Source organism: Vombatus ursinus, unplaced genomic scaffold (genome assembly GCF_900497805.2).
Source record: "Vombatus ursinus unplaced genomic scaffold, bare-nosed wombat genome assembly UNPS02014813.1, whole genome shotgun sequence".
Taxonomy (NCBI): Eukaryota; Metazoa; Chordata; class Mammalia; order Diprotodontia; family Vombatidae; genus Vombatus; species Vombatus ursinus.
In genome coordinates, this window is record NW_020954591.1 from 20,980,074 (window position 1) to 21,124,252 (window position 144,179).

The following is a 144,179-nucleotide window of genomic DNA, read 5'->3' on the forward strand; positions in this document are numbered from 1 at the left end:
AGAAAAAATCACTTCTCTTCCTTGCTCTCCAAACCTGTTTGAGGCTTTCTTTTGGGGACACCATTGGCAGAGACTAAAGTGTGACCCCAAAGGCTCCAGTGGTTGGAGAGATCAACTGTAAACTAATACAACCAAATAGGTGGACATCTTTGCAAATTATTCTAGTTTCTTCTTTGTATAGCATTCAATTTCTTTGTAATGACTTTCTTAAAGTGGTGATACTTTTGTAAAACCTTAGATACCTGAACTACTCTTTTTCTTTTTTTATGGTAATTTTTATTTTTTTTTTGTTTTCAACATTTACTTCCACAAGATTTTGAGTTCCAAATTTTCACCCCATCTTGCCCCTCCCCCCACCCCAAGATGGCATGCATTCTAAATACCCCTTCCCCTAGTCTACCTTCCCTTCTATCTCTTCTCCCACTTTTCTTATCCCCTTCCCCTTCAATTTGCCTGTAGGGCAGGATGGATTTCTGTACCCCATTTCCTGTATTTCTTATTTCCCAGTTGCATGTGAAAACATTTTTTTTAAACATGTGTTTTTAAAACTTTGGGTTCCAACTTTTCTCCCTTCCTCCCTCCCCACCCACCCTCATTGATAAGGCAAGCAACTAAATATAGGTTATATAAGTGCAGTTATGCAAAACACTTCCATAGTATACATGCTGTGAAAAACTAACTCTATTTCCCTTAATCCTATCCCACCCACTCATTTATTCTATTCTTTCTTTTGACTCTGTCCCTCCTCAGAAGTATTTGCTTTTGATTACTCCCTTTCCCAATCTGCCCTCCTCTCATCATTCCCCTACTCTCTTGTCCCCTTCCTCCCCTATTTTCCTATAGGGTAAGACAGATTTCCACACCCAATTGAGTGTGTATGTTATTCCCTTCTTAAGTCAAATCCTGTGATAATAAGATTCACTCATTCCCTCTCACCTTCCCCCATTTTCCCTCCACTGTAAGAGCCTTTTCTTTTCTGTTTTTTTTTTTGTGGGATAATTTACCCCATTCTACCTCTCCCTTTCTCCTTCTCCTAGTATATTCCTCTCTCACCCCTTAATTTTATTCTCCAGATATGACCCCTTCATTTTCAACTCACCCTATGCCTTCTATCTATCTATATCTATATATATATACATATAATTTTTTTCCCCTCCAAATACCCTAATACTGACAAAGGTCTCATGAGTTACAAATATCATCTTTCCATGCAGAAATGTAAACAGTTCAACTTTAATAAGTCTCTTATGATTTTCTCTTTCCTGTTTACCTCTTCATGTTCCACTTGAGTCTTGTATTTGAAAATCAAATTTTCTATTCAACTCTGATCTTTTCATCAAGAATGCTTGAAAGTCCTCTATTTCACTGCATGACCATTTTTTCCCCTGCAGGATTATACTGTTTTGCTGGGTAGGTGATTCTTGGTTGTAATCCTATCTCCTTTGCTCTCCAGAATATTATATTCCATGCCCTGCGGTCCCTTAATGTAGAAGTAGCTAAATCTTGTATTATCCTGATTGTGTTTCCACAATACTTGAATTGTTTCTTTCTGGCTGCTTGTAATATTTTCTCCGTGACCTGGGAACTCTGGAATTTGGCTACAATATTCCTAGGAGTTTTTCTTTGGGGATCTCTTTCAGGAGGAGATCGGTGGATTCTTTCAATTTCTATTTTGCCCTCTGGTTCTAAAATATCAGGACAGTTTTCCTTGATCATTTCTTGAAAGACAATGTCTAGGCTCTTTTCCTGATCATGGCTTTCAGATAGTCCAATAATTTCTAAATTCTTTCTCCTGGATCTATTTTCCAGGTCAGTTGTTTTTCCAATGAGATATTTCACATTGTTTTCTAATTTTTCATTCTTTTGGATTTGTTTTACAGTGTCTTGATTTCTCATAAAGTCACTAGCTTCCAATTGCTCTATTCTAATTTTTAAGGAAGTATTTTCTTCAGTAATCTTTTGGACTTCCTTTTCCATTTGGCCAATTTTGCTTTTTAGGGCATTCTTCTCCTCATTGGCTTTTTGGACCTCTTTTGCCATTTGGATTAGGCTATTTTTTAAGGTGTTATTTTCTTCAGTATTTTTTTTGGGTCTCCTTTAGCAAGCTGCTGACTTGTTTTTCATTATTTTCTTGCATCACTCTAAGTTTTTCCTCTACTTCTCTTCCTTGCTTCTCAAAATCCCTTTTGAGCTCTTCTAAGGCCTGGGACTGATTCATATTTTTCTTGGAGGCTTTGGATGTAGGAGCTTTGACTTTGTGGTCTTCTTCTGGTTGTATGTTTTGATCTTCTTTGTCACCAAAGTAAGATAATATAGTCTGACTCTTTTTGCACTGCTTACTCATGATCCTGGCCAATTACTTGAGTTTTAAACTGTTTGTTAAGGTAAAAGTCTGCTTCCAATGTGAAGAGTGTACTGTCCCAAGCTTCAGGGGTTTGTCCAGCTGTTTTCAGAGGTACTTCTAGGGACCTGTAAATTTTCAGTTCTTCCAAGGTAGTATGATAAGGCGCGAGGTATTTCTTCTCTACCACCACAACAAGCTTCACCACACCAGCATTCCTCCTCACCCCAGGATCGCCCCTCAAAACTGTGACCCAGATCCAAGCACAGGTAAAGCAAGAGATTCCTGCCTCAGCACTGGCAAAGAGATCCTTGCAATCCTCCTCTGATCAGCCATTCGATTCCCCCTCAGTCTGTGGGCCGGAAGCTCAGGAAACAGTCGCTGCCCCAGGCCATGCTTGAGACTTGTGGCTGAGACCTAGCTCCTCTCTCACTGCAGTCTCAGACTTTTCCCACTGACCTTCCATGTTGTCTTTGGCTTTCCTGGGTTGAGAAGTCTGGAAACTGCCACAGCTGCCCGCGATTCAGTCTTGCGCGCCCACACTGAACTGAGCTCCTCTCCCTGCACGGTGCGATATACCTTTCTGATTAACCATCCAGGCTGTCTTTGGCTGGAAATTTGTTTCACTTTGTCTTTTTGTGGGTTCTGCTGCTTTAGAATTTGTTTAGAGCCATTTTTTTAGGTATTTGGAGGGCTTTGGGAGAGAGCTCAACACAGTCACTGCTTTCCCTCCACCATCTTGGCTCTGCCCCCCCCCAACTACTCTTTTTCAAAGACTCATATTGAATACTTAAGAGGTTCTGAAACTACATCAGTTATGGTAGACAATATTTCCCAGGTAAAGGTAGACCAACTATGGACCTATTTTTTCTGGGGGGTGGGGTAGAGTTGATTTCCATTATAAAGGTCTCTAAACCCTTCAAATATATTACATTTATTTCGTGTAATACGTGCTCCAACTGGAGGAAAGCTGTAGGTTCTTTGTCATATGATGTCTGTATAAATTTAATTCTAATTCTAGAAGTTTAATTCTAAATCAGGGTAAAATGTTTTTTCTTGCCAATCTTGCTTAGAAGGAAACATGTTATTAAATAAGGTTTGACATTTTAATTGGGGGTGGGGAATAAGAGGAGCTAATGGGCTAGCTCTTTGAACAAGAATAAAATTGGTAGCATGTTGGTGACGGCTACTTAAGCTGTGTCTGCTCATTAATATCCTGAATCTGACTAATACTAGTGAGCTCATTGTTTCTCATGTCCAACGGATCTGTGCTCAAATTGTAGTGTTGCAACAGATTCAAATATGTGTTATATAAATTATTTATACTTTATATCATGTGCATATATTATCTATTACATTACTATGTGTAATATAACCCCAGTCCCAAAGCCAATTGATGTGGTACTCTCTTCTTATTAGAGAAGATCAATGCCCAGGGGTAAGGTGGAGGAAAAAAAAAAACCACAAAAATCTGGAGAGAGCTTCAGTCTCTTCAGTCTTCTTCAAGTTTTCTTCAAGCTTTGAGTAGCTTTGGGTGCTTCTAGCTTCCAACTTGGAGATACTATCACAATCTAATGGTGGGAGGGGGGCACTTGACCTATGATTTCACTAGTGAAGGTAGCTTGCTGTTGAGGAAATTCCCTCTACCCAATGCAGATTGGTACCTACTTAGCAACTTATGATCTTAGAGAGTTGCTTAAGGGCACTTAGTGGTTAAGTTATTTGCCTGAGCTCACACAGCCACTATGTGGCAGAGAAAGGATTTGAACCTAGGTCTTCCTTTCTCCAAAACCTACTCTCTATCCATTATATGACTGTCCTGCACACTGAGGTGCTTAATAGGTACCTGTTGGTTGGGATTGGACTGGAAGATGATCTCCAATGTTTTTGTGAATTCTCAAAAAATTACTGCAAGATTGGTAGGTGGCTAGGTCCTACAACCAATTGGAACAGTTATGTATGAAACATAGGACTCTACATTGATCTACTAGAATTGTGCTACACTTCCTGCTTATAAAGGTGACTAGACAAACATTCTTCCAGACAGACGAAAACAGGATACTTCTATCTTGGCTAAAATCAAAATTGACATCATCCTAAAAAGAACAATCAAGGCTAGGATAAGATGGGGGGCAGAAACAAGTGGGTGGCAACTGATGAGTAGATTATTGTTGCTTTAATACAGTCTACCTCACAAAGATGGTATGAAGATGATTCCACAAATAAGGTTTTACGAGGCAACGCTAGCCCTTAAGAAGTAAGACATTAAAAGCATCCCTACCTCTAATGCCCCCATTTAATTCCTCTCATTCAACACTGTTTAATTAATACCAATACTTCACTTCTTGAAACCTTTATCCCACTGCTTCCATGGTGTCTATTGTTAGATCCCATATAGCTGGGGTTTGATTCAGGGAGGTTGTGGGGATCAGGGAAAGGATGTGGTTCTTCCAAATGGCATAAAAAAGCTTTGGTGCTGATTGATACCCACAAAATTTGACCATAAATATCCTCTCCTGTGACAAAGATAAAGGAGGATAACTATACCTACTTTTTCTCTCCCATGTACTTTCTTCAGGCTCTGATTTTCTGAGTTTCACCCTCTTTGAGACTGTCCTTGAAGTTGTGGTGGTGTGGAATGGGAAGGAAGTAAGAAGTCAAAGTGAGAAATCTTATGTATTGAGCACAAGACCTCTGCTCTCCAACTCTTATAAAGTCTTTAGTCAACCCAAATATTTAGATATTTCAATAGACATCTTTCCCCCACCCCCAGGATTTTTAGCTTCTTTTTTTCTGCTTTTATTTATTTATTTTTTAAAATTAATTTAATTTAAACTTAAATACTAAAACTTAAATATACAACAGGAAAAAAGAAACATTATGAACTTAAGTACTAAAACTTAAGTACAAAAGAAAAAAAGAAAAAGAAAGCATTGCCAATGCACAGCGAAACATAAGAGAGGATTAAAAATATACAGCAATAAATTTCCATTTCAAGAAAGCCTATATAATAATAATACACATTGTGTTCAAAGCCATCTGTCTTTGCTTTCTTGTAAGTTTTCTTTTGTTCTCTACTGTGCACTTTTTACTTTGTTCTTTTTTCCCCCTTCCACCCTCCTCCCCCAAGAAGGCTGCAATTCAGCATGGATACACACACACACACATGCACACACACACATATATGTATACATACATATACACACAAATATATGTATATACACGTTATATACATATATACACACACTTACATACACATACATATACTTAGATATCTATGATCATACTCATATATAGACATATATTCATATACATCTATGTAAGACCATACTATACTTGTTTGTCCTCTGTTTCTCTGAGGGTAGATAATGTCTTCCTTCATAGGTCCAAGTCTTCCCATATTTTTCCAAGTCCACCAACTCATCATTTCCTATACCACAGCAATATTCTAACCTATTAGTGTCTGATTATTTTAATGAGTCTAAAACAATATTGATTAATATGGCTGACATATAGTGTAGTTTCCCTTTTTTCTCCTTTGATTAAATCTATTTTAGCTTTAACTTTGTCTGAGATCATAATTACTACCTCTGTTTTTTTCCTCTAATAAATTCTCCTTCTGATCTTTATTTTATGTTTGTGTGTATCTCCTATTTCCTATCTCTCCTGACTCCTCTACTTTACTTCTACCCACTTGCCCTCCTATTACTTAACCTACCCTGCCACCAAAGATACCTCCCTTATCCTCTCCCCTTACCTTGAAATCCCTCCCTTATCCTCTTCCCTATCCCATTAGTCTTTTATTTCTTTCTAAATTTAGAAGACTTTTATGCCCTTCTAGATATATATGTATTGTTCCCTTTTAAACCCAATCCCAATGAGAGTAGGGTCCCAGAACTATCAGCTTTTCTGCCCCATCTAATTCCTCTGTTTCAGTTCTTCCTCTTAAGATCCTGCAAGTTAGGCTTTAGCAATATGTGAACCAAGAAAACAGAAGAACAGGCTGGTTTTCAAAGAGGCAGAGGAACTAGACACCAAATTGCCAACATTCACTGGATTATGGAGAAAGCAAAGGAGTTCCAGAAAAAACATCTACTTCTGCTCCATTGACTATACTAAAGCCTTTGACTGTATAGAACACAACAAAATGTGGCAAATCCTCAAAGAGATAGGAGTACCAGATCATCTCACTTATCTCCTGAGGAACCTATATGTGGGCCAAGGAGCAACAGTTAGAATGGAATATGGAGCAACTGATTGGTTTACAATTCTTTTGCCAAATCCATTCTTCTCTCTCTCTCTCTCTCTCTCTCTCTCTCTCTCTCTCTCTCTCTCTCCCTCTCTCTCTCTCGGCAATTGGGGTTAAGTGTCCAAACACTCAGGTCCTCCTGACTCCAGGGCTGGTGCTCTGTCCACTGTGTCATCTAGCTGCCCCTGCTAAACCCATTATTTACAACATAACTCAAAGATAACTTCCTCCTTGAAGTCTTCCTATAGCAGAACAAAGCTCAGACACATGATTCATCTCAACTCAGACTATGTGTCTCATCTCACCAACAACTGATGCTTCATTGGATAGTCAGAGTGGTCTAATGGAGAGATCATTGGAGAACTTTGGATCTGAAGACCTTTATATCTCTATATCTCTAAAAGCATACATCAATAAAAGAAAGGAGCAGGTCAATTGATTAGGCATGTGACTAAAAAAAAAAGCTAGATAAAGAACAAATTAAAAATCTCCAATTATACACCAAAATGGAAATTCTGAAAACAAAAGGTGATATCAATAAAATTGAGAAAACCATTGAGTTAATAAATAAATAACTATTGAGTTAATAAATAAAACTAGGAGTTGGTTTTCTGGAAAAAAAAACAATAGAATGGATAAACCATTGGTTAATTTTACTTTAAAAGAAGAAAACCAAATGACCAGTATCAAAAGTGAAATGGGTGAATGCACCAATAATAAAGATGAAACTAAAGAAATTATTAGAAGCTATTCTGCCCAATTATATGCTAATAAAATTGACAATCTAAGTGAAATGGATAAATATTTACAAAAATATAAATTTCCCAGATCAACAGAAGAAGAAATAGAATCCTTAAATAACCATATCTTAGAAAAAAGAAATTAAGTAAACCATCATCAATGAGCTCCCTGAGAAAAAATCCCAAGACCAGATGGATTTACAAGTGAATTCTACAAAATATTTAAGGAACAATTAATTCCAATATTTTATAAACTATTTGAAAAAATAGGTTAAAGAGTCTTACCAATTTCTTTTATGACACAAATATAGTCTTGATACATAAACCAGGGAAAGCAAAAACTGAGAAAGAAAACTATAGTCGATACATAAACCAGGAAAAACAAAAACTGAGAAAGAAAACAATAGATCGATTTCCCTAATGAATATTGAAGCAAAACTTTTAAATAAAATATTAGTAAGGAGATTACAACAGTGTATCACAAAAAGCATATGCTATGACCAGGTGGGATTTATACCAGGAATGCAGGACTGGTTTAATATTATTTTAATTGACCATATCAATAACAAAAACAACAAAAATCTTAAGATTATATAAATAAATGCAGAAAAAGATTTTGACAAAATAGAACACCCATTCCTATTAAAAACACTAGAAAACACAGGAATGAAAGGAGCCTTTCTTTAAATGAGAATTTAAATAAGAAGTAGTATCTATCTAAAACGAAGAACAAGCATTATGGGGATAAATATAATATAATGGTGATAAATTAGAAGCCTTCCCAATGAGATCAGGAGTGAAGAAAGGATGTACTTTGGGGGCAACTAGGTGGCACAGTGGATAGAGCACTGGATCTGGAATCAAGAAGACTTATCTTTATGAGTTCAAATCTGGCACCAGGCACTTGCTAACTGTGTGACCTTGGGCAAGTCACTTAACCCTGTTTGTCTCAGTTTCCTCATCTGTAAAATGAGCTGGAGAAGGAAGTGGCAAACCACTCTAGTACTTTTGTCAAATAAGGTTGCAAAGAATTGGATGCAAATGAAATGACTGAACAGCAACAAGGATGTACTTGATCACTACTACTATTCTATACTGGATTAGAAACTAAAGGGTGAAGGGAATGGAGGTCATGATGAAGATGAAGAATATGGTTTTTACAGTTGCTGGTTCCTCCTTCCCTCCAAATTATCTTACATAATAATTAACATTCAATTTACTCCCTCCTGTGATCTCTTCAAGCCAGTGACACTGACCTCCTTATTGTTCCATCTATTGGTTCTGAGTATTTCCTCTGGCTGTTCCCACACCTGGAATGCTCTCCCTCCTTATCTCTGCTTGTTGGCTTCCTTCGATTTCTTTAAGTCCCAACTAAAAGTTCATCCTCTACAGGAAGCCTTTCCCTTCCCTCTTAATTCTAGTGCCTTCTCTCTGTTAATTACTTCCTATTTATCCTGCATGTAGTTTGCTTTGTATAAATTTATTTATTTGTTGTCTTCCCCATTAGATTGTGAGGTTTTTGAAGGCAGGGAGTATCTTTTGCCTCTCTTTGTATCCCTAGGACTTAGAGTAATGCCTGGCACATGGTGGGTGCTTAAAAATGTTTATTGATTGACTTTAAGGTTTTCAATGAACTTTACATATATTATCTCATTTGATCTCCACAACAACCCTGTCAGGTAGGTGCTTTTATTATCTTCATTTTACAAATAAATAAACTGAGGCCAATAAATTACTTGCCCCCAGCAACATAACTGGTAAATGTCTGAGATTGGATTTAAACTCAGATCACCCTGATTATTAGTCTATCACTCTAGTCATTAAGACACTTATGTGCCTCTTTTATCTATTTGAATATAGTTTCCCTGTGAGTGTGTGTGTGTGTGTGTGTGTGTGTGTGTTAGATTGAAAACTCCTCGTGTTTAGGGATTATCCTTATATTCCCAGTGCCTACCACATTGCTGGGTATCACAGAGTAGGCACTTAAAAATACTTGTTAATTGATTATTTTTTTTATCTGATATTCACACAAAGTTAATTAAGAGGGAATAGTCATAGAAATAGAGAAAAATGGGTATTTATTAATGTTAAGTAAGCAAATGTAAACAGAGTCAACATTCAACAAAGAATATATGAAAATGTATAGAGAGAGGAAAATAGGTTTTTCTATATTCTTCTAAGCCTAGGAAACTTTCAAGAACTGAAATATGGAAGTAAATGAAAAATAAAATGCTACCCATGAAATTAATGTATTTATTTGCTGTTTTTTTGGTTGAATCTGATAATTAGTGGAAAGCAGTAATTCAGGGAAACTCAGTTAAGAGAGAAATAAACTTCATAAAGGAAAAAGTAGTCCACTAAGGAGAGATTATAAGGCTCTTCCTATCCCAAAAAAAAGAATAGATAAGGCGCTAGAAACAATTACTAATTCATTAGAGGGGCTGGAGCTTAAGGAAGCCGAAATCAGGTCCTAGAACGAGAATCTACTGACTTAGACCTGGGTAAAATTAAGGTTGCTGACTTAACAAGCTTGGTTATCTGATTTTCTTGGGCAACCTGGAGTCTCAACTGAAATTCAGAATCACAACTGAAATTCAAGGAAGGTTACATCATACAAATAACTGCTAACAGCAAGAAAGAGAGCCAAATGCTACTGGAAAAAACAGCCCAACTTATTCTCAATTGTCCCTGAAAGAATTGCTGTATTGGGGCAGCTAGGTGGCGCAATGGATAGAAGACCAGCCCTGAAGTCAGGAGGACCTGACTTTAAATCCAGCCACAGACCAAACACTTGATACTTACTGGCTGTGTGACCCTGGGCAAGTTACTTAACCCCAATTGCCAAAAAAAAAAAAAAAATTTGCTGTATTACCACATAGCAATTAATGATCCTGATTCATAGGCTCAGAGATTAGACAATAAGAGATTTAGAGCTCAAAGGAATTTTAAAGGTTGCGTAGTGCAGGCCTATACCCCAAAGAGATCAAAGAGAGAAGAAAAGGATCAATATGCACAAAGATACTTGTAGCAGTAATTTTGAGTCAAAAGAAATTTTGTAGTAAAGTGGCAAATGTAATTTTGTAGCAAAGAAAATAAGGGAGTGACAATATATTGGACAATAGCTGAACAAATTATGGCAAATAAATGTAATAGAATATTATGCCATAAGAAATGAGAAAAGGAATGATTTCAGAGAAACCTGAGAAGACATGTATGATCCAAAGTGAAGTGAGTAGAACCAAAACAAAAATGTTTATATAATATATTAACAATAACATTGTAAAAACCTAATAGCTTCGAAAGACAAAAGATCTCTTATCAACAGAATGACCGACTATGATTCCAGAGGAGTGATAATAAAGTATAACTATCTACCTCCTGAGAGGGCAGTGATAGATCAATATGCAGAATGAGACATAACATTTTTGGACATGGACAATGTGTGAATTTGTTTTGCTCAACTGTGCATATTTGTAATATAGGTAAGCAAGCAAAGAATAGGTTGCCTAATCCAATAGAGGGAAGGCAATTTATTCAAGGTCAAGGTCATACAGCTAGTAAGTAGCAGAGCCAGGATTCAAACCCATTTCTTCTCATTCCAAATCCAGTGTTCTTTCCAATACACTATTATATCTTTTGTTTCCTTTATATTTGCAAATAGAAGCCAGTAGAGAAGAAATGTCAAACATGTCACATGGCCCACAACACTCCTGAGTGTGGCCCAGACCAGATTAAAATGTAATTGGGTAATATTTAACAAAATAAAAATACAATAAAACATAGATAATGTTACATTTCAAAACTAAGGCAATATGTAGCCTGCAGGGCTATACAGAATAGTACACAGATTAGTGACCCCTGTTTCTATTTGACACCATTGCAATACAGTACTCCAAACTTAAGAGCTATTTTTTAAAATGTTACCTATTTCCCAGAATAAATCACTGAATTCAACATTCTCTCTGGTCAAAACCAGGAATTGATTTGCAATCATAGTTCTATGGGCATGACGAAAAGGCAACACATGGAATCTGACCAAGAAGGAGTTTGTCAATTTCCCAGCCATTTTCTGAGTCACAAATAAACTTCCAGTATCACTCTTGTTTCTCCAGCTGGAATTTGCTCTAGGTCTTAACAGCTAATAGTAATGTGATCAGAAAATTTCAACCCACAGAGTTATTGTCAGCACTGAATCTAAGGCACAGAACTTAGAGGCTAAGAGAGACCAGGCCTAGGAGTCAGGTTTAGAAGACAGAGATAGGACAAATTGGTTAACATCACAACACCAAGGCAGAGGGGGGAAGCAAATTTCAGACATGGAGACCATGTGTCCCAGGGTAACATCGCAAATGGGCTGGTCCACCAGAGCAGCGCAATGAGTTTTATGAGCACCAATCAGAAGGCAGGAGCTATTTAACTTTGCTTCTTCCATGGCCCTCGTAAGAGTGAGTCCACTAAGGTTGACAGGTATAGGTCAGCAGCTTGAGAGAGAAGTCAGAAATGTTGAAAAGAAATGAGGAGTTGGCTTCATATTTAATTTTTATGGAAACCTCATTCCAAGGAGGTCTTGTTCTCCATTCTTTTCTCTGTATTCTCTCCACAGGAGGAACTTATCCTTTCCCCTGGTTTTAATTTATTACATACTTCTATGCTGGTGATTCCAAAATCTAATTTTCTCCTATTACCCAATATCCAATGCTATGTTTTCTATTCTGCCATCACCTAAAACTCAATATATTTGAAACTATATTTCCCCCTCCAAACAAGCTACCCCCTTTCAATTACCCTCTCTGGCAATGGTCCTAACATCCTCTTATCCACCTGGGATGGAGACCTTGGAATCATCTTTAACTGATCCTCTTGGGAAATTTCTCCTGGATTCATCTTTTCCATTCCATTAGTTACCAAATAAAACCAGGTGCTAATTACTTCATGCACAGATTATTAAAACAACCTCCTACTTGACCCTCTGATTCCATTGTCTTTCTTCTGAACTATCCTGTGTTATGTTGCCAGACTTTTCTTCAAGGATCCATGATTTCTGCCAGACTAACTTTTTTTGAAAGAGAGCTTGCTTATGAACCTTCAGGGTATCAGCTGTATTGGAAAAGACACTTGACTAGGATGCAGGAGGCATGTGTGTGATATGGGAGAGACATACCATGAAACACCCTTGGCAGAAAAGTCTCCCAGCTATTCACACAATAAAGCTATATCCTCCAAAGATCCTGAAAGCTCATCTGGGACTCAGCTAACTACTGTAGGTAACTGAAGACCATAGAAAGGCTCCTCAGCATCAGCAGCAAATCTAACCCCCAATGGGGTGGACTGCCTTTCCTCGTCAAATCCATCATCCTGTATAGCCCTCTACACACCCAATGTGCCAATGCAATGCAACTCGGATGCAAGCAGCTCAGTGCTGCCTTTAGTAAGGGCAGAATTCTCTAACCCTCCATCAAACATAGCCAACATATTGGCATACAGCCATAGATATTTGGGTAGATCAGATAAGGCAGGTTTCCACTGGTTTGTGGATCACCTAATTTGCCATGAGAGTCCAACTAGGAAAAGGCTTCATCCTTTCTTTGCAGTAAATTCCACAAGAAACCTTAAGAGGCAACTTTTAAACTTGAGTTATGTGATGTATGCAATTAGAAGCTATGCAGCTATATAGCTTCATGAAACACTACTCTGGGATATCCCCTCAGTTTACCCTCAAATGCCAAGGTCATCCAGTGTATCCTGGGCCATTGCCTACCATCCTGACTTTTGTCTTGCCACTGGACTTTGATGACTCTAGAAGAGAGAGTGAGGCTGATCATTTTGCCCAACTCTGCCTCACTTAATCCAAATCATGAGCAAGTCTACAGAAAATGAAGGAACGACAACAACAACAAGGGATCCATCAACTCCTATTTAAAAGAGGAGCAGGATTAAGAGCAATTAAGGAGGATATAAAAGGATTAGGAGAATAAAGAAAGACTATGGAGTAGAACCTGCTGAGGAAGAATTAGGAAGCAAAAGAAAGAAGTTGGGAAGACAAGGCCAGGTAAGAGAAAAAACGTAAGTGGAACAATTAGAGGGCAAAACAAGCTAAAAGCGTGAATTAGTAGGTAGGGTAAACTGGAAAACAGGGGAGGTTGGTACAATACTGCAGGGGAAATGGGATGTAGTTGTGAAGTTGAAAGGAAGTCAAATAAGGATGCCAAGATGTTAAAAGATTATAATGGGCTAATAACATTTTATCCTAGTGCTTGAGGAATAAACACCTCCAAGAACTTAAAACAACAACAACCAAGGCTGAAAACCTTAATAGTTATGAAAATAAGGGGGAAATATACTATGACTTATATTGAATATGTTTATATTTCTGCCATGGTTGAATGGCTGTTATCTGTGTTTTAAGTATAGGTTGATCTCCCTCCTCCACTGAAGGAGAAGGTGAAGGACTCAGAGAACATGTCTCTACATTCCAGGTTATAAAAATGTTAAATTATAATATGATATATTATTATATATCATAACATAATATGTAAGAATATTATATTATAATATAGTGTATATAATATATTATATATTGTCATATTATATATAATATATTATATTACAGAAATTATTACAAAGGGAAATGAAAGCTAAACTGAAAAGAAGAATAAAGGAATACGAGGTAGAGGAAGGTAGACAACTCTCATCAGTGGAAGACCATTAGACAAAGGAGGAAGGGAAGAAAAAAAACAGCTATACAGTTAGAAATAAAAAGTGGATTTGAAGTTCTTCCTGAAGTGAAGGAAACTGCATGTTGCAAGAAGGAGGACGCTACTTGTTTTCCAAAGACTGACAAAGTAGAGCCACAGAAAGTATCTGGTGAGACACCATACAATAAAGGTCAGAACAAGAGTGGGAGCATTGTAATGGTTAGTGATTTGCCTCCATGGGACCACTGAGGCAGCTATTTGTCTACCTGATAACAACAGAAAGACCTATAGTCTTCCCAAGCCATTTATCCAAGAAAACAAAGAACTTCTCAAGACTTATCCAAGTCATGGCAATTGCTCACTTCTGGTGATTCACATGAACATGTTTCATACTGCCAGAAGGAAGCTAAAAAGTATGACCAACAGTTAGGACATCTTGCCTTCCTCCTGAGACTACTCTCCATTTACCCTGTACATAATGCTTGTACCAAGTTGTTGGTATGTTGTTTCTTCCATTACAGCCATGAGTTCCTGGGGTGCTTTCGTCTTCTGCCTTGCTTTATATCCCTAGCACTTAGCACAGTGCCTGGCACTTAGTAGGTACTTAATAAATGCTGACTGACTTTACTTGACAAGAAGTTGGAGACAGGTTGAAATTTCTTCTCCTTTGACAGTTAATAGCATGGTATAGAAGATAATTAGTTTGGGAAGTGAGGAGCTAGCTAAGAAAGTGGTGTCTGACAATAGAATTTAGGATCCTGAACTATGTATAGGGATGACAAATTCCCGGCCAGAAATTGAATCTATTTATCAAGGGCTGGGTATTTGCTGAGTGTTTTACAAATCTAATCAAAAGGGCTTTGAAGTAAAAAGGATATAAAAAGTAAAGACAGGCCAACCCATGTATACCCCCATTAAAAATAGGTACAGTGAAGGAAAAAAGATAGTAGTCAAGATATCCAGAAGATCCCAGGACACAAAATCCAAGAAAACAGCCAATAGAAAAACCTGTTGCCTAAAATGTTGATGCACAAATGCCCAAAATTCAGGCAACAAAGAAGAGAAACTGAGGGTCCTGATTGAAGGAGGCAAATCTGTTCTCATAAGTATCACTGAGGCTTGGTGGGATGAAATCCACAACTAGACTATGTGTGACTCGAAATGGTTCATAGAATCATAGGACCATACATTTAGAACTAGAAGGGAGCTTAGAGACCATCTAATCCAAGCTTAGGGCTGCTTGGTGGTGCAGTGGATAGCGTGCTGGTCCTGGAGTCAGGAAGACTTATCTTCCTGAGTTCAAATCTAGTCTCAGACACTTACTAGCTGTGTGTCCTAGACAAGTCACTTAACCCTGGTTTGCCTTAGTTTCCTCATTTGTAAAATGAGTTGGAGTAGGAAATGGCAAACCAATCCAGTACCTTTGCCAAGAAAATCCCAAACAGGGTCATGAGAAGTCAGACATAACTGAAAATCAATTGAACAACAATCCAACCTCAGTTTACAGATAAGGAATTGAGGTCAAGAGAAGCTAAGTAACTTGCCCTGGGTCACAGAGTTAGTAGGTATCTGAAGCAGGTATTCTAACCTAGGTCTTCCTGACTCCAGGTCCAGCATTATCCACCACACCATGCTGATGGGCATACCTTATTCAAAAGAAACAGGATAGCTAATAATGGGGTGTGGTAGGGTAGCATTATAAAGAAGACATACTCATGTAAGGAAATCCAGGAAGTAGAGTTTACGGAAGGAAAGAAGCATAGTAGAGAGTATTTGGCTGAAGGTCAATGAAGGGAGAAACAAATGGCTTTGTTATTAGATATACTATATCCCCAGCGACCAGGCCAACCAGCAAGCACCAGGAGCCAATGGACTACTGGAGACCGTGAATCAGATGGACAAAAACCAACAAGAAATTCCTTCATACCTCAATGATGAGCCACCAGAAGGTTCAATGAAAGACCATCCACAGCAGCAGTCTGGTGTGTCCTGTGTAACTGGTGGCATCTTCAATGTGACAAAAGGAGCAATTGGCATCACCAATGGTGGCATGGCTTGGATTGGAGGGAAGAGTCTGGAGTTGACTAAAATAGCTGTTACCACAGTGCCTTCCATGGGCATAGGATTGGTCAAAGGAGGGGTGTCTGCTGTGGCTGGTGGTGTCACAGCTGTCAGGTCTACTGTTGTAGACAATGTGCCCTTAATGGGAAAGAAGAAAGACAAATCTGACTGAGAGAGAGTGGGAAAGATGGAGAAGTTGACCTTTGCTCTCCACAGTACCATGATGCCAGTAGCTTTGAACTGCCAGCACGGGAATTACCACAAAGCCACCTCTTTGGGATGTTTCTCTTCTCAAGTGCTGTATTGGAAGTATTGATGACTTACTTTCATCTAAAAAGAGAAGATGTCAAAACTATCACAGTTTATGAAGGTTCGTCAAACTTTGATTACAGATTTTTAACTGGTAAAATGTTATACTTATTCAGTAGTAACTGAAGGTATAGTATGTTTCCATATTTATTGGAGGTCTTTCAATTCAGTTAAAAATGTGAAAATTATATTTAGTGGATAATCTTTGCTGTTCCATTCATCTGATAATGTACCAGGGAACTCACGGCCCATAAGAAAGCTGTAAAAACTGTACCTTTGATATGCCTAATAGTTTTGGATGCCTCTTAGTTTTTAAAAATTGTATTTTATTTAGGCTGAGGTATATTTTGCTCATTTAAGCTGGTAACATAGGAATTGGTGATGTTAAAAAGTAAACTTTTATGTGATAATCTCTGAGAGCTAACTATCTTTTGTTAGATATGCATTATGTTCATTTAATCATTGATGCCTTACAAGAGGACATGTTTTCTGATGCCCTAAATATCATTGCAATTCGAGCTTTTAACTTCATCCCATAGGTGAAATTAAGACTTTTTTCACTTAAAAAAAGAATCTCAGTAGTATTTAAGTAAAGGCATTTCTTGTTGCCAGCTTTAACTGTCAGCCACTTAACCACAAAAATTAAAAGAGTAAAGAAATCAACATTTAAGCCCATGTCCCACAGTCGCTGGAGTGAAGTTTACCTTGTAGTGCCTAAAGATACATTTCTTAGCTGTTCACTTAGAAAATCATGATGGATGAGTTTCTTATTAAGAGGTGTAATATGTGTGATGAATAACTTTTATAGTTGTTCTTTAAAAATTAGCTGCAACAACCAAGATAGATACAGAATTCTTCACTTCTATTTAAAAAAAAAATCTATAAGGCTGGCTTAAATCACAGTTGCACTACCACTGATTTTTAAGGACATTGTAAAAGCAACAGTTTTTGAGAACTGCTTTTTGATTCTAGGTGAGCCTGAGGCATGAAATGGAATAAATTTTTCCTTTCAGAAGATTTATATATACAGAATACAAGATTAAATTCTAGGCCTTATAGACAAAGAGAGGATTTCCATCATTATTCTTTCCATTTTTTTTCTCCTACATTTTCAGCCAGTGAATGATTTTCTTGTTAATGATATACTAGTCTCACATATTATATAGTCTATTCCTTGTGCTTTTGTCTCTCAAGAATGAATGTCTCCTAACATTCACTGTTCTTACTAAATTCAGTTTCATGAAAACAATCAAATTAAGTAAACTATCTATTAGATGTTATCCAAGGAGATGATAGTCTAGATAAGTTTTAACAGTTATCTTTACACTTGAACCTGATGTTCTGTCTCTAATCTTCTCACTTTGGTCCAATGTGTCCAAATTGTACTCCTTGGCCATGCTTTGGGCTTGTAGTGTGTTAAAGTGACATTCAAGGGGACTTGAGCCAAAGCACTTCAAGATCTGGAGTTAAATGTTTGTTTACAGTGAAGTAGTTTACTTAGTGTGCATCTACACATACTTAGAGGATTGTGTTCCTTAATACTTAATTTTTTTTTCTTTTTTAAGCTTTCATCAGCACCATCACAGTTGAAGTGAATCTAGAATGTTCCATGAAACTATATTGGACACTGTTAAGACTGAAGTGGAGAGTTCAGCGCAGTCTATCAGGAATTAAATTATAACTTGCTAAATGGAGAATTAGGATGTATTCACTGGTTATGACTTTCTTTGCAAGCACCATAGTTTGAAAAGCAGTTGGAAAATGATATATGAACACTATTGGATTGGCTAAAGAAGACCTATATTGGAGAATTTACTTACTGCTGTTTGGGAAATTATTTTCTGCTTACCTAGTAGTTTATTTTATTCCTAATTTATCTTCTCCAGTCATAATCTTCATTACTTTGCACCTAAATTTCTTTCACAAGTAGAATTTTAAGATTTGCTTGCATATTTATTTTCACTTATGCTTATCTTTATCATTTTCTTGCAGTAAAAAGTGTTGAAATTTCCTTTAATGGAAAAGTCACCCACCCATCTTCTGTACTATATTGTAAAGCTTGGTTCATGTTCTAACCTTCAAGTGTGTGTTAAGTCATTTACATATATTTCAGGGAATGTCTCCCAGCAAACAGTGCAAAGGTGTGCTTAGGGTAGACTTCTGTGTCGGCATGAACTTGCTAGTTGATGATGTGTACAACTACAAACTTGATGTTTTATTCCAATTTATTTACATAGAGTAGCAATTTGACCCATTAAACAGGAGGAGCTCATTTCAAGAAACTAAGGACATTATCCCAGGAGGCATCTGTCATTTGTGATTGGATGGCTTGAATAACTCAACCTGGTGAGTGAGTGAGCATTGGAAGAATGAAGATGTGGAATTGTGCAACCCACCTGAATGACTCAGACAATCATTTGGAAACGGTGTAAGTGGTGCACCATCACTGATGCATCATGGATCTAGGACTGAGGCTCTTGGTAACTGCTAATGGAATAAAGGTTTTCTACAAAGGGCGATGGGAACGAGAACTCAAATGAATAGATGAGAAAAGCACTCTGATCTGCAAAAGAGGAAATGTTTCATAAAGACATAAGAAAATACAGGGCAGCTACATGGTGCAGTGGATAGAGCACTGGCCCCGGAGTCAGGAGGACCTGAGTTCAAATCCAGCCTCAGACACATAATACTTTCTAGCTGTGTGACTCTGGGCAAGTCATTTAACCCCAATTGCCTCACTAAAAAAAAAAAAAAATAAATGACACATAAGACAATAAAGAGAATTTCAAAAAACCTTTTCCAGGAAGACTTCTCCTCTAATTGGGGCTTTTGTCAGTGTGCAGGCAGTATCCGGTATTGTCTTCTGTTAACTTTGGATCATTAAGTAATGCAAATTTGGGGATGATGTGCTTCACATAGTGTAAAGGAGCATTTTAAAGAGACAGTGTTCTCATTCTCCTGATAACCAGTTTGAAGGTAAAAATTTGTTTGTAAGAAAACAGTAATAATTTGATCTGTGACACTGCCATTAAGAAAGAGTAGGCCCCTTTACACCCAGGAAGGCCTGCAGTCAACTCAAAGAGGGATGGTTCTTCTTATACCTGCTCTGAAACAGTCACCAGCTTCTAACCTAGCTTCTTTAGGAAGGCCTGGATCATTGAATCAGATCATAGATTTGCAGCAGAGAGGGGCCCAAGAGGTCATCTCACCCAACTTCCTCCTTTAACAGATGAGGAAACTGATAAAGAGTGGGATTCTGTTCAATTAAACATTCATTTACCTGTCGGCTGTTGGCATAGACAGTGGGTTGTGCAGGGTACACCCTGAGCTACCTGGAAGTTTTCCACTTGCTTTTATTTATTGTGGCAGTTCATTACATTTGACTACAGAAATGAAGTCCTGTTACATAAAGAAGAATATACTGTAGACTATCTGGACAGAAAGAGAAAATAGATAAGGATTTTGGGAACCAGACAACAAGCTTGACATAGAGGCACGACATAGTACTAATGAAGGACTAGTTCAATTATGCAAACATCTTATGATGCGCTCTCTCTCTCTCTCTCTCTCCCTCTCTCTCTTTATCTCTGCCAAAATTAAGAAAGCTAATAATTTCTTTGACTTAAACAAGTGATAATTTTTTTAAGAGATGAAGGAACCAAAAAAGGACAATTCTATTCTGAATCTGATTCTCATTAATTGGGATTCTCACTCATTGTTGTATGGATGGAAATGATACCAACCTGGAGGGAAATGCCAACTCCTTCCTAAAGTTCATGATAGAGGAGAGAAAATTTGGCATCTTATGGCATGTACCCTAGACTTTTTAAAAGCAGATTTCAAAGGGTTCAGAGAAAGGTAGGTAAAATCCCACAGAATAAAACTTTGCACAAGAAGTGAATCTAAGAGGGATGGGAAATGCTCAAGAATGAAATTATGAAGTCGCAAAGAGAAACAATTCCAATAAGGAGGAGAAATGAGAGTTATTTGAATAGACTAATGTGGATGCACAGGAAATTCATTACCCAACTAAGATTTTAGAAAAGAAATATACAGAAGATGGAAGCAAGGCAAGATAATAAGATGAACATAAAAGCATGGCTTGGTCTTGTAAAAATAGCCAGGCAATCAATCAATATGGTTATTAAACACCTGCTATGTGCCAGGCACTGTACTAATCTCTGGGGATACAAAAAGAGACAAAAGATAGTCTCTGCTTTCAAGGAGCTCACAGTCTAATGAGGGAGATGATAAACAAAACAAATATGTGCAGACAAGCTATATACAAGATAAATAGGAAATAATTAGGAGAGGGAAGGCACTAGAATTAAGAGGCATTGGTAAGGGCTTCCTGCAGAAGATGAGGTTGTAGTTGGGACATAAAGGAAGCCAGAGAATCCAGTAGGTAGCGATAAGGAGGGAGAGTATTCCAACCATGGGGGCTAGCCAGAGAAAATGCCCAGAGTCAACAGATGGAGTGTCTTGTTCCTGGAACAGCAAAGAGGTCAGTGTCACTAGATTGAAATGGGGAGAAAGACTTCTTGCAGAAGACTGAAAAAGTAAGAAGGGGCTTTCAACGACAAACTCAGGATTTTGTATTTATCCTGGAAGTGATAGAGAGCCACTGGAATTTACTGAATGGGGTGGAGGGTGACGTGGTCAGATACGGCTTTGGGAAAATGACTTTAGAGGCTGAACAGAGGATAGAGTGGAGTGGGGAGAGACCAACCAGCATGCTATTGCAGTAATCAATATGTGAGTTGATGAGGACCTTCATCATGGCGGGTGCAGTTCAGAGGAGAGAAGGGGACATATTGGAGAAATGCTGCAAAGGTGAAATTGACAGATTTGGGCAACAGATTGGATATTGGGGGTGAGAAATAGTGAGGAATCCAGGATGTCAGAAATGCTGAAGCTCAGGATAAGCTGGGACTGGGGAAGGAAACTAGGGGGAATAGGGACTGACTTGTGATTTCACTAGTGTAGGGAATGTTCAGCTAAGAAAAACTCCCTCGTCCTGATGCAGATTGGCATTTTTGCTCAGGATCCCTTTACATTCTTAAAATGTATTGAAGACCTTAAAGAACTTTTGTTTGTGTGTTATATCCAGGAGTGTGCTGGAGCCAGTTCTCAAGAGATGGTTAAATTTTTCGGCGTATTTACACCTCAAAAATTGGCAAATGCTACAAATCAGGGCTTTATTCCTTGTTTTATTGATTGCATAAACTTAAGAAAGTGATGGAGAAAATGCCAATAAAACAAATTAAACAAATATGTGTGTCATGCATACTTTTTTTCTGGAAAGCTGGTTGTTAAACATTTACCAGCATACCTTTGGTTATATCTATTGATTAGAAATTAAAACTAGCAATTTTTTAAAAAATTTATTAATTTAAAAATAACAATAACAAATATATTAAATGTGAACCTAATTGACATATTTTTATTTGAAAACTATATTTTCCAAAACTTAAATAAATTTACTAAGAAGAGTGGCATTTGTTTTATATATTTTTGCAGATATCTTTAATATGTGGCTTAAGAGAAGACAACTGTATTCTCATATCTACTTCTGCCTTCAGCCTGCTGCAGTATGTTATTTTGGTTGAAGTAGACAAAGAAAACCTGACCTCCTGCAGTTATGTGGTTGGAAATGGAGAGGTAGGGTGTATTTTAATAGGCAAATAATGTTTATTGTTATTATGAAGATAGTTTGACCTTGTGGACCACTGCCTCCAAATGTCCCAGGGACCCCTGGGGTCCTCAAATCATACTTGGAGAATTGCTGATCTAGAGTACTGAGAAGTTAAGTGACTTGCCCAGGGTCAAACAACCAATATGTGTCAGTGGGGGAACATGGCTTCAAGGTCAGCTCTGTATTCATTCTATCATGTTGCCAAGAGCAACAAAAGCTAAAAACAAAAAAGAAAGGATTTTTAAACTACACAGAGAGGAAAAAAGGAAGGATCATGGAAGGATTAAAACCTTTGCTTGGGGTGGAAGGCTGCCAACAGAGAAAAAAGAGCTGCTAAATTTTTACTTTGCTTCTATTTCTCTGACAAGGAGAAGGACTCCCCTTGCATTGGAAATGACAGAATAAAAATGACTCATAGGGAAACTGAAGCAGTTAGGTGGTGCAGTGGATAGAGCTCCAGACCTGGAGTCAGGAAAGTCCTGAGTTCAAATCTCATCTCAGATGCTTACTAGCTGTGTGACCCCAGACAACCTCGATTTGCTTCAGTTTCCCCAACTGCAAAGTGGGGATAATAATAGCACCTCCTTCACAGGGTTGTTGGGAGGATCAAATGAAATAATATATGTAAAAAATCTTCAGCACGGTGTCCATCATAGTAGGTGCTATGTAAAAATGCTTATTCCCTTCCCTTCTCTAATAGCAAAGGTAAATAAGAAGGTAAGAAAAATTCATAATAGATGAACTGCATCCTCAGGTTCAGGTGAGATTGCTGAGCCACTGTCAGTAATAGCAGAAAGAACGTGTAAAACAAGAGAGGTACTACAAGATTAGAGAAACGCAAAGGTTGGCACAATTTTCCAAAAAATTAAAGAAAATAGAATCTTCAATCTATAGTCCAGAGAGCTTGACTTTGATTCTTTTTTTTCTTAATAGTATTTTATTTTTTTCCAATTACATGTAAAGATAGTTTTCAACATTCATTTTTGTAAAATTTTGAATTCCAAATTTTTCTCCCTCCCTCTCTTCCCTTTCCCCTCCCCAAGTTGGCAAGCAATCTGATATAGGTTATACATATACAATCGTGTAAAACACATTTCCACATTAGTCATGCTTTGAAAGAAGAATCAGAACAAAAGGGAAAAACCATGGGAAATAAAAAACAAAAAACAAAAAAAGGTGAAAATAGTATCCTTCAATCTGCATGCAGATTCCATAGTTCTTTCTCTGGATGTGGATAATATTTTCCATCATGAGTATATCTGGCATACCAATGGAACTTCATTTCTTTTTTTTTTTGACAGGGTTACTAAAATAGTATATTAGGAGAATGTTGTGGATGTAGTTTAATCTAGATTTTAGCTAATTTTTGGATAAAGTATCTCCTACTATTCTTGTGGAGAGGATGGAATTGTCTTGAATCATTGTATTGTTGAGAAGAGCTAAGTCTACCATAGATGATCATTACACATGGTTGCTGTTGCTGTGTACTATGTTCTCCTGGTTCTGCTCACTTCACTCAGCATCAGTTCATGTAAAACTTTCAAGGCTTTTCTGAAATCTGCCTGCTCATCATTTCTTAAGGAACAATAGTATTTCATTTACATTCATATACCACAACTTGTTCAGTCATTCTCCAATTGATGGGCATCCCCTTAATTTCTAGTTCTTTGCCACCACAAAAAGAGCTGCTATAAATATTTTTGTACATATGGGTCTTTTTCCATTTTTTATGATTTCTTTGGGCTACAGACCTAGTACTGCTATTGCTGGTACAAAGGGTATGCACAGTTTTATTAACCTTTGGGCATAGTTCCAAATTGCTCTCTGGAATGATTGGATCAGTTCACAACTCCACCAACAATGCATTAGTGTTCCAATTTTCCCACATCTTCTTCAATATTTATCATTTTCTTTTTTTATCATATTAGTCAACCTGATAGGTGTAAGAGTGGTACCACAGAGTCGTCTTAATTTGCATTTCTCTAATGGTTATTTAGAGCATTTTTTCATATGATTATAGATAGCTTTAATTTCTTCCTCTGAAAACTGCCTGTCCATATCCTTTGGCCCTTTATTAATTAGGGAATGATTTGTATTCTTATAAATTTGACTCAGTTCTACATGTATTTTGGAAAAGAGGCCTTTATCAGAATTACTGGCTATAAAAATTATTTCCCAGCTTTTTGTTTTCCTTCTAATGTTGGTTAAATTGATTTTGTTTGGCAAAACCTTTTTAATTTAATGTAATCAGAATGATCCACTTTTCATTTCATAATGTTCTCTATACCTATGTTTGGTCATAAATTCTTCCCTTCTCCATAGATCTGACAGGTATACTATTCCTTGCCCCCCTAATTTGCTTATAGTATCATCCCTTATGTCTAAATCATTTGATTTTGATTCTCGAAAAAAAATTCTAGGGGGGCAGCTAGGTGGTGCAGTGGATAGAGCACCAGTACTGGAGTCAGGAGGACCTGAGTTCAAATACAGCCTCAGACACGTAACACTTACTAGCTGTGTGACTCTGGGCAGCTCACTTAATCCCAATTGCCTTGCCAAAAAAAAAAAACCCAACAACTAGACTGCAACCTTAATATGGTGCTCTAGAACATCAAGAAAGAACAGCAATGATTAGAGAGAGTCATCAAGAACATGGCACACCAGTGGAGCTTCATTTCCTTTTTTTGACAGGATTATTAAAATAGCATATTAGGAGAATGTTGTGGATGTAGTTTAATCTAGATTTTAGCTAACTTTTAGATAAAAGCTACTATTCTTGTGGAGAAGATAGAGAATTGTGGACTTGCTGAAAATATGATTATATTGATTCAAAACTGGTTGAATGGCTAGACCAAAGTATAGTTCAATGTCATCATGTCATGAGGTCTCCAGTGGAATACTCTTGGGATCTTTGACTCTGTGCTGTTTAAGTTAGACCTATACTTGTTTACATTTACAATTCATTTTTTTCATACTAGAATAAAGGCTTAGATGGCATGGTCTTCAAATCTAAGACTGATGATAACCTTCACAAGTACATGATGGAGAAGACATGGTTAGACATCAGTTGTTTCAAAAAAAATCTGTGGGTTTTGGGAGATTGCAAGCTCAATGTGAGTCAACAGTGTGGTGTTGTAGTTCAGTTGTTTCAGTCATGTCTGACTCTTTGTGACCCCATTTGAACTTTCCTTGGCAAAGAGATTGGAGTGATTTTCTATTTCCTTCTCCAGCTCATTAGGCAGATGAGGAAACTGAGGCAAACAGGATTAAGCGATTTGCACAGGGTCACACATCTAGTAAGTAGCTGAGGCCAAATTTGAACTCAGGTCTTCCTGACTCTAGGCCCAGTGCTCTATCCACTGTTCCACCTACCTGCCAACAGTGTGATGTAGCAACCAAAAAATGCTGATCCATCTCAGGCTTCATTAAAAGAAGCATTGTTTCAGGAATAAGGAGGTCATAGTCCCACTATATTCTGACCTCATCTGAAGTATTGTGTTCGACCTGGGCATCACAGTTTAAGAAGGATATTGATACATTAGAAGGTGTCTAAAGAAAATCAGCCAGAGTGGTGAAGGGCCTTCAAGCCATGCCATATTAGGAATGATAAAAAGAACTAGGAAATTTTAGTCTGGAGGAGACTCAAGGGAGACAAGAAAGCTTGTCAAATATTGGAAGGACTGTCATATGGAAAGATTTGATTTGTTGTGTTTGACATCAGAGGGCAGAACCAGGAGCAATGAGTGGATTTTTCAAAGAAAATTTAGGATTGATGTTCTATGTAGCCTGTTAACTTTCTAACAATTAGACTTGTCCTAAAAAAAAGGAAAAAGGGATCAGATAGGTGGCTCAGTGGATAGAGCATTGGCCCTGCAGTCAAGAAGACCTGAGTTCAAATCTAGCCTCAGACACTTACTAACTATGTGACCCTGGGTAAGTCACTTAACCCTGATTTTAAAATTAAAATTTTTTAAAAAGAAAAGAATTGTCCAAAATAGAAATCCTCAAGAAGTAATTCCACCCCACCCCCCTTGGAGGTTTCTCAGAGCCTCTTGTCCATTGTATTATGGTGGGGATTCCTTTTTCATATAGGTTGGACATACACAAGGCCCTCCCAACTCTGAATTTCTGTGGTTCTAGGCTTCTTCTTCCAAGAAACAATGTTTGGAGAAGGATAGTAAACATCAAAGTACAAGTGTCCCGAAGCCGATGGTATTACTCATCTCCCTCAAGGGAGTTTACTTGGATTCCCAGAGGAGAATAGAACTGTCTCCCCTTTCCAACTCACAGACTCATAGATATGGAGCTAAAAGGGGCCTAAGAGTTTTTCTAGTCCATCTTGCAGATGAGGCAACCAAGGCCCAGTGAGGTGAAGTGACCTACCCACACAGGCAGTAATTGGAAGAGTTGGGATCTGACCCCAGACCCTCTGACTCCAAAATTGAGTGGTCTTTCCATGCTGTCACACTTGGCAATTTGACTATTCGCTCTTCCTGCATGCATGGTCAATACTTTGTGGAAATGTCTTCTACTTATATCAAGGTTGGGCGTCGACACTTACTTTAAAACTTACACCGTTTACCTTTGTTTTCTCTAGCATGTGTGCCCTTTGATTAACAATATTGTCATTCCTCAGAAGGAATATATTAGCTTCTGTTTGATTTGTCAGATTCATGATGAATCATTGAGAAAAGTCGAGAGAGGAAGACAGGAAAGAAACACCCTTCTCCATTTTGTGTATCTTGGTCATGAACAGTGCAGGCTTAAGGGTAACTTGGAAGAAATTATTTTTCCTGGAGATAATTTGTCTAGAGGTTGTAAGCTCTTAGACCATGATTCTCAGGTGGTAGCTTGGAAATCCTATGCTACTTTACTGATCACTTAAGGATCGCTGCTGTTAAGTTTGCTGTATGCATCAGAACAAGAGAGTGACTCCCCCTAGACATTTCCTTTGGATTCTTCAGCCTATCACTCTGTATGCTAAAGGTTAGACGCTGAGTCACCTTCCATGAAGTGGACATTAGCAAAAAAAAAGTTTGTCTTTGGGGTTTTTCCACCTCCTTCATCAGAGCCCTACCCTCTGGTATCCAACTTCTGCCTGGCTCAGGCCCTCATTGGAAGGCAGTGCAGAAGAATGGAAAGAGCACTGGTTCTAGATCAGAGGCTCTGAGTTAAAATCTCATCTTTGGTGCTAAGTACCTGTGTGACCTTGGGCAAGTCACTTAACCTGGCTGAGCCTCAGTTAACCCACCTGCAAAATGAGGGAATTGAGAGGCAGCACGACACCGTGGGTGGAATGTAGGCCTTGGAGTAAGGAAGAGCTGGGTTCGAATGTTGTCTCAGTCCCTAGCTAACTGTATGACCCTGGGCAAGCCACTTAAATGAAGGGGTTGAACTGGATGACCTCTAACATCTCTTCTAGATCTAAATCTATCACTTTGGGATGAGGATGGCTTTTGAGGTGCCAACCAGCCCTGGATCTATGATTCTATAAGCCTAATCTCCATTAAGGTGTTAACTGACAATTAAAGTGTCATCTACAGGGCTTAAGGAGTATTCTGTACCAGTAGTTCTGGGATTTCAAAAGAGAAGTCTTCTATTAGGAAGTATTTTCCTGAAGTTACTCTGACTATACCTCTGGTAATGAGCCCAGGCAGTGCTGCCTCATACCTTAGAGGCTTTTGACCTTCCTCCGGCCAGTTGCCCCTGCTGTAACACCTACATATTCTCTCCTGTTCATTAAGGAAAATTGTGACTCCCTGTCCCCACATCATGACTACATAAATTAAGGACTTGGCACACTTAGGGTACCTCCCTCCTGCAGACTTGACTCTTTTAGAAATCTGAGTGGCTTCTCTTAAATCCAGCACTTAGCACAGTGCCTGGCATATAATAGGTGCTTAATAAATGTTTATTGACAGATTGAAAAAAGCCCCTGGAGAAGAGGAGCCAAAGCAGGCAGAAGCTGGGAACTCCTACATGCTCCAGGAGCCAAGGGGAGGAAGGTGGTGTCCCTGAGGCCCGAATTAGGAAGACCAGTGACAATCCGAGCAACTGCCCCAATCTGCCCCTCCCTCATTCCCCCTCCCAACCTGTTGGCACAGCCCTCATAGACTCCAGGGACTTTCCTTCTGCTGAACTACTGAAAATGCTGTATAAATGGCAGAGAGCTGGAGGCAAAGAGGGGTGAGTGACTGCCCACATGGCTCATTTGTCTCAGTTTCTTTATCTGTAAAACTGGGGTAAGAATGCCCACTGTGTTTACCATCTAGACTTGTGACATTCAAATCAAATGATGACTGTAGCATGCTCTGCAAAATTTAATGATTTTTTTTAAGAAATCATTAGATTTCTAGAATGATTTTTTAGAAATGATTTTTTAAAAATACATTGAAAGGGTGTTAAAAGAGGACTGGGCAGAAGCATATACTGTTGGGAAGTCACTAATTTTCCCCGATCTCTCTTAAAGTTTCCATGGTCCTGGATTTGGTTTTTCTGAATCTTGACTTCAGTTTTTGTTGACTTCTTCATGTTAACTTCCACATCTCTGATTAGCTCACTGTGCCCAATATTATGTTGGCTTGGAGGTTCAAGGAAGTCTATGCCATGTTTGCATTCAGTTTGTCATTCTTGACATCTTTTCCTGATGCATCAATTCTCAAGATCAGGCTGATGATATCTATGCTGACAGCCGCATCTTGGACCTCTGCCATTCCAGCTTCCTCCTCTTCTTCCTGGCCCACCTGTCTACTACCAGGCCACAGCAGCAACACAGCCTTACTCCAGTTTCTAGGCCTCTGGGGCCTGCTATTAACTTTTGAATCCTCACCACCTCTTGGGAATCAAAATGTGCAATATGTAGAAGGTCACCAACTCTAGTCTAATTGTTCAGAGTAAAAACCATAAGTTGCTTTTTTTTTAAAAAATGAGTTTGGAAATGAAGAATCTTTTTTTCTGAAGGTTTAAGGAGTTTAAAAATGATAAGGAGTTAGGGACGCAGAAAAGGACAATCATAGGTCTCGTTTTAATCCTACTATATCAATTCTATCAAAGAAGTTTTTTGTTTTTGTTTTTGTTTTGTTTTTTACTAACTGCACAAGATAGGCACGGTCACACCGTGATGTTTAAATGGTAATGCTTCCTTAGAAGTAGAAGACACACCATTTTTTCTTTATGTTTTTAGTATACTACTGAATTAGTAAGACCTCAAATATCATCAATTAATTTAATTTTGGTATAATTTGTAATTGGTTATCTAGAATTTGCATGTGTAAAGTGATCTTTACATAAGCAGTATAATTTGGGCTTAGGCTGTGAGAAATTTCACAGGTTGTGGTTTTGTTTATCTATTCTGAAATTTTATTGGCCACCTTGAAGGGACAATGTTCCCACTACCTTGGCTGGGGTTGGGAGTGTAGGGGATATGGCAGGGGCGGGGGGGGGGGGGGGCGTGGCGGAGATAGGGCCAGGAGGGTCACTACAGAGAGGGGAGAAATAAATGAGGCTTAAAACAAGACATGATAAAGGCCCATGTAAAACTAGAAGTAGAAATTTCCATACCAAGGGCAAGATCACAAACTTTGTGTGAGGCACATAATTTAAGGACATGGTTTCGGGAATGGGAGACCCTAAAATAGTAGCCTAAGGCTGCTATTGGAGAGCTTGCTATGAAGGATAGGAGGTAGCAGGGCACTAGACAAGCTCACTTCAGCTTGACATCTGGTGTTTTCCTATTTTAGCTCATTATTTTTTGCCAACTAGGTGCCAAGTCTATTGTTTTTGTATTGTTGAAGGACTGTCGGTACTTTTAGTACCCTTAAAATTTGCCACCCTGGAGCAAAGTCCCAAATGTACTAACTTAGTTCTGGTTCTACTGAAATGGACCTATGAAGAGAAATATATTATAAATCAAAAGTACTTTAAAAAATTTCCCATTTAGATGGTTCTAGCTCACCCCCAGCATATTCCTTCCATATTCCCTTGCCCTTCACAATTTTTCAATCTTTATCATAAACAGCAAACCCTCTCCTTTCCCACCATAGCCAAAATAAGACAAAGAAAAAGAAAAAAGAAAAAGACCCCGATGTCCAAAATAAATCAAATGACTGACTTTTGTCACAATACTTTTCTCTTAGTCAGCTACCAAACTGGTCATCATAGACAGTCTATTTCTTTTATAATCACTTCTCATTTCTTAGAGTCAAGAAGTTTTCTTTCCCCTTTGTCTCCCCTCTGTTGACCATCTCCAATTTCTCCTCTACATATCTAGTTTGTAGGTAGATGTTTACATGTTGACTCCCTCATTAGACTGTAAGCCTCTTGAGAGTGGAGACTGCCTTTACCTCTCTTTGAATCCGAAGCACTTAGCACAGTGCCTGGAACATAGTAGGCACCTAATAAATGCTTATTGACTGAATGACTAACTGACATGTTGGAGCAACAATGAAGGTATTTGGCAGAACCTGAAATGGTGTTATTGGTTTCCTGTCAGGGCTGTGTTTGAAGCAGAAATTTAATGACTCAACCTTATGAATATCCAGCAACTATGAAGTAAATCAGATAAATTAGAGGGAGATATTGCTTCACTCATTAAAGATTCAGATCTCAAAGTGATCAACAGGCAGTACCATTTTTACCCTGGGAGAAACTAAGAATAAAATAAACCCCAGAGATGCTCTTTCAAGTTCATGAACTCAAATTTTTCAGGCTTGTGTACCATTTTGAGAGGCAGCTTGGAATAATGGATAGAGTAAGATTGTCTCTGAGGGAGATGATGGACCGAGTTCAAGTCTAGCCTTTGACACATACTGGCTGCATGACCCTGAGCATATCGCTTAAAGTATCTCAGGCAACTCTAGTCTTAATTACATAGCAAGTTCTGGCCTGCGTTGGTTGAGAGAGTTACCTTAGCTGGGAGCTTCCAAAATCAAAGCAATAACAGATCAGGACCCCCTCCACCAAAGGACAATACTAGTGGAGAAGAGACTATCCATTCATTATCCTACCCAGTCTATTTTGTCACCAATACCATCACCCCCATAACAAAAACAACAAAAAAAGAAACAAGCCCTCACCAGGATGAGGGGGAAGATAGGTTTTGATCAGTAACCAATTTGATGATCAGGTTTTAATTAAATGACATGCTTCAGGTGACCCTGAGATCTCAAAGGCTCTGCCAATGGAACAAGATGTGGCAAGTCATGCCAAACAGGAAAATCTTTAATACCAATCTAGTTCAGACTATGTGTCTCTTGTCCTATATAAGCTAAATAATGAGTATAATAATAAAATGCTCACTCCAAAGTTACTTAGTCATCATGTGATTGGCCAACATAATGGACTTTTCCAAGTTGTTATCCTTCTTGACCCCTCTGAAGCACCTGAACCTTGACATTAAAAGAATTATGTAGAAGGCAGACATTATCAAGTGCTACAGAGAGGTCAAGAAGAATGAACAAAAAGAAAGGGCCATTTTATTGGACAATGAAAAGATCACTGGGGACTATGGAGAAAGTTAATATTATTTTACTGTTTGACCCTTTATCAAATGTTTGAAAGTTCACTGTACTTGACAATTAAGAGTATTCCTACTTCTCAGGGCAGAGCCAAAATGGTGGAGTAGAGGAAGCACTCAGCTGAGCTTTCCCAATATTCCCCTCCAAATAACTTTAAAATAATGCCTCAAAATGAATTCTGGAGTGGCAGAACTGACAAAAGGTCAGAGTGATACATTCTTTCAGCCCAAGAAAACTTAGGAGGCTGGAAAGAGAGATCTGTGATATGGGAGGGGAGGCTGGCCCAGAGCTCACGTGGATGAAACATCAATGAGAGGAATAGATGGTGATGACAAATGCAGCAACAGTTTTAAATGGGAGCTCTCAAGCCAGAGAGGGTAAAGGGGATCTGGCAACTGGTCAGAAAGAGATTACACAGGATGCCTGTGCTAGCATTGGACACAAGATCAGACACTGTTTGGTGACTCCATTGCTCATACCATATTCTGGGTAGTTCAAGGGTAGAGAGGAGTACTTTTGGTCAAGAGAGAGTGGGAGCTCTGACAAACAGTATCGCTTTTGGTCACAAGGGATCAGGGACCCTGAAAAACAGTATCTCTTCTAGTCCCAAAGGAGTAGGAACTGGTTTTAAATAAATAATAATAAATAATTCTAGGAACTGGTTTTATGAAAAAAAAAACAATAAAATAGATAAACCATTAGTTAATTTGACTTTAAAAAAGAAGGAAGAAAACCAAATTATCAAAATCAAAAATTTAAAGGGTGAATTCACCACCAATAAAGATAAAATTAAAGTAATCATTAGTAGTTATTTTGCCCAACTATATGCCAGTAATTAACAGGGATTGGCATTTAGGGTACCTCACATTGATTCAGCTGAGTGAATCTCCCTTGCCTGGGTTGACCATTGTGGTCAACAATCAAGCATCAGAGATCACATGGAGCTTCTTACGGTTCTTCTGTACTCAGGTGACCAGGAAGTGATGACAAAAGCCTGAGTCTTCAGTCTACTGAGCCAACTAAGTCTAGAGGATGGTCTTGATATCTTTTAAGAAAAAATATTAGCCCAACTTTCATGAGGGTAGGGGTCAAGATACAGTTTCTACCACTGTGGGAGTTAAAGAAACTTTGGTAGAAAAAAAAGTAATTGTGTTTTTCTAGAATTCATATAGAGTTAAGAGAATACTAGGTACAGTTAAACCTATATGTTAGACATAACAGCTCCCACCTTTTTCTTAGGCTCCAGTACAATATCCAACTGTCTGTTGAATATCCCCAGATAGATTTCCACTAGTATCTTAAACTCATTACATCCGGAATGTCATCTTCCTCCCTAAAAATCTCCCTGTCCTAACTTTCCTAGATCACGCTACTACCATCCTAACTGGCAACCAGGCTCAAAACTTCAATCATCTTTGATTCTTCCTCATTCTCTCAAGCTGATTTCTCTACCTTTTTGCATACTAGGAACAAGGTTTGACTGTGGTAGTTTCTATACTATACCTATCTTGTCTGCACATAGTTATTTGCATGTTATCTCCCCCATTAGAATATGTGCTCCTTGAGGGAAGACATCATGTTTTTGCCTCGGGTATTTTTGTTGTTCAGTTATGTCCAACTCTTGGTGACATGATTTGGAGTTTTCTTGGCAAAGATACTGGAATAGTTTGCCATTTCCTTCTCCAGCTCATTTTACAGATGAGGAAACTGAGGCAAACAGGATTAAATGACTTGCACAGGGTCACACAGCTAGTAAGTAGCTGAGGCCAAATTTGAACTCAGGTCTTCTTGACTTCAAACATGGCACTCAATCCACTGTGCCACCTAGCTGTCTATTTCTTGGTATACCAAGCTGTCCTGGCACATAGGAAGATCCTGATAAATGCTTGATAACTGACTTACCAATGATAAAAATAAATAGTGACAAGATTGGTCCATTTTACATTTGTCCACTGTCTATAAGCAAGTTTTTTTCTAGGAATATTTTTGCTGTGACATGGTTTGTTTGAGTTTTATGTAAAGCTTTATTTTTATTTGTTTTCACTTTCAATAAAGAATTTAATTTGCTTAATGGTTGGTGATATCAGAGATCTCTACACAATGTTTTGCACAATAGAGCTAGATGCCTAATCTAAGCATTGTAGTGTCTATTGGCCACACAAGTAAACACCAAGCACATAGCTCTTATAACTCACGGGGCAAAAAATAAAAGGGAAGTACCATGGTGATATAATTGATAGGGCATAATCAAATGTCACATGCAGATTTACAAGGCAACATTAAGTTCATTAATAAAATAGTTCCTAATCAAGTAAATGACAAATATTAGAGCTCTGTGCAATAATGAATATGGTGAACCTTGGTTCTTAAATGTCGCAAGTATTGCTGCTTCAATGCTCACAAGATCATAGGATTACATATCTTAAGCTGAAAAAAGGCCTTAAAGGCCATGTAGGTTTTTTTGCAGATGGAGTTTGTTTTTTGTTTTTACAGATTTTTGAATTAAATTTTATTTTATTTTCAAATATGAATTCTCTTCATCCCTCCTCCACCTGCCCCAGTTGAGAAAGCAAAAGAACCAAACCCTTGCCACAAACATGTATAGTCAAACAAAAAAAAATCCTACATTGGCCATATCCAGTGGGAAAAATATGTTTCAATCTATGCTCTAAGTGCATTACTTCTCTATAGGGATGTGGGTAGTATGTTTCATCTTGAGTCCTCTAGAATTGTGGCTGATCATTGTGTTGATCAGAGTTTCTAAGTCAAGAAAGAGTATTTTTAACTGGAATCTAAAACCCAGTCTTGAAAAACCAAATTACTGGGTTCAATTCTCCCATTTAATCAATAAATCAACAATGTTTTGCTGAATATCTGCTATGTGCAAGACACTGCTCTTCGTGTTGAGGGAGATTTAAAAAATATAGTTTCTACCTTCAGGGGCTTTACAATCAAGTTGGTGAGACAAAATAGATAAGCATGAGACTATAGATGACAATACAACAGCATTAACTATATCCTTTGTAACTAAGAGGGCATAAGAGCACCACTGTCCCTCTTCTCATGTTTGCCTCCAAGGATGCTCTAGTTGGCATCTTCTGAGAAAAGTGGATTAATTTTTTAAATGGGGGAAGAAGAGGGAAGAAAAAAAATTTACATGATAACTTTATCGTATATTTAAAAGAAATAGCAAGTTATACACAATAGATTTGCAGTTTCATATGCAATTGTCTTTTTATTATACTGTTATAGAAATACTTGTTTTATTCCATAAATTAAGAATTAAACTAAATTTAAAAATTATTTTATTTTATTAAAATTTATTTAAAAAATTTTTTTTAAATTTATTTTAAGTTTACATAGCAGGCTATCTTTTATCTTTAGTAGTTTCCAGTTGTGCTCTTAGAAGGAATGGAACAGCACATTTGTCTGCAAGTGATCTTGCAGCTCCATCCAATCCCATGCCTTCTTTCTGCTGGGTCATGATTTCTCTGAGGTTCAAGTAGTTTAAGGGAACATGGCTGGAAATGAATTAAAGAATAACTGAATATCAGGATAAAATGCTACCTGGAACCTTCTCCCTCTGCACACATGGACCCCATACCTGGAAAAGAATCTTTGGTAAAATATACACCTGCTTGAAGACCTCTGGAAAAGGCAGACCTACTACTTCCAGAGGCCTCTCATTCCCCTTGTGAATACCTTTAATTGTTAGGAAGCTTTTTTTTTTCCTTATGTCAATCCTAAATTTGTCTCTTTGTAATTTTCTCTATGTAGCCATAGCTTCCCCATCTTCTACTTGATTTTTTTAACCTAAATATAAGACTCTACATTTAACCTAAATATAAGACTCTACTAAACTTCGCCTTATTAGATTTTATCCATCATTCTAGCCTTCTGAGATATTTTTGTATCCTTCCAATGTATTATGGATCCACCCCATGCTTGTGTCATTTGAAAACATGAGAAACATGCCACCAATGCCTTTCTTGGAGTTACTGATAAAAATGTTAAACACCACAGGGCCAAGGATATATCAGATACCTGGAAACCTCCACTAGTGAGTTTCCTTGACATTGATATTAAATAGATTAATAATTACTCTTAGGTCTTAGCTGTTCATGCAGTTCTGAATCCACCTTACTGTACAATCATCCAGTCCATATTTCTACACCTTGTCCACAAAGATAGTGTGAGAGATTTCATTGCAATCTAAGCAAGCTGTATCTCTAAAGCATCCTCCTGTTCTGCCAGTCTAGTTCCCTGTCAACAAAGGAATGAGGTTAATCTAGTAAGACCTATTCTTGAGAAAGCCGTGCTGGTTCTTTTGATCAACACTTCATCTATTTGTTCACTGAACATCCCTTTAATATGTTGTTCTAGAATGTTGCCAGGAATCATAGTTAAGCTCACTAGTTCATATAGCTTACATATTCTATTCTCTTCCTATTTTTGAGAATCAGAACATTTATGACTTAAGGAGTGGCTGAACAAATTGTGATATATGATTGTAATGGAACACTATTGTGCTATAAGCAAGGACAAGGGGTAAAAATTCAGAAAAAAGTTGGGAAGATACATTAATTGATGTAAAGTAAAGTGAGCAGAACCAGGAGAACATTGTACACAGTAACAGCAATATTGTATGATGATCAGCTGTGAAAGACTTAGCTACTCTGATAAAATAATCCATGACAATTCTTAAGGGTTCATGATGAAAAATTCTGTACACCTCCAGAGAAAGAATTGATGACCTCTGAGTGCAGACTAAGACATATTTTTTTTTACTTTATTTTTCCTGGGTTTTTTTTGGGGGGGGGTTGCAACATGGCTAATATGGAAATATATTTTGTATGACTTCACGTGTCTCATGGGTATCATATTGTTTGTCTTCTTTATGGATGGGGGAGGGATACAGGGAAGGAGAGAATTTAGAACTCAAAATTTTAAAATGAATGTTAAAAAAAAAAAAAACAACCACCACCACAACAGAAATCAGAACATTTGATTTTCTCAGGTCCTGCAGCACCTCTCTTATTTTGTATGATCTTTCAAAGTGACTTAACAATCACATCTGCCATTTCTTTAAGGACCCTGAGAGGCAGTCCAGACCTAGAAACTCTCTGGGAGAAACTAAATACTCTCTTCCAATCCAATAAACATTTCTTAAGCACCTACTATGTGCCAAGCACCCTGCTAAGGATTGGGAATCCAATTAATAAAAAGAAAGACAGTCCCTGCCCTCAAGTAGCTTACAATCTAATAGGGGAGACAACTTACAAAGAGGAGGAAGAAAGGTAGAGGAGGGAGGAGGAAGACGAAGAAGTACCTTGCACAGGGGCATCTTGTTGCATGGAGTTGAAAAAAATAGGCAGGGCAGCAGCAAGAAAATGGAGCGAGCCCAAAAGAGAGTTTCTGCCCTCCATAAAGGAAAGCATTGGAAGGAGCCTGGTACTCTACTCTTGTTTTACCCTTTAGTTGCATCTTTTCTTCATTATATGTTTTTATCCATATCCATCCTAAGCAGGTAGGCAGGCAAAAAGTATTTCTTAAGCCCTTCCAGGCATCATGTTAAGTGCTGAGATACAAATACAGTAGTTTTATGCCTTTTTTGATCCTCTTCCTTCCCCTATTATAGTGTTTCAAAAGTCATACTGTAGTTCTTTTCTTTTTTATTATTTTATTTTCTCACACTTACATGTAAAAACAATTTTTAACATTAAATTTTGAGCTTCAAATTCTCTCCCTTTCTCTCTCCCCCCACCATTGACAAGGCAAGCAATTCGATATAGGTTATACATGTGTAGTCATGCAAAATATATCCATCTTACAATGTTGCTGTTAGTTTGTACACAGTATATTTCACTGTGCATCAGCCCATGCAAGTCCAGGTTTTTCTGAGAGCACCCTGCTCATTTCTTATAGTACAATAGTATTCCATCATAATCACATACCACAACTTGTTCAGCCATTCCCCAACTGATGGGCATCCCCTCAATTTCTAATTCTTTGCCCCCAGAAAAGAGCTACTATAAATATTTTTGTACATATACGTCCTTTTCCTTTTTCCTTTTTCCTTTTCATCTCTTTTGGGAGACAGACCTAGTAGTAGTATTGCTGGGTCAAAGGGTATGCATGGTTTTATACCCCTTTAGACATAGTTTCAAATTGCTCTACAGAATCAGTTCATAACTCCACCAACAGTGCATTAATGTCTTATTTTTCTCACATCCCCTCCAACATTTGTCATCTACCTTTTCTGTCCTATTAGTCAATCTAATAGGTATGAGGTGGAACCTCAGAATTTTTTAAATTTGCATTTCTCCAATCAATAGCAAATTATTTTTTCATATGGCTATAGATAGTTTTAATTACTTCATCTGAAAACTTATCATATCTTTTGATCATTTATCAATTAGAGAATGGCTCTTATTTTTATAATTTGACTCAGTTCTCTATATGTTTGAGAAATGAGGCCTTTATCAGAGGATTTTGCTTCAAAATTTTTTTCCTAGTTACTATCACTAACTATATTTCCCTCCATCCTATTCCTCCCCCATTTATTCTATTCTCTCTCCCTTTTTACCCTGTCCCTCCTCAAAAGTGTTTTGCTTCTGACTACCTCCTCCACCAACCAGGCTCCCCTTCTATTATACACACCCCTTCTCTTATCCCCTTCCCCTCCTACTTTCCTGTAGGGTAATATAGATTTCTATAATTAATTGAGTGTGTATCTTATTCTCTCTTTGAGCCAATTCTCATGAGAGTAAAGTTCGTTTGTTCCTCCTCAGCTCCCTCCTCTTCCCCCCCACTGTAAAATCTTTTTCTTGCCTTGTTTATGTAAGATAATTTACCTCTCCCTTTCTCTTTCTCCCAGTACATTCCTCTCTCATCCATTAATTTTATTTCTTAGACACCATCCCTTCATATTCAACTCACACCTGTGCCCTCTGTCTATATATACTCTTTCTAACTGCTCTAATAATGAGAAAGGTCTTATGAGTTACAGATATCATCTTCCCATGTAGGAATGTAAACAGTTTAACCTTATTAAGTCCCTTATGATTTCCTTACCTGTTTACCTTTTTATGATTCTCTTGAGTCTTGTATTTGAAAGTCAAATTTTCTATTCAGTTCTAGTCTTTTCTTTTTTTAAAATTTATTTATTTTTAGTTTTCAACATTCACTTTCACAAGATTTTGAGTTCCAAATTTTCTCCCTATCTCATCCCTCCCCCTACCCTAAGATGACATGCATTCTGTATACCTCTTCCCCTACTCTGCCCTCCCTTCTATCTCTCCCCCCCTTCTCTTATCCCCTTCTCCTTCTATTTTCCTGTAGAGCAGGAAAGATTTCCATGCCCCATTTCCTATATTTCTTATTTCCCAGTTTCATGTGAAAACAATTTTTTAATGTGTTTTTAAAACTTTAGGTTCCAAATTTTCTCCCTTCCTCCCTCCCCACCCACCATCATTGAAAAGGAGGGCAACTTGATACAGGTTATACATGTGTAGTCATGCAAAACACTTCCATATTAGTCATGTTGTAAAAAACTAAGCATATTTCCCTTCATCCTATCCTGCCCACCCCATTTATTCTATTCTCTCTTTTGATCCTGTCGCTCCTCAGAAGTGTTTGCTTCTGATTATCTCCTCCCCCAATCTGCCCTCCCCTCTATCATCCCCCTGCTCTCTTGTCCCCTTCCCCCCCCCCATTTTCCTGTAGGGTAGGATAGATTTCCATACACAATTGAATGTGTATGTTATTCCCCCTCCTTAAGCCAAATCCAATGAGAATAAAATTCACTCATTTCCTCTCACCTTCCCCCATTTCCCTTCCACTGTAAAAACCTTTTCTCAACTGTTTTATGTGAGATAATTTACCCCATTCTACCTCTCCCTTTCTCCTCCCAGTATAATCCTCTCTCACCCCTTAATATTATTCTCCAGATATCACCCCTTCATCTTCAACTCACCCTGTGCCCTCTATCTATCTATGTATCTATATACATACATATACTTTTTTTTCCCCTCCAACTACCCTAATACTGACAAGGGTCTCATGAGTTACGAATATCATCTTTCCATTCAGGAATGTAAACAGTTCAACCTTAATAAGTCTCTTATGATTTCTCTTTCCTGTTTACATCTTCATGTTTCACTTGAGTCTTGTATTTGAAAGTCAAATTTTCTATTCAGCTCTAGTCTTTTCATCAAGAATGCTTGAAAGCCCTCTATCTCATTGAATGTCCATTTTTTCCTCTGCAGGATTATACTCAGTTTTGCTGGGTAGGTGATTCTAGGTTGTAATCCTAGCTCCCTTGTCCTCTGGAATATCATATTCCAAGCTCTCTGAGTCTTTAATGTAGAAGCTGCTAAATCTTGTGTTATCCTGACTGTGGCTCCACAGTACTTAAATTCTTTCTGGCTTGCAACATTTTCTCCTTGACTTGGGAACTCTGGAATTTGACTATAATATTCCTGGCAGTTTTCATTTTAGGATCTCTCTCAGGAGGTGAGCAGTGGATTTTTTCAATTTCTATCTTATCTTTTGAATATCTAGAATATCCTAGAATTCTAGATACTCTAGGTTTCTAGAATATCAAAGCTGCTTTCCTTGATAATTTTTTGAAAGATGATGTCTAGGCTCTTTTTTTGATCATGATTTTCAGATAGTCCAATAATTTTAAAATTATCTCTCCTGAATCTATTTTACAGGTAAGTTGTTTTTCCAACGAGATATGTCACATTGTCTTCTACTTTTTCATTCTTTTGGTTTTGTTTTATTGTTTCTTGATTTCTCATAAAGTCATTAGTTTCCATTTGCTCCATTCTAATTTTTAAGGAATTATTTTCTTCAGTGAGCCTTTGGACCTCCTTTTTCACTTGCCCAATTCTGGTTTTTAAGGCATTCTTCTCCTCATTGACTTTTTGGACCTCTTTTACCATTTGGCCTAGTCTGTTTTTTTAAGGTGTTATTTTCTTAAGTATTTTTTTGGGTCTCCTTTAGCAATCTGTTGATTCAGTTTTCATTATTTTCTTGCATCACTCTCATTTCTCTTCCCAATTTTTCCTCTACCTATCTTACTTGATTTTTGAAATCTTTTTGCATGACCTGAGACCAATTCCTATTTTTCTTGAAGGCTTTGAATATCTTCTGAGTGTGTGTTTTGGTCTTCCTTGTGACCATAGTAACTTTCTATAGTCAGAGGTTTTTTTTTTTCTGTTGTTTGTTTATTTTCCCAGTCTAGTACTTGACTTATAACTCTTTGTTAAAGTAGGGCTCTGCTTCCAGGGTGGAGGGCACACTGTCCCTAGCTTCAGGGGTTTGTACAACTGTTTTCAGAGATACTTCTAGGGATCTCTGAGTTTTCAGTTCTTCCAAAGTAGTATGTTCTAAGGAGAGGTATTTACTTCTTTCCTGTCCTGTGCTCTGGTCTATGAGTGACTCCAAGCACTCTTCTCTGCCCTGGAATTATGAGGAGGGTCACCCCTCCACTGTGGCCATGAGCTCTGTTCTCCTCTCCCTGAGACTGCCACCCAGGACTGCAACCTGGACCCCAGTATGAGCAAAGCAACAGAGTGTTGCCTCAGTGCTAGCAAAAAAATGTCTCCATAATCTCTTTCTGACCAGTCATTTGACCCCCTTAACATCTGTGGGCTGAGAGTTCCTGAAGCAGCCACTGCTGCTGCTGATTCAGTCACCCCAAGGCCTGCTCAGGGTTTTCTGGGGCTGGGGCTGGGTTGGCCTGGCCTGTGCTGGACTGTGCTCCTCTCCCGCCCAGGTGTGACTGACCTTTCCTGCCAACCTTCTAAGTTGTCTTTGGCTAGAAATTTGCTTCACTCTATCTTTTTATGAGTTCTGCTGCTCTAGAATTTGTTTAGAGTCATTTTTAAAGGTATTTGGAGGGTTTGGGGGGAGAGCTCAGATGAGTCCCTGCCTTTTCTCTGCCATCTTTACTCTGCTGTCTTGACTCCACCTCAAAGCCACTACCTTTTGAGGCAAGCTAGTCTTTTCACGCTACTTTAATTGATAGGAAATTTTTCCTCACAGGGAGGTGAAATTTGCCTCTCTTCAACTTCTGCAAATTCTATCTCAATTACTTCCAGTAGGTCCTCTGTACACACATATCTTCCTGAAGAATGTCTCAAACCCAACAAAGGAAGTTCCTTATGCAGGCATATAGCATCACATTCATCATTCTCTCAGCCAATCAGGCTCAATCACATCTCTTTCTGCATTTTGCAGCCTATAGTACGGGGCTGTCCCTCTGCAAAACTGCCCCAGACTTGGACAGAAGTTCTATGTTTTTAAAATGTCTACCTCAAATATATACTTTTCAATAAGACTATAAATTAAAGACAGGAAGGAACACAGTGCATTGAAAAGAGAATTGTACTTGGAACTTGACTTCAAATTCTAACTCTGTTCTCTATTACCTGTGTGACCTAGGGTAAGTGACTTAACTTCTCTAGTCCTCAGTTTCCTGGTCTGTAAAATGAGGGAGTTGAACTAAATGACCTCTGAATTTCCTTCTAGCTCTATATCCATGATCCTAAAATCTTATGTGTTGTAAATCTTCGTCAGTAGAGGTAGTTTCCTTGCCATGAATTCCATACAAGTAATGAAAACACAAGTCTTGGGGGAAGAAACCAAATTTACTTCTTAAGAAATCAAATAATTTATGCTTTAAAAAGTATTAGGGTCTATGCCCAAAGGGCTGTAAAAATGTGCATACCCTTTGATCCAGCAATACCACTTCTAGGTCTGTGTCCCAAAGAGATCATAAAAAAGGGAAAAGGACCCACATGTACAAACATATTTATAGCAGCTCTTCTTGTGGTGGCAAAGAATTGGAAATTGAGGGGATGCCCATCAGTTGGGGGATGGCTGAACAAGTTGTGGTATATCAATGTAATAGAATACTATTGTTCCACAAAAAATGATGAGCAGGTGGATTTCAGAAAAACCTGGAAAGACTTACATGAACTAATGCTGAATGAAGTGACCAGAACCAGGAGAACGTTGTACACAGTAATAGCAACATTGTACGATGACCACCTTTGATAGACTTAGCTCTTCTCAGCAATGCAATGATCTAAGACAATTCCAAAAATCCTGTTGAAAATGTTGAAAACGCTATCCATATCCAGAGAAAGAATTATGGAGCCTGAATGCATATCGAAGCCTACTATTTTCTCTTTCTTGTTTGTTTGTTTTTTCTTTCTATGGTTTTTCCCTTTTGTTCAGATTGTTCTTTCACAACATGATTAATGTGGGAATATGCTTGGATAGCCTATATCAGATTGCATGCCATCTTGCGGAGGGGATGGGAGAGAGGGGAAAAATTTAGAACTCAAAATTTTATAAAAGTGAATGTTGAAAACTAAAAATAAATAAACCAATTAATCTTTTAAAAAAAGTATCAGGGGCTTTTCAAAGGAAACCTGCTTCATAAAACATTAATTGGCCCCAAATTCAGGCATGACCTTTCTGGTGCAGTATATTGCTGTTACTGTCATAAGGCATCTGTCTTATCTGTAATCATCCTGAATAAACAGTATCTATAATTCCCTAACTTTAGGGAACTTCACCTTCCTGGGTGTCAGACTAGGGGTGAATACTTAACTATGGATCTCACAAGATCCTGGGATAGGACCAGAGGACTACAATAAGGGCTCTGTGTCTCCCTTGTGAACACTCCATTGTTTGGCCGTTCCTGTTCCATCATTCATATTATACGTACCATACAATGGGCTGGATTCTCCTGCTCTACTTCTGCTCCTCTGTGCTCTGCGCTCCCATTGAAGTCACATTTATGTCTAAATCAATGGGGAGAAATGCAAAGGGAAGATCAAGCTCAGGATGAATGTAGTTAAAGATGATGTCACCACAATATTTCTTAAAAGGGTAGAATCATAGACAATTTCACACAATCAAACATTTTCATGGACTTTAATAAGAATTTCATTAGTGTTCAGCTTCTGGTCCTTAGAATTTCTCCACTTCTCCCAAAACACTGAGCACTCCTAAAAATAAGATTCTATTCATGAGATATCTGGGATGATTTGAGAACCAAATTTATGAAAGGTAAGAAATAAACTATATTGAAGTTACTTTCCATTATCTTGATTCAATTACTTAGTGTAATGACATGACTGGACAATAAGAATCAAGTCTTTGGAGCATTTAAGATCTGCTTTGCCTGGTATTATCCACATGTAGGTTGGGTGAATCTTCTGGAAATGCATGGTCACAATAATAGAAGGGCCTTGCCCCAGGTTCAGAGCATGGGTAGATGTCCTGTGACTCTTTCCTGTCGGCTTACTAAGTGATAATGAAGTTTTTTAATTGGCTAATATGTCAGAACTAAGTATGTACACAAAAGACTCAGTCAAAATTGATTCTCTCCCTGTTGGCTTTTGAGTAAGAAAGAACTGCTACAGCTCTGTCGGCCAATCACTATATTGTCTTCCAGTCTTTAAAAACTCACCTGGTCTGCTCTGTCTCTAACACTTATTTACCCCAAATCAAGAAATAATGCACACAACAGGAACAGAAGAAACTCCAGCATCATGTATTCAGAGCCACATAGTGGCCATACATGAAGTTAGGGGCAGAAATAAGGCACTGGGCAACACAGCTCTTTCTACTTTTCTTCCTACTTAGGGACCTCAGTTGCTTTAAAGCTGCCAGGGAAAGAGGGAGGGGAGGGAAGGAGAGAGAGATGGGGAGACAGAGAGAGAAGTAAGGAGGAAAGGAGAGCGAAAGAGGAGAGGAGAGAGATGGAAGAGGGGGGAGAAAGAGGATAGAGGAGAAAGAGAAGAAGAGAGACAGGGAGGAAGAGAGAAAGAGGAGAGAGAAAGAGGGGAGAGAGAGAGAGAGAGAGAGAGAGAGAGAGAGAGTCATCAGATAGATACTTGTAAGTGCTCTGAAGTGAAAAGTTGGTTCCACCCTTATATAAGCCAGGAAGTAGATTTATCAAACCTTCATGTGTCTATACAAAAGGCATCGAACATGGCACGTGCTCCAGAAGACTGTGAGCTCATTAGCCAGCCTTCCCACCCCCACTCTCATTATATTAAAGTTCAAATGCTTTACTTTCTTAGTATTCCTGGTAGCAGCAATGTGGGACTTGGGAAAGGGACCTCAAGTCAGGCGAGATCTGGGTTGGAATCCTGCCCCCAGGACTTATGAGCTATGAAATCTTGGGCAAGTCATTTAAGTTCTCTTTACCTTGCTTTCAACACTTGTAAAATGTGGGAGGTTAGACTTGCAGGTCTTCCTGACTTCAGGTCAAAACTCTACCACATCATGCTGCCACTTTTAAATTTAAATGGATGTGAAACACTTTCTGAATCCCAGAAACCTTAGTTCTTCTTACCACAGGATCAAAGTCAAAGCACCAACTGTTCCATTTTCTAATTCCAGGTGAAATATGCATGAAAAAAATGAAAAGCATTCTCAATGTTGACTTTGTAAACCCAAGCTCTCAACTGATGGCCAACATCATACAGGAATTGGAGTAGAATGTTGAATCCCTGATAAGGCCGCATTTAGAATATGTGTTTAGTTCTGGCCAACACATGTTAGAAAGGAGATTGATAAACTGTAGAGTAAGTAAAGGAGGGTAACCAGGTTGGTAAAGGGATTCAACTGCATGACATATAAGGATGGAGAAAGGGGACATGATAGTACCTAAATAATTAAAAGGCTTCCACATGGAAGACCTGTTCTTTCTGGCCCCAGAGAGCAGACCTAAGAGCTACGGGTGAAGGATGCCAAGAGGAAATTTTAAACTTGGTGCCAGGAAAAACATAATAATTAGAACTTTTCCAAAAGTCTTCATAATTTCAGTATGCACAAATAGTGAAAATGACAGTGATACTATGGTATCTATGTATTTTTGGTAAAATGGAAGGTAATTTGTATAGAAATCCTATTAAATATATTATACTTTATCTAAACATTTGATCTATCTGATACCACTCCTCATCAGAAGGAAAGGAATTACCATGGATATACTCAGATAGAGATTTGTGCGTGTGGCTGTGGGGGGTAGGGGCAGTGTATCTTTAACTTAAGATATGCTTTGCCTGGTATTATCCACATGTAGGTCGGGTGAATCTTCTGGAAATGCATGATCACAAGAATAGAAGGGTCTTGCTCCAGGTTCAGAGCATGGGTAGACGTCCTGGACTCTTTCTGGTCAGCTGACTGAGTGATAATGAAGTTTTTTAATTGGCTAATATGTCAGAACTAAGTATGTACACAAAAGACTCAGTCAAAATTGATTCTCTCCCTGGTTCCTTTTGAGTAAGAAAGAACTGCTATAGCTCTGTCAGCCAATCACTATGTTGTCTTCCATTTTGTAAAAACTCACCTGGTCTGCTCTGTCTCTAACACTTATTCACCCCAAATCAAGAAATAATGCACACAACAGGACTCCAGCATCACGTATTCAGAGCCTTAAGTGACTTAAGAAATGTTAAGAAGAGAGTGAAAATGGAACAGCTGATGAAGATGAAGACACTACAGGCTGTCTCACAAGGTAGTGGATCTCACCCCCTCGAGGTATTCAAGCCAAGGGTGAATGACTACTTGTGAGTCTGGCTAAGGGGTTCCTTTTTCAGCTATAGATTGGGCCTGATGGCCACTGAAGATGCTTCCGACTCTGAAATTCTAAGGTTCCTTTGTTTCTTCCCTTTCCTCAAGCGTGCTTCATCCTTCTTTCTTCTTCCTTCTCTTCGGGTGTCAAAGGGAGATGTCCATAAATATATCTTCTAGTCTCCCCAAGGCAGTCTCACAGCCTCTAGCACAAAAGATGCGGGAATTCCTTGATAGCTATTGCCTTTGGATTGGCAAATCATATCATTATGGGTCTATATTGTTGTAAACCTATGAAGTGTTCATAGTAATCTGTAATCTGCTGTGTCCATGTGAGCTCTTACCCATTCTTCCAAAAAAAAAAAACCCCACAGAACACAATATGTAACCACTATGTGAATCTCAGCAAAAGAACTAAAACAAATTACAATCTCTGAACAAATAGAAGAATAGCAATGACTTACACATAAACATAACTTTTGTTATCGGTCAGTCATTTCAGTTGTGTCTGACTCTGTGACCCCACTTGGCATTTTCTTGACAAAGATACTGGAGGGGTTTGCCATTTTCTTGTCCAGCTCATTTGACTGATGAGGAAACTGAGGCAAACAAGGTTAAGTGACTTCCCCAGGGTCACATAGCTAGGAATTGTCTGAAGCCAGATTTGATCTCAAATCTTGCTCACTCCAGGCCCAGCTCTCTATCAACCACGCCACCTAACTGTCCATATATACATATATAATTATACAATAAGGACGATGGTGGAAGAGTATTTAACATCAAATCTAAACTGGATGCATGGTTTCAAATAAAGACTTATTTTAATTTTTATAGGATATTGGAACTTTGTAATTTCAGTAGCTTTCTTGGCAATGTACAGGCACACAGCTAAGTGAAAGATATGACTAAATTTGGGCCACCCAGGCCTTCCTAAAATGTTGCAATACCTGACCCAAACTGAAATCTTGAGGCAGGCTGGCAAAAAAGAGTTAGCTCCTTCTTGCTCTTTGTCCTGCAGAGCCTAGAATTAGGTAACAAGTTAAATGTTGTTTATCTTTGTTCATGAATGAAAATAGGATTGGCCAGGGGTTTTCATCCCTGGTTGCTGTAACATCGTTTGTTCAGTGGGAAAGCTCAGGCAGTCTAGCCCACAATGACCTAATAACCTGAATGAAAGATGTGTCTGCTGGGAAAATCCTCTGGCAGCTTCTATTTTCCCATTGACATCTCCACCTTTGGAAATAATAACAACCTGCCCTCCAGCCCCATGCACACACAAATATACACTGTCAGATACTTGATCATTTTTGCTATCATCTCTAACTTTAGAAAGGAAAAAAGGAATTTTTACTGAGGTATAGAAATATATAATCATTTCCTATAAAAGCTTAAGAAAGGGTCTTTTCACATTTGGCAACAATAACACAAGATATCAACTAAGATGACCATCAGTTACCAGGCTTGAGGACAGGCTACATTAAAAACTTACTGTGCCTGGTTTCTACCTCAGTGGTAGATTTTCTCATTAAACACAGTGAAAACATCAGTGATCCAAGTAATTACATATGAAATAACCATCCAGAGAGTTGGGGAAAGTGCAATCATATGGAAAAAAATCCAGGATGAGCATTGTAACAAGGTGTATTTATCATAGATTAAATAATCATTAAAATTAAGACATATGCACACAAGGCTGAGGCACATTATAGAATTTTATCAGACCATAAACAAAACATTTTACCAGTTTAATGTTGTACATATAAATATACACATGTATGTGTACATTTATGAAATATATGTATACATCATAAAGAGACATACTAATAAGACACATGAAAGTTTTTTTCTTCCATAAAGTAGAGCCTTATCACAACAAAATGAAATTTTATAAGTGTTTCCCATGCATTAACCATATGCCTATATTCTTAGGTAAACATTTAGTAATAGTAAAAAGTGGCCAATTTGTCCATGATAGATCTCATTCAACCAACTATGTCCGTAAAAACAATAACAGAAATTATACTTTGCTTGTTCCCTATTCCATGACAAGGATGATATAATGCAGGTTAAAAAGTTCCAGCATTGGAATTCAATTTGAATCCAACCTCTGAAACTTACTAGGTTTGTGACCATAGAAAAATCACTTCAACTTTCTGAGCCTCATTTTCTTCGTCTATAAAATGGGGATAACAATACTCACACTACTTACCTCACAGAGTTATGGTGAGTAAAGTGTTTTGTAGAAGTTGATGTACAGTTATCCCTTCCTCATTGTAACTTCCCCCATTGGGATTTTCCATTTCTTTCTAATTGCCTACTCTTTCAAGATCTTTTTGGATCCTGACCCTCATCCAGAATTTTAGATATCCCTTCAAGCATTGTGTCATTGGCACATTTGGTGAACATGCTATCTATGCCAGTCATCTAAGTCTTTTCAAAAACTTCTGAATAGCACAGGGTTAAGGGCAGATAGATTCCTGAGGCGCTTCATGACAAGGATCCCTTAGATTAATATCTATTCATTAACAATTACTCTCTGGGCCCAGTCATTTAACCACTTATTTATCTAATTGTATTAACATATTAGCCCACTTGTTACCCATAGGAATATCACAAGACAGTTTGGAAAGTATCATTTTGAAAAACAGGTATACTGTGTCTATGGCTTTCCTCTGATATAAAAGTTATCAATATACACCAGAGGTTCAAATCTGGCCCAATCTGGCAGGTCTCTTGTTTTTGTATGGCCCATGAGCTAAAAATGCAATAAAACTTAATTTGAAAATGTCAAAACCATTCTTAGCTGCCATTGGCAATTGCAGGAGCTATAGTTTGCAGATCCCTGCAACATCTTGTCAAAAAAAAGGAAATGAAATTATTCTAGCACGACCTGACCTTGATGAACCCATTCTGCTCTGTGATCACCACTGCCTTTTCTAAATGCTCACAAGGCCTCCCTTTGATATTTTGTTTTCATCCAGGCCTGTGATTTATTTCATCAGTGTAGGGAATAGCCACTGAGAAAACTCTTTATAACAATGCAAAGTGGCGTCTGTTCTGCACAACTCATTGTCTTAAGAGTGTTATCTGGGTTCACTAATAGGTTAAGTGATTTTCACCCAACATGTGGCAAAGAACAAACTTAAACCTAGGTCTTTCTGACTGAAGACAGCTCTCTATTCATTACACCACCCTGACCTTCCCCTTAATAATACATTCTAGAATTCTTCCAAGAATCAAAGTCAATGTTTAGTGACCAATATATGTTTTCAAGATAAAACCAAAAACTGAAATATTACCTATTAATAATTTCCCATATTTTCAATGAATATGCTTTTGCCCCCTTTTTCTTTTGTAACAAAAAAAAATTCCCTTAAAAAAAATCTCACCATGTAATAAGTATATTTGAAGGGATACTTTGTTGGCCAAGTTGGACATGTACATATATTGGGAGAGATATAGGAGCCAAAGGTATGTGGGTAAATATTTCACAGGAAAAATTTTTATCCTAAAAACAAATATGATAGAACAAAAAATTTAATTGACATTTTCTTCCTCTCCATCTTTCTTAACTATGCAAATAAAATAATTTTAAATAAAACTCTATTCAACTCTGAACTTTGATACAAAACACTGAACCTACTGAACCTTACATAAGAGATGTTTGAAGGGTTTCATCTTTTTTGCTTACTAAATAAAACTCTTTTCAAAAGATTCTTACAAAACTTTTCACGAGTGAATCCCATGAGCTTGCTTCCTCTGTTTTCCTACACTCTTCCTGACCCTAGGTCCAACTAACTTATTCAGTGTACAATAGTAAACATTGAAGTGAATTTTTTTAAAAAAGAACAGTCACTTTAAATTCTTCTTTAGCCTGGGGATATAGAAGGAGGAGGAGGGAACTATTGACCACATTTTGACAGAATGAAAGAAAAATATTTTGTAGCCTCTCAGCTTGGCTTCCCTCCCCCCATCCCAAACTGGTTTTACTATGAATAGAGATGAGATAGCACTCAAAATTCCCCTGTGCAGCCATTTATTGTCCAGTTACCCTTGAACTATGATTGGTGGACTATGATAGGAATCACTGGAGACCACTTATGGTGGTGAGGATTCTGCCTAGAGGTGGGAGTAATAATAATAATAACAACAGTAATAAAGCTCTTTAAGTTTCCCAAAGTTCTTTAGAATTATTACATTATTTATCCTCAAAACAAAACTAGGAGGTAATTACTATAATTACCCCCATTTTACAGGTGAGGAAGCTGAGACAGAAGTTGTAACTTACCCAGAGTCAGATAGGTGCAGAACTCTGTCCACTGGATGGAGGCTAGAAGCTGTCTCTGCCCTTATGAGTGGCGTAGATCTGGATCTTATTGACATAACTCCCAGGTCCTCTCCCCGTTTGGAGAGTTTTTATTTTCCCTATCACTAAAGAAAAGGCAAGATTCTCCAAAAATCTCCACAGCTGATTTCCTAAAAGAGCAGGAAGGTTCTGCCCCTCTCCACTTCCTGGACCACGGGGACAAATGGACACCAACTCCATAGTATCTAGAAAAGCAAGGAGGATATAGCTGATTCCTCAGGAAATGTCTCTGGAAAAGCTCAGAAATGCTCTGATAGCTCCCATTCATTCCAAGGCTCTCTCACTACATCCCCAAGGGAGGCTGAGCATAGACAGTTCTGAATCTGGGAGTCAAAGTCAGAGAGCCCGACTTCTACGTCCCCAGGATGGACCTTTTGTTTAACTCAAAGGCCATCCCTAACCATAAAGGGTAAGGGCTAGTAGTTACATAGTCACAAGTGGATGTGGCCACCTGGACACAGTTCTTTAGCCACCAACTTGCCTGAAGTTGCTAATGAGTTCCTCAACTTTAATTGTAGAAAGCAGATAGTTTAACATACTGCTACAAAGCTGTTAGGAATTAAGAATGATTAAGAATTTATCATATTAAGATAAATGAGGAAGCAGAGAATTTAATCCAAAACCTTATTTGGAAATTAAAAGGAAAACAAGAAAAAATATGATAAATACCATATTTCCTTGATGGATTTGCATTCACTATGAAATATGCTGCAATACCTAGAAAAGTCTGAATAGAATTTAGTAATAACTCACCCTCCTCCCCCCATCCCACGAAAAAAAATCTTTATTTACAAGTGCAATCACAGAAAAACTTAATGTGTTTTTAAAATATTAAATTATATTTTAAATGATTATCATTTGATGTAACACATCAGTAAAAATCTAAAATAATCTTCACCAAGTCCCCAAAGCCTGATAAAGCTTTCATTTGAATAATGGAAGAAGAAAAAAACACACTTACATAAATGCACTTATACCCTCATAGAAAATACCACCCAAAATGCCTTAGCATCTTTTAAAAGCTTAGAAGTGATAGTGAGATTCTTTGAGTGACCTGATTCTAGTTATTGGTGATTTGTAATTCGGGTTAAAAAACAAAAACAGAAGTGGGTATTGTTCGAACACTTGCAATGATAAGATCCAAGAAAACCCCAGAGTTGTCAAGAAAGGACAGTGGGTTATGGTCAGGCCATCACTAGAATTTCAAAGCATGGAGATTTCTGTTTTAAAAGAATATTTTTATATTGCCCAAGACTTCACACTCAGTTCCCAATTTTAGTTTAAAAATTTTCCATTACATTCCCCTCTTCTTAGAACAAATTATAACAAAAGGAAAAATACCATTACCTTAAAAAAAGCTGACATTAGTATACCATTAAGGCCATGTCAACACAGCATTAACATATCTACTAAAAAAGAAAAATATATCAATAAATGATTTTTTATTTACATGAGGCAAATCAGCTCGTCTCTTTTTATAAGGAATTGACTGATGCTTAAAACTTGAATTAACCAATAGGTTTAGCACTTTGTCTTCTTCATTCATTCCAATACTTAATGAATGTCTGTTACCAATTTCTAATTAAATAGATATATAGACAAAAATAGACAGCGGGCAGATTTTTAGAATCCAAAGAAAACTTACAAATTGAATAGTCCAGGTTAGGGATATGAGCACCGTACCTTTGCCATGTGATTTCTACCTTTTAGTAAAGGAGAACTGTCCAGTTCAGTGACAACAATGAGCTCAAAATATGCAGTCTTTAAGGACTATCCTAAGTCACCAATGCTGTCTACAATACACAGGGAGAAAGCTGAGGCAATCATCTGAACAACTCGGGCAAGTAGATGAGCCAAAGCAACCTTGTTATTGAGTGAGAGAGAGAGCTTATCTGGTCTGAAGTACAGAGGTTGGTTCTATACACTATCAAATCCATTGAGTAACTGCTCCATTTTTCCTTTTACTTACTTGCTGTAGTGAGAGGAATATTTCAAGACCCTGCCCCACAAAGGTAAGGCTTTTGTTGTTGTTTAGTCATTTGTCAGTCATGTCTGACTCTTCATGACCCTATTTGGGGTTTTCTTGGCAAAGATACTGGAGTGGTTTGCCATTTCCTTCTCCAGCTCATTTTACAGATGAAGAACTGAGGCAAACAGGGTTAAGTGACTTGCCTAGGGTCACTCCGTTAGCAAGTGTCTGAGGCCAGATTTGAACTCAGGAAGGGGAGTCTTCCTGATTCCAGGACTAGCACTCTGTCTGCTGTGCCGCCTCAATGCCCCAAAAGTTATGCTAGTTTTTCTTTAGAAGTTGTGGAAACCATCCTTGAGGATTAATTGATTTAGGGGACTAAAGGCTTGGCTGGTGACTTACCTTCCTAAATACAACTAGGTGGTACAGTGAATAGAGCATCAGGCCTGGAATCAGGAAGATCTGAGTTCAAATCCAGCCTCAAACATTTATCAGCTGTGTGACTCCGGACAAGTCACTTAACCCCTATTTGCCTCAGTTCCTCATCTGTAAAATGGGGACACACACTGGAGAAAGAAGTGGCAAACCGTTCCAGTATCTTTGCAAAGAAAACCCCATGGATGAAAGTCCACGGGGTCACATAGAGTTGGATGCTACTAACACCATAAAAATTAAAAGCTAGGGTCCAGGAAGTTGTCTTTCTCCTCCCTCAGGCTTCTGAAAAACCTACCAGCATGACCAGCACCAGGAGCTGTGCTCAGCTAAATCAATGCTGTATTCTTTTCTGAATATCCTTCTGCTATCATGGTTAAATAAACCTCCTTTTATTAAATTATTAAGATATTGTATGAGTGTCTCATTTTTTTCTAGTCTCAGATCTGACATACTGGACTGGCCTGAGTCAGGCCTGGTTTACTCACTACACATGCCTGTCAAGAAATTGTGAATTTGGACAAGTCGGTAACTTTTGGTGTCACTTAGATGCCTTCATCAGTATCATAAAAACAGAATTCATGAAAATAGTGCCATCCTCAGCATCCAGAGTAAAGGCTGGATGAAAAGGAACCACTAATGGATAACATGGGTATAGTTGTCCATGACCTCAGCTACTTACAAGATGACAGACTTAGCCATGATGTGGCAAGAAGCCTACTTTAGGCTATGTATAATCATCTAGTATATTTAGGGGCCTCAAAAATGAAATATGACAGTATTTGAAGAAACATATTAGGCAATAAGCCAAATCATAAAAATATAATCATGGGAACAAACAATAAAAGAGAAAAATTTCTGTGCTGAAGTGAAAGAGGAAGAAATTGAATATACTGAAGGATAAAAAAAAAAACATTGCTGTATTGTTGGAAGAAATGGAAAATGGAAGATATTCATAAGAGTATCACATCTAGGAGAAACAATTTGGCTCCCTGCAAGAGATGGCAGATGACAGTTTAGATGTGCTAGGCACCAGGCTGCAGTGGGGGGTACTGAATCTGGAGAGACTTTAGAGGAGAAAAATGGAAAGATTAAAGGTTTTCATTTCAAAGCTTTGTTGCTTTCCCAGCATTTCCCTGAGATAGGGACTGCAGAGAAAGCAAAGAGGATGCAAATCAATCCAGGGTCAGTTAGAAATGCTTTCGGAAGTTGTCTGATCCCTTTCCCAGCTCCACACTGAACTACACATCTTTTTTTCAAGAACAATGGTTAAGGATATTTGACAGGTTAAAGACCTGGGTTTTAGTCCCACCCCACCCCCTACTTAGGCATGATTTTGAACAGGTCACTTAACCTCAGTTTCTGCTGTAAAATAGGAATGATACCTGCACTATCTATCTCGTAATATCATTATGGGAACCAAACGAGATAAGGCCAGCAAAAGTGCTTTGAAAGATGAAAAATTATAATATTATACATAGGAAGTATGACTATAAAGGAACCAGACTACTTTCAAAACCAATATGTCAGAACTTGTACATCTAAAAGAATGTTGCCTTTCAAAGTAGTCACTATGAAAGGCTATATACATATTCTAAATGATGCTATGGGTCAAAACATTTTTAGAATTCCTCTTTGGAAACTGTCTTCTGATCTTGTTTATAAGCCCCTTCGCCCAAACACACAGACACACACACACACATACACACACACACACACACACACAAGCATGTATGCATGCACACACACATGCACAGATATATATATACAAAATCAGTTGTTTCCTAACAGCAAATTCTTCTATCTTGACTAAAAAATATTGTCATTAGGTTTTATTATTTGCAAAAATTAAAATCTCTTCTCAAAGGATAAAAGTTTTAATTAAATATCCTAAGATGCAGACTAAATATAATTCCAAATTAAAGAACAAAGCTGTTTGTTGAATTCACTATTTGACAAAAACTGCTGGGAGAAAAAATGTAAAGTTGTCTGGAAGAAGTTAGGTATAGACCAACATTTCACACCATATACCAAGGTAAGCTCCAAATGGATATATGACTTAGATAGAACAGGTATGAATTAGGAAAGAATTCATTATCAAGCAAAGGATAAAGAAGATCATAGAAGCTAAAATGAAGAATTATAATTATATAAAATTTAAAAGATTTTGCATATGTGAAACTCAAGTTGAAAAGAAGAGAAGCCAGTAAATGGGGAGAATATTTGTAGAAAGTTTCTCTGATAAAGATTTCCAAGATAAAGCTTAAATTTAAAACTAAAACTTTGGGAACATCATTTTATTGTCCTTCACTTTATTGCCCTTCACAGATATTGAGGGTTTTTTGGGGGGGTTGTTTTGTTTTGTTTTGTTTCTTACAAATTGAAGGTTTGTGGCAACCTTGCCTGGAGCAAATCTATCGGTGCCGTTTTTCCAAAAGCATGTGCTCCCATCATATCTCTGTCACATTTTGGTAATTTTCCCAATACTTCAAACTTTTTCATTATTATTATATTTGTTATGTTGATGTGTGACAAGTGATGTTTGATTTTACTATTGGAATTATTTTGGGACACCACGAACTACACCCATATAAGATGACAAACTTAATCGATAAATGTCATATGTGTGTTCTGACTGCTCCATCCCCCTCCTCTGGCCTCCCTATTCCCTGAGACACAACAATATTATATATTATAAAGCAGAGACAGGGTTTGAGAGGACTGACTCCAATTTTGAAAGAAGTTCTACTGTGGGTAAAGTGCTATCAAATAGCATCACATGCTACAGAGAAATCTTTCATGGAAGGAAGAATCAATCCATGCATCAAACTTCATAGTTGCCTTATTTTAAGAAATTGCCACAGCAACCACTACCCTGGTCAGTCAGCAGCCACCAACATCAAGGCAAGACCCTCCACCATCAGAAAGATTAAGACTCATGGAAGGCTCAGATAATGGTTAGTATTTTTTTTTAGCATTAGAGTATTTTTTAATTAAGGTTTGTACACTGTTTTCTTGGTCATAATGCTATTGCACACTTAATAAACTACAGTATAGTGTAAACATAATTTTTATATGCACTGGGAAACCAAAAAATTCTTGTGACTCACTTTATTGCAATATTCACTTAATTGCCGTGGTCTGGAACCAAACCCACAATATCTCCAAGGTATGTCTGCATAGGGAGCTAGGTGGTATAATGGATAGAGTGCTAGGCCTGGAGTCAGGAAGAGTTATCTTTCCAAGTTCAAATCAGCCTCAGACTCTTACTGTGTGACACTAAGAAAGTCACTTAACTCTGCTTGCCTCAGTTCCTCATCTGTAAAATGAGCTAGAGAAGGCAATGGCAAACCACTCCAGTATCTTTGGCAACAAAATTCTAAATGGGGTCATGAAGAGTCAGACATGACTGAAAATGACTGAACGACAAACAGCAATAACTATGGGCCCAGAGGTGTGCTAAACTCTGGAGATACAAGGACAAAAATAAATTCATTCTCTACCTTCAAAGAGCTGACATTCCATCTGTTTTAGTGCACTTGACCCAGCTAGTTAGCTCTTCTCCTGACATGTATATGTATAGGTGTAAATATACATGAGTGTGTGTGTGTGTGTGTGTGTGTGTGTGTGGTGTATATCTTGGTAAGAAATATGGACTATTTCACAAATTTGTATGTAATTCTTGAATGAAGACATGAGGGAGTTTGTGGGAAACATATTCTTTAAACTCTATCAATAATTTATTCTCATATTTAGCCTTTCTCTAATTTAAATATCCCCTACTATAAGTCAGTATGTCCAGCTCATCTCTGGTTAACATTCTACATATACTTCTAATATGCTCTATACTGGCATTGTTGTTGTTCGGTCTTCTTTCAGTTTTGTTCAACTCTTTGTGACTCCATTTGGGGTTTTCTTGGCAAAGATACTGAAGTGGTTTGCCATTTCCTTCTCCAGTTCATTTTACATTTGAGGAAACTGAGGCAAAAAAGGTTAAGTGACTTGCCCAGGGTCACACAGCTAGTAAATATTTGAAGCCAGATTTGAACTCAAGTCTTCCTGACTCCAGGCCCAGCACTCTACCCACTGAGTCATCTAGCTGCCTCAAGGTGGGCCCTTTTGTTGTTGTTTAGTCATTTTCAGTTATGTCCAACTCTTTGTGATACCATTTAGGGTTTTCTTAGCAAAGATACTAGAATGGTTTGCCATTTCCTTTCTCTAGCTCATTCTACAGATGAAGAAACTGAGTTAAGTGACTTGCCTAGGATCACACAGCTAGTAAATGTCTGAGGCCAGATTTGAATTCAGGTCTTCTTGACTTCTACCCACTTTAACCTAGCTGCCCTTCCCCTACTCTCTATCCCTTAAGTATATTCTTTGCCTTCCGATCTCCAGGCCTTTGCCACACGTGAAATGTCCTACCTCTCCTTTACCTGACAAATTTTTATCCAGCCTTTAGAGCTCAAATCAAATGCCACCTCCTCCAAGAAGACATTCCTGATACTCCTTGTTGAAAGTACCTTTCACATCTCACACAGCATTTTATTTTTCACCACTCTAACTAACTTCTAAAGCAATTGTACTTTATAATTTTATGTTTTTGCTGTTTTATCCCTCTCCTAAAGTATAAGCTCCATGACAATAAGGACATGTTTTATCTGAACTTTTTATGTCCTCCAGAATCTAGCAGCCTACTATGCACACAGTAGGTGCTTAATAGTTGTTGAATGTTCTGATGTGAGACAGTCACTACATCAAGAATTAGTCTAGTTATAAATGGTAAGCTCTTTGGCTACGTTATTGCTTCTCCTTTAGATCCTCCCAAACTTTCCTTCATATTTAGTGCACTCCCTTTCTCCACAGTGGACCACCCACACCATATGCTGAAACAAGTTCTACATAATTAGGTTCTTAATACAGACTTACATGGTACTGTGGCTGAAATTCAAAGAATATGAAAAATGTTGTGGGATGTCAGAGTATGGGCAACTGCTCAGGCTTCATCAAGCAGAAGCAAGACATAATAATAGTAGTAGTAATAACAATAATAACTAACATTTATATAGAGCTTAAAGGTTTATGATGCTAGTTACATATGAGTAACAAGAGATCATTTATTCAATGGGGGAAAATAGGATTGCTGATGAAGGACAAGGCAAAGAGACTGAGTGAGGTAGGAGGTAGCTTCTTTCATTTTGTTGAGTCATCTAATTTAAGAATTGCACCAATCAGGTGTTGCCTTTTCAATTAAAGGGATTATTGCTTCAAAGCCTTCCAAAAGGGACAGTCATCTAATTATTATGACCCTGGATCTCCAGCATTATCCTGCCACCATCAGTGCATAGGCACCCATTATGACATAGATAGATGGAGGAGTTGGGAAGAGGCAGGGGAGAACAGAATCAGATAAGTCACGTTAGGTAGTGATCACAGCTAGGTGGCACAGTGTTAGAGTGCCAGGCCTTAAGTTAGGAAGACTCCTCTTCATGAGTTCAAATCTGACCTCAAACACTTTCTAGCTGTGTAACCCTGGGCAAGTCACTTAACCCTATTTGCCTCAGTTCCCTCATCTGTAAAAAATGAACTGGAGAAAGGAAATGGCAAGCCACTCCAATATATTTGCCAAGAAAACCCCAAATGGGGTCACAAAGAGTTGGACAGGACTTTAACAACTGAACAACAACAACAACAGTATCATAGTAGAAATAGAACCTGATAAAAAAATTTTAGGGAAACATGAGGAGTGGTAGAGAGGGGACTCCAGTTCCCTAAGGTATATACCAGGAATCAATTAATGATCAATAACATTATGCCATTCCCAAACAAAAGCAAAGCTGTATGACTTAGACCAGTATGTTGGTATCCAAGTGATTGCAACACAATCTGGCAGCAAAATCTAAGGAAATGAACTTGGTTGCTGCTATGGGTGAATAGACAGACCATCCTCCAGTGAATAATACCAATCATTGTTGCCAGAAGGTCATCACAGGTCTGCACACAAAGCAATCCCATGGCCAAAAGAGAAGTTCTTGGAGAGCCACACACCACCTTGTTGTACCACCTGGGCCTGACTGCTGGGTCAACATGACAAATGAGTGGGTGGCTCTTTCAGCTTATTCAGGTGTGTCTCAGCAGTGTAGGTGTAACAAATCAGAATCATCAGTGAGAGCTAGTCCAACAAAAATTATTTTAATCTCCTTCTTGCAACAACAGGAGCTCAAGGGCCAAGTTCACAGACCTAGAGCAAATGATAGGAGTTTCTGTGATGGCACCTAGAGAGAAGCACCTAAGAAGTTGCTCATACTCCCACCAGCACTCTATCTTCTTTCTTGGTCTCTTAATTTCTAAGTCAATGGCCTTTTCTCAGGTCTCATCCTTTTGGACCTCTCTGAAGCATGTGAAAAGGTTGACCGTTCTGGGATAGTCTCTATCCCCTGGGTTTTCAGAGTTTTGCTCTAATCCTAGGTTTCTTCCTACCTGTCTAACTGACCTTTCTCAGTCTCCTTTGCTGGTACGTCATCCATGTCCTGCCCCCTTACTGTAGATTTCCTTTAATACTCCCTTATGGAACTATTTTCTTTTCTCTGTCTACACCCTTTCTTGGTGATCTCATCAATTCCCAATAATTCAATTACCTCCAACTTTATCTCCCATTCCGGGAAAGTTCTCCCTCCTCATCTCTGCCTTCTGGCTTCCCTCAAGTCCCAGTGCCCTTCTACAGGAAGCCTTTCCCAATCCTTCTTAAGTCTAATGTCTTCCCTCTGTTAATTATTTCCTATTTGTCCTGCATATTGCTTGTTGGCATATATTTGTTCATGTGTTATCTCCCACATTATTAGACTGTGACTTCCTTGAGAGAAGAGATTGTCTTTTGCCTCTGTTTTGTATCCCTGGCACTTAGCACAGTACCTGGCACGTGGTAGGTTTTTAATACATGTTTATTGATTGATCAATTAACTCTCTGCAGATGACTCCCAGATCTATTTCTCCATTCCTAATCTTCATCCTAAACTTCAGCACTGCATCACCAGCTACCAATCTCCAATTGGATGTCCTATTGGTATCTTTAAACTCAACACATCTAAAACAGAATTCATCATTGCCTCTCCCCAAACTCATCCTTTTTCTTATTTCCCTATTTCTATTGAGGATACCACCATCCTTCCGGTCACACAGGTTCATAACTTGGGAATCATCCTTCACCCTCCCTCATTCCCCAGTTGTCAAGTCTTGTCAATTCTGCCTCCACAACATGTCTTCCATCCATCCCTTTCTTGTTCCTCACACAGCTACCACCCTAGTTCACACAGAGGTAAGGAGTTCAGACTCTCTTTCCTTCTTGCCTGGACTATTGTGGTAGTCTCTTAATTGATGTCCCTGAATCCAGTCTTTCATCTCTCCATTCATCTTCCACATTGCTATCAAATTGATATTCCTAAAGTACAAGTTCAATCATGCCACTACCTTACTCAAGAGCATTCAGTGATTCCCTATAGCTGCTAGGATAAAATACAAGCTCCTTTTTTGGTCATTTAAAATTCTTCACAGATTGGTTCCTACCTGTCTTTCCAAACTGATCTCACATTACTCTTCCTCATATACTCTACTTCCCAACCAAACTGGCCCATTTGATACCTCATCACCACCGCTAGCACAGGTCGTCCCCCAAGCCTGGAATGCCCTCCCTCCTAACTTTCACCTGGGATTTTGAAATCTCACTTCTTTTGGGGTTCAGCTAAATGCTTCCTTTACATGAAGCCTTTCCTAGAGGATAACTAGGATGGTGAAGTACCCTGAGGTCATGACATATGAAAATCAATTGAAGGAACTAGGCATGTCTAGCCATGAGAAGAGAAAACTCAAGGGAGGGTATGATGATGGCTTCACATATTAGAAGGGTGTCTTGTGGAGGAAGGATTAGACTTTTCCTGACTGCTCGTCTCCTCCTGCACCAGATAGCAGAACCAGGAACAATGAGTGGAAGAAAGTTGAAAAGAAGCAAATTGGGGTTTGATTTCAGGAAAAAAATTTCCTAATAATCAGAGCTGTCCAGAGGTGAAAAGTGCTTTACACATCTTATTTGCTTGCTTTGAGGGGTGATGAGTCCCTCCACATAGAGGTCTTTAAGCAGAGATGGGATAATGACTTATTCAGTTGGCTACAGTGGGACCTCACGTGTGTTAGACAAGATGGTCACTGAAGTCCCTTCCAACTCCCAAATTTTGTGATTCTGACCCCCACCCTCCTTGTCAGGGTCTTCTCCCTTCAAAAGTATTCAATATTTACTTTTCATATATATTGTATTGACTCAGCTGTAAAATAAACTGGGGAAGGGAATGGCAAACCTCTCCAGTATCTTCGCTGAGAAAACCCCAAGTGGGTCATGGAAAGTTAGACACACCTGAAACAACTAAACAACAACAAAATTTGTGTACATGTTATTTCTCTTCAGTAGAATGTAAGGTGTTCGAAGTCAGGGATGGTCTCATGTTTGTCTTTGTGTCTGTAGCACCTAGTGTAATGCCTGGCACGTAGTAGATACTTAATAAATGCTTGGTTATTCACCATGAATGAATCTGGATCTAGGTCCTAAATGTTTAGAATAGAGAAATAGTGTTGCATAGTATCAAAACAACTGGACCTGAAGCCAGGGAAGACTTGGTCCACATCTTGCCTATAATAGTTACTAGCTCTTTGACCACGGGCAAATAAATTATTTAGCTTATTGGAGACTTAGTTTGCTCATCTGTAAAGTGAGAATAGCGGCACCCACCTCACAGGGTTGCTGTGGGAATCAAATAAGATACGAAAAGCGTTTTGTAAGATAAATATTAGCTATTATTAAAGGCTTCCCTCCAATGCATCTCACACTATCCTTACTTTCCCATAAATAAAACTTTTATCCACCAGAAAACCATCCTGAATTATAGCTTTTTTTAATCTGTGTATTTTTTAACCTGTGGTGGGGCCTGGGACATAAACTAGGGAAAACCGACAAAGATCCCGCAACAGATCTATCAGTGGTTTAATTTCTGGGCTATAGGAGAAATTCCAATTTGGTACCACTACTATGGGGAGGAGGACCTCTTGATTTGTCCTAATCTCAAACATAATCTGCCTAATTATCAGCAACTCCTCTTGCAGGAATAAATAAATACTTTGTTCAGGCCCAGTATCAGCCTGTCCCCCCCCTCCCCCAATTATGATACAGGGCAACCCAAGCAGGCAACCAATCCCATCGGTTACAAGACCATAGTTATGCCACCTGCACAAAGGTAGCCTGTGATTCCTGTGCATTGGCTACCAGGAAAAATTTCAGTTTGTGCAAGAAGCTGTCTAATCAGTGAATTCTCTGTTGCTGCTGTCATTGAACATTTGAGAATAGTTATTTCCCTACTGAAAATAATACATATTTCCAGGGCTAATAATTTCTTTTGGGTAGACCTACTCTATCAGTTAATAAATATTTATTAAGTACCTACTTTGTGGTAGGCACTGTACTGAGTGTTGGGGATATAATGGTAGGGAAAAAGTAGTCCCTGCTTACAGGTTAGTGGGAGTGGAGGGAGACAACATGCAAATAGCTATGTACAAACATATATTACAAAATAAATTGAAAAGAACCAAGAGAAGGAGAAGACACTAGAACTCAAAGGGATTGGGAAAGGCTTCCTGGAAAAGATGAGATTTTAACTGGGACTTGAAGGAAGCCAACAGGTAGGGATGAGGAGGGAGAACATTCCAGGCATGGAGGACAGTCAGCAAAAATGCCGTTATGTGAGAAGGAGGAGGAGGAGGAGGAGGAGGAGGAGGAGGAGGAGGAGGAGGAGTAGAAAGTATAAAAAGACTTGAAAGGTCAGGGCCAGAGGAGGTTATAAAGGGCTTTGAACACCAAACAGATGGTTTTATATGTAAGATTCTGGAGATGATAGGGAGCCACTGGAGTTTATTAAGTAGGGTGTGACATGGGCAGCTAGGTGGCACAGTGTAAAGATTGACCAGCCTGGAGTCAGGAAGACTCATTTTCCTGAGTTCAATCTGGCCTCAGAGACTTACTAGCTGGATTTAACTTAACGTAACTTTAACATTTAACCTTGTTTGCCTCCGTTTCCTCATCTGTCAATGAGCTGGAGAAGGAAATGGTAAGCCACTCTAGTATCTTTGCCAAGAAAGCCCCAAATGGGGTCACAAAGAGTCAGACACAACCAGAAAATAAATGAACCACAACATGACATGGTCAGACCTGTGCTTTAGGAAGATCACTTTGACACCTAAGTGGAGGATGGAGAGAAGAACACTCTTCGTGATGTCCAAATCAGCTGTTTTGTTCTGGGTCCATGGTTCTGACAGCCACCAATAGAGTAGCAAGGAAGAGTGAAGCACTAATATCCTGTCTACTTAACCTTGTGGCAGAGACAGATTGCCTTGGGCAAGGCTGAAGGTGTGTATAATGAGATGAGAAAGTTTGCTAATAATACCAATGGAGCCAAGGAGCAACACTTGCCTGGGTTGGTCTATGACCTCTGCTGGTCACTTGGATGTGCTTGACAATCCTCCTACTCTGCTCTTATTAATTCTTTACCTCATTACCCACAGCCATTATTTCAAACCTTTTTTCTTCTCAAGTCCCTACGGAAATGACTTAGTCTCTTACTTCAGTGAGATGGTTGTAGTCATCTCTCAACAACAACTCTCTTTCATTCCTCAAAACATCTCTGAATCATCACCTAATCTTTCCTCTTGACAGATTCATTGTACAGAATCCAATAAAATGAAATTCAATTAGGACAAACGTAAAGCCTTACACTCGGATATGAAAATCACCTTGATGAGTACAAGATGGGGGAAGCATAAGTAGAGAGAATTTGTTCCCAAAAGATCCAAGGATTTTTGTGGACTGCAAACTCAGTGATTCTGTAGTGTGATGTGGCAGTCAAAAAGGCAAATGCAAGCTTGGACTACATTGAGAGGCATAATTTTCAGGAATAGGGAGATGATAGTTCCAACATTGGGTAGCTAGGTGGCAAGGTGGATAGAGTGTCAGGCCTGGAGTCAAGAAGACTCATCTTCCTGAGTTCAAATCTGGCCTCAGACACTAACTGTGTGACCCTGGACAAGTTACTTAGCCTTGTTTGCCTCAGGTTCCTCATCTATAAAATGAGCTGGAGAAGGAAATGGCAAACCACTCCAGTACCTTTGTCAAGAAAACTTTAAATGGGGGTATGAAGAGTCAGATACAACTGAAAAAAAAAGACTGAAAAGTCCCCTTGTCATATCTCATCTAGAGGTACTGTGTTTAGTTCTGAGGGAACAGTGCCTGGCACACAGTAGTGCTTAATAAAAGTTTATTGATTGGTGGAAGGACATTAGTAATCTGGAGTGTGTCTTGAGGATGGCAACCAGGCTAATGAAGGGCTTGAAGTCCATGTCATATGAGAAGCAAGTGAAGGAACTGGAGAAGAGAAGACACAAACATGGTAGCTGTCTTCAGGTATTGGAAGGGCTGTCATTTGGAAGGCTTAGATTTGTTTTGTTAGGCAGCAGAAAGTAGACACAATGAGTAGTAGTTGCAAAAAGGCCAATTTGGGCTCAATTTCAAGAAAAAAATTCCTAACAATTAGAGGTGTCCAAGAGCTAGATGAGATGCCTTAAAATTGCGGTGGGATTCCCAACATTGGAGGTCTTCAACAGAAACTAGATAACCATTTGGCAGATACAGTATAGAGGCCATTCCTTTCATGCATGGGTTGGACTAAATGACAGCTGGGGACCCATCTATCTCTTAAATTCTGTGATTCTCCAATTAGATGTCTTACCATCACCTCAAACTGCACAATTTGTCCTAAACTGGATTTATTACATTGTCTGCTCTTTCTTTTGACTTCACTTTCTATCTATGGGACCATGTGTGTCCTGTATTTGAAAACTCTTTGAATTTTCTCTCTCCATTACTTCTCACTAGTTACCAAATCATTCTCTCAAATTCATCCTTCCCTCTCTATTCCTGCTGCAACCAACCTAGCATAAGCCCTCATTGACACCCACTTGGGTAACTGCACTAGTCTAACAAGCTTTCCTGCCTCCATTCTCTCCCTGCTCCAGTGTATCTTCATACCTTATGCTAATCTTCTTTAGGCACAGACCTCATCATGTCACTTCTCTGCTCTAAAGTTTGCTGAGTAAGTTTCAGACCCCATTGTTAGGCATTCAAAGCCCTCCACAATCTGGTAGCATTCTATCTTTCCAAGATTTAAACTTGCCACAATATCTGCCATGCTTTAGCCATACCAGGGAAGAGAAAAGGAAGAGAATAATCTTTTTTATAGAGCTCTCCACATGCCAGTCTTTTTTTTACTATATGCTACATGCTTTACATTTCCCATTTGATGCTTGCAACAATCCTGGGAGGTAAGTACTATTATTATTTCCATTTTACATTTGAGGAAACTGAAGCAAACAGAGGTTAAGTGACTTGCCCAGGGTCACACAGCTAGTATGAAGCTGGATTTGAACTCCACTCTTCCTGACTCCAGACCCAATGCTCCTTCCATTGTTCTACCAGTTGCCTCCAAGCTAGAGTGTGACATTTCCTGTCTTTGTGACTTGGCTTACATTGTCCCTATGCCTAGAATGTTCTTTGTCTTTGGTCATTTGCTGAATTCCTACCCAAATCACTAAAGTCAAGTTCAAATGCCACTTCCTACATGAAGCTTCCCCTGTTACTCCCTAGCATCAGCAATGATCTTCCCTCTTAGACCAATCAGAGGTCTTTTAACCTCTCTGTTGTATTTATTGTATGTTATGGTTATCTAAATTTGTGTCTTAATTTACTAGACAGTAAGCTCAATGAGGGCAGGGACTATGTCTTTCAGTTATTTTTATTTTGGATCAAACCTGTGATTTCATTGATAGTTGGATGATCCAGTAAAGCAATCCCTCCCCCAATAATGCAGATCAATGCCTACTCTGTCTTAGGTAATTACCTAGAGCATTAAAAGGTTCAGGGTCACACAGCCAGTATATGTCAGAGCTAGGATTTGAACCCACATATTTCTAACTCTGAGGCCACCTGTCTGTCCTCTATGTCACACTGGCTTTTTTTTTTTTAGCTTTACTGATAACAAACAAAAATGTAAATGTTGAATCAAACTGAATTTTCTACACATTATATCATTTCCAGCCCTCTGTACCCAATAGAGACTTAATAAATGTGGTTGTTTGGTTTTTTTTTAATCTGAATACAGACAATAAGTTAAAACTGTTAGAGATCAACCAATGCCTTTAGGAGTCTGAGGTTTGTCCATTTGCCCAACAGAATGTCCATTTCTAAGACAATTATGTTGAAGAAGAGCTTAAATTGAATCTGGGTCTAGGTACAAAGTCAAAAGAAACTGATAGATAGATATCCAGAGAGGAATCAAAATGAAGGATTTTCTGAGTTCCTCAGCCTTCATTCAACTCCACTGGACACACCTCTTCCCTCAGTGGATGAACAGGTAACAGTAGACAGCATTCCAACAGAGGGAACAGCCTTATTAACTTGGTGAGTAAAAGCATGGGGGAAAGAAAGTATATGACTAGTGAACAGTCCAGTTTGGCTGGGGCATAGAGTGAATGAAAGGAAGTAGGAGGAGGAAAGGGCCAGATCATGGGGAGGCCTTAAATGTTGGCCTAAGGAATTTGCCTTTGTTCTGCAGGCAATCAGAAATCATTGAAGGTCTTCAATCAGAGGAATGACGTAATCAGGGTTCACAAAATCTGAGACTGGAAAGAAATCCTGAGCCTAACCTGTTACCAGAATGGAAATCCCTTCTATAACAGCCTTGACAAGCAGGCCACTGGCCTCTACTCAAAGATTTCTAATAATGAAGAAAGATTACCTGTGAAAGCTATATATTCCAATTTGGACATTTCTAATTGTTAGAAAAATTTTCCTTACATCAAATCATGCTTTAGAAACATAGGATTTAGAGCTGGAAGGGACCTTAAAAGTCATCTAATCCAACCTTATCATTTCACAGATGAGGAAACAAAGGCTAAGAGGTTAAATGACTTGCCCAGGATCACACAGATCATCACAGAATTAGGACTCAAACCCAAATTATTTGATTCTAAATCCAGCATTCTTTCCACAATGCAACAATTGCTGCTGTACATTGCTTCTTCTCACCTTTTCTCATTTGCTTGACAATTTCCACCAGTGCCCAAGCAAAGGGAAAAACAATACATAAGCAGTCAGGATTTCAATCTAGAGTAATCTACTCTAAGATGTCATCTCCAGGAATGCATTGCCTCTAAAAATTGGTACTGCTTGGAACTATGAACAAAATCTACCTGTCCTATGTCACAATTGATTTCTGAACCTATTTTTCAACACTGGCACATTGAACATTAAATAACAAGCCCAGCTGATTCATAATGAGATCATCAAGCACAGTTGGTTATTCTCATCACAGCCCAGTTTCCTTAAATTGACTATATATGTCATATACACATGACATGCATATATGCATGTCAACAGGGTGGCAGGACAATAATTCCAGTTGAGTTGAAGTGGGATAATTATAAACACTGCAGTCAAAAGAAATCCTACATTAACATGAACCACAGAATACACCTTATTCACTTCTAGAAGATTCTCATCTGATTCTCTTCCAGGAAAAGAGAAAGTCCAGAGTCAATCTTCAGCCTTACAGAACCCTCACAAAATTCTACTATGTCTGACAGATATCCTATATCTCCCAACCCATTCTCAACTAAACTCCTTGAAAAAGCTGTCTACATTTAGTGGCCCTATTTCCTCTTCCTTTTTTCTAAACCATCTGCAATCTGACTTCTGACCTCATCATTCATCTGAAACTGCTCTTTCCAAAGTTACTAATGCTCTCTTAATTGCCAGACCTCATGAGTATTTAACACTATGGATGACCACCTTTCCCTCTTGGATATTCTCTCATCTCTGGGTTTGTGTAACCTTGCTTTCTTGGTGCTCTTATCTATCTGATCACTGCTCAGTATCTTTTGTTAGCTTTCTATCCATGTCATGCCCACTACTTGTATGTGTCTCACAAGGTTCTGTCATAGGCTCTCTTTTCTCTTCTCTCATTTGGTGATCTCATCAGCTCCCCTGGGTTTAATTAGCATCAATTATCATGTACTTTATTCCCCAGTCATCTCTCTACAAGTAGCCACCATGAAGAAAATAAGCCCCCCAAACTTAATCCTTTCATCCCAAAACTATTCCATTGAGTTCTCCTTCCTGCCTTCTTTCTCTCTTTTTGTTGATGAAAGTATTTTAGTATTGGCTCTCTTCTTTACTAACACTGTGAATTGATTGTGTGACATGGGAGACACTGGCACAGGACCACCCAACATGGCATGCCTTCATCAAAGAGGGTGTTGTGCTCTATGAGCAAAGCAGAATTAAAGTAGCTCAAAAGAAACTCAAGATGTACAAATTTAGAGAATCCACCCCAAATGATCACATGGACTATTTGTGTCTGACCTGTGGTAGAGCCTTATGAGCTAGTATTGGTTTGATCAGCCACAGTCGGACACACTATAAGTTGACTCTAACATAGTGATGTCATTTTGGTCCTCTTCAAGAATAAAGGACAACAACCATGCCAGTGTAAACTCAAGTAGAACATTCAAGCTTCCTGGGCTTTAATTTGTTCCTCTCTAAGATGAGGGGGTTGACCTAGCTGAACTTGAATGTTCAGGTTTAATGTCTATGACACTTCACCTAATTTTACCATATTTCCATGTCTTAAGTAGTGGGAAGACATTTACCAATCACATTGCCATGGTAGGAAGTTTGAGGCACCCAGAAGTTTAGCTACATAATCAGTATTATAAATACGCATCAATGTGATAAAATACAGTGAGTGGTTAGCTGAAGAATCAGTCACCATTCCTCTTGGCCTATAAAAGAAAATTGATCCAACTCTCAGGACTCTCAACTTTCTGAAGATTTGATCTTCCCCTTTTCTCTTGTGACTTCTTAGGATGTCATTTCTCTTTCCTCTTACCCACCACCACTGCTAGTAGCAGCAATGGCAACTTAGAACCGAAGCATATGGCAGTGGAAGACACACAACTAGGAGGGAAGTCCAAATCTAATTAGTCAATCAATCAATCAATCAATCTAATCTCTAATCCTGCTCCTAATCCTAATCCATAATCTCTTGTGTTTAAAATTCCTTAGGTCTCAAAATCTAGCCCTCTAGCTTGGAAGAAATTTCTTAGACAACATTATTTTAGAAAATTGCCTTGTGAGTGACTTCAAATTTAAGTGTACTTGAGTTCAAGAGTTTGGGCAACGGACCTTCTAGAGAGATGATTTCCTGATGCATCCTGCCTCTTGGAAGAATAAAAAACAGAGAACATGTGGTTCTTGTATGGCCTTCTACTTCAAGAGCAAAGACAACGAGTTACTTGGAGTGTTGACTCATTGAGGATGTCTACTTATCCATCAAGTTCTAAGTATATTTACCTTTTAGGGGTAGTATAAACCACTAGTCTTGGGAAAACTGTGTAGGACTCTGTGGGAAAGAGGAACTTACCTGAATGGACAGAGGATTGCCCTGGTAGCCACCCCAAGTTGTTATGTTTGTTTTTTTTAAATTACTGAATCCAGTTTGATTCATTGTGAAACTGTATGGTATACATTTAGGATAGGAGAGTGCAAAACACTTAGGAATGATCCATTTCAGGTTGCAGTGTTGGAGACAGTCTTAAACTTGTGGTCATTGACTTCCTCCAACTTGATTTAGTAGGCAATCTTCATCTTCTCCCAAGGTAAGCCATATTATTCCGGGCATCCTACTCAATAGGAGAGATTGACTGAGCCTAGCACACCTGAGCTTGGAACAGGCCACACAGAGTGCAATCTGGCCCTCCTCACAGAAAAATTTGAGGGTTTTCTGATGAATGTATCCTTCAGAACTCTGCCAAGAGTGGTCCACCTCTCACCCAACTTTCACCTGTGGCTCCAAGAAGCTGTAGCATGTGCAGCAGCCATGCCCCAGTAAACCATCTCCATAGATGGGCTAAACCAAATTGAGGGTAACCAACAGGCCTTAAATCTGTCAGTGACTTAAAGAAATGTCTACCCCAAGCATTCAAAGACTTTCCCCAGTGGAACAGGCAGATGAAAACAATTTATTCCAACAACTATGAAGGTGGTGAAACAGAAGCTGTAGAGACCTTAGAGCTTAGTCAGACATCAAAAACACCAAGGTCATCCACTGAATCCTGGATCATCAATAGTCATCTTGACTTTTGTTCTACCACTGAACTTCAGTGACTCAGGAAGACAGAGTGAGGCTGATAACTTTGTGTAACTGCTTCACTTAAATCCAATTATCTCACAAGTCAAGACATCACTCATGATGTCATTGGACTCCTTCAAAAATGAAGGACAAACAACAGATATAGAGCTGGAAGGAACCTTAAAAGACATCTAGTCCAACCTATTTGATTTTACAGATGAAGAAACTGAGGGCCAGAGAGGTTAAGTAATTTGTCTAAGGTTGAGTCTTTGGGTATACTAATTCCAAAGTATGAGCCATCCAAAGGATTAGCTATCCAAAGCATTAGCTATCCTTCCTTGCTTTACATCATTTTGCCAATTTGATAAAAGCATCATCAGTTTCTTCATCCAAATAAGTCATTATTAAAAATGTGGAACAAAATAAGAGTTGAGAACAGAGTCCTAGGATACTATAATGAAAATATCCTTTAAGTGGATACTGATTAATTAATTGATATTATTTGGTTCTAATTAGTTAATCAATTTTGAACCCACTAAACTGTATTATTGTGTAGTTCATATCTCTCCATCTTGTTTTCAAGACTATTGTGAAAGATTTTTTCCCAATACTGTGCTAAAATGCAGGCACACTCTGTCTATGACACTCCCCAGATCTACCAGTCTAACAATCCTGTTAAAAAAAAAAAAGATGAGGTTAGTCTGACCAGACTTGTTTTAATGAACCTGTCTTGACTCTTAGTGATAGCTACTTCCCTTTCCAAGTGTTCACAAATATCTCCTCTAATAATCATCCTAATATTTCTAAGAATCAACATCATGTATTTTAGAACTAGAGAGCAAAATAAAATTGAAAGAATCCACCAATTACCTCTTGAAAGAGATCCCCAAAGGAAAACTCCTAGGAATATTGTAGCCAAATTCCAGAGTTCCCAGGTCAAGGAGAAAATATTGCAAGTAGCCAGAAAGAAACAATTCAAGTATTGTGGAAACACAATTGGGATAACACAAGATTCAGCAGCTTCTACATTAAGGCACCAGAGGGCTTGGAATATAATATTCCAAACGTCAAAGGAGATAGGATTACAACCAAGAATCACCTACCCAGCAAAATTGAGTATAATCCTTCAGGGGGAAAAATGGACATTCAGTGAAACAGAGGACTTTCAAGCATTGTTGATGAAAAGAGCAGAAGTGAATAGAAAATTTGACTTTCAAATACAAGACTCAAGAGAAACATGAAGAGGTAAACAGGAAAGAGAAATCATAAAGGACTTATTAAGGTTGAACTGTTTACATTCCTGCATGGAAAGATGATATTTGTAACTTATGAGACCTTTGTCAGTATTAGGGTAGTTGGAGGGAAAAATTTATGTGTTTGTATATATAGATAGATAAATAGATAAATAGAAGGCACAGGGTGAGTTGATGATGAAGGGGTGATATCTGGAGAATAAAATTAAGGGATGAGAGAGAATTATACTGGTAGAAGGACAAAAGGAGAGGTAGAATGGGGTCAATTATGTCACATAAAACAGACAAGAAAAGGCTTTTACAGTGGAATGGAAGTGGGGGAAGATGAGAGGAAATGAGTGAATCTTATTCTCATCAGATTTGGCCTAAGGAGGGAATAACATACACACTCAATTGGGCATGCAAATCTATCTTACCCTACAGGAAAATAGGGGGGAAGGGGACAAGAGAGCAGGGGGATGATAGAAGGGAGAGCAGATTGGGGGAAGGGTAATCAGAAGCAAACACTTCTAAGGAGGGACAGGGTCAAAAGAGAGAATAGAATAAAGGGGAGCAGGATAGGATTAAGGGAAATATACTTAGTTTTTCACATGACTACTATGGAAGTATTTTGCATGACTACACATATATACCCTGTATCGAGTTGCTTGCCTTCTCAATGAGGGTGGGCGGGGAGGAAGGGAGGGAGAAAATTTGGAACCCAAATTTTTAAAAACAAATGTTAAAAAATAATAGAAATTTTAAAAAATCAACATCATGCCTACCAGTCTTTATCTTCATATCTTCCCAATTTTTAATTTCCACCCAAGATTTCATTCATACTTTTAACTATCTCTCCTCTTCTTGGAGTAATGAGGGACATATACATTTGGAGGGAACATCTCATACAGAACAACACTGACATGATATTTATGCAGTGCTTTTTTTTTAAAGTTTACAAAGTATTTTACATAAATTATCTCATATGATTCTCACAACAGCCCTGTGAAGTAGGTACTGTGGGTATTTTTATCCCCATTTTACAGACGAGGAAATAGAGGGCTAGAAAGATTAAGAGATTTGCTCCTGGCCATATAGATAGTAAGTGTCAACGGTGGGATTTGAACCTAGATCTCTACTAACTTCATATCCACCAGCCTCTCCCTTCTACCATTCTACCTTCCTAGGGAAATAGAAAAAACGCCCCATTGAGAGTCAAGAAAGCAAAGTTCAAATCCCATCTTAATCACTTATCACTTCTGCCACCTTGGGTAAGTCACATAAACTGTTCTGTACCTCAGTTTCCTCATCTATAAAATGGAAGAGGTTGATGAATAGATGACCTCTAAGGTCAATTACAATTCTGAAAGCATATAATCCTAAGTAATTCCAATGAACTGCCTTTTGCAACAACCATCATAAATGCAATTTAAATTATAGTATCAGAGAAAGTGAAGACCTTGCCTTGATAGCACTATTGCCTGTGGAAGAAGCAGAGTGAGTACATTATTCTTGTATGAATTTGCTTTCAGACCCCACCTTCCCAATTACACAGGCAATGAAGAAACCAATTCCATTTCTAACTCTGCTCGCTCATCTCACCCAGAGCATTTAGACATTGCTTCATGTATTACTAATTTCATGGTTGGTACTAGGCATGTAATTATAGTAAAGGAAGGACAATTTTTAATTACGTGTAAAACACTCGCAGACCTGTCACTCTTTCATATATTATCAAGTCACAATTATTCAACAGGAATCTCCTACTAAAAAGAAAAGGCTTCTTCAAATTTGGGGTCAGCAGGTTCTTGGAAAGAAAAACTATGATTATCGAACAGATTCAGTTTATTCAAGGCCAACAGTTGAATATTATAAACTGGCCACAGAGACATAGGGCCTGAGCTCAAATTCTCCTCTGATGTTTATTACCTGAGGGACCTTGGGCAAGTAACTTAATTTCCCTGGGCCTCATTTTCCTCATCTGTAAAATGAGAGGGTTAAGTCAGATGGACTCTTAGGTCCCTTCCAGCTCCAGATCTATGATTCTATGATCCTATAATACCAAATATTCTTAGAGAACATCTCAATCATTTCCATTTTTCCCTTTCTTCCATTCTTTCCCCTTCATTCATTCTCTTTTATTTATCCTTCTTCGCAGCATGGTTTAATATAGTTGGCCTTGCAAAGAAAAACAAAAGTTTACTAGCTCCCCAATTTTTTTTTATCAATTCACTCTTCCCCTTAGTTCCCCTTTCTCCTGCCCCAATGAAATACAGAACAAAAGAAAAATAAATATTGTTACTTGCCCTGGGCAAAAAGGCAAATGATTGCTTACAAAGCTGGTAATGACCTGTCAGATAGGGTTATTTAATATTGTCCTCTTAAATCTTGGTGAATGGTAAACACCTATAAATTAGAGGAGGTTAGTTTTAGAGTAATTAATAGTAAGTTTCTCTTTCTTGCTGTAGCGAACCAACAAATCTGGCTATTTTTGAGACCACTCCTGTTCAAAAACACCTAAACCGTGTCATCATTATAAAGGATACTTGTCCTGTTCAATAGAGCAGGAGGACAAACATCCAATTATTTTAATAATTGCACAAAAGTTGTTTAAATAAAGATTAAAAAGGAGGGATAAGAGGTTCACAACCCTGTGTGACATAATTTATTTTTAAAGTTAGAATTGCATCATCTAATTAGGATTTCAGTGGTGGTGTTTTGGTACAGGCTTCAGAGAAACACGAGGAGCTGAAGTGGTGTGGTGTGTAGACGAAGCACTGGCCTGATTCAGGAAATCTGGGTTCAAGTCTTAATTCAGCCACTAACTCACTTTGTAACCTTGCACAAGTTATTGTACCTCTCAGTATCCTCTTCTAAAAAAAGTGGTGGGACTAAATAATCTCTAAATTTCTTCCGGATTTATAATTATGAAATATCAGAGTTAGAGGGGGCTTTCAATTCCTTGCCACTGGAATGACTCCTCTCTACTATATCCCTGGTAAGCGAACATCAAATCTCTGTTTGAAGACTTTCAGTATGGAGGATCACATCTCTTCCTGAGTCAACCAGTTCCCTTTTTAGAACAGTTCTAATAATCCAGAAGTTTTTCATTCTATTGGGGAAAAAGTCTACCTTCCTATAACTTTCATTCATTGGTCTAAATCAGGGTTTTTATAACCTGAGGTCTACAGACACCCAAGGAGTCAATAGATAGATTAAAGGGATCTATGAACTTGGATGGGAAATTTTTTAAAATTACCTTTTAAATTAAATTAATGATCTTTATTTCAATATAGTAGGTTTCCTTTGTATCCATTAGACTGTAAGTTTCTTGAGAACAGGGATTGGGTTTTTTGTTTTGTTTTTTTGTCTTTCTTTGTATCTCCAACACGTAGCACAGTGCCTGACCTAGAGGGAAGGGAACTTTTATTAAGTTTCTACTAGGTGTTAGGCACTGTGTCAAACATTTTACACATACCATCTTATTTGATCCTCACAACCACCTTGCAAGGTAGGTGCTATTATTATTCCCACTTTACAGATGAGGCAGGCAAAGGTTAAGTGACCTGCCCAGGATCACACAGTTGATAGACATCTTGAGATCAAACTTAAACTCAGGTCTTCCTGACTCCGGGCAAGGTACTCTATCCACAGTACAATCAACTGCTTCTTGGTACTCCTCACAATAAACAATACCAAAAGACAAAAGGACATTGCCTGTAAATGTAAGGAGAGCTCAGAGGTTCTCCTTGAAAAGGAAAACAAAGTCATTGATGTAGTGGGTACAACCATATCACCGCCTTATTCAATAAACTCCAGTGGCTCCCTATTGCCTTCAGAATCTAATACAAAATGCTCTGTTTGGCATTCAAAGCCCTTCATAACCTAGCCCCCTCCTCCCTTTCAGTCTTCTTACACCTCACTCCCCAACACATATTTTTTGATACAGTGACACTAGCCTTCTGGCTATTCCACCAACAAGGCATTCTATCTCTCAGCTCCAGGCATTTTCTCTGGCTTTCCCCTGTGCTTAAAACACTTTCTCTCTTCAGCTTCTCCTCCTACCTTCTCTAGCTTCTTTTAGGTCTCAACTAAAATTCCACCTCCTACAAGAAACCTTTCCCATTCCCCTTAATGCTAGGGCCTTCCTTCTGCTGATTATCTCCAATTTATCACATATATGTATGTATATGTATATATGGCACACAGTAGGGATTTAATAAATGTTCATTGACTGACTTACTATAGACTATAGTTATGTGTATTATTCCTCTATAATATTCTTCATTTCTTTTGCATTTGTTATGACATCTTCTGGGTCTCAGTTTCCCTAACTGTTAAATGACATGGATTGGATCAGAAGATTTCTAAGGTCTCTTCCAACTCCAAATCTGCCATCTTTTTATCCTTTTCCATTTACAATCTTGCTAATTTGTATTTGCTATCCCTTTTTTTAAAAGAAAAATAAATTTACTAATTGTCAGTTGTACTGATCTTTCTGAAAAACAACTTCAAATTTTACTTACAAATTCAATTGCTTTTTCATTTTCTATTCTATTTGTTTCCACTTTTATTCTCAATTATTTCTTTGTTCTTTTTCTAATACCTTGAGGTACAAATCTAATTTGTTTTATCCTTTTCTCTTTTATTAACATAAACACTAAATGATATGAAGTTGTCTCTAATAATAACTCTAACTGTAGCCTATAGATTTTGATGTGTTATTGTTATCATTGTTTTAAAATACTATGTAGTTATTTTTCTGTTTTCATCTTTAATCAATATTTAATAGATTGTTCTTCATTTTCCAAATTGGGGAGCAGGGAGGCAACAAGCATTTATTAAGCACCTATTAAGCACTTTACAAATATCTCATTTGGTCCTCTCAATAAGGAGATAGGCAGTACTGTTATCTCCATTTTGCACTTAAGACAATTGAAGTGGACAGAAGTTAAGTGACTTGCCCGGGGTCACACAGATTTGAATACAGATCTTCCTGACTCCAGGCCCAGTGCTTTGTACAACCTAGAATTTTAGAACTTTTGCTAATGTTCTTATTTAATTCTAACTATATTGCATTATGATCTGAAAATATAGTGTGCATGATTTCAAACTTTTTTAATTTAGGTAAAATTTTTCTATAAACTAATATGTGACTGCTTTTTGAAAGCTGTATGTAATGAGAGAATTCGTATTTCACATTTCTCCCCTTTAATTCTTTCTATAAATTTATTCAATGTAGCAGTTTGAATCTGTGGTTTCTTTATTGCTAATATTTTTATTTGAGCTCTTTCTGATATTACAGTATTGAGGTCTTCTAGTATTACTATTTTTTCTATTTCTTCTTGCAGTGCTGATAATCTTTTATTAACTTAACTGTCAAACTGTCTCATATAAACTGAGAATTGCTATATATTGCTTATTTATTTTCCTTTATCTGTTATATAATGTCCTTGCTTATCTCTTTCAATTTTTTTCTAATTTGAATTATACTTTATCAGATTACTGCTACCCCTGATTTTTTGTGAACTTGCAATTGCCTGATATAATTTAGATCAATCTCTTTATATATATATGTATATATATCTGTTTATATGTATATATGTATATATATCTGTTTAATAAATAAATATACATATATATATATGTATATATATCTTTTTGTATTAAGCATGTCATCAATAAGATTTTAGCACAACCTTTAAAGCATTGAGGGTTATTTTACAATATGTCTCAGGGGCCATTATAGTCATCTTGATCTATATCTTGCCACTGGATCCAGATGGCTCCAGAGGAGAAAGTGAGGCTGGTGACCTTGCACAGCCCTCCCTCACTTAAAACCAATTCACTTGCAAGTCATGGCATCACCTTCTGATGTCATGATCCTCTTCGAGAATGAAGGACAAACAACAACAATATGTCTCAGGGAAAGGATGAGACCCCAAAAATGGAAAAAATGACAGATTATATTATTACCCCAAAAGATGATAGAGAACATACCAGTATCTACCAACCCATATACCTACTTTCTTGTCTTTATAAAATCTTTAGGAGAATTATCCACATGTGTATCAAAGTTATCTTTGATAAAAATAAGAAAAGGAAATGGCTTTCTATAGCTGATCACATCTTTGTAGTCATATGAGAGATTGAAGTTTGCAGAGAATACAATTCCCTCAGTGTCTGTTGATTATTTCAAAAAACATTTGACTCTGGGGCAGCTAGATGGTACTCTGTATAGAACACCGGTCCTGAAGTCAGAAGGACCTGAGTTCAAATCTGGCCTCAGGCACTTACTAGCTGTGTGACCCTGGGCAAGTCACTTAATCCTGACTGCCTCTGAAATATTTTTTTGAAAAAAAAGGGAAAAAATTTGATTCAGTACAGCAAAACGGCCTCAGCAGATCTCCTCCAAGGATTTCTTGGACAAACTGAGATCATAAAAAATTCCTTTATAAATGCAGCCACAGGGATAACTGTTCATTGAACCTCTGACTATTATTTATGCCACCAAGTTTTGTGTCACATGCAAATTTGATAAGCATTTCTTCTGTGTTTATCAAAGTCATTGATAAAAGTATTAAGGACAAAACCCTTGCCAAACTTTCTCCAACTTCCCCCAATTCTCCCTGATACTTCTCCTTCAACTTGTCGCCAACTCATTAATCAACATTCTTTAGGTCCATTCAGAATATCCTAAATCTGTAATCCCTCAAGGTCATACAGTATGGCCCATACACAGTCTCCTTATATTGAATCAAAAGCTGACGAGAGACCAAATACAGTTAATGGTCTTTAAGCATTTTCTCAATGTTTATCAATGAATAATAGTTGAATAGTTGTATTTGAATTCAACTTTCCCTCTTTGCAACATTACTTTAAGAAGTGCAGTCCTCTAGCAGCCTGAAAAGAAAGGACGAGAACATCATGGATTTATGCTGTAAGGCTTATAGGAAAGATATTTTGGTTTCTACCAGCCAGGCTTACCTTAGGCACAGTCAAAACAGGACATCATTTGTACTATGATTTGAAGGGTAGGGGGAAAAACGAGATTTCATTTTATGAAGTAAAAAAATCCTATAATCAATTTGTATCTCTTTTTTTAATCCTTTGTTATAAGGTATGGTTCTCGGAGAGAGAGAAAGGTAAGGGATACATTGGGAAATGTGGGTGATGTATTTAAAAAATGATATCAATAAAATTTTTTAAATATTATTTAGGGTGGTCAAACATGCTATGAAACAGTGCCAACTTCATGGTTTGTGGAAAGCTAGTTACCACCCAGAAACATTTGTATAGGTTCATCTGGATCAGGGGTGGGGAACCTGCGGGCCTTGAGGCCTTCTAGGTCCTTGAGTGCGGCCTTTTGACTGAGTCCAAGTTTTACAGAACAAATCCTTTTATTGAGGGGATTTGTTCTGTGAAGTTTAGATTCAGTCAAAGGATGGCCCTTGAGGACCTAGAAGGCCACATGTGAGCTTGAGGCCACAAGTTCCCCACCCCTGTTCTAGATAGACTCAATAATCTCAAATTAGCTTTATAACTCAAAGACAAAAAAAGGATGAAAGGAATAGCTAAGGAGTCTAGAGCATGCATATTTGTAGTATTTTAACATCAAGTAATTTAGATAACTGGCAGTATTTTTTCTTCTAGTAATTTCATTTTACAGCAGGTAGATTAGTGAAAAACTCAAAGAACAAAGAATCCACAAAGTTAGTTTTTGTTCCTTGAGAAGGTAGCTTTCCTTAGGGGAGGGGCAGGGAGAACTGGAGCCCTTCCCGTGCAAATATTAGTTGAGTACTCACTGGTAGAGAACATTGTGGAGTACAGAATGATAAATAAGTCATCATCTCAACCTTCAAGAAGCTGACAATCTTGTCTGGAAAAGAACACATGAATAACACACATCTATCCATAATACAGAGTAGGATGTGACTAGCATACACAAGAGATACAAAATAAGTGATCTGAGAGTTCAGAAAAGGAAAAGATGACTTCCTTTTAGGGAAATTATGGTAAGCTTCTTGGAAAAGATGACATTTGAGGTAGGTCTTCAAAAATAAGCAGAATTAAAATAAACTGATGGGGGGAGAGGAAGAAGGCAGGACACTCCGTAATTAAGGAATAGAGTTAGAGGAGGCACAGAAGCAGAAAGGCGTTGGATATACTGGACAACTAGCTATGGAGAGTAAGTAAAGGTTAAATACTTCAAGGATTTCTACTCAAATTTAACCTAGTAAGAATATTATCATATCTCAAATATTTGTACTGTTAGGTGAAAAAAAAGGTGCATATAATACAAATCAAAGCCAAAAGTATATAGAATTTGGAATGGCAGCAATACAATTCCGATTCAATTAATGTATGTTTAGGATAAAAATGAAAATGGAATGAAATTTACCCTTTGCATTATTTATTTTTAAAAGTGTTTAACAAATTAATACTATCAAAAAGATTAGGAGGATATTAAACTACTAAAGATAAGTTTTGCTGAGACCTATAAAAATACCCATTTATATTTTTTTAAAAGTACAAGAATTCTAAGTAGTCATTATTGAAAAGTTAAATAAATCTTTGAAGAAGCTCTATTAGGCAATCCAGTTTAGCCTAGTTCTAGTTACTATTTGTCCTCAAAAGTAACAAGGCCAAAATTATTTTAAGATTCTCTATAATTCAATCTTTACTAACTTAGGTGACCTTCCCAATAAAAGCAAATTGTTGCCTTTTTTAATAATAATAGTTGTTACATAGACTATATTAAAATTTGTGAAGTACCAATAACTAACTGTAATGTCCTTCAATATCTCCAATGCATAGGTAGGTATATATACACATATATATTGTTGCTGTTGAGTCATTTTTCAATTGTGTCTGACTCGGGTTTTCTTGGCAAAAATACTGGAGTGGTTTGTCATTTCCTTCTCCAGCTCATTTTACAGATCAGGAAACTGAGGCAAACAGGGCTAAATGACCTGCCCAGGGTCACATAACTAACAAGTACGTAAGGCCAAATTTGAACTTAGGAAGAGGAGTCTTCCTGACTCCAGGCCCAGCACTCTATCCACTGTGCCACCTAGCTGTCCCATACATACACATACATAAAATCTCATTTTGTTTTCATAATAACTGTGAGATAAGTGTTATTATTATCCTCATTTTACAAAGGAGGAAACAGAGACTCAAAAAACATTCAGTGACTTGCCCAGGAGCACACATCTAGTAAATGTCTGAGATGAGATTGAAATGCAAGTCTTCTTGACTCCAAATCCAACAACTTATCTGCCATATTTTGTTGTCTCAGAACTAAGCTACATTGCTAGAAAATGAATGGTAGACACTCTCAATACTTCAAGTCAAATAAGGAATTCACACCAGGAAGGCAACTCAACAAATTGCCCAACTTTCCATTTTATCTCCAATTCAACTCCTTTAAAATCCTCTTAAAGTTTGCAACTCCAGGTAAATGAATTTTATCACAGGGAGTATCTGGTATTTGAATTTTGACCATCAGGCAGACGGGATAGGAGAGGCCTTCAGAAAAAAAAAAAAACAAGCAATTTAAAACTTCAAGTAGATAGATAGATTTGCAAATTCAAGTCAGCCACATTCAAAAGGACAAATAAGAAAAGAAATATTCTCTGAAGAATGCACAAAATAAGTAAATGACAAAAAAGAAAAGAAACCTGCTGGGCTTTTTTGAGCCACAAGACCCAGGAGCACAGGGTGTTCCCAAAACCTTTTCCCCCACACACCCAATTCAGCCCCTCCTGGGCTGAACCACTCAAATGAACCACAGGACTTTAAAAGAAAAAAGGCTCCCTGGAATGTCTACAGGCTGAGACAGACAACCTAGAAGCATCTGATACCATAAGGCCAAAGTAAACAGTACAGCCAGCCAGCTTCAAAATTCCAAAAGGCTGATTGACGTAGGCAAAAAGCAAGTAACAAAGAGACTGATGTATCTAAAAAAAAAAACCAACAACAACAACAAAAGCATCTGAGTTTAGATTAGAAACTGTGCCACCAGAACCCAGAAAACTAGGCATTGTGGAAGCACCATCAACCACATCCTGTGAAGGCCAGAAAGGGGAAAGGGGGAAGCAAAATTTACTCGGACAATCGATAAAGAGTTGAAGTGTGAGGAAGGTCTCCTGGGAAAACAGTCCATCTGTTTAGAGATGAGAAAACTTAAAAAAAAAATCAGTGAACCAACCAATGGTTACTTAGCAAGTGTTCTCTAGTTAAGGATCCTAGAACAGAACTGTGTTACAAATAACAACAGATACAAAGAAATATAAACCCCAAAGGTGTTAGAATAGATTGAGAAGACAAAATCAACATGCAAGAAACAATTCTGTGCTAAAGTTCATGGTGGTGACTCTAACTGCAATGAAAACTAGGAAAAGAGAGAATTTGAAGTGTGAATTTGAAGGCTAGATCCAGTTAAGTTCTTTAAATGGTGACATTCTAGTTTGACTGAACAAAGTCAGGAGGAACCATGTCACTTGTCAGTCTTGTGGGACTTTTACTCAAGGCTAAGGTCTGAGCCATAGAAGGACCTGGGTAAGGATGTTTGTTAGCAAGGATACTAAGATGTGCACTTCACCCATGTTCATCTCTGGCTCCCAGACCCACAAACACACTGGGGTATATCACAGTACAGTGTCTACTTCTGCCAGGGATTGGTGGTCTTCCATGAAGTGTCAAAGTACTCAGTTGGATAATGTATAGATACAGTGTTCCATGTCTCAGCTCAATCTGGAGTCTGCCACCATAGAGGACTCTTCTTTGACCTTCATCTGTCTTGGGAACCTGCTGTCCAGAGTAACTAGAGCAATGGGCAGAGTTCATCCATTCATCCATCCATCCATCCATCCATCCATCCATCCATCCATCCATCCATTCATTAATAGAAATTTCTTTAGCACCTTCTATAAGCCAAACACTATGCCAGGCAACAGAGATAGGAAGACAAAAAGAAAAGGTTCTTATCCTCAGTGAACTTGAGGGAGATTCAAGGGAGATAGCATATAATTCCTTTAAGAGAGATAGCATATAATATATAAGTATATTCAAGATAAGTAAATAAATACAAAGTAATTAGGGGGAAGGCACTAACAGAGAGGGGATCAGGAAAGGCAACAGGTAGAAGATGGCATCAGAGATTGGGGGAAACAGCATGCAAATATCTGTGTACCCAAAAAAAGCTATATATAGAATAAGTATGATATAATCAACAGAGGTACCTTCAGCACCGTTCAATACGACCTCCTCATTTTTAAGTTCAAGGCTCAGAGATGTTAAATGCCCAAGGTCACACCAACACAGAGTGGCAGTTTTAAAACCAAGGTCCTCTGCATTTTTTCCCCATCTTTAAGTAGAACACATTATCCCTCCCCCTCTTGTCTTGATCCTTGGATCGGGGTGAGTGAGGGGGGAGAGGTGAGGATTAAATAGCTGAAGGATTTTTGTTTCTGCCAGCCCTATTCAGCAAATTCCTAATGCTGGAAGAAACATGATTAAGTCCACCCCAAAACAAAAATATCTTGACACATAATAGATTCTATATGAATGGTTATTCTCTTCCCTATCTATCCCTTGCTACTATGGGTCAGGAACTGTGCTAAGCACTGGAGACAGAAGAAGAGCATTTGAGTGCCTACTATGTGCTAGGCACTGTGCACTGGGGATATACAGAAAAGCAAAAGACATTTCCTACCCTCAAAGAGCTCAAAATGGGGGAAGATAACACATTAAAGGAAGCTGAAAGGGGGGTGGGGAGAGTTCTCCAATGGAGGGTTGGGGAGGATGTTGAAGTCTTGCAGGTGGGATCACAGCTATCACCTCTGCCTCTTCAAATTCCTTATTTACTATAAAGCTAATCTCAAGGAGCTCACAATCTATTGGGGGAAACAGTAGCAAACAACTGTGTACCTAAAAAAAAGCTATATATAGAATAAATATGATTTAATCAACAGAGGGAAGGCACTAGAATTAAGAAGGATTAGGAAATGCTGCTTGTAGAAGATGCCATTTTAGCTGAGACTTGAAGGAAGCCAGGAGGCAGAAATAAAGGAGGAGAGCACCCTAGGCATGGGAGACAGCCAGAGAACATGCCCAGAGTTGGGAGGTGGAGTGTATTACTCAAGGAACATCAAAGAGGTCACTGGATTGAAGAGTCCATGGAGTGGTAAAATGCAGGAAGACTGGAAAGGTGGGGATGGGGGAGGGTAGGTTATAAAGGGCTTTGAATGCCAAAGAGAAGATTTAATATTTGATATTGGACATGCTAGGCAACCATTTGAGTTTATTGAGTAGAGGGGTGATGTGGTCAGACCTGCACTTTAGGAAAATCACTTTGACAGATGAATGGAGTATGAACAGGAGTGGGGAGAGACTTGTAGCAGACAGCAGGTTATTGCAGTAGTCCAGACATGAGGAGATGAGGGCCTGCACCAGAGTGGTGGCAGTATTAGAAGAGAAGAGGGAGTGTATACACACACACACACACACACACACACACACACACAAGATATAGATATAGATACACACACAAATATTATATATATACATATACATATATACATACACACATACATATACACACATATAGATATAGATATAGATGATATTACAAAGGTGAAATTGACAGGCCTTGGCAAGAGATTGAAATATGGAGGGTGGGAGATATTGAGTTGAGGATGACCCCTAGGTTGTGATCCTGGGGGAGTGTGGGAGAATGTTAGTGCACTCTGCATTAATAGGAGAATTTAAAATGGGGCAGGGTTTGGAGAGGAAAGATAATGAGTTCAGTTTTGGGCATATTGAGTTTGACATGTCTATAGGACATCCAATTCAAGATGTCTAAAAGATGGTTGGAGATGCAAACTATTTAATGGGCAGTTGGAGATGTGAGACTGGGAGTCAGCAGAGGTTTGGCCTGGAAAAGTAGATCTGAGCATTGAAATGATCATTGAATCCATGGGATCATGATGAGATCACCACGTGAAAGAATACAGAATGGGAAGAGAAGAGAGACCAGGACAGTGCATCTGTGGGACACCTAGGGTTAGCAGGTATGACCTGGCAAAACAAGACTGAGGAGTGGTCAAGGTAAGAGGAAAACCAGGAGAGAATAGTGTCCCAAAAACCTAGAGGGTTTCAAGAAAGAAGAGAGTAAATTGAGAGTGTCAAAGAGAGCAGAAAATTCAAGAAGGATGAGAATTGAGAAAAGGCATTAGATTTGACAATTAAGAGATCATTGGCAACTTTGGAGAGAGCTGCCTCAAAGAGGTTGAGAAAGCTCAGGAGGCCTAGATTCGAATCCAAGTTCTGTTACATCCTGTAATAGGAAGGCCACTTTATCTCTCTAGGTCTGTTTCTTTATCTGTAAGATAAGGAGGTTGAACTAAATGATCTCTAAATTTCTTTCCAGATCTAAAATCCTATGATTCATAGATCTGGAAGGTCCTCAGAGGCCATCTAGCTCAACCTCTTCATTTTATAGACCAGGAAACTGAAGTCCAAGAAGGTTGTGGATTGCCCCCAGGTCCTCTGATTCCCAGAGTCAATTAATTTCACTATACTACCCTTCCGTTTCAGTCATTTCAGTCCTGTCTTGAGTCTTCATGACCCCATTTGGGGTTTTCTTGGCCAAGATACTGGAAAGGTTTGCCATTTCTTTCTCCAACTCATTTGACAGATGAGGAAACTGAGGCAAATAAGGTTAAGTGATTTGCCCAGGGTCACAGCACTAATAAGTGTTGATTTGAACTTAGGAAGAAGAATCTTCCTGACTCTAGGCCCATGCTCTATCCACTTTGCCATCTACCTAACCAGCTATACTACCCTGCCTCCTAATTATTTGTGACCTATTTCCTATCACCAGCGTCCTGATTTGCTGAAGTAAATTCTAATTCCCAAAGAACAGTCTTCATAGAACTCTGGATGTGCAAAAAATAGTCAAAGAGAAAACTAATAAAAATATCACCTTTTTCTCTCGCTTACATCCCAATGCCAAGATAAAAGCAGGAAGGGTCATGAGAATTGAAAACAAAAAAAAATTTTTTAGGATAAAAACGATCCTTTAAAATGACCTATATTTTAGAAAGAATAGGCAGGAGATGTTTGTAAAGTTCACATGGAAACCAGTAGAGAGGCCTGACCTGGGAAGACATAAAAAGTGATCTTTATTCTATTTTTAGTGCTACTGATGACCTCATCTGATTCCTGGTGTGTTCCAATGGACTTTGCTCAACGCCTTAATCCCTGTCTCCTGAGCACACACCAGACAAATGGGGAGTAAGCCTGCTTATCCTAGGTGTGATCTTTCTCAAACACTGTAGATTCAAATTCCACTGTTGGAAGGCTTGTTATGTCAAAGTAATTCCATGGCAAGACTATCCAATCAAGACTTAGGCATTTTGTGGAATGACTTAAGAAAAAGTAAACAAATAAAACCACTTCTCCAAAATGAGGGGGTTGCTTTAAGAAAGTAGTGATAAGAAATGGATTGGGCAATCTGGTCTTTTCAAAATGACTATTCTATGCATTTCCAATTTAACTCCCCCTGGATCACAGTGCTAATGAGAAGATGAATTTCTTTATGTTTTTCACTATACTTAAGGAAAGGATATAGAAAATGTTGTACTCTCAAATTCAATTCAAACATTTATTAAGTGCCTATTGTGTGCAAGACACTACTAAGATATAAAGGCAAAAATTAATTGGCTTCTGCCCTCAAGAAACTTACATGCTATCCAGAGAAAGAACTATGATCTGAATGCAGATCAAAGCATACTATTTGCTCTTCTTTTGTTTTGTTTTGTTTTGTTTCTTCTATCTTGTGGTTCCTCCCATTAGTTCTAATTCTTCTTTACATCATGACTAATGGGAAAATACGCTTAATATGAATGTATATGTAGAGCCTATATCAGATTGCATGCCATCTTGGGGAGGGGGGAGGAGAATGAGGGGGAGAAAATTTAAAACTCAAAATCTCACAGAAGTGAATGTTGAAAAATAAAAACAAATTATTTTAAAAAAAAGGAATACACAGAAGGAGAAAAAAGAAACTTACATGCTACTCATAACAGAAGGGGATTGGGAGACTGGGAAGAAACGTAGCAAGTACAGAGATGAACAAAAATGTGATCATTTGATAAGGGAGAAAGCAGTAGCAACTGGCAGTACCCAGCAAAGACTTCATGGAGAAGGTGGTAATGATGGGGTACAGGCTCTGGAAACCCCCTCCTTGAATTCTCCTTGAATTTTCCCACTTGATCAAGTAAGTCTCTAGCATTGGTCTGAGGCATCACCCCAGTTATCCCCTCAACTGGCCTTTCATTGTGACTACTTTCCCAATTCTGTTACCTCTGACCCACCCAGCCCTTCATTGTCTGTTACCTTCCCACCCTTGATACCATGTAGACCCCATTCTCCCTTGACCATGTGGTCCTTCTCTGTTACCTCACAGTCACTCCAGCTGACTGGCCACTCCTAGATCCCTCCCACAGTCTTTCTGTATATAAGGTCCATCTTGTCTCCATCAAGGTGCTCGGATTCAATCTAGCCCACTTGTTGATATGAGCGTCACAAATGTTCAGATTCCTTAGGAGTCTGGCCATTATGGCAGACCTTTAATAAACCTTGTCTTTGGCTGAAAGAAGGCTTGGGCCGAATTCACTCAGGCAGGACCCTGTGTTGCTGTTTCAGGGTCTCAGCACCCCTAAACCCCTAAACTTCAACAAGTAACTCAAAAGTTATCAGTGACCTCTTTTCCATGCTCATCCTTCATGGCCCATCATCCAACAAGCTAACCACTCTCTCCATTCTGAAATGATGTCTTCCTTGACTTCCCTGACACTGTATCATCCTGGTTCTATTCTTACCTCCAAAGCTTGCCCCTCTATTTTCCCTACAAGTTGTTCTTCCTCCACTCATTAGCTAATTATGAACTTTCTTCAAGGCTCAATCTTTGGCCCTAATCTGCTCTCTCTACATATTCTCCCTCACTTCTATGCTCACAATTCCAAGTGTCTGGCCTTGCTCTGAAATCCATCGTCTTGGGATACAGGATATTTTTTCACCAACTTCTCACTAAATATTGATGTGACTTTTCTGGCTATCAGTCAATAAGCATTTATTAAGCACCTACTATGTACTGGGCACTATACTAAGCACTGGGGTTACAAAGAAAGTCAAAAGACAGTCCCTCCACTCAAGGAGCTCAGAGTCTAACAGATGAGACAACATGCTAACAATTATATACAGACAAAGCCTAACCAGGGGAATTATTGTTCAGTTATTTCAGTTCTATACAACTTTTCATGACCCCATTTGGGGTTTTCTTAGCAAAGATACTGGATAGGTTTGCCATTTCCTTCTTCAACTCATTTGACAGATGAGGAAACTGAGGCAAACAGGGTTAAGTGACTTGCCCAGGGTCACACAGCTAGTAACTCTCTGAAGTCAGATTTGAACTCAGGAAGATAAGTCTTCCTGACACCAGGACAAATAGGAGATAATAAATAGAGGGAATGCACTAATATTAAGGTGGATCAGGAAAGATTTCTCATAGAAAATGAGATTTTAACTCGGACTTCAGGGAAGCCAGCGGTGGAGAGCATTCCAGACACAGAGGACAGCCAACATCACTGGAAAGGGATCTTAATTCATGATAATTCATCAATAGGTGATGCGGCATATATTACAGAAACACTCCTGACTTCTGCATCAGAAGACCTGAGCTCAAATTGTTCACTAACATTACGACCTTGGGCAAGCCATTTAACTTCTCTTTGCCTCAATTCTCCCATCTTCAAAAACAAAATCCTTGAAAAGAACAAAATTATGAAATTACTTTTCTGTCCTTCCTTCTTTCTCTCTTTCTCTTTCCTTCCTTCTCCCTTCCTTCCTTCCTTTTTTTCTTCCTTTCCTTTTCTTTTTTTTCCTTTTTTTCTTTCTTTCTTTCTTTCCTGAGCTCCGGGCTGACATCTCCAATTGGCTACAGGACGTTTCCACTCATTTTAACCTCAAACTTAGCAAGTCCCTAATTAAACTCACCATCTCTTCCCCCAGCCCAAAACTGGTTTAATTCAACAAACATTTGTTAAGTGTGTACTATGTACAAGTCACTGAGCTAGACACTGGGGAGTCCAGGATGATTTAGATCTAATCCCTTTCCTCAAGGGCTAATTTTGGGGAAGACATAAACAAAAATAAATAAATAGCAGGAGGTGATAAGTGCAAGGAAGATATCCAGATAGGATTCTTAGGAGACAATTGGAGGGGCAAGCTCACATTCAACTGTCTCTGTACGTACGTGGAGTGGTGGGTGAAGAAACAAGGAAAGCTTCATAAAATAACAGAAGCTTGAGTTGTGCCTTAAAGGAAGGACATGCATTTTAATAGTTGGAGATTTGATGAGGAAGAGGAGCCTATTCTAGGCAAGAATGATGATTTGATATTGTATAATTGTATTCTACAGTACATAAGTATCTCTGGGGCTGTACACTGACTTTGAAAACCATATATTAACATTATCTATGTTCTGATGTATTTTTATTTATTTTGCTAAATATTTCTGTATTACATTTTAATCTGATTTGGACCTAACTCAGAAGTGGTAAAGGCAACAATGCAGCACCACTGGCCACGTGTTTGGCAATTCTGATGTATGGTGTTTGAAGGGGTATTGAGACAGGTCATGTCACAAAGCTTCTATAAATGAACTTTACATGGTAGGTAATAGAGAAACTTCATATCAAAAGTTTTTAGTAGAGAGAGAGTTGAGGTGATCAGAAAAGGACAGTAGCAATATTACTTTGGTAGCTTTGTGAAAAATGGATTGGAGAGGGAATTGGAGTCAGAAAGATCAGTAGGGAAGCTATTACCATTGTGTAAGGCAAAAAGAGATAAGGGTATGAGAGTGATGGCAGTGGGGGGAGAAGAGGGGCAATAGATGCTGTTGTTGTTGTTTTGTCCTTTTTGAAAAGGACCAATGACATCACAGTGATGTCTTGACTTGTGGGTGAATTAGATTTAAATGAGGTCGAGTTGCACAATGTTGTCAGCCTCACTCTCCTGAGTCACTGAAGTACAGTAGCAAGACAAAAGTCAGGATGACTGGTGATGGCCCAGAATACAGTGGATGACCTTGGTGTTTTTTAAGTCTGACCAAGCTCTAAGCTCTCTGCAGCACCTGCTTCAACCACCTTCATGGTCCATTGGAATAAATTATTCTCATCTGCCCGTTCCACAAGGGAAAGTCTTTACATGCTTGGGGTAGACACCCCCCTAATTCACTGATGGGTTTGAGGTCTGTCAGGTACCATCAACCTGGTTTAGCCTGACTGCTGAGATGGTTTTACTGGGGTGTGGTCATGCTACAGGTTCTTGGAGCCGCAGGTGAGAGTTGGGTGAAGGTGGACACAAAGGTGGATGAGCAGCCCTGAAAAGAGCTCAGCAAGCCTTCACACCAGAGATACCAGGCCTCTCTGAACTCCCCATATGTCCCAATGGATATGAGACATTTCAGAGGAAGAATGGACAACACTTGGCAATGACTCCAAGATTTTCAGCCTGAATGAATGGAGGGTCATGAAGCCACCTAAAAAATGAAAAACAAAACATAAAATAGGGACAGGGGAAGGTTTAGAGGTGGGAGGAATATGATTAGATAACTTAAAATGTATTAAATTTGAAGTGCAGGTAGGCAGTACATGCAGGCAAAGGCATCTAGCTGGTAATTAGAATTGTGGGACTGGAGCTCTTCAAACATTAGCAGAAATTAAAATCATCATTCTCCCAGTCACTTTGAGTTCTAAATTTTCAAAACCTCTTTCATTCATGAATAAAAGTCAATCAATAAGCATTTGTTAAACATCTACTATGTGCCAGCCACTGTGCTAAGTGCTGAGATACAAAAAAAGGGATGAGAAATACAATTCCTGCCCCCAAGAAACTCACAAACAAATTGGGGGAGGGGATGAAGAGGGTAGTGGGAGAATTATGTAAGGAGAAGCTGGGGGATAGGAGTGGGATTCCTCATGGGGACATGATGAAGTCTTATATCTGGAGTGGAAAGGGTCTGGATGAAGGTCTCCAAGATCCACCCTTCACATTCTCCAGTCAGAGAGAGAGAGAGGGCCCCAGGGACCAGAGGACTGAGAAGGTGTGAGTTTCAGAGTTGATGTCATCTTGTAGCATGATGAGTTTCTGAAGATCGTGAAGTCCAGCAGAACGTCCAGGTGTTTAAATGATGAATGTCCTGGGTACCCTCTTTAAATAGCCGAGGATCTGGGAGGAGCTCTCCAATAACCAAGCTCCACCTTCTCCAATCAGGAGGAAGAGGCCTTAGGGGCAAAGGGTACTGAGGAAGTGTGAGTTTCAGAGTTGATTCATCCATCTCCATCTCCTATGTCCAATCTATGAAACACATCATATGTTGAAATGCCTCTCACATCCCTACCTTTATCTCCCATCACTGTAAGTACGCTAATCTAATTTCCAATCAGTTCACACCTGGACAGCTTGTTAGAGTCTCTCCTCCTTTATGCAGTACCAAGCTAATTTTCCTTTTAAATTTATTGATCTTTTATTTTTAAATGATCTTCATATCTAAATGTATGCCTCCCCTCTTTCCCATCTAATAAGTCATCCCTTGTAACAAAGAATAAGAGAGAAAAAAATCACTCAGCTAGACAGACCAGGATCTTGATCTGTAGAGACCAAGGTAGTCTTAGACCTCACATAGTATATGCAACAGTCCAAACCTATAATCTCTCCTCTCCCCATCAGAGAAGGGAATTGTATTGTCCCAACTCCTTTTTAGGCCCAAGTGCAGACGTGACAATTATTCAGGGACAGTTTCAATTTTATTTCCATTTACATTGTTGTAGACTAATCATCCTTAAACATCACTCCTCTGCCAAAGAACCTTCAGCTACTTCCTGTTTCCCAACAGGCCATAGTTAAATTCCTCTACTTTGTTTTGAAACTACTTTATAATCTGGGCCCCTTCTACCTATTCCACTTCACTTTCTATGATTTTATAACACACATGGTCCACTCTAGCTAGACCAATTTCCTAGGCACCTTGCCTTGTATATAATAGGTTCTAACTAAATGTTGAAATTGAATGGAATATATGATTTATTCTCATGCTGTTTCTTTAATCATTTTGATCCACTTACTTACGATATATGAAGCATCATTGCGTTTCAGCTAAAATCCTACATTCTGTAAGAAGCCTTTCCTGATCCCCCTTAATGCTAATGCTTTCCTTCAAAGATTACCTTTCTATTTATCCTGTATATAGCTTGTTGTACATAGTTGTTTGCATGTTGTCCCCCTAGTAGATTGTGAGCTCTTTAAGGGCTTTGTAGCACCAGCTCAGCGCAATGCTTGGCACGTGGTAGGGGTTGATAGACACTTTTAGACTCTTAAATATTCAATTGTGAGCTCCTTGAGGGATGTGACTGAATTTTGCCTCTTTTGGTATCCCTAGTGCTTAGCACAGTGCTTGGCACATAGTAGGTGCTAAATGTATGTTTTTTAATTGATAGACTTGCGGTGGTATAATGGATCTGAAATCAGGAAGACCTTCATTCAGATCCCACCCTTGACTTTCAAAAACTTAGAATAAATAGAAAGCTGGACAGGACTGAGTCTCAAGAAGGATAAAATCACTTGCCCAAGTTCTTTCTAGTAATAAGCATTAGGGGTGGGATTTGAACCCAGGTCCTCTGACTAACTCCAGAGCTAGTGCTCTTTCCCTCAGAAGCTAGAAGCAGTATTTTTGAGCCTCAGGCAACTCTTGAATGCTTATCTACTCAACTACAGACCTTGGACCAGTTTTTAAATGTCTTTGAGCCTCTAGCAACTCTTGGATTTATCTCCTAAATTACCTAGGATCCTAATATGCATTTAGATGAAATCACCTGTGCTTGATGTATTGACCTGGAATTCATCACCCTTTGTCTTCTACCTATACAAATATTCCCCATTTTCAAGGTCTAACTCCTTAACATTTTTCCTAGCTCTCCTTTCACTGATCTCCCCTTCTCTGAAATCTCATCACTCTCATCCATTGTGTCCCACAATTTACCATATAATTATATACTACCTTATATTAAGCAATAACTGTCTTGCAGCTCTCTTATCTCAATTACAAGCTCCCAGAAAGCAGGAGCCATGTCTTATACATCTAATCACCAAATACAATGATCTTTATTTTCTATCCTCAGTGTAGTTCTTCATACAGTTGACCCTCCTCTGTTCCTGAATATTGTCTTGCCTCTCCCATCTTCAGAGATATTTTGAGTTTATTCAATTAATGTTTTAAGAAAAAAACAGATATACTTCTGGAAACCAAGATGGTGGAGTAAGCAGTAAATCATTGTGACTTTCCCATATTCACCTCCAAAGAACCATAAAATAGTGCCCCAAAACAAATCCTGTAAAAGCAGAACCAGCAGATAGACAGATGAAACAATCTTTTAACCCAAGAAACTTGGAAGATTGCCAAGAATGGTCTGTCTCACTTGGGCAAAAGGTGAACTCAGTCCAGGACAGGAAGCATCCCAGTAGGACAGCAACAAGCCCCATCTCAGAAAACCAGTAAGAGATCCTGAGCCCCAGTGCAGTGAAGCAGGCAAACCCCAACACCAGGATACCCTATGTGCTTCAACATAGCCCTGGGCAAACAGGTAACCTTCAGCAGCCAGAGAGCCACAGTGCTTCAATATAGCCCTGGGGAAATGAAGAAACACCCCACCAGCATCAGTACACACTAGACATCAACACTAGGACCCTGACTTAGCACTGTGTAGCTTCCAGGCCCTCTATGGCCTCCAGCAGCACCAGCCACAACTCATCCCACACACTCAGTGCAGCACCAGACATGAGGGTCCCCCATGGACCTCAGGGCAACATCAGTGCAGTACCAGGTAAACAGCTAGGGCCTATAGCCCTTGACACAAGAAGTCTGAGACAGTGCCCCTTCCACTCTGGGAGCAGAGCTCAAATTTAAAGGAAAGTTGAAAGGTCAAAAAAGATAACCAAAAAACAACAGAAAAAGAATCTGACCATAGAAAATTATTATGGTGACAGTGAAGATTAAGACACAAACTCAGAAGAGGACAACAATGTCAAAACATCTATGGGTAAAATCCCAAAGAAAAATGGGAAGTGGTATCAAGCCCAGAAAGAACTCATGGAAGATCTCAAAAAGGAGCTTTAAAATCATATAAGAGAGGTAGAAGAAAAATTGGGAAAAGAAATGAGAGTGATGCAAGAGAATTATTAAAAAAAAAAAAGTCAACAGCTTAGAAAAAGAAAACAACTGCTTAAAAAGTAGAATTGGCCAAATAGAAAAGGAGATACACACACACACACACAAAAAAGACTGAAGAAAACAACTCCTTAAAAAGTAGAATTGGCCAAATGGAAAAGGAAGTACAAAAGCTAACTGAGGAAAACAACTCCTTAAAGTTGAGATTGGGCAAATGGAAGCTAATGATTCTATGAGACATCAAGAATCAATCAAATAAATTCAAAAGAATGAAAAAAAAAACAGAAAAAATGTAAAATACTTCATGGGAAAAACAACTGACCTGGAAAATAGATCGAGGAGAGAGAATGTCAGAATCACTGGACTACCTGAAAGCCATAATCAAAAGGAAGACCTGGACAGCATCTTTCAAGAAATTATCAAGGAGGGGCAGCTAGATGGCACAGTGGATAGAGTGCCGGCCCTGGAGTCAGGAGGACCTGAGTTCAAATCCGGCCTCAGACACTTGACACTTACTAGCTGTGTGATCTTGGGCAAGTCACTTAACCCTAACTGCCTAAAAAAAAAAAAGAAATTATCAAGGAAAATTGCCCTGATATCCTGGAACCAGAGGGCAAGATAGGCATTGAAAGAATCCAGGATTACTTAAGGAAAGAGATCCCAAAATAAAAATTCCAAGGAACATTATAGCCAAATTACAGAACTATCAAGTCAAGTAAAAAGTACTGCAAATGACCAGACATAAACAATTCAAATATTGGAGAGCCACAATCAAGATTACATATGATCTATAATATCAAGACCCAAGAGAAGCTTAAAAAGGAAAAAAGGGAAAAGAAAACATAAGGGATTCAATGAAGCTGAACTATTTACATCCCTGCATGGGAAAATGATACTTCCAATTCTTAAAAATCGTACCACTAATAGTACAGCTAGAAGGAATATACAAAGGCAGAGGATACAGGTATAAGGTGAATTTGAGGGAATGCCATAAAAAAATAACTAAGGGATGAGAAAGAAGAGTACACTGACTGCAGAAGGAGGGGAGAGATAGAATTGGGTAAATTATTTCACATGAAGAGACATGAAAAACTCATAGTAGAGGGGAAGATGGGAGGGTGAGCAATGGGCATCACTTGAACCTTACTCTCATCAGTATTGACTCAAAGAGGGAATATTATACACAATCAGTTTAATACAGAAATCTCTCTTACCCAATAGGGAAGAAGTAGGGGAGGAGATTAAATAAAGGGGGGAAAGGGGACTGACAGAAGAGAAAGCAGACCAGGGGATGTGTTAGAAAGAAGCAAAACACTGGTGAGGAGGGAAAGAATAAAGGAGAGAGAAGACTAACAGGAAGGAAAATAGGATGAAGGGAAATACATATTTAGTAATCATAACTGTGAATGTGAATGGAATGAACTCTCCCATAAAATGGAGGTAGATAGCAGAGTGGATCAAAAACTAAAAACCTCCAACATGTTGTTTATGAGAAATACACTTGAAACAGAGAGACACACACAGAGTAAAGGTAGGGTGCTGGAACAGAATTAATTATGCTTCAGCTTAAGTAAAAAAAAGCAGGGGTAGCAATCCTGATCTCAGACAAAGTAAAAGCAAAAATAGACTTAATTAAAAGAGATAAGGAAGGAAATTCCATCTTACTAAAAGGTATTTCAGACAATGAAGTAGCATCAATACTAAACATGTGTATACCAAGTGGTATGGCATCCAAATTCTTAAAGGAGAAGTTAAGTGAGTTACAGATGACTCATGTCCAAACAAGATATAGAGAGCATTATGAAATGTAAAATAGATCATTTTGATTATATTAAATTACAAAGCTTTTGCACAAACAAAACCAATACAACAAAATTAGAAGAAAAGCAGAAAGCTGGGAAATAATCTTTACAGAAAGTGTCTCTGATAAAGGTCTCATTTCTCAAATATATAGAGAATTGAATTTATAAGAATACAAGCCACTGCCCAATTGATAAATGGTCAAAGGATATGAAAAGCAGTTTTCAGATCAAGAAATCAAAGCTATCTCTAGGCATATGAAGAAGTGTTCTAAGTCACTTTTGATTAGAGAAATGCAAATTAAAACAACTCTGAGATACCACCTCACACCTATCAGAACAGCTAATATGATTTTAAAAAAAAGGAAAATGATAAATGTTGGAGAGGATGTGGGACAATTGGGACACTGATGAACTGTTGGTGGAGTTGTGAACTGATCCAACCACTCTAGAGAGCAATTTGGAACTACACGCAAAGGGCAACCAAACTAAGCATACCCCCTTTGATCCAGCAATACCAGTTCTAGATCTGTATCGCAAAGAGATCATAAAAAAGGGAAAAGGACCTAAATGTGCAAAAATATTTATAGTAGCCCTTTTTGTGTTGGCAAAATATTGGCAAATGAGGGGATGCTCATCAATTGGGGAATGGCTGAACAAGCCATATATGAATATAATGGAATACTATTGTGCAATAAGAAAGGATGAACAGGCAGATTTCAGAAAAACCTGTAAAGACTTGTATGAACTGATACAAAGTAAAATGAGCAGAACCTGGAAAACTGTACACAGTGTCAGCAACATTGTGTGATGATCAACTATGAATGATTCAGCTCTTCTCAGCAACAGGATGATCCAAGACAAGTACAAAGGACTCATGAAGGAAAATGCTTTCCATACCTAGATAAAGAACTGATGGACTCTGAATGCAAATCGAAGCATACTTTTTTCACTTACTTTATTCTTTTTCATGTTTTTTTCCTTTTGATCTGTTTCTTCTTTCACAACTATGACATATGGAAATATGTTCTACATGATAGCACATTATAACTTATATCAAATTGCCTACCATTTTAGGGAGAGGGGAGAGGAGGGAGGGAGGGAGAAAGACTTGGAACTCAAAATCCAGTAAAAAATGAATGCTAAAAATTTTCTTGACATGTAATTGGGGGAAAAAATAAAATACTATTAAAGAAAAAAAAAGAAAGAAAAGAAAAAGCAGACACACAATCATTATAACACCACCATGACTGCAGTCAGAAATATCCTTTTGAATAAATAGATGATAGAGATAATACATGATAGATAACCTCAATTTAAAATTTATATACATATATGGTTAATACGTCTCAAATATAAAAATAATAAAGTAATACTTACAATGACCCTATCAGAGAAAGTAGTTACTTGCTTCCCAGTTAAATGAAACTGAAATAATTATGCCCTGCTAAAATAGTGAAAAAGAGATTTGTCACTCTTCACTTCTATCCATTCAACTCTCCTGGTTCTCCTAGCTCTTTATCTAACTGCTTTTTCTCTGGTCTTCTTTGCTAGCTGCTCATCCTCTAAATGCCTGAATGTGAGTGGTCCCCAGGGATATCTTCCCTAGGCCTTTTCCTCTCTCTCTCTGTCTCTCTCTCTGTCTCTCTGTCTCTCTCTCTCTCTCACACACACACACACACACTCGTTCTCATGGGGTCAACTACTATGCTGAGAACTAACAAATCTACATTTCTTGCTCCTGACCTTTCTTTATACCTCCAACTGCTGTCTCCCCCATTAGAATGTAAGTTCCTTGAGGCAGGGATTGTCTTTTGCTTCTTTTTGTATCCTCAGTGCTTAGCACGATGCCTGCAATGTGGTAGATGCTTAAAAATATTTATTGACTGACTTACATTAGGAGTAACCAGACTCATAAAAATCATAGACCTTTTACAATACTTATTTAGTTAACTAATCAATCAATCAACTAACATTTATTAAGTTCTCCTTATGTTCCAGGCATTTTGTCTATTTACTAGTGATACAACGGCTAACAGGTGGCGCAGTGGATATAGTGATGGGCCTGGAGTCGGGAAGCCTCATCTTCCTGAGTTCAAATCCAGCCTCAGATATTTACTACTTGTGTGACCCTAGGCACACAAGTGCCTAGATTTCTCTGTGCCATCTCAAAAACAAGTCCAGAACTGGGTTTCTGTCATTCCCCATAGACCTGCTCCTACTCCTGAATTCATTATTTCTGTCTACCCATACTTGAAATTTGGAGATTATCATTGGTTTTTCCATCTCTTTTATCTTGGATATTCAATCAGATCTTGCTGATTCTACCTGTCTTGAATTTAGATCACTACCATCCTTGCAAAGATATTTAATATCACTCACCGGAACTATTTATATTTACTTCCTTAGAGGTCTTCCTCTCTATATCTCTCACCTTCCAATCCATTCAACCTATTTTTGCCAAAATAACCTTTCTTATGTATAGATTCAGCCTCTGCTGCTGAGGATAATAATCATACTAACACATTGTTTTATGATTTGCAAGGCACATTATTTCATTGGAAAATAGATCTGATCATCCATCCCACTTTTCTGCTCAAAAATCTTCAATGGTTCCCTATTTCCAGTCAAAGAAAGTTCAAAACTCCTTTCCCTCCACCCTACCCCCAACAAGAGCAATAATAGCTATTATTTGTACAGTGCATTCTATGTGCTACATGCTTTATAAATATCATCTCTGTTTCCAAATACAGTTTTTAATTTCTGCCTTTGCTATGCCTGTATGCCTCCTTGTCTTCACTTGTTGAATTTTAAAGGATTACCCCATTCTTTAAAGCCCATTTCAAACACCATCTCCTCTAGGAAGCCTTTCCTGCTTCCCTCCAGTTGATAATGACCTTCAGTCTTAGTCCTCACATAGCTCATTTTATATGTTTCTAAGGCATTTGCTATGTAACACTTTGTATCATAGCTGTCTGTGTTGGTGTGTTATTCCACTGTCAAGTGTAACATGTTAAGTCTCAATGACGGCAAAAATTTTGTCAAAGTCCACGGACCTGCCATCCTTTAGTACTGTGCTCAACAATGAGTAGGTGCTTAATAGAAGTTTGCAGTTGTTCTTGACCTCCATAGTACTAAATACCTAGTAGGTTTGCACCCAGTTCTTCCTTCATTGTAATACAGGAATTTCTGGGCTCCTTTTCTAGTATTCATGGTTTCATTTATTCAGTAAGCATTCACTGAGCCCTTTACAATCCAGCTACAGTCAGTCATTCCAGGTTTATTATACATTACTTCACTTCATGCAATCTATGGTCCAACTAGACTGGCTTTCTTGATCTTACTCACAAATGACACTTCATTTCCTATCTCCATACCCTTGCATGAGCTGTCTTCCATGACTAGAATGCACTCCCTCCTCACATTTGTACATTAGAATCTCTAGCTTCCTTCCAAGCTCAGCTCAAAGGCCCTTCTTGATCCAAAAGCTATTGCCTTCCCATCCACCCCCCAAATGACTTTGTATTTACATACATTTTGCAAATCCCTATATGGGTCTATGTTTTTCTTCCTCCCCCCACCCCACCCCCAAAAAAGATAGTAGGCTCCTTGAGGGCAGGGACTATTTTATTCTTGACTTTGTATCCCTAGTTGTTGTTCAATGGTGTCTGACTCTGTGAGTCCATTTGGGGTTTTCTTGGAGTGGTTTGCCATTTCCTTCTCCAGCTTATTTTGCAAATCAGCAAACTGAGGCAAAAAAGGTTAAGTGAATTGCCTAGGGTCACACAAGTAGTAAATATCTGAGGCTGGATTTGAACTCAGGAAGATGAGGCTTCCTGACTCCAGGCCCATCATGATATCCACTGCGCCACCTGTTAGCCCTTGTATCACTAGTAAATAGACAAAATGCCTGGAACATAAGGAGAACTTAATAAATGTTAGTTGATTGATTGATTAGTTAACTAAATAAGTATTGTGAAAGGTCTATGATTTTTATGAGTCTGGTTACTCCTAATGTAAGTCAGTCAATAAATATTTTTAAGCATCTACCACGTTGCAGGCATTGTGCTAAGCACTGAGGATACAAAAAGAAGCAAAAGACAATCCCTGCCTCAAGGAACTTACATTCTAATGGGGGAGACAACAAGCAAACAAATATGTACAAACAAGCTATAAACAGGATAAATAGGAAACAATTTTAAAAGGGAAGGTATTAAAATTAAGAGGGTTTGGGAAGATGGGATTTTAGTCGGGACTTAAAGGAAGCCAGTGAAACCAAGAGAGCATTCCAGGCATGTGGGACAGCCAGATCATAGGCCCTCCATGCCTTCTTAGCCTGTGTAACCCTACATTTTTTTCCCAGAATTCTACCAAGGTACTGAAGGCCTCTTAATTCTTTTGTTTTATCTTTGGGTTGCCATATTACCAATATGTCTGTACATCTGTTGAATTTCATTCTCAACATAACCAGACAACCCCTTTTCCAGTTATACATTGTCTTTAATGATGTCTATTCATAATGCAAGTCATCACTGGTAATGTGCTGTGGCTCACTTTAACCTGTCATGAATCTTTCCACTCTCCTTTGGGTTACATGTAATTTTTGTTGACTAAATTAAATAAGGATGAGGATTCAGGATGTAACTGGTATACTCCCCGGTGAAGAAACTATGCCAATTTCTCTTCAACCTTTAATCTTACAGAGTTGCCTAGAGCAATGAGAAATTAAAGAGATGAAGAGACTTACCCAGAGTCACAAAGAGGCAGATAAAATTTAAAAAGACAATACATGATTGGCATATACAAAGAATAGATATTATTTGAAGAGATCACTTTGCTGGAATAATCAGAGAAGGCTTCATGGTGATGAGATTTGTGCTGGGGCCTTGAAGGGTAGATTTGGACAGACGGAAGGGAGAGAACAGGACATTACAGTTATTGTTCTCAATAGAATATTTCAGGACAAAACTTACAACCCTACTTGAACCTCTGTAACTTTGAAGAGATGTCTAAAAACTTGCCACCAGATTTGACCGCGTCAGAGAATCTAATTCAACACAGGAGCAATGCTTGGTGGGTCAATACTGTTTCATCTTTGTTGTTTTTAAATAAGCAAATCACATTTCGTGTCTGAATTAGATCAGGTTAGAACCTGTAGGACCAGGTCCCTAAAGGGCCTTCAGTAGTTCCCTTGGCTAACTGCCTCCCTAACATGAGTACATCACCCCTCTATTGTTAACCAGTGGTTGGCTGGTCTCTGTAAAAGGGAATATCACAATCTACAAGCCAGCTGTTTCTCCTAGAAGGAGCCAGACAAGTATGGAGGTATCTAATTTAAATGATCATTAAACAAATGAAAATATATATATAAGTACCACAAGGTATCATTAATAAATGGTAACAACAACAATGATATTTATGTCCGTAGGCAGCTCTCTAGGAAGGTGGAGAGTGAATTGTACAAGGTCTTGTACAAGGTCAACAGGATGGCCTAGTGGCTGGGGTGCTGGATTTGGAGTTAGGGAACCTCAGTTTGAATTCTCATTCAGAAACTTACTAGTAAATTACTTAACCTCTCTGTCTCAGTTTCCTCATCAGCAAAATGGGTGTAATAATAGCACTCTCAAAGAACTGTTGTGAAGCTCAAATAAGATACCTTGTCAAGTGCTTTGCAAACTGTAAAGCACTACATACATACTAACTTTTGTTGTTATTATTATTATGCTAGGAGGGAATATGAAAAATGAGGTAAGGAGAGGTCTTGGCCGAAAGGCAGAGGGGTCCTCCCTTACTAACTACACAAATAAAAATAATAATAATTAATTAAAATTTAAAAATTAAAAAAAAAAAAAAGGTCCTAGACTGTGTAGGAAGCTCTTGATTGACAAGCGCATTTTGCTCTGGTGGCCAATGGCAGGACTACCCATCTCTCGTCTTGATCCTCAGCTAAAGATCTGCTCCGACCCCTTACCTTAGGAAAGTGAAAGGAGAGGAAAAGAATGGGACCCGAAATACAGCAAGCGGTGCCCTACCCGGCCCGCTGCACCGGCCTCCCTGGCAGCTGACCCCGGCAGAGCCAGCGGGCGGAGGCGTGGATGGAGTGCTCTGGGTGCCGCCCTTCCCGCGCGGTGGGCGCCCGGGCGCCCGGGCTCTGCCCTACACTCTCTGCTCCGCTCCCGTCGCGCCCGCTGCGCTCCACGAAGCTGTAGGGCAACGGCACTGGAGTCCGCCCGAGTCGCGTCAGGGAAGAGGCGGGGTGGGGGGTGCGGTTAAAAGGAGCTGCAGGTGGAAAGTGAGTGCCTTAACCTAAACTCCGCAGGAAACCCCTGAACTTCCTACACCCAGGCAAGAGCCCGGGCTGGAGCTAGGGACGCAGCCGCCGCAGAGGGTGGTGTCAAGTGGCCGCCCACCCGGGCGGAGGCAGCGACCCCGGGAGCAAGCCGGACACTGGAGGGAGCGCGCACCTCGCCCCTTCACATGCTGCCCAACTGACCCTCCTCCCCTCGCTCCCCTTCCCTCGACAGTCCCTCCCCGTCCGCCCCCTCCATCATTCACGGAGTGCCCACACGCCTGCCACACGCCACTAACACAGGTAAGCCCTGCGCCACCTTCCTCTGCCTGCGCTGACTGCAAGAAAAGGGGTTTGGGAACTGGGGTCCGGGGTCGGAGTTGTGTCAGGACCTGGGAACCTGCCCACCCCACCCGTATCCACACCCCTTAAGGAAGCTCAGTATTCGTAGGGTGGTCCATCCCTTTCCTTCCGGTTCTCCCTCTCCATCCCTACCTAAAATGAGAAGACCTCAGAATTGCAGTGATCGATTCCTCCCTGGGGAATTATGCCCTGGTAGAGAGTCCATTAGCAGCTGCTGAAAGAGGAGGAGAGACCCTTTGCGCTCTTGGAAACTTGGCAGTCGTGTGGGGCCGTGCGTATAGGGGTTACCAGGGAAGGAGGAAATGGGGTTCGCTAAGTACATAGCTGAAGGTGCGCTTTGGATAGGGGCTCTGATATCTACTTTGTCATCTGCATCCTCCATCAGGTATATCAGAGTCGGCGGCTGTGCCAGTAGAATCCAGGGTGTTTTCTTACTAAACTTGACCCCCAATGCTTAGTCAAGGGAACGTGCCTGGTTTGACTTTTAACCCAGGCTGCTTCCTAATTGACTTGTACAACAGGTTTTATAAACATATTGTGTATAAGTAGGCAAGGGTACAGTGTCTGGCCTTTCCCTACCTCCACCCCCTTCTTGTTCATCCTGGTTGTCCTTCTCTTGTATTTATGAGGACTCGATATTCGTGGGGAAAAGGTAAGAAATCTTAAGAAGACGTTTCAACCAGCGGTAACTCCCAGATACTTCTAACAACCTTGCCTGCATGGCATGCAGCTTCAGAGATTTGTCAAACCCTAAAGCCTAGAGTTGAGGACAACAATAATTAAAGGTAATTGGTGACACACCTGATTATAAAGGAGGAAACTGAGGAAGGACACTTCCCAATCCAGCAAAGGAGACCCATCCCAAAGTATCACAATGTGTCATCTAACCTCCCTTCCTGGAAGGACATAGATGGACTTGAGGTGACTGCATGCTTGACAAAATCTCACATTAGGAGTCCCAACCTGAACCAGAAGAGCTGGCCAGCCTCACATAGTCAATAAAGCTTGAACTCCCAAAATGCTATTGTACCAGCCTTGCACCTGTTTATGGATAGTATCCAGTTGTCAACTTACTACACGATTGATTTTATTGTGGAATCCAGGACCACTTTGATTTCTCTTAGTTGAATTTGTTTTCTAGTATAAACTACGTTTCATTGCCCCAGTTTTCATAAATATAGTCTATGTTCTAGAAGAAAATGTTCTGCCCCCATTGCACTTCTCTTAGAATTTCTGATCTTTGGGATGCTGCTCAAAACTGTTCTTGTACAGACCTTTGTCTGTTGTTTGGATCAGGCACAGTCTTTGGGAGTTGTTTCAATTCTGCCAAGAAGAAAAAGACCAAGGAGGCATTGAGAGCTGGGGGAAAAGAGTTAGCCAACTCCATATATTAATTGGCATTTCAACACTTCTAGACTCTAATTTACCTTGTCGGGATCTAAAATCCCTTCCCAGTTTACAACTGAAAAGTGATGTGTGTGTGTGTGTGTGTGTGTGTTTAAACAACTGGATTGTTTTGAGAAATCAAAATACATTACTGATTTTTAGCAGCTTCTGGTGCTATATATGAAGACAAATTCATTCTGTTTGTTTTGAACATCTTTTTCACTTAAGTAAGGCCAAATCTGAGAGTGAAGGGTGTCAAGAAAGTGACACATAGAGGCTGACTAAACATTTTTCTGAATCCAATGAGATAATATTTGTAAAGTGCTTAGTACAGTGTCTGGTACATAGTAGGCATTTAATAAATGCTTGTTCTGTTCCCCCCCTTCCCAAAAAGCTCAGAGAAAACAGGCACTGCTTTGTTTTTCTTAATAACCCCAGGGCCTAACCCAGTTCCTGGCACATAGTAGGCATTTAATAAATGCTTGTTGAATTGAATTAACTGGGGGGCGGAAATCTCCACATTTCTAGTCTCATCTTTACATGTGGACTTTTGTGAATTGCTGTGCAAAATTCTTAGCTAAATTATAATTTGTGAAGCATCATCAAGTTTTTCATTTTCATTGGTTGAATCTTCATATTTCATGAGTTCATACTGGTTCTTCTAATTAGTAATAAAACAATACTAGAATTGGGGCAGGAAATAAGTTTTTAGTCAGCTTTTCTAGTTCATGAGCTCTGAGTCTTTTAAATGACTCCCATTAGCTCCTCTGGAGGACAGAATTAGGTACGCGGAAAGACTTCTCATTCTTTATTCCCAGGGTCATTTCAACCTGATTATACTAAAATAATTGGAAAGGAAACAGATTTGTTGAATGAACAAAAACTTTACTAACAAGCCTTAGAGTCAAGATTTAACTTTATGTAAGTCAACAGGAAGAAATTAGAAGATAATAAAAATTTTATCTATTTAGATTATTAAATAACATAAAGAACTTAGATAATAATACATATCTCAAATATCAGCTAGTTTTCTACACATCTTCATGGAAATTCTGAATTTTAGTAAACAGAGAAGAACATGTGAATCTATTCACATGCAAGATCAATATTAGTTACAATAAATAGGGATGCACTGAGATTCTATTTTAAAGAGTAGACTAAAATTCATGAAGCTCAGTTTCTTAGGAGACCAAGAAAAGGGCAGAGGTTTTTCTAAATTTCTAGTAAAGATTAGCTGAAAAGGGGGAAATTTTGATTTTTAAATTTTGTTTGAAGAATTTTTGCTTGTTTTTGATCAATAACGGTTTCAGCACCCAAAAACTCATTAACTTGGGAGAGGTTCTGATTTTTTTTTTAAAGTATCCTACTAACCTTACCTTTTTCCAAAGCTTTGTAGGTAAATAAAGGATTGGTCCCAAAAGCAACATAGAAATTCATTTTAAAATCTGAGGGTAATTTAAAAACAATTATGATTTCTCTCTTTTTTTTAAAAACAGGTGGCAATAACTCTGAAATCCTGAAAACAGAGTAAAAAGTTGCATTATGATGCAGCAGCGTGGGACTTCTGGACAATCCACTGTTGTAGAAGATTAAGACTTCTACTTCTTAAGGACAGAATTTGATCTAACTATCTTCTCTTCACCAAAATCACTGTGAGTCCCTTAAAATAAAACTTAAGACCAAAAAAGGTTGGGATGGGGGTGGGGGATTATTTTGTTTTTCTTCCATTTACTAATACAAGCACCCAGCTTTAAACAAACTGGAATTAAGAGGCCTGTGGTCTAGTCTCTAGTATATTAATTATTCACTAAGTGATCTTAAGGAGGTCACTTCAAGTCTTTAACTCAGTTTATCTAGGGGAGTAATATTAACCAGAACAATAAATATACTATCTAACTCAGAAGGTTCTGCTAAGAATTGAGGAAATACTTTGAGATAGCTTGCAAAGTTCTTTTCTTTTCTTTTTTTTTTTGGTGCCTTTCACTGTGAAACTAAAATATTATTGAATCTACAAGTTACTATTATATTATTGTAGAAAAATGAAGAATTGGAATTAAGATCTCCCTCAGTACCTAACACAGTGCTTGGCACATAGTAGACAATGAATATACCAATTATTAGTGAATAAATATATCCATTTAAAAATTATACTATTTTGGTATAGAATTATGGTGTATCTAGGTACTTCAAAGCAAGTTAATTTGGAGTAGGGAAAGACAAGAACTATCTCCTTCTTCACAAAGATGCCTAAATTTTGGCACCACCACTGAAGTCACAGATTTTCTTCTTGTAATATGGGTGTGATGCTGAATTACTCAAGTTAATTATGCATTTCAATTTGAAAAAAAAAATTCTACCCATCTCTTACAAATTTAAATGACACCATATTTTCTAAAGTTTAATTATACTGAAGCTAAGCAGTATGTTCTTTTCCCTAAAAGAGGTAACTAAAAAGCCTTCAGTCAAAATGAAGTTTTGTTTAAATTAAGCTTGTCTGGTTAATATTTTACTTTTTATTACAATATTTCCTCTCTCAAGGCCCATAGCTGTCTTGAGGCAGAAAAGGAAAGAGACATTTTGTTTATTGAAATTGGAAAGTACCTAGAAAAGTAAAATTCACTTCTGGAAATTTATTTTTAAAAAAGCAAAGGGAAATTCATAAAGCATGTTTTACCTTCTCTATTCTAAATATTCTGTAACTGTAATATCTATAAAGAATCATCCTAAATGCATTATCTTTATTTGATTTTTTAAAATTTTTTTTTCATTATCTTTATTTGAGAAAGAATAGAGTAAGCATAGATTTGGAACTTATTTTATCTAGTTTTTCCTCCTCATGCTTTACAATTTGATTACATGTTACTGGAATGCTACAATGACTTCCAAACATTTTAGAGTAATGGTACATTAATGCAATTAAAGTGAATTGAAATTTATTTAGAAATCAACCAAAAATTTGAGAATTTCACAGATCCCCCTATCTGGAAACACACTGGAGTATTCTAGTACTGTCATTAGGAAACACTGCATACTTATTTAAGGGAAAAATACACACACACACACACACACACACACACACACACACACACAGAGTACCTGGCACATAGTAGGCAATATATTTATTGTATGGTAATGTCCAATTCTTTATGACACCATTTGGGGCTTTCTTGGCAAAGATATTAGAGTGGTTTCCATTTCTTTCTCCAGCTCATTTTACAGTTGAGGAAACCGAGGCAAACAGGGTTAAGTGACTTGTCCAGGGTCACATAGTTAATGAGTATCTGAGGCCAGATTTGAACTCAGGGCTTTCTGACTTCAGGAAGCTCTATCCACTGTACCACCTAGCTCCCCTAGACATCATGATGATGATGATGACAATTACAGAAACTAGCTAGGAAGTGTTTATTGACTGACTGGCACACAGAACACATTTATAGAATTAAATTATGAAGTTACCTAGTAATGACAATTTTTAGCTAAAAGGCAATACATGATTTAAAAAATCTTCACTATTTACAAAATCAATGCAGATTTATTGAACATCTTTTGTTCTGTATTTGGTGGTATGTGTTGATCCCAGAATCTCACTAGATCTTGTCTTTATCAAGTTGTACCTCTGATTACAAGTGGATATTTGGATCAGATTATTTGTTAGTTGGATTAGTCATACTGAGTAACCACAGCATACCAGATACAACTGCATTTAGTTTTTAAATTGACGATTCATAACAATGACATTCCTGTCTACCATGCATATGTCTAAATTATACAAAATTCCTTAAAGATGTAATGTATACACCTTAAGTGACTTTCGCGTACATAGCTTTCTATTAAGACCATATTCCTATGATTCATTATACCAAAGAATGGACTCTAGGCTCCTATAGGCTCTCACAAACTGAGCGCAAACTCCTTGAAAGTCTTACCAAGCTAAAAAGTGCTTAAAGAAAGTTCTGGTAACTATCATACACTTATCCTTCAAGAACCAGCTTTGGAGTAGTTCCTTACCAGGCATTTTGCCTCTAGGTCATGAATGAAGGCCTTTTGTTCACAGCAAATCATGAAACAGCCTACTAAGGAAGACATGGAGGGGAAGAAGTATCTACTCCAAGAAAAAAAAATTACAGGTTCTTGAAGTATTAAATTAAGTTTATGCAAAGTAATATGCAAAGGCTCTGAGAAAGACACAAGGACATGTAAAGATGTAAAGAGTTTGAAGAGCTTACCATGTTGTAGTTTTGTCCCTTTTCCTAAAAGTATGTGCTAATTATGATGCCACCTTCAAACTGCAGTAAAACGTTTATGTTAGCTGGAGCTTTCTTATTTAACTTAGTGCTCCCCTCTCCTTTGCTTCACCGCCATAGAATCTCAGAGTTGGGGGAAAAAAATCCAGAGGCTATTTCAGTTTCTACATGAAGTGGATCCCTCCAAACAATCCCTGACATGACTTCATTCAGCGTGTCCTAGAAGACCTCCAGAGAAAGGGGAACCCATGACCTCTCCAAGCAGCACATTCTCCTCTTAGATAGCTCAGATTTTCCTTCTGTTTTCTCTCTTTCCTTCTCCCCTTCTTGCTTTTTTTTCTTTTTTCTCCACATCACATGTTCTGGGGGCCCAAAAAAAGTCTAGAAAGGAAAATGGAGCCCTACTCCTGCCAAGGTTTCCTTTAGATCCTTCACTTCTTTTTAGGCAGATATATGGCCCATAGGAAGCTGATCTGAGCATGGGCTGGGGAAAGATTTTTCCCCAACTTCTCCAAATGCTGTTTTATTTCCCTTCAATTTTTCCTTTGAGGTGTCCCTCACACCTCAAAATTCATTAAAGCCAATGTGTGAGTTTTGTGGTTTTAAGCTGACACCATGATTTGTTGTGTCTTAAAAGAAAAGCTTCAAATGTTTGGCTTTTTTGGTGAGTATTAGTAGAGATAGGTATCATCCTCATTGTGATTTCACTGGTATCAGGAACTCTCAAATGAGGAAAGTCTATGCACCAGTGCAGGCCAGCACCTTCCCAGTAACTTGAGTCTTTGAGAGAGAAGCACTTGAACCCAACTTTACCTGTAACCAAGGTCTGCTCTGTATTTGCTAGGGCCCCAGTGCCCCAGTATAATGAAATGGCTCGTAAAGAAATTTTTTAATTCATACAGCATCACCACAATAGTATTCAAATGACGGGTTTTGGTTTAGGTAGAAATTCAGTCATTAAAAGTGTTGTACATTTTCCCAAGGGCGATCCAGATATTCTGTTAAACTCTGGGCTCAGCTCATTGTCCATGCAGTGTCTGCCTAAAATACATGCTAATGTACTCTATGGGTTGTCCATCCAACTGCATATCATGATGTGAACAGCAGGTATGTTTTATCTACTTTTTAAAATGTGGATAACTAGACCCAAATCTTTTGAGTGATAAAGGTATGAGAAGGGAACAGAAGACATTCTTGAATTATTTTCTACAGAAGACCATCACTTTACAAATACACAATTGTACAATACAAAGAATATAAGATCCCCCTTATGCTTATTGTTTGTTGACTATTTTTTAAAAATTTTGATTCTGTAAAGCAAAATGTTGCCTTAAGGGTTTTCTTCCAACATGATATCTCCCATGAATATATCCAAATTATACTCTCTGGTTGTTGGTGTCAAGCAAGGCTTAAAACAAGGAAATGTATGTTTGCCAAAAGTGTTTGCCACCATCATGGATGACTTCCAGCATAATGTCCAAATGGAAGATGTTCTCCAGATTTTCCTGTTTATGTTTCCAGTCATTTTTCTGTTTACATCAACCCCTGAAACATTATAGAGCCTCCTAAATAGCACACGTAAGTATTTCAAAGAGGGTGCTTACATAGATTTAAATATATTGAACCAATTTTTTTTTCAATTGAATTAGAAAATAAGCCTTCACATTACAAACATCCAGAACCTGTCTGGGTGGGTAACTTCAACAAGTAGTTATTAAATGGCAACTACTTGCTCCATGCCATGGAGATCTCTGTCTCCATGGTGCAAAGACAGAAAGATAAAAATGAAAACAGTCCCTGTTCTTGAGGAGCTTATATCGAGGAGGAAAGTATGAGTAAGGACTTAGAGCATACCTTTGATGGCTCGGCTGAAACTGTGGCTAAAATACACTAAGATAAGACAGGGCTACAAGAAGAACCCTACAATCCACGGTTCTCGTAGACACTTTCCAGATTGACAGTGATAACATGTTTTGCCAAGTTTGCTTCATAAGATGCAGATTTTTCTGGGGATGATCTTTAAATTTACCGTTTTGAAATTTCTAGAATCTTTTCCCCTCCTTTCAGAAAATTGGAACGACTTTTGACTGCCTCTAGTCTTCTGAGCCATTTTTTAAAAAATAATTTATCAATCCAATCTGCAAGTTGTTTTTTTCCCCCCTTCAGTACCCTATGTTATTATTTATCTAGGCTTAGTAATTTGACCTCATTTCATGGAATTTAGGGGATCTCTTACTCTTTCCTTGGACTTGAATTCCCATTTTCCTTTTACCTTTTACAATTTAAAGATCATTTGCTTTGATGAAGAATACAAGTGCAAAATCGAAACTGAATAGTTTTTATTCTTTTATGTGACATAATGTCACTTGCCCTAAATCATGAACCATTACCTTATTTATTCTTACCTTGCTCCAAGCATGACCATAAAAAGCTGTTTGTTGTCCTTAGCCTATTCCATAAGCCTCAGCTCATTCTGGGTTTTAGCTTTTACGACACTTCTTAAAGTTCTGTGCTACTCTTTTTCTATTAACCTTTGGTAAGGATCCGTCTTCTCTGTTTAATGTCTTGGTTGATATTAATAATGGCTTGTTTGTGGGCACCTGCTTCTATCTTTTATGTCCTCTGAGATTACCTTGGGCTGCCATTAGATGGTAAGCCTCTTGAGGGACATTACTGTCTTTTGCCTCTTTTTGTATCCCCAGGACTTAGAACGGTGCCTGGCACGTGGGAGGGACTTAATAAACTTTTGTTGAAAGGTTTATTGACTGCCACGTTGGTTTCTCTATATAACTTCTTAATCAGCTTCACTTATGATTCATGTAGAATAGTAGAAAGAGCCTTGGATTGTTCTCAGAGGACCTGGGTTTGAATCCTGACTCTGCTGCTTATTATTATTACGTCTATGACCTTGGACAAAGCGTTTAACCTCCATGGACCTCAGTTACCACTTATCTAAAAGAAGTGGCTAGACTCAGAGGTTCTTAACCCTTTTTTGAGTCATGTAAACCTTTGGTATGAATCCCTTCTCAGAATAAGGTTTTCAATGTGTAAAATAAAATATATAGGATTATAAAGAAGATTAATTATATTGAAATATACTTATCAATATATTATAAGGAAAAAAAACATGAAATAAGTTCATAGACTCTCAGAAAAGAACTACTGAACTAGATAATTTCTAAGGTCCCTTCCAGCTCTAAAATCCTCAGATCCTATTTCTTTTGCATCCTTCGGAGTTCCTAGAAGACTAGTTTAGTGTAGAGTAAGCACTGTGGAGGGAAGAGTTTTCCCATAATTGCTTCTGTGCATTTTGGCAAAGGGCAAGATTGGGGATGGGGGAGAATGGTGGAAGAGCTCTTAGAATGTGTGGCATAGAAATTCCAAATTGTACTTTTGCAAACTTTCTCCCAGTGAAGTATGTGTTCCAGCTTCCCTATGCCCTGGTTTAAATGCATGAGAATTATGAACAAATAGTCTTGAGTCCTGTGAGGGAAAGTGTGTTTCTAGTACCTGCCCCCAAACTCCCAGTGCCTATGGGCACTATGATCTTTTGTAAAGACAGAAGGGAGGAGTGCCCAAGAAAAGCAACTGAAAGGGCAGCCAGCATTGTTTCACCAAAAAGTTTAGTAATGTCTCAGGACTATGGCCTGAGGTGTATGCACACCTTTAGCACCCAAGTGACTCTCAGAGCTTAGGTGCTGGATGATGGGGGGGGGGGCGGAACCTAAGAATGTTTGAAGAGAGAATAATAGTGTTGCCATCATTGAGATGAGACTATCCAAGGGAGTAATTTATACCCCTGAGAGTCCAAAAAAGGCACCCAACTAATTAAATGGCTAAATATATGAACAGTAACTGTCACTATGATTTCTCAGATCACAACTCTTTTCCTTTGCCACCACTCCCATACAGTTTAAAAATATTTTGATAGTGTTATTTCAATACAGTTGGTTTCTTTTACATTGCTATACATTTTATATTATGTATTAGAAGACCACATGTGGTTTTCCTTGTAAGCTCCTCTTTATATTTGTATCCCTAGACCTGAACACAATGCTTGGCACATAGTAAGAGCTTAATAAATAGCTTTTCATTCATTCAAAATTCTAAATTCATTCAAAAGAGAAGGCCAAAAAATGCAATAATTATTGCATCCACATACAAGAATGGTTGTTATAAGGAAACTTTTGAAAGTCATAACATAGATTTTTATTAATTTTTTGAAATAGAGGAAGGGATGCTACAGGCATGGAATGTATCATGCACTTTCAGATGAGGCTACTATGCTTTAAGTTTTACTTATTTGTTTTACTTTATTACAAGAGACTTCATGGAGTGGGGATAATCTGTAAATGTTTATAATGTAAAACCAAACACATCAATAAAAAAAAAATTTAAAAGAGAAAATAATAGTCTAGGGGGCTTCTGTGGTGATGGAGAACAAGAAGGAATTAGCTTATAGTGCAGGAGTTTTCTTGGCAAAAGGAAGAACATCTTTGGAAGGTTAATAAAATGGCGACATAAGCTGTAACATAACTAGCTCCTTCTTCAGTTCCTGGTGCCACTCACCTTGCATATTTCAGGAGTAGCTACATGAAAAGAAACTGTCCAGAAGAACATTTTAAGCTAAAACAAATTTTAAAAAGTCATTTTTTATAAAAGCATATAGTCCTCCTTTCCAGAGGTGTTTTTAGTAGCCTTCAAAACTAGGCTTCCAAATACTGAAGCAAATATTTGAAGTAGAAGACTGGCCACAAGCTTTTGGTAAACATAAATGGTAAGTATAAAGTATAATCACAGGCATTCAATTTCTATTTTATTCTTCTAATCTACTGAACACAAAGATTACATATAACTCAACTCTGAAGAATGACTTTCTATAAACTATTTCAATGATTTTTTAAAAAAAATCATTACATTTTAATCCTTTTGGAAAAACCAAACTGATTACATAATACATATTTACACAGTGAATAAAAAACTGACAGGAATTAATTTGTTTACTTATGTTTCTGAATTAATGCCAAGAAGCCACTCAAATGCATAGTCTCTTACTTTTACGTGGAAGAAGGTGGCTGAACAGGAATAGTTGCTACCAGTTTTGTTATTGGATAATAAATTTCCCATGGGACATTCTGGGAGCCTCCTGTAATTAAGAGCTCCTGGGAAGAGGGAAGGGAATAAGTATTTCTACAGTATTTACTATGTGCCAGGCAATATGCTAAGTGCTTTTTACAAATCTCTCATTTGATTTTCAAAATAGCACTGTAAGGTAAGTGCTATTATTATCCCCATTTTACAGTGGAGCAAACTGAGACAGAGGTTATGTAAATTGCCAGGATCGTAGGGCTATTAAGTTTCTGAGGCTAGATTTGAACTCAGGTCTTCTTGATTCCAGACCCAGCACTCTAATCATTGTGCCACCTAATGGGCAGCCACAATGTGCTTGAGGAAAAAATAAAATTGCTAAAATCTTTAGTTCCTGGCCTCTCTCATTTGATGTTTCTTTCCCCTAAGATCATTCCTTCCTCTGTCAACTCTTCTCCAAAAATACCTGCATAAATTCTGAGTAACATTTGCCTTTTTTTTTCTTATTAGGAATAAGTCATCAACAAGATGGATTGGAGTACCCTGCATACCTTCATTGGAGGCGTAAATAAACACTCCACCAGCATAGGGAAGGTCTGGATGACTGTCCTCTTCATTTTTCGAGTTATGATCCTTGTCGTAGCTGCTGAAGAAGTATGGGGAGATGAGCAAGAAGATTTTGTCTGTAACACACTGCAGCCAGGATGCAAAAACGTGTGCTATGACCACTTCTTCCCTGTTTCTCATATCCGACTTTGGGCCCTGCAGCTAATTTTTGTCTCCACTCCAGCACTTCTGGTAGCCATGCATGTTACATACAATAGACACGAGAAGGAAAGACAGTTTAGGAGAGGAGAGAAAGGGATTGAATTCAAAGACTTAGAAGAAATTAAAAAACAGAAAGTTCGAATAGAGGGGTCTTTATGGTGGACTTACACTAGCAGTATTTTCTTTAGGATTATCTTCGAAGCCTCCTTTATGTATGTGTTTTACTTTCTTTACAATGGCTATAAACTGCCCTGGGTGGTGAAATGCAGTATTGATCCTTGTCCCAATATTGTGGACTGCTTTATTTCAAGACCCACCGAAAAGTCTGTTTTTACCATTTTCATGATTGCTGCATCTGTGATTTGCATGCTGTTAAATGTAGCTGAATTATGTTACTTGCTGATGAAAGTGTGTTTTAGAAGGTCCAGAAGAGCACAGGTTCAAAAAAATCACCCCAATCATGCCATAAAAGAAAGCAAACAAAATGAAATGAATGAGTTGATTTCAGACAGTGGACAAAATGCAATCACAGGTTTTCCGAGTTAATAGATTTTAAATTAAAACAGAACTATTAATGACAAACCTGTAGTCTTCACCTGGCAGTTGGATACCAATACCAAACATTTATTCCCTAGGCTGATTTTTTTTATAACTACCAATGAAATTCATAACAAATCAGAGACTTAAATGAAATCTTTTAGGAGAATTAATCATCTACATTATCAGAAATGTAGTAAACAATTCTGTAAAAAATGAAAAGACTAGATTGACAGTGTGTACTAAAATATCTTTAAGTCTACCTTGAGTAGACATTCTAGTCTGTCTTAACCTCTCAGGGGGTGTGTTTCCTAAAAAGTTATTAAATATTCAGCTGCTAAGAGGGAGAAAATGTTTTGTCTAGAGATTGATGCTATTATTATTACAAATGTTTTTTATAGTATTACTTGTTTTAGTTCTGAACTTCCATTCATAAAGTATTTTTATAATGCCAGGTGTTCCATGTCACTTAAGTATGATATAGTACACAATTGAGTCATGAAAATAGTTGCAGTATTCTTATGGGGGAGGAGTAAAACACATGAGTTTTAATGATGACACTACAGTTATCTAAACTTTAAAATTATAGAAGATCTGTTTTGTAAATGCAATATGTTACATGGCTCATTGACAACCATATGACCAATAATGATACTATCAAAATGGGGGAGAAATGTTCTGGCTATTGTGTGTGCTCTTTAATACATTTGAAATGCTTTGCTTGTTGTACAATGTGTTTTCACTGCCAAGATGTACCTTTCAGTATACAGGACTATATGAACCTGGGTGCCTTTTTTTTTTTTTCAACTAGCTTGGAAACTGGATTTTAGCCTGTGTGAAGAGTTGAAACACGAATGTGATCACCTGAATAAAAGAAAAACTCTATTGCTTAAAATACTGTGGCTCTCTATGAGGTCTGTTATTAGTGGAACCCATAAACAATACTGCCCAGGAAACCTGTCAAGTTATTAGGGGTGGAACTTCCAATGGGTTGGAGACTTTTAGGGGTTATTACTACCCCATTTGATGTCAGAAAAGATGGTTAAGAGAGCTGTTCTTTCAGCAATTCAGCCCTAGAAAAATAGACAACTGGCCATTAGTTAAATATCCTAGGATCATGAGACATAGAACTCTCCAGTAACCTAGAGACCATCTTGTCCAAAGTTCTCATTTTACAGATGAGGAGCCTAAGGCCCCTCTGGGATTGTTCTGCACTGACAGTGAGAAGAATTGTTGAGTTTCATCAGCTCTTAGACCTGCTCTTTCTCTAAAGGCTCATTATTATGGCAGATTAGAACAATGGCTTTCGTGTTCCTCCTGTTCTCATACCCAATGTTCACAGGCAGGCAATATGTTACAGATGAAAGGAACACTAGATTTGGAGACATAGGCTCCACATTCAGATTTAGGCTCTGCCGTTTCCTATCATGGGCAAGTCACTTTACTTCTCTACACCTCAGTTTCCTCAACTGTAAAATTAAGAGGGTGAGATTGGATTAGATTACTTTTAACACACCTTCCAGCTCTAAATCCGGAATTCTATGATGTATAGATAGATGGTATGACCTATAGAACATTGCCAGTGGCATTGGCCTCATATTGGGAAACCTTTTTCACCAGGTTGGCAAATGGGTGCTAGCATATAATTCTATGTAGAAGTTAGCAAAACAATAATATTTAGGTTTTGAGTCTGAGTAACTAAGAAAGTGGTGGTGCCAGTAATAAAATTAAGGAAATCAGGATGAGGAGCTGGTTTGAATATGATGAATTCATTTGTAGACACATTGAACTTGAAGGTCAGATGAATCATTCAAAGTAGACCTGTCCTGTGAGCAATTGAAAATATGGAAATGGAGTTGAGGAAAGAAGTCATGTCTGAAAACATAAACTCGGGGGTCATTGATTAAAATGTGAAAATTGAATCTATTAGCATGAATGAGATCACTAGGGCAGGGACCATCACGGAGATGTCTAGCTGGATTAGACTAGAACTCAATAGAAAGTGCTAGAGACAAAACTAGGTGGTACAGTGGATAGAGCACTGGACTTGGAGTCAGGAAGACCTGGGTTCAAACCCTGATTCAGGGCAGAAAATGTTAAGAAAGTCCAATGAAAAACCTTGGAGAACATCCACATTTAGGGTGCAATAGAAACATGAGGAGGCAGCAAGGGAGAAGAGAAGAAACTGTCAGATGGACAGGAGGAAAACCAAAATGCTGGGGTGTCATAGAAGCTGTAAGAGTTTTAAGGAAAAGAAATGGGTATTCAAAAGTGAAGTGCTAGGGTGACTTCAAGTAAGATAAGGACTGGAAAAAAAATTGGATAGTTTGAGTAGGTGGTCATTGATAACGTTTGAGATAGCAGTTCCTGGAGAATGGTGGGAGAAAGATTATAAGGATTAGAGAAATAGGGAGGGGGAAGGAGGAGATAATGGAAATGGAGGAATAGAGTATAGAATATTATTATAAAAGTTGGTACAGGGAAAGGGATGAAAGGTCTAATATATGCCTAACTTTCTCATCCTAAAAACAAAAGCAAAAAAATTTTCCCTGAGCTGCTCTTCTTGTATGAACATTTTATCACTCTACTATCCTTCATTGTTGAAGTTTTGGAAAGAATGGTGTATATTTTCTGCCTCTACTTTCTCATTACTCAACAATTTAGCTCCCATAAATCTAGCTTCTACCTCCCCCACGGTATTGATACATCTCTCTTCCTGATTACCAACCTCAACAGTCTTTTCTTAGTCCTGAACCTCCTTGACCTTTCTGTAGCATTTGACATCTTCAGCATTTAACCGCTCTTCCTTCTAGACATTCCATCATCTTTTGTCTTATATGACATTCCTTTCTAATTCAACTGTCTCCAAAATGGTCTTCCTAGATCCCTGATATTTCCAATTCTTCTTCTTACCCTCATAATATAGGTATACCTACAAGGTTATTTCCTAGGCTCTATCTCTTCTCATTCTATTCTTTCAACCTCCTGTAGCTTCGATTATCATTCTACGTAGATGCTGCAAGATTGGCATCCCTACTGAGCTTGAAGATTTACAAAGCATTTTATCTCATTTGACCTTCACAACAACCCTATGAGATAGGTGCCATTACTGCCCCATTTTATAGTTGAGGAAACTGAAGTAGACAGAGATTCAGTGTGTTCCCCAGCATCATACAGCTAGTAAGTGTCTGCTCCAGGGTTCGAAGCCAGGTCTTTCTGACTCCAAGTCAAGGGCTCTATCCACTGTCACCTACTTTTATCTCTAGAACCAATGTCTAAAGTTCTAGTCTAGTCCAGTTAGACATCTCCATTGGTATATACATCTCTCTGACACTCTCTGATACCTTCATTTTTTGTGATCTATACCCTTGGATTTGACTCCATGGGACATCATGTCCTGCCTCCACACCTCTCAGTAAAAGCTCATCACCTGGAAACTCCTCATCATCATAGAGATTGCATTAGCTTTGGTATTCCCACCTCACCAGTACCCTCAGTTGCCTCAGCTTGGAAGGCTGAAGGATAAAGCAAAAAAAATCCTCCCAAAGCTTCTATTTAAATAGGGCTCAGTACTTAGCACAGCCTGGCACATAGTAGGTCCATAATAAATATTTTTTTTGTATTGCATCAACACATTAACACTTTTCAATGCAATATGTGCTAAATTATTCCCATCAACTTCCCCTCAAAACCTGCCCTTCCTCCCAATTCTCTATTTCTGTTGATGGCACAACCATTTTGTAACTCAACCAAAACTTTCAAATCTTTTTTAAGTTTATGATCCACTAACTGTCCCTTGTGATACATGACTAGTCCACCTTTCCCAGTCATATATCACTAGAATTATATAATCAAATTCCAAATGACATATTATCAACATATTAAGAAACATAATAATAATAACCTTCTCAAAACTCAACCCATCATCCATGTTGCAATTTAGAGGCAGCAGGAAAAAAAAGGAATACTAGCTGGAGTGATAAATAGCAATGACTCTTACCTAAGATCTCTCTGGTAGCTGGGAAGGCTTGAAACACTAGCTGCTGACTGATTTGGCACCCTGGCTAATGCGCTTTAACTCCTATGAATCTAAGCATGGCATTGGGTTGCAGATTGGGTCTATTCAGAGCTATAATGGTGATTAGTTTTACCAGAGGACAGAGTAACAAGACATATTGGAACCAATCAGAAATGTGCTACCTGCTTTAGATACTTCCATGCAGATGATTCCAACTGCTAAAGTGGGCAAGCCACTGGTGGTCATGAAATGGATTAAGGATATAAATGTTTTTATTCTGCAATAGTACATAAGAATAGAATTGGAGATAGACCTAGGCAAGTACTTCATACTGATTCTTGTCAATGATATCTTTAGCTCCAACTTACACAACAATGGATTGCCAATGCAGGGCAATCATAAGAATTAACTTCATTTCTATATCTACTATTGTGGTCTGAGCCTAAATTTGGTTTAGTTTAGCAGTTTTTAGGGTTGGTGGGCTGAGCTTTGGGGGGTTTTTTGGTTATATAATTCACTTGCAAGTCAAGACATCACCGTATTATGTCACTGGTCCTCTTTGAAATAAAGGACAAACAACAAAGGAAGAATTCTATGAGGCAAAGGTAAAGAGAGAAGGCATTCCAGGCATGGGGGATAGTAAGTGCCTAGGCATAGAGACAGGAGATGAAGTATTTTGTGCATAAGGAAGAGATAGAAGGCCTGTTTGGTTAGAATGCAGACTGAGAAAGGGAGTATAATGTTCATTGAGGTTGGAAAGATAGATTGGATCTAGGTTGTGTAGGCTTTAAAAGTTAAAGAAGACAAATTCAATGATTGCAACAAGATTGACCAGATAGAGTGATGCAGAATGATCATTTTTAATTATCCATTCCATTCCTGGTAGACAAAGTGTTATGATGAAAGATTCAATCTTACAAATTAGTAGCCCTTTCTAACCCTCTGGTCTTCAGACACTTAACCTTTCCCTTCTAGAGTAGATGCAGTTCTGAATCTTTGTGTGTGTCATGGACCTCTTAGGCAATCTGGTGAAACCTATGGTTTCCTCGGAATAATGTTTTTAAATGCATAAAATAAGATACACAGAGAACAAAGGAAACTGCCTATATTAAAATACAATTTTCAAAATTATTTTTTTTAAAAAACAAGGTCTAGTAATCTCACTCTAGAACCATTTCTCTTAGACCACTGTAGCTGTGCAGTGCCTTCTAGGGTTATCCTCTGTGTTAAAATTTCTGAGATCTTGTAGGCTAAAGGAAGGGGGGAAAAACAAGCATTTATTAAGAACCCACTATGTGCCAGGCACTGTGCTTAAAGTTTTACAAATATTATCTCATTTTATCTTGACAACCGCCCTGAGACATAAGTGCTATTATCTCTATTTTACAGTTGAAGAAATTGTGGCAGACAGGTTAAATGACTTTCCCAGGGTCACACAGTAAGTATCTGGGGCTAGATTTGAACTCAGGTCTTCTTCATTCCAGGCCCAGAGCTCTAGCCACTGTGCTACCTAACACTTGAAGACTAATAGATGATATCTTGGCTCTTACTACAATAATAACAACAATTCACCTTTTAAGAACCTTTCACTTTCCCCACAACAACCTTATGAGATAGTCATTATCTCCATTTTACAGACAAGGAAATGAGGGTTTAGGAAGATCAAACAAACTGCCCATAGCCACATAGCTAGCACATTTAATTTCTATTCATACCTAGAATGTACAGCTAGACGGCATCTTAGGGGTCATCTAATCCTCCACCCTCATTTCATAGATGAGACTAAAGCTTGGAGAAATTAAGTGACTTGCCCATAGTCAAACAGATGGTGAGTTGCAGAGCCAGTATTTGAAACCACCAGGTTTCTTGGACTCCAGACTCAATGCTCTTTCCACTATACTTTCCCAGCTACTGGAAGCTATTCCACCTTCAAGATCTCAAACTCTGATATGATTAAGTAATGATTTCTTGGCATACACTGTCATCCTTATTAACAAGAGTTTATTTTCCTAATCAAATGTGGTAAAGTTGCCTGAGGTGTAATTATAAATTTCTGTTATGGAACCTGGAGTCAATCTTCTGGGAGGTATTACAGACCTCACCAATCAGGGCACCTTTTTGGACTTTTTAGCATTTGGAAAGACAAAGACAAAAATAAAGTAAAAATGTGTTTATCTCTGAATGAACTTCTTCTCAAAGCAAGCTTTATGGATATAGATTTGTCCTCTTTTTTGTTCTTTTTAAATAGTTTCTTCACCTGGGGTTCAGAGACCCTTAAGAGATCTGTGGATAGATTTCAGAAAGTTCATCAATGTAAGTGCAGGGGAAAAAATACCATCTTTGTTTTCAGTAATCTCTAACTGAAATTTAGCATTCCCTTCAACTACTTAGTGAATAAACACTTATTAAGTACCTAAATAAGTAAACACTTATTAAGTACCTATTAAGGTCCCAGGGGAAGAGGTAATGTTGAGTTGTGAGTTTTCAAGGCTGATGTTGGTTATTAAACATTTACCAGCCTAGCTCTCACATACCTACTCCAGGTCAAACCTGAAACTTGTACCAGATCAAACAATGACAAAGAAATCCAATGAGAAGCTATAAGCAAAAACAAACAAACAAACAAACAAACAAAACCACTACCACAACAAAAACATTATTCTAAGAAGTGATCCATAGGCTTCACCAGGCTGTGAAAGTGGTCCAGAGCAGAAAAACAGGTAAGATCCCTTTTCTAAAAGCAAATTCCCAGAAGGGCATATATAAATGAGTAGTACATGAGATGACCACTCCACAGAGTATAGAGTACCTAATCGAGGCCTCTGCACATGGGAGGATGGGAGGCTGACATATGTCTGATTCATTAACTAGTTTCTGGATTTTGCAGAGTTCACAGAGTTGTACCTCTGCGTCCTATAAACCTGAAAAAGGTTGGACTCCCTTCGTAAAATCCAGAGCCAGAAAAGAGCCTAAAGGACATTTTTAATCCAACTCCCTCATTTTAAAGATACTGAAACGGAGGCCTAGAAAGGTCACTTGCCCAAAGTCATAATGGCAGTAAAATCTAAATCCCATGCTCTAGTCAATTCTCAGTTCAGGACTTATTTTTTATTTTAATCATACCACATTTGATGCTGCTTAAGAAAGGCCTGTATTCGGCTCCTTGCCGCCTTTAGCTTGACGGTCTCCACCACTGAGGTCCCATTAGCCATACTTCCTGAGAAAAGTTCCTCATTCCCTCTCTTCGAGCGCTATCCCATTGGACTGATTTTATGCAGTTAGAACAGGAAACTATTTACTACTGGTGTTACTTGAGGGCAATAAAAAGGCCCCATTGTCCCCAGGTTGGCCACACCACAGTATCTGACATTTGACCATTAGACATTTCTTCCTTTGGATTTAAGACATTTTCTGTATAAACTTTCTTTTTCAAATATGGATACCCCTCTCCTCCACAGGAAGATTAATGCAGTAAGCTGCAATATCTATAAAATCACTGAGATTGGAACACCAAGAAGAGTATGACGACACTGTGGAATGGGAGGGGGTGGGAAAAGGAGGGCGCCCAGGGAGAGATTTAAAGGGAAACTGATAGAATGGAGGGAGATGGAAAGATGTTGAAGATATCTTTCACAATTTTGCCTAAAGCCAGCCCTGACCCTTCTCTCTCCAAAGAAACCCCAAACCCCAGCCCACAACCTCACTACCTACAGCAGTGCTGTGTCAACAGACTGACAGAAACTTGTGGAGATGAGGGAGAGGCTGGACTGGGCTGACCAATGGTGTGTGTCTGATGGGAATGAAAGGATCATGTTGGATGTGGATGGTAAATGTGAGTCAGAGGAACCTTTGGTGGGAAAGGACTGAAAAAAAAGCCTCATTAAAAGGGACTTTTCCAGTAAGCATACCCTAATTGATCCTAAGATTTCATGGGTGGCAGAAATACAAACCCACATATAATTAATGAGATTTCATAAAGCTATGAGTGTCAGCTGGCAAATAGCCTAAGCTGCTCACAGGGTAATAAATAGTAAATGGTCTCCCATATCCAATGAGACATAAGGAAAGTATGGGAATTTCCTGACTGGCCTCAGGTCACAATGAATACATGATAGGAAAGTTGCTGAGAAATAGGACCTATATGGTGAGAGAGAGAGAGAGACAGAGAGAAAGAGAAGAGAGAGAGAGAGAGAGAGAGAGAGAGAGAGAGAGAGAGAGAGAGAGAGAGAGAGAAAGAGAGAAAGAGAGAGAGAGAGAATATTCACTTACTAAGGAGACAAGATATCATTATGGCAAGTCAATTTCCGGGGATGTGAAAGGAAGGACCAACTAAACATGTGGAGCTGTAATCCCATAGCACCACCCTAATAGTTCTTTATTTGGTTCTTAAAGAACTACACAACCCACCCTCTACCTTTTCAGACTCATTATATATTATTCCCCTTCCCGAAGAAAATAAGTGTTTATTAAGGACCTACTTTGTGTTAGACACAGTACTAAGCGTTTTACAAATTTCTCATTTGATCCTCACAACCACCCTGGGAGGGAGGTGCTATTAGAGCTTCATTTTACAATTGAGGAAACTGAAGCAGACAGAGGTTCAATGATTTGCTCAGGGTCATATAACTAGTAAGTGTGCCTGAGTGCAGATTTGAACTCAGATCTTTCTGCCTCCAGATTCAGTAGTCTAACCACTGTACCACCTAGCTGTCTCTGCCTTCCCAGTTTCTATGGTCTATCAAACTGGACTGCTCTCCCTTTCTCGCACACTCCCTCCATTTTCCATGTTTACAACTTTGCACTGGTCATCCTCCAAGTCTAGAATGCTCTCTCTCATCACCTAGGTCCCATTGAATTACTAATTTACTATGATACTTTACTTCATTTACTTCATGCTCAAGCATGAAGCCTTTCTTGATTCCCCACTATGCTAGTGCTCTCTCTCCCTAAACTACATTTTATTTATTTTATATTTATACTGTGTGTGTATACGCACATATACATATGTATCCCATTTGAACTTTTAGAATCCTTACTCCAACTCCCACCCTTGCAGATGTCTCAAGTCTTGATAAGAGGCTATATCTCCCCTTCAGAATTCTAGAGATACCCCTGAAGAGTCATGGATGATTCTTTAATACCACAAACTTGAATCCTCATGGGTATACTTTCCCCGAACATCATCAATTGAAAATCAACTTAGCCCAGTATTAAGTAGTTTTTAGAAAGGGTCATTTACTAAGGTGGTACCATAAAGTCAATTGGTACAAGGAAATTTCCATATAAACTTATGACACACTTTCCCACATATAAAATCCAGGGGGAAATGAATTAGTCTAGAGAGCATAAGTAGCAAAAGGATAAATCCTCATTACTAAAAGTCTTTTTCCCCCATTTGTGGGGTGATCAGGAAGTCTCCCTATAGGTGTTGTACAGTTTCTTTGATGGGCTCCTTTATGTCCAGTTGGCCCTTGGTTCCCAATGATCCAGGTCCAGTGGCTAGGACAACTAATGGAAAGATGGAAAATTCCTTCCAGACCTGTCAAATTTCACAAAATCCTCCTCCAGCCAAAATGGGAACAAGGGGGATGGGGAGAAAAGAGACTCAAGTCTGAAACTGAGGCCTCTGCTACCACTCCCCACCTTGGCAGTTCTTTCTTATGGTTAGTAGAATTGCTACAGCCTCTAAAATTTAATCAAGTCGATGAGCATTCACCAGGCACTCTGCTAAGCAAAAAGTGGTTTAAAAAACACAAAACAAAAAAGCAAACATCACTTCTTACCTTCAAGGAACTTAATAATAGAGGACACACCATGAAAATAACTATGTGCACATGATATTAAATATGAATGTAGATATAGATTTATATATCTTGTGTGTACATGTATGCATATACATATATATGATAAATTGGAGATAATCTCAGAGGAAGGCACTAGCATTAAGGGGGATTGGGAAAGGCTTCTTGGAGAAAGTGGGATTTTAGCTGGAACTTCAAGGAAGCTCAGGAAACTAGGAAGTAGTAATGAGGAGGGAAATAATTCCAGACATGGGGCATAGCCAGTGAAAGTGCCCAGAATCAGGGGACAAAGTGTCTTGTTTGAGGAACAGCAAGGAGGCCACTATTACTGAATTGCAGAGTATGTGGAGGGAAGTAAAGTGAACAAAGACTTGAAAGGTGGTTGAGGATGGGGGAAGGTTATGAAAGGATTTAAATACCCACCAGAGGATTTTATATTTGATCTTGGAAATAATTAGCAAGTCACTGGAATTTATTGATTAGGGATGTAACATGGTCAGACTTGCATTTTAAGAAAGTTTCATAGCTGGGGAGAAGATAGTCTGTAGAGTGGAGAGAATTGAAGCAGAGAGGCTTTTGGCTATTGGGAGCCAGAAGGCTATTGCAATAGTCCAGGCATGAAAGGAGGAGGACCTGCACTGGGTTGGTGGCAGTGTCAGAGGAGAGAAGGTAGAGCATCAAGGAGATGCTATGAAGGTTGAATTGACAAGACATGGCATTGCAATGGATGGTTAGAAAGAAGGAAGTCTTGGGGGAAAGATAATGGCAGTTCAGGACATGTTGAGTTTGAGGTGTCCATAGGACATCCAGTTCAAGATGTCCAATAGGCAGTTGGAGATTCAAGATGAGAGGTCAGAAAAGAGGTTAGGTCTGGATGAAAAAAATCTGAGAATCATTTACATAAAGATGATAACTGAATCCATGGGAACTGATGAGATTGCCACGTGAAATAATATAAAGGAAGAAAAGAAGAGGGCCCAGGACAGATCCTTGAGAGATACCATGATTAGTGGGTGTGACCTAGATGAAGATCTAGTGAGGGACACTGAGAAGAAGTGGTCAGATAGGCAGAAGGAGAATCAGGAGAGACCGGTGTCCTTAATACCCATAGAGAAGAAAGTATAGAGAAGAAAAGGGTAATCAACAATGTGAAAGGTTGCAGAGAGGTCAATAAAGATAAGGATTGGGAAAAAGTCATTAGGTTTGGCAATTAATAGATCATTAAGAGATCTGGAGACAGCAGCTCCGGTGGAATGAGTCCAAAAGCCAGATTGCAGAAAGTTAAGAAGAGAATGAGAGAAAAAGAAGTAAAGGCACCTTTTATAGACAACCTTCTCAAAGAGTTTAGCCACAAAAGGAGGAAAATATATATGGGAAAATGGCTGGCAGGGATGGATGGATCAAGTAAATTTCTTTTGAGGATGAGAGATACATACATGCGTTTGTAGGTAGCAGGGAAACATCCAGTAGACAGAGAGAGATTAAAGATTAATGTGTTGATGTGGCCAAGTTTATTCATTCTATCTGAACAAGATTCTTAGGGAAATGTCACTACAACTTGAAAGATTTTCCCACACTTAGTCAAGACCACATGTGGCCCTCTCGGTCCTTAAGTGCAGCCCTTTGACTGAATCCAAACTTCACAGAACAAATCCCCTTAATAAAAGGATTTGTTCTGTAAAACTTGGACTCAGTCAAAAGGCCACGCCCAAGGAACTAGAGGATTGTATGTGCTGGTTCCATACCCCTGTCTAAGGCCTATGAATGAGGGTGATTGTTTGAGCATCTTAGCACTTACTTTAAGCATGGTAGGGTTGAGTAAAAGCAGTCATATATCTGTGTATCATTTCCCCAGATAGAAAACAAGTTCCTTGGAAACAGAAATTGTTTCATTTTTGTCTTTGTGCCTTGTGCGATGACTGGCACACAGTAGACACTTAAAAACCATTTGTTGATTGACAGTGATTGGAAGGTCTCTTTATCTGCTTCATGAATGACTGCTCTCCATATCAGGAAGACAAAAGTAGGGTTAGGAAAGTGGTATAAAAATCCTTATATCTCTGTCACAGTCTCCACCAGGCTAGTGATCTCCCTTTAGTTATAATTGATGCCTGAAGGCCTAGGGTCAATCCCAAAGGCAGCAGAAAAAAACAAATAATAAACAGTTTCTGCCCTAAAGTGTGTAGCACAGTGCTTAGCACACGGTAGGCTCTATGTAAATGTTCATTTCCTTCCCTTTCCCTTTCCTAGCATTAGAATATACCAACCCTGCTTCCTGTCTGTCTGGACCTGTAGAACCTACCCAAATCTTCCTGAATTAGCTGATATCTAGTCTGATACTAATTGTAAGACTATGAACAAGTATTTGCCTGCTTAGAACCAGAATTATGGCTCCTGCTAGATGCCTCTTGGGTAATAGGACTGAGTTCTGGCTCTTCTAGGCCAGTCTCGTCCTACTGTCCCTCACACTCTTGACAGCTCCTTGCACCAGACTTATGGAAGCCAAATGTAAAACTTGACTAGGGTATCTGTTTTCATGGAATCTCATGGATCATATTGTTATGGCTGTTATTGTAACAACCAGCCAGCAACATATTCCTCCTAGCATAGTGGTAGTACATGTTCCACGCTGAGTGAGATGGTATAGGTCCTTTGATTCAATTGATGTCAACTCTACAAGCATTCTTCGTGGTGTAAGAGGGGTGTATCTTGTAGAGCAACCCACAATTAGTGTAACTAAGAAGATACTTCAAGCCCTGATACATTTATCAGGTGAAAAGACTTCTTTGAATCGGGTTATAGAATCAGCCAATCAATTAAAATGTGTGAACTAGGTAAGAACAATTCTTGGACACTTCTATTGACTCAATTAATCAAAGAGACAATTTAATTAATTAAGTTGGGAAGGAGTTAAGTACCTCCAGCCTTCAGGGATGTGTAACCTGACTTTAGCCACCCTCTGGTGACCCAACCTGCTAGTCCAGTCTGAGGTGTGAGAGTGAACCCAGAGTAGGGGTACTACACCGAGACCCATGCTATGAAGCAATTGCTTCCTTCCCATGGAAGTTATGCTTACCTTTCAGGAATGGGATAATCTCACTGTTTTTCATTCTTCCCCTACAGTCAAGATAAATAAGTGGAGGTATTCTATACCCTGTCTTGTGACTTGGGTCTTTTAATGACTGGAGAGCAAGGGGGCATACTCACAGAAACATTATTCTCTAGAGCCTGATTTTGAGAAGGGGCTAGGGACAATGGTATGCCAGAGCCAGCTTGCACCAACTCTCAAGAGCTGATTCTTTTTTTTTTTTTTTTTTTGTTAGTGAGGCAATTGGGGTTAAGTGACCTGCCCAGAGTCACACAGTTAGTAAGTGTTATGTGTCTGAAGCCGGATTTGAACTCAGGTCCTCCTGAATCCAGGGCCGGTGCTCTATCCACTGCACCACTTAGCTGCCCCTTCAAGAGCTAATTCTTAAATTTTCATTGCAAACCAGGACTTGATTTATTGTTTTACTGATTCTTTAGACTAAGAAAGTCATGGAGAAAATCTTAATAATACAGATTAAATTTAAAAGTGTGTCCTGCATGCATTTTTTTGAGAGCTGGTTATTAAACATTTACCAGCACAATCCCTGACTAAGGGAGATCCCAACCCCAAAGGTGCAGGAACTGCTTCAGGAGCATCAGATAAAGCCTCAGTTCTTTGTCTCCTGTAGTACAAAACTAAGGCAGGTTTACCAAGGGCAGAGCAAGAGTGTGCTGCTGGTGCTGGTGGTGCTGGTGCTGGTGCTGGTGCTACTGCTGCTGCTTTAGTAGAGGCTAGAAGGGATCTTCCAGGACCGATGAAACCTGGAGAGGTGAAGAGGGCCTGAAATGTAGTGGTAGCTGTGAGTGGAGAAAAGGGTTGCTATGGATGGTAAGAATTGGCAACTGATTGGACATAGAGTATGAGGGTGAATGAAGAATCAAGGAAAGTGCTGAGGTTTGAACCTGAGTGACTAAAGGAATGGTGAAGCCTTTAATATAAATAGGGGCAGTTGAATAGTATGTGCTTAAAAGATGCTTGCTGATTTGTTGACCAAATGGGAGGAGGGTCTTGAGGAAAAGATAATAAATTTGGTTTGTAAAGTAAGAGGCAATAAATTTGAGATATATCCAGGAAGTCCATTCTGAAATGCAATTGCTGATGTGGGACTGAGGCTCAGGGAAGAGACTGGGGCTACATATATGTTTGTGTATGTGTGTATACACATATGTATCTTTGTGTATATATGTATATGCTTATATACATATTATATGTATTTGTTGGCATACATGCACATCTATGTATGTGAATCATCTGCGTACAGTTGATAGTTAAGTCCATGGAGGCTGATGAAGTTACAAAGAGAGACAATATAAAGGAAGAAGAAGAGAGCCCAGGCCAGATCCTTGGAGGACACCAACAATTAGGGGGTATGATATGAATGATAAGCCAGCAAAGGGACTGAGAAGGAGCAGTCAGAATGGACAGGAGAGGATGGAGAGAATGGTGTCACAAAAACCCAGAGGAGAGGTACCAAGAGAAGGAAGTCAACAGTGTCAAATGCATCAGAAAGAATGAATGAGGATTGAGAAAAGAACATTAGATCTAGCAGATATGAGATCATTAGTAACTTTGGAATTTTAGTTGTAACTGAGTGATGAGTTTGGAAGCTAGACTGTAAAGGTCTGAGGAGTGAATTAAGAGGAGAAAATGTTGAGACAACAATAAGGAAGGAACCAGTAGTAGAAAGAGGTTGAAAATTTTGGGGAGGGGAAGAGATGATTGAGGACTCAATTGCTAGAGAAGACATTAGGAGATATGATCAAGTGTATGTGTAGAGGAGCTGGCCTTGGCAAGGAAAAGGGCTACCTTTTTGTCAGAGATGGGGAAAGGAGGAGAAAATGGGAAATGGTATCAAGGGGTTTTGCAAGGGAGAATGGAAAAAGAGCTAGCTCATGTTGAATGGCCTCCAGCTGAGTAACAGAAAAGAGGGGAGGTATGGGAAAGTCAAGGGAGGAAGAGACCATTTGAAATAACTTCTGGGTGGGTAAGCTAAAGAATCAATTAGGGAGGAATAAAAGGACTACCTTGCTTCACTGAGGGCCAAGTTGAGGTTGAATAAGATGAATTTAAAATGTACCCAATCAGAACAGTTAGGAGACTTCCTCTAGCTGTGAGTCATTTGTAGGAATAAAGGAGGCAGAGGGGGTGATAATCCAGTGGTAGATAGTTGGGCTTGGAGTCAAAAAGCCCTGGTTTCAGATCCCTTCTTCTGACACTGACTATGTGATCCTAGGCAAGTCACTTAACCTCTTCACCCATTGCCCTTATGGTCTTTAAGATTAACAAGTTGTAGAAAAGATGCTGACTCTGCATTGGCAGAGGAAGTTTTTCATCTAAAATTCCTTACACTAATGAAATCTTAAGTCCAAAAAACAAAAGTTTCACAACCTGGAAAAGGACTAACCCAAATTTTCATTTCCTGAGAATCCTGAGATAAGCCATTCTGGTTTTATTATATGCCATGCAGTTGTTTTGTGGTTTTTGAAGAAGTTACAATGATAAACTATTCTAACTAAACACTATAAACTATAAGCAGTGATAAACTGCACTAACTAAACCACTCTAACTAAAACTGACTGATACTGTGTACCTTGAGGGAGGGAGTGAACTGTATTAGACTCTGAAAGAGAGATTCACCAGAAATCCTCCTTAGCCTTAGTGCTTACTTTCTTAGACAATCTCCAACTTATCTTGTATACATCTTATTGGTTCACAGCTGTTTGCATGTTATTTTCCTCATTAGACTGTGAGCTCCTTGAGAGCAAGGACTATTGTAAGACTATTGTGGTTTGCTCTTTCTTTGTATGTCCAGCGCATAGTAGGTACTTGAAAAAATGCTTGTTGACCAGAATGTCAAAGAGTTACCTTCAGAGTCCCATTCTGGGAACTGCTTTATGTATTTCTGTATCTATATATATGCCCCTATGAATCCTTTGTGTCTTATGCATTCTCTCTGGAATGAAAAAAAAAGCATCGTATACCCTATTATGCATTTGGCACATTGAGTGATTGTCCAGGATCTGGGGACTGGGTTATCTGCTTATATGGAAACTTAAACACAAGTTGCTATATGAATAGATACTAGGAGATTATCCTGGAGCAATTCCAGATGAGTGCAATGAGTCAAAAAGAGAAACTGATCCTCTTGGCTCATTGCCTAGAATCTGAACAGATTGATATGAGCCCAGAGTCTTAGGGAGCTGGGGAGAATGGGGTCATGGCCATGAGTTCATTTGAATCAATAGTAACTATAGTTATCCCTTCCACATGGCGGAGGATTAAGGGCACAGCACCCTCCATGATCTGGAAAAATCACGTACAATTTTTTGGCCTTCCCTTTGTACCAGAGAAGAAGTCTGAATTATTATGGCATTAAAAGATAAAATATATTGATAACATACAATATTGCATGTATATATTTAAATATTTCTAAATTTCTAAATTTTTTCTGTGTCATCTGCTGGCCTTTGTGTGTCATCTGAGGCTTCCACAAAACTCCCCCAAAATTCCCATTTAATTTCTTACGCTGATCTGTGATATATCAAAACCACATTGGGGAAAGTCCAGATGTGGAAGGGATAGCTGTAGTAGTAGGCAAGAAGATGAGAACATACCCCTGTGCTCGAGATCTGAACCAATCAGACATTGGTTTTAACTCTTTATTATTTTTGGTGTAAAGGTTGAGAAGTTAAGTACAGGGGAGATGGGGGAATCTCTGATGGTGGGAACATGAACTGAGTTTGCTTCTGGTTTCCATTTCTGAAGGACAGTGCCTATGGATGAGGGGCAGGGATGAAGTAAAAGGTGTCAATCAACTAAAAACTCACAGGTCAAGTGGTTGTGTGTTAGTTTGTGAGAGTCCTGTGCCCTCTCGTTCAGGTAAATGGGAGAGAATAGGGGAAATGCTAAAAAAGTTATCAGGCATGACAGCTATCACTGACTTTGTAATACAATACCAACATCATTCCGTCTTTTTGTGTTCTCTGTGCCAAAAACCTCAGGCAGTTTGCAACAAAGCCTTACTAAGACTTTTTTTAAGGTCATATACAGACACACTGAGAAAACCTTCTAAGAAAACAAATCTCAGAAGTCACAAGGTTATTGTTGTTCAGTCATTTCAACTCTTTTTCACAGATGAGGAACTGAGCCAAACAGGGTTGAGTGACTTGCCCAGGGTCATACAGCTAGTTAGTTACATTGCTCCACTACAAAGAGGACTGCCACCTGCTTCTTTTGCTTTCCTACCTTCCAGCATACACTATTTCACCCCTGCAGTATAACAGGCCAGCCTAAACACTAGCCCAGAGGTTTAGGACCTCCTGTGGTAGTGGGAGTGGCAGAAGCAGTGGCAGTAGTAGTGGTGGTGGTGAGGGTTGTTTTGGGGATTTTTTTTGGGGGGGGGTGCTGTTTTTTTTTTATTTTCGCTCAGAGTAGATGAGAGGCTCCTATCCTCATTAAAGCTAGTGGCAATAAGTATTGCCTTATTGCACCAGAGACCCTGCTTGTCTAACTGTGGTAACATACTTGCGAGGTTAATCTGTTTTGCTTAGATAGGGGTCCCTCTCTTTACAAATCTAATAATCTCAAAACAAAGAACACAAATGTATGTGTGATATAAATGAATTACAGGTTCATAGAATGTTAAATATGGGCAGCTAGATATGGGTAGAGCACAGGGCCTGAAGTCAGGAAGACCTGAGTTCAAATCAGACTTCAGACGCTTACTAGCTGTGTGACCTTGGGCAAGTCACTTAACACTGTTTGCCTCGGTTTCCTCATTGGCAAAATGGACTGGAATAGGAAATGGCAAACCACTCCAGTATCTTTGTCAAAAAAAACCCCAAATAGGGTCACAAAGAGTCAGGCATGACTGAAACACAAGAAAAAACAGTATTAGACGTGGAGGGGTTCTTAATCCAACTCCTCATTTAACAGTTGAGGAAACCAAGTTTCAGAGAGGTTAAATTTCTGGCCCAAAGTTATACCAGTAAGCAAAACTAGGATTTTAACTCAGTTTCTCTGACTTCAGATCCAATCTTCTTTCTACAATACTACTCTGCCTATACAGATTAGAATACTGCACACAAGTGTATTGCTTAGATCATGCAAACAGCATCATACTGCATGCGAGAAGGTATCTTCAGAGAAGAAACAACTGAGTGCCATGGGATGGATGTGACTCGATGTTAATCAGAAGAGAAGAGCTGAAACATTATAGGAGCTAAACAACTAAGTCAAGGAGTGATGTCATAGGATGATTCCTATGTCCGGTACGTCTATTGATTCTCTTGTTAGCTCTAGAACTGCCTGTCTTCCTTCTCCTTAAGAGATTTTCACAAACCAAACAAACTCTTCAACTACTGTGGATAGTATAACACTATTTGAATTTCTTATTTAAGTACAGAACATAGATTTTTTTCTTTATTATTTTATTTTAGTTTTTTTTTTTTAATTTTCAGGTCTATATTCTTTCCTTCTCACCTTCCCCACTCCCACCTCCAACATTGAGAAAGTGAGAATAACAAAACCACTGTTACAAACATGTATAGGCAAGGAAAACAAATTCCTGCAGTGGCCATGTCCAAAAGTAAATAAATAGATTAATATATTTTGATCTGTACCCTGAGACTATTACCTCTTTAGCAGGAAGTGAGAAACATGTTTCATCATGAGTTCCCTGGAATTGTAGTGGGTCATTGTGTTAATCAGAATTCCTAAGTCTTTCAAAATTGTTTGTCTTTAAAATATTGTTATCATTATATAAATTGTTCTTCTGTTTCTGCTCACTTCATTTTGCATCAGTTCATAAAAGTCTTTCCAGATTTTACAAAACCATCCCCTTTATTTCTTATAGTAAAGTAGTATTCCATTTACTTTCATATGCATACCCATACATTCAGTCATTCCCCAATTGATGGGCACCCCCTCTAGTTCCAATTCTTTGCCACCACAAAAAGAGCTGCTATAGTTTATACATATGGGTCCTTTTCCTCTTTCTTTATAGACCTAATAGAGGTATGACTGGGTCAAAGGGTATACACAGTTCAATATCTTTTGGGGTACAGTTCCAATTTGTTTTCCAGAATGGTCGGACCAATTCACAGCTCCATCAATAGAGTATTAAGGTACATAGGTTTCTTTTTTTTAAATTTGTGAAATACCCCCATTAGTGGTTTCTAAATGACTCAGTGGAAGTAGTACCCACATTCATGTTATCACAGAGCCATCAAAGCACTGAACTTTTTTACCCACTCTCTGAGCAGATGGGTGGAGAAGATTCCAGCCAAGAGCAGACTGATCTAGAAAGAGTTTCATTGTAGATTTATGTATAGCTTCATTTTTCAACCAGAAGTAAAGCTTGGGGGCTGCCAGCCATGGAGAACTGTCAAAAAAGTTTCTTCTGGTCACTTGTCTGTCTGGCAGGAAGGTAAATGGACAGAAGACAAGTATGAAACACCATTATAGAATCCTAGCATCATAAATCTAGAGTTGAACAGGACCATATAAACTATTGTAACCGAACCTTTCATTTTAAAGACTAAAGAAATTGAAGCCAACAGAGGTTAAGTGACTTGTCCAGGATCACGCAAGAAGTGTCTGAGGTAGGATTTGATCCTAACGCTAAGTCCTGTTCATTATTAAGGATCTGTAGTTCTTGCCTTCCATAAAAATTACTTTCTTTCCATCTGAAAATACAGTTGAAGACAATCCTATTTCTACTTAGCTTCGGGTCTTTTCCACAGTCTCTAGATGGAAAAAAGTCTTCCTACTGCCATCTACTGGGTCATTTGCATACTACAAGTCCATTTGGTGAAAGAAGTGACTGAGAATTCTTACTGGCAACCACAAAAATTACAACTACCTCATTAGAGAGGCCTACTTTCTAATTAAAGAGGAAAAAAAAAGAAAATGGCTCTGAAATAAAGAGAATTTTAGATTGCATAACTAGCAAAAAGGCAGAGCTTTTAACTCCAGGATCAAAGATTTCCCCTCCTGTCCCCAAAGGAGGCAAAGTGTCCAGGGAAACACTTTCCCACTTCTAAACATGGACTTTATTAGGATCCTGGAATTTAAAACGTCTTTAATCAGCATTTTCAGGTAATGGCATAAGTTAAGACTTCGGGCAACATGACCCCCAAATTTCAGAAAGATCTCCAAAATCAGCAACTCTTTGGAAGGACCTTCTTCTTTTTACCCACTTTCTCACTTACCCTTTAACTTTCTTTCATAAGCAATCAGACTGCTTGGACTAAATTCATGCCCAAAACTATACTTGTTTGGGACTAGGTTTCTTTTTTTCCAAGTTACTACTGTACACCTCTTTTCTTTACCCAGTAAAGGGACACCCCACCCTCTTTTTATTGCTATCAAAATAACAAAAACTCAAATCAAGAAAACAAAAATATACTGAATCTGATACAAACAGAAATTCCCTTGCTAGCTCCTACCATGAGATTATCATTGAAAGAGCAGTGAGTGCCAGAGAAGACAAGCAATTGGTTTATGAAGAAACATAAAAGAAAAGAGTTTAAAGAGAGTGGCTTCATGATAGCTGGTGAAATAAGGAAAGTGTGTAAGAAATAAGTCAAGTCCACTCATCACAGCTGGTGAAAAAGACAAGATAACAAGAGTATCAGAAAGGGCTCATCTGCACTTCTAACTAGAAAAATAAAGACCAGACAATAAACAGCTACAACACTACCTTGCCAATCTGCCCTAGCTATTGTTTTCTCACCGGGACATGAATATTGCTCTAAGGCAAATGAACATTCTCTGCATGGTGTCTGCATCACTTCATGAATGACACAGGAATGATTTTATTTTTCTCCAAAGAAATTCTGGATTTAAAATTTGGTTTTCAAGAGTGGGGAATTTGCTGTCTTCCTGTTTAATGTGCAGGTCTAGTCATATCCTTTTCTGCTCAGAGTTGGAATTAAAAATCTTCACTAGCCCCCTAATGACTGTTTGAGGAAAAAAAAAAGCTCTTTAAATTCCTTAGCCTGTTATTGAAGGCTTTCCATTTTGTGTGTGTGTGTGTGTGTGTGTGTGTGTGAGAGAGAGAGAGAGAGACAGACAGACAGACAGACAGACAGACAGACAGACAGAGACAGAGGAGAAAAAGGAGACAGAGAGATCTAATTATAAAAATCTATATAGATGTATCTTTCTCACATCTATCATTCCATTCTTATTTTACTACATTCCTCTTTCCACATTCTATCCATGTTCTTACCAAAATCAACTACTACCTGTTGTCCTATATAATCCTACTCTCTCCTGCATCAATGCATTTGCTCCACCCCAAAGTCAAATGGATTCCCACTTTCCCTTCATCCCCATCTCTGTCCATTGAAATCCTTCTCCCTCTAAATCTAGTTCAGGTGTCATGCCCTCCATGAATCCTTTCCTGATTTCCCCAATTAGAAATCATCCATCCCTCCTTTAATCTCTCAGGTCACTCTGGCTTCTCTTGCACATTTATCATTTTCCACCTGTCATCATAATTATTTGTATACATGTCTCATCCCTCTACTACATTAGACAGAAGAGATTGGGTCATTTTTCATACTCTACTTTTATTAATAAATGTTTATTGAATTGAAAGACAGTAGTAAATTGTTTTTTATCACTTTCCACCGAAACAGTGTGGTTGTTAATTGGGTTCTGAGAAGCACACAGGCTTATTTGACATAAACTTCTTCAGAGTCAAAGTTAGAGGGCTAGAGTCAGATTTGGAATTAAATTTTGACTCTATTTTTGCTTAGATGGGGAAAAAAAAATAAGGACACTTCAATGGCCTTGCAAGAATTAGCAAATGCTTATCCTAAAAAACAGTCCCAATCCCAGATTTAGAGCTGAGAAAGACTTCAGAGACCATATAGGCAATACCTTTATTTTTCAGGAGAAGAAACTTAAACCAAGGGAAGTCAAGGTACTTGCCCAAGTAGCAAGTCAGAGGTAAAATTTGAACCTAAATACTCTGACTCCAGAGATAGCATTTTCTCCACTACACTGAGTGTGAAAGTCATATTATTGCTCTGGATATGCACGGTCCTCTGTTTAAAGAATTACTTGACCCTCTCTCCAAGTTTTTTTTTTAATATTCTTTGGGAAAATAAGAGTAGAATAAGACAACCTAGAGGGGCTTATAATATCTGCATAGATCCCCTGAATTTTAGAATTAGAATTTTGCTAAAAATATTTTCAATTTGAAAGTAACAAATGGAAAAAATTTAGTTTCCAAAGACTGAAAACAGTTCATTTTCTTTTTATTGCTGTTTGAATATCAAAACCCAGTATTTTATTTCAAATGATTTGGGTATTTTTAAGTAAAAAGAAGAAAAAATCTCAGATCAAAAGCGCAGTGAGTTGTCACAGTACTGACATGGAGTCCCCCTGGGGAAATCCTCCCCAAGTGTTGAACTGTATCAAATGGCCACTCCCATTTTATATTATTATTTTCATTATGGTTTGTATAAGTAGGCTCTAGTAGATTGCAAAGAGTAACTTGTAAGCAAAGAGAGTTATAAAAGGCATCACTGAGAATAGGTATGGTCAGAAGAGAAGTCAGGCAACTAACATAATGAGAATGAGGGATAATTGGAGAACATCCAGAGTGCTCAATTGGTATCCATGAAATATTGAGAGAATGAGAGGAAGGCCTCCAGTGCACTGGAGAGCTCCTCTGTGGAGGATTTGTAAAGGACATGGGCAAAAATCACATAATATGAGAAGGAACAGATAGATGGGTTGTAGTCCTGAATAGTGTGGGCCTAGCCACACTGATTAGGTCATGTAGACATAGAATTAACTAAGTATTGTCATCACTTTTATTAATAACCTAGTTCTCTAGATGACACACTACATCTTTAATTTTTCAGGTGCCATTTTAAGGAGGGTTGATTGAGTTATCTGTTATTTAATAGCCTTCTATGTGAAAAGGGAAATCAAGAAAGAGGATGGGGGAATAATCATGGCAACCAACACCCCTCAAAGGGCCTTATTCAATGGGCAGAATTTGGCCCTCTATTGCCATGTAATAGCTGGTCTTTCAACATTGCTGCCACCACATACTCATAATTTATGAGTCAACAACTTAAGGAAGAGAATTTTAATGTACGGCATAGATCGTCCTTCATGTGGGGAAGTACAAGGTGCTGTCTGTCCCATTAGGCACCTGGCCAGGGATCATTAATTCAGAACATTTCAGAAAAGGGATATTTTTCAACCATTTTCCCACAGAAGTAGAGCTACCCATACTTTGGGTTCATTTAAAAAACAAATCAGTCGGATGTAGTACACAGAGTAACTATAAATCCTAATGGTCTCATTTGGTCCACTTGGTCATCTGAGAGACCACGAGGTGCAAAGGAAAGACCATCATATTTATTGCAACTTTACCATTTTAGTCATTTAGTTTTTAGAGGCCTCTCTTTCCACAGCTATAAAATGAAGACGATAATTAATTTGCTAGCTATCTCACAATTTTTATGAGGAAAGAAGACTTGTAGTCAGGAAGACCTGAATTTGAATCTCCCCTCAGACACTTACTAGCTGTGTGACTGTGGGAAGGCCACTTAGCCTCTCGGGGCCTCAGTTTCTTCATCTGTAAAATGGGGATAATAATAGTACCTTATAGTGTTGTTGTACATTAAATAAGATAAATTAAATAACAGCTGCTCTTTTGAAGGCACTGTTAATCATTTTATATAATATCATTTACTTCAATTATAATTGTCATCACTTTGTTGTCGTCATTGTCGCTGGAGGGAGGATTGGTTTGGACCTGTGACTTTACTGATATCAGGAAATCCCAGGGAGGAAACTGTTCCTACCAATGCAAATCAGCGTCTGTTTTGCAACTCACAGAGGGAAAAGTTAGTCAACCAGGAAATTCTCTAAGACTAGTCTAAGAAAGCCTAGGCAAGAGTCTTAGAGAGATTCCTGGTTAAATAACTTGTCTGTTATTGTTGTTGTTCAATTGTTTCAGTTGTGTCCAGCTCTTCATGAGCCCATTTTTGAGGAAATTTTCTTGACAAAGATATTGGAGTGGTTTGTCATTTCCTTCAGCTCATTTTACAGATGAGGAAACTGAGGCAAACTGGATTAAGTGACTTTCCCAGGATCACACACAGCTAGTGTCTGAGGCTGGATTTGAACTCAGGTCCTCCTGACACCAAGCCCAGTGCCCGCTTATTTAATAAGCTACTTCTCTATTGACACAATCAGTATGCTACAGAATCAGAACTTGAAACCAAGTCTTTCTGATTTCAAGGGTAGCTCTCTAGCCAACATCTTTTGAGACAGGATTTGCCTTCTAGAAAAGTCATGTTTGTGAAAATTGATGGTCATTCAGTGTTTCTGGAACCTTTAAGTGTTAGCACTGAAAGTATCGGTTAATATTATCAGAAAATATTTGCTGGATGCCCAGTAACTCTGTTGACTGAGCTAAGCACTACTATGAATTTCATTCAAGACCTGCTGGGGAGGTGAGAAAAACATCCATAAAAACAGAGTCAGAAAACCACTCTAAACCTTGGCTCCCTGGCACAGCTTAAGACAAAAATAGTCTATCTATCAATGCATCAATCAATCCCCAAGTATTTACTAAGTACTGATTTGTGGATCCACACCAGGTGCCCTTGCAAATGGTGCAGTGAAAAAGGCAGACCCTGCCCTCAAGAACCTTATAATTTAGTGAAACGGATGAGATGGCCCACTTGAAGCAATGGGAACAATAAATGTCAAATTGTGTAGCATGGATTTGACTTTCTATGTTTTCCCACACTTCGTTCTCACTATAAAGTGAAAGGCAGCTGAGGGTCAGCACAGGATAATTCATGGACCATTGAACTTGGAGTCAGGAGGCCAGGTTTTAAAACCAACTTAGAAGCTGTATGATCATGAACATACTTTCACTACATACCTCATAGAGTGGTGAGATCTCTTTGCAGGCATTAAAGCGATATAAATGTGAATTGTGTTGGGAGCCATGATTTCTTCACTGTTGGGGACTCCCTCCACAGGAGGCAGCTAGGTGGCTCAGTAGATAGGACACTGGGTGTGGAATCTGGAAGACCTGAGTCTTCCAGTCAAATTCAGTCTCACACACTTATTAGCTGTGTTACCTTGGGCAAGTCACTTAACCTCTGTCTCTTTCAGTTTCCTTGACCTTAAAATGGAGATAATAACAGCAACTACCTTACAGGGACATTGCAAAAATAAAATGAGATAATATAATGAGGAAACTAAGGCTGAGAAATTAAGTAATTTGCCCAGTCATACAGTTAGTAAATGTCTGCAACAGGTTCTGAAATTAAGTTTTCCTAATTCCGAAGTACTGCATTAAGGAACCTAGATGCTACTTTAACAATAAGGTTGTATCCACATTAAAATGTATTTTACTCTATTTTAATAACTTGTCTATGGTCACACAGCTGGTAGATTTCAGAGATGAGACTTGAACCAAGGTATTTCTGATTTCATCGTGTTATCAAGTATGCTACAAAATGAAAATGAACTGGTCACCCAACTTGACCTGATTGCCTAAGATCCATTTTGAATCTTCCTTCCGTTCCTATCCTTGAGCTCTGAAAACCTCTCTAATAGTATTGCAGATCCTCCTGAATGATTCCTAGCCCAGCCTCAAATCCAAGAAGGCCAGCCTCTGACACATACTGCTACTGTGATCCTGGGCAATCACTCAACCTCTCCGTGCTTTAGGTAACTCTCTAAGACTCTAAATTTGCAGAAAAGGCGCTGACCTACATTGGTACATATTCTCCTCACTTGGGAGTTCCCTATGCCAATGAAATCACAGGACCAGTCCCTATCACTATCCCTACTATGTGCCATTATGACTAAGGAAGATGATCTAATGACCAAGAGGATCCCCCTAAACCAATCCCACCTGAACGGTGATCCCTAGTCAACTAGTCACATTGCCCATTTTATTTTTCTGGCTGATTAAGTCACATTCAGGGATAGGTGATAGAGCACTGGGCCTGTAGTCAGGAGGACCTGAATTCAAATTTGATCTCAGACACTTACTAGTTGTGAATGACCCTGGGCAAGTCATTTAATCCTGTTAGTTTCAGTTTGTTCATCTGTAAAATGAGCTGGAGTATGAAATGACAAACTATTCTAGTATCTTTACCAAGAAAACCCCAATGGGGTCAGAGTTGGACATGACTAGAACAACTGAACAACAACAAAAAAGTTACATTCTCCTCCTGGATCAGTACCAGCTCCAAGCAAAAGATACGGTTTTGACTCAGTTGTTTTTTAATAAGCTCCATCAGCTGATCCCACCAATGCATTATTTCCCACCTTTTCTAACAGAAATTGTTATGGTTCAATCTTCTGTGGACACGATCATCCTCCTACTTTTCTCTCAGGCTAAGACTCTGTCAGGAGATCAAGAAATTAGTTCAGGGACAAAATTAAGGTTTTTATCTAGAGAAAGGGGGAAGAGGGAGGGAATAAGCATTTATGTAACATATAGCATACATTTATATGCACCAGGCCTTCTGCTAAGTACTTTCATATGTCATTTGATCCTTACAACAACCCTGTGAGGTGGATGCTGTTATTATCTCCATTTTATAGTTGAAGAAACTGAAGCAAACAGAAGTTAAGTCACTTGCCCTGTGTCACACAGCTAAGCAAATATCTCAGGTCAAATTTGAACTCAGATCCTCTTGACTCTAGGCCCAGCACTCTATCCACTATTCCACCTAGCTTCCTCAGAAGGAAAACCCAAACTATCTGAACACCAGTTTTAGATAGAAAAACATAATGAAAAGGAAACGTATCTGAACAAATGTTTTTTAAAAAAACCAAACACTTTTTAAGGGCAAGTTGCTGCTAAAGCATGGCCCCAAACCAGTGGACCTTTTTCCAGGGAAAATAAAAAGAGCAACTAGCATGTATATAGTGCTTTAACTTTTGCAAAGTGCTTTACAAATATTATTCCAATTTCTCCTCACAACAACCCTGGGAGATAGATGCTATTCTTATCCCCACTTTACAGATGAAGTAACTGAGGCAGACCAGTGACTTGTCCAGGGTTACAAGGCTTATGGACTTAACTAAAATAGACAACTCAGGTCCAGCATCCTATCTTGCTTGTCTGCTTTTAAGAAACAGATGAATTGGGAAATCATCATCTTAGGCATCTCCTTTTTACTTTACATGCCTTTTTTGGGAGAGAGAGGAGAAGCCTAATTTCTCATTGCAATAAGAAAAGCTGACCTGACAGAGCTGGGTGCGGTTATTAATTGCTCTTACCATATATGATTTGTTCTTCTAATTCAGTACATGTAGAGTTCTGTTAAACAGATTTCAGAAGTGTCCGGGAATATTGCCTTTTGCATTACCTTCCTTTTCTTCTCTCCCTTAGTACCTTCAAGTGATCCCTGGGTCAACCCATTCCCCAAAAACAACAATAAAAGAAATTAAATCCAAAATGGGAGTTGTGTATGCTTTCGTTTAAATGAAGAAATCAACAACCACCACTCAGCTCTTCTCCCCCTACCGTTTTTTTCCCTCAAGATCCTCTTGCCTTTCCTCCACCTACAAATGCAGCAGATAAGGGGATTTTGCATGGCTGTATCTACAACCCTGTGGTTGAAAACTCTAACCGGCTGGTGGGTTTAACTGGAGGAAGTGGAAACTCCATTGATAGGCAGAGGTGCTTCATACTATTGGGAAGCATCTTCACTTTTAAAAACAAGAAAATAGATAAGAAAGTTCCACCAGTCATTTTAGTAGTAATGGTAGCAATAATAGTGATCATCTAATAATAACCACCATAACAAGAGAGCAAACCACAAAGAGAACATGTACGTATACTGTGTATGTACATATATTCATATATTGTGGGAGGTTTGAGATTTTTTTTTTGCTTGAAACTTTTTAAAAAAAATTTTTTTTTTTTGTCCTTCCACCGGGATTTTCAAACACTTCTCACTCTTTTTCTGGAGTTTTCACTGAATAGAATCGTTTGGGAGAAGGAGTGAGAGCATCAAATATACAAACACTCCCCTTCCCCCCCCCTTCCCACAGTATTTTTTCTTCTCCGCCCTACCTAAGAGCCCAGAAGTTCCAGCCTTAGGACTCCACCTGGTGTGTGGGGCAAGGGCTCCGGGGGACTGCAGGGCTAGGACACCTAGGCTTTGTGTTTCGCAGAGTCCAGTGCGCTCGCCAAGGGCCATCCGCAGCCGCACAGCCCCCCTCGCCCTCATCCTATTGCGAGTCCAGCCCTGCACCCCTAACCTGTTCGCTTGGGTCGGCGTTGGAGCCGCCTCTGCACCCTCTCCCCCTCCTTAACTTTCTAAATAGCTTCAGGGAAGAGGCGGGGTGGGGGGTGCGGTTAAAAGTCTGGAAACAGGTGTCTAAAACTTAAAAAGCTCAGAGGCGCCTCTCCACTTCTCAAGTCGGTGAGTCAGAGAGAGGCACTCACACCACACCGACCACACCGCCAGGGGAGCGAGAGAACGAGTCAGCGCAAGGAGGTGGCAGTGGCCGGTGTCTTTCCGAGCCACCGACACCTGGCCAGCAGAGTTGGGGGCTGAGCCCGCCGCTGGCCCCCCAGCTCAGCCTTGTCCTCCCAGGCCACACTCGGAACTGCCTTTCGATTACCAGCTCTCAGGTGCTGCTGACACAGGTAAGGCTCACTCCTCTCTCGTGCGCTTAGGAAGAACCGGTAGCACAGGATTGCCCGGAGGGGCGGTGGGTGACCGGAGGATCAATTCTCGTAGGAATCCGGCTTGCCACGAGGGGCTCTAAGGGTCTGGAAGAGGGGGGAGAGGAAAGAAGAGACCGACTGTGGTCGGAGTTAGACCTCAGATTGCACTTGAGGCCATGGCCTAGACAGCCAGAGGAGGGATCGGAATAGCCTCTAGCCAGATTTCGAGCGTCAACAAACTTCTTTGACCTAGTTCCGAAGTGCGGCTTTCTTCCGAGCGCTCCAGTGTGGGGTTCCAGGCTCGATGCAGAGCCCTCACAAGTCACAGGACTAGGAAAGTTGAATGGGGACACCGGAGTGGGGGAGGGGGACCGTAAATCGAGGGGACACACGGGAGGGGGAGGGACACTGAACGTTTAGGGTCAAGTACAATAGAAAACGTGTGGATGGGACAGTTGCTTCCCATTGTGGTCATTTAATTATTTGATTTACCTGACACTGGGCTGAGGACGAAAAATCACTTTTAAAAAATAAACTTAGATGTCAATGCCCGCACAAGAGAACATCTTCGCTGTTTCTTCTCCACAGCCACCTTTGTAAAGTGATAATGATTTCCTGCAAGGTGGTGGAGAAAGGTCAGAATTAAAGGAGAGAATCTACCCTACACATGGCTCTCTCTACAGGACAGCCTCAGGCCAAAGGCTGCCTTTAAAAACGACAACCTCCCCCCACCCCAACCCCGACAAAAAAAAAAAAGACAAATAGCTTTCCAAACAAATATAGTGTTTGTTCACCCTTGGTGTTGTCTAGCCGGAAGGTGTTGCTAATATTATTTACAGAAGGCTTGCAGGTAGTTTGCACCGTGATGAGAAAATGTTTTCTTTAGAACAGTTGCCTCATTCAGTAATGCACCTTAGTTGACGAGAAGGGGAGAAATAACTAGATACTGCACATTGAGACTTCCTGAAAAATGGCTACACAAATTGTTTCATACCCTCTGAACCTCGCTAGTGTATCGGGTCTTTGGAATCTGGCAACATCCCTATCCTTAAATCAGTCCTATGTGCTCCTTAGCTTCAGGACTTGATCAGTCAAAATTACAGACAAGGGAGGATGACGAATTGAAGGAGTTGATTCAGACCCAGGGCTAGAAGCTCAATGTGGGTGTCAGATGCTGACCCTGGGTTGGCCACTGCTTCTCCTTAGATTACTGGCAGAAAGGGAAGGGGTGCAGAATTTAACGTTTCCCTTTTCTGGTATTGAATAATCTTCCTTTGATTCACCGGATGCCTCAACTCGCCCTCTGGCAGTAGCACTCCAAAATTGCAGGGT

General features: G+C 38.7%; 2 protein-coding genes, 1 long non-coding RNA gene and 1 pseudogene across 6 annotated transcripts in view; 3 read left to right on the forward strand and 1 right to left on the reverse strand.

Annotated features, from left to right (window-relative positions):
• The first annotated feature begins 15,909 nt into the window (after window positions 1-15,909).
• Window positions 15,910-16,258, forward strand: LOC114054454 (annotated as a pseudogene).
• Window positions 16,259-34,963: 18,705 nt separating this feature from the next.
• On the reverse strand, window positions 34,964-101,687 carry LOC114022790. 4 transcript variants are annotated; one of them, XR_003566701.1, is made up of 5 exons: window positions 101,549-101,663; window positions 51,926-51,987; window positions 50,501-50,763; window positions 43,352-43,427; window positions 34,964-35,126 (listed from the first exon to the last, which is right to left on the reverse strand). It is a non-coding gene; the product is annotated as an uncharacterized LOC114022790 (long non-coding RNA). The 4 variants fall into 4 exon arrangements; XR_003566702.1 differs by lacking the exon at window positions 51,926-51,987 and having other exon boundaries at window positions 101,610-101,687; XR_003566700.1 differs by lacking the exon at window positions 51,926-51,987.
• A 133-nt stretch (window positions 101,688-101,820) lies between these two features.
• GJB6 (gap junction protein beta 6) lies at window positions 101,821-114,972 on the forward strand. Its single transcript, XM_027835206.1, has 3 exons — window positions 101,821-102,169; window positions 105,112-105,267; window positions 113,458-114,972. The coding sequence occupies exon 3, from the start codon at window positions 113,476-113,478 to the stop codon at window positions 114,259-114,261; it is 786 nt and encodes a 261-aa protein (XP_027691007.1). The 5' UTR covers window positions 101,821-102,169; window positions 105,112-105,267; window positions 113,458-113,475; the 3' UTR covers window positions 114,262-114,972.
• Window positions 114,973-142,575: 27,603 nt separating this feature from the next.
• The window catches only part of GJB2 (gap junction protein beta 2), a 6,807-nt gene continuing 5,203 nt past the window's right edge, over window positions 142,576-144,179 (forward strand). The window contains exon 1 of the mRNA XM_027877694.1: window positions 142,576-142,826. The gene's annotated coding sequence lies outside the window, so the exon portion shown is untranslated. The remainder of the gene's footprint in view (window positions 142,827-144,179) is intronic.

Coding starts and splice junctions, on each gene's coding strand:
- GJB6 (XM_027835206.1), top strand. CDS start 113,476: ATGGATTGGAGTACCCTGCATACCTTCATTGGAGGCGTAAATAAACAC.